A 142,635-nucleotide genomic window follows, 5' to 3' on the forward strand; every position below is an offset into this window, starting at 1 on the left:
ACATTGGAACTGCTTCATCCTTGTTTGATTCAAACTTTTCTCCACCTAGATTTAGACATTTACTCATTTATTTTAAATACTGTAAGAGTGAAATGTAAATAAAGAAGCATCTGATAAAAAGGTTCAGTCAACCTCCAACACTTAGTTTAGATGTATGACCACTTCCTGTCCACAGTCTGAGGTTGAAATCATGTTTCAGTCTTCAGTTTGTCTGTTTGTTGTTTTTAGGGTTTCATGTTGGAGGAAACTCGAGACAGCGACTACAGAAGTCCTTCTCTTTGGACGAAACTAAAACAAAGATGGCGTCCTGCATCATTAAGAGTGTTCTGTCAAAGAAGATGCAGGTGGAACAGAACAACTCTAAAACCTCCTCTCTGCAGAGGAAACCTGCAATGTTACCTGGCCTCCCCCAGCCTGCAGACCAGCAGAGAGTGAGGGCGGGAGCAGGAGGTAAGACAGGTGGAGGTGTGTTTAAAGCTCCAGTTCATGCGGTGAGAGACATGAGGAGTTTAGTTAAAAACACCTACAGCCTCTCGTTCTCCACAGCTCCAACAACAACATGGGAGAACAACAACAAGCCAACAAGCTTCAAGGTGACTGGTCAGGAGGACAGCCCCCCCCCCACCTACCAGCAGGCTGTGGGAGTCAAAGGTCACAATGAAACAAAAAGAAGTTGTCAGGCTTCAGTTTACAATAGCTCCTCCGGGGGACACGTCACCAAGGGCGCTGCGTCTCACAGCCGATCACAAGACAGGAAAGAGAGCAGCAGATTCAGTTGTCCAATCACACAGCAGAGACGAGGCAGCGAACCAATAATAAGCAAAAGTAAGGTAGATGACGTCACCTGGCCTGTTGTTTTGTTAGACCCGCCCACCAACTCACGTGTTAGCAGTGACCTGTCAGGGGTCAGTCAATCAGAGAGAGCCAGAGGTGTGAGTCACCAGTCTGGGACCTCCCTCCCCCTGTCTGTGTTCATCCAACCTCCCCCTCCCCCTCCCCCTCCTCTCCCGTCCACCTCCAGACAGCCCCAGGGGACCCAGCCTCTGCTCTCTGCCCAGGAACACAGCTCTATTCTGGGTGTGTCCTCTCAGTTTGTCCCAAGTTCCTCCCAGCAGATCCTCCACTCTTGTTTCTACACCCCCACTGCCCTGCCCGCCTATCCCCCCACTTTACACCCTCACCTGGGGAAGATCAGCTACATGCACACCCCCCTGAGTTACATTCAGACCCAGCTGCAGCCCCCCCCACCTGCTCCCACCCTCCACCTGCTGAGGAGGTCTGAGGACAACCAGAGCGGGTCAACTGGAAACACCTCCAAACAGCCAAACCGCTTCATCAAGAACTGCCCGCCTCACCAGACCAGGACTGCAGGAGACCAGGAGAGTGACGGCAACACAGTGATACCTGCAACACAGGAGCAACATGAGCACCAGAAACTTGAGCAGCAGAAGTTTCTGTGTAGCATTCAGGGGTTACCTGCACAGGTGGGTAGTGACTTCCTCGTTGATGTCACAGGTTCTACTGCAGCACCTGGGGCCCTCCTCAGTGGCCCCGCCCCCTGTCATGTGATATTAGACCCTAAAAGTGGGCAGTGCTTCTATGTGGACATGCCGCCACAGGCTCAGAGCAAGATGCTGCTGGATCCAGAAACCGGTCAGTACATCCAGGTGTTCCTACCAGCAGCCAGCTCGTCCCCCAACACCGGCATGTTCCCAGTTCGCTGTGCAAACCCCGCCCACATTGTGATACACCCCCCCCCCGTCCTGTCATTGATGCGGTTCCAGCCGACGGGTGCTGTGTCCTCCCTGTACACCCCCCCCTGCCCTCCCTTCACCCTGCACACACAATCGGTTAACTTCACACATACAGCACCATGATGACATCACAGTCTGTATGATGACACGTATGATGACATGACATCTTTGTCTCGAACATTTTGAATTCAGCAAATAAGCAGTCTGAGTGGAGCCGGAGTAAACTAACTAACCTGAAACATCCCCTTCTTTAATCTTTAATATCTTCTTATTGTAACTTATATTGTGAAAGTCTCTCCTCGGTCTGACAGTAGAAGACCCTCAGTGATCATTGTAGGACTCTTATTGTGTGTATATGTAGATGCAGGTTTTCAGTGTTACCAGCATCTAGTGGATGTTAGAGGAACTACAGCTCTGACTGTCGCTGTTTGGACGCATCATCAAAACATAATACATTTAATAAAATATAGAATAAAATAAACATAGGGGAAAGGGGGGCAGGCACAAATAAGTGTATATATATATCTATATATACTTTATATATAGATATATATATTCCTCTTTGCATGCCATCAGGAAAAAATATATTTTTAGTTACATAAATCAATCTATTAAATAGGCAAGTTCCTGTGCTTTCAATAATAATGATTGTAAAATAAGTCCCGATTTATCTTATACTGGCCCTTCATGCAGCCCCTCAGTTCACCATCTGTCTGAAACAAACTGTTTGAGATCCTGTGTCTTTAAAGCCCCAAAGGCAAACTGTAAACCTAACGTTACTAAAGAACGTTGACATAAACATAAACATCTCGTCTGTGCCTGGAGAGCAGAGATACCATATAAGGATATCCGTGCCTAACTGACATCAGATAGACCCGGCGTTGAAAAACTGAAACGGAGCATTCAGAGCAGTCTGAAGCCTGAGCTTTTGGCTCACAGGGATTTTATACATACAGTATATATATATGACAGAAAATAAGGAAAAGCATAATAGGTCCTCTTTAAAATCATATTGAGTTTCCTTGACACATATGATACATGATGAATACATGTTGTTGTGTTGGTACATCACACATTTTCTGTTTATTCTTATGGTCTTTAGTTCTGCTCATATGTAACACACGTTTTGTTATTTATGAGTGGGGTCTGGTTCAATAGCATGTTATATTTGATGATAAATTCAATAGTGTCAAAAGTCTGTGGACAGGGAACTAGATCCAAAATAGACCCAGCTATTGTTACCTGAACCTCCACTCAGTGTGAGGAGGTGATGTTAGGTAAACATGGAGCTCATCAGGACTGAAATACTGAATCAGATAAAATGCTAACACAGCAGCTAACGTAGTGGCTAAAATGTAGCTAACTTAACAGCTAACTGAGTCAGCTTGTTGTCACTGTGTGTTTATTGGTTATTGATTTGATATTGATGTATTTATTATCCCACCTTTCACTATTTTTTACACCGTTTTTTACAGAAGTTGCTGCTTTGCACTGTTTTCTGAATTTGTCAACCTGAAAGCATGAAGCACATGAAGAGCATGAAGAGTCACACTGACTTTATTTGTTTTGTTCTATCTCTGACACACTTGTTCAGGAGCACTATGGCAGCATTGTTTAAGAACAGAATATAATCACATAAAATTATAATAATATAAATAATATAATATAAAAACATTAAATGATGACAGTTTTTCAAAATGAAAAATTCATTTTTAAAGTTTAAACTTTAGGAACAAATAACACAAATAGACATTGTAATAAAAATGAATATTGATTTTGATACATTTATGATGGTCATTATTAAATTATGACATAAAAAGTAACATTTACTGTTTATTTTGTGTGCCACTGGGTTCTGTACTGGAAATCAGTTTCTTTTCCGATGACTTCAGTGTTTTTAATATTGAAAAGATTCATCTCAAGCTTGTTTTAAGCTTCATTCAAATAATCACACCTATTTTAATGTAAAACACCTTGACTTCACTTCACTAACAGAATGACATACAAATGCATAATTAGTATTATTATTGTTGTTGTTTTTCTTTTATTTAGCTTGTCTATATAACTAAAGGTTTTTAGCCTCACTTTTTGTGAAGAGTTTAAAACAACGAACAGAATTTTCTTTAAACACGTAACATTACATTAAAAATGTGCTGCTGTCATTCATGTTAATAAAAGTTTGTTTGACACTTTTTGCACAATGTTTTGACACAGTCTCATGTAATAACATAAATACTTTACTATACTGTATTTTTTAATGTTATAAATAAAAACAATGAAAAGTAAGAACTTGTTTTTCAGTTTCTTGAACAGTTTCCTGAGGTCATTAAATCATTGCAGCAATCAGTCTTGTTTATGGTGTAAATGTTTTTAGCTTTCCATGGTTCACAGAGGCTGCAGAGTTTATTGTCCTGAGAGTACAAATAATAAAAACATTAAAACAATAACAATAAACAACAAAACAGCAGTACATCCCTCCTCTGTGAAGATTATAATCAAAGATACTCCATAACAGAAGATGATCCATTACAAGCTGCATCTCCCCCAACTTAATTTGCCGCTTTTTATATCAAATATAAAATATAAATTAAAATATTCTTTGTTTCCCCCACCAAAAACGTTAAATAATAACGATAATAGTGTTATTAAGCAAAGAAACACACGTTTCATTTCAGTTTTAACTTGTAATTCACAGACAGTTCAGCACCAGCAGCCAGAAGTGATATCTGTGTTGCCATATCTCACAAGAGTGTGTTGCTGAAACAGAGACAGATCTCGAACATCTCGAGTTCATTTTAGTGTCCGAATGTTAAGAAGATATGCGGCATGTGAAAAACGGGTCCAATATCTACTTCGGTGACAACGGGACGAAAGAATCAGTCATAATCTGTGTTCACGTTCACTTTTCCCGTTGGAGTGAATAGAATCAGGACCTGCCGCTAGTCTCTGTTAAAATATTTTTCATTAGAGGTCATCTATGGACCACTTTTCTGTTAGTAAATATTATGATTTGTTTTTTGTGGGCGGAGCTTAGGTGGAGGCAGAATAATTCCCTGAACACGTTAGCTAATGCTAACTAGCAAGTTTTGTTGGCTTGTTTTTTAACAATGGCTGAAGAAAATACGAGTTTCTCTGAATATGTACGGTCACTTACTCGGTTAAAGTTAACATGAACCAACGGGGCCAGATTGGCCAACCCGTACACACTCACTCAGTGGATGGACGATCTGAGAGGATTACCTCCGGTGGAATGGCCAGACATTTAGCATGTATAGTAAAACGGGCTGGTAAAAACATAAAGTATAATAAAAGTAAAAGTACAGTAAAAAACTGAGGGCGTATAAATCTTGATATGCCTATAAAACTATGTCCTAAATGGTCATGTGGGCCTACAAGACTTGAAATGCAATGATTTAACAGATGAATTTTGTCTCTGGCCACACAACTAGCTAACAAAGTTAGCTAATGTGCTAAAAGAGTTAGCGTAATGAGAGAAATCACTATTCATTCATCTATTCATCAAGCTGTGACATCATGCCGAGATGCAGTTCTGATTGGCTTGTTAAAGAGAGCATGTGAATCAGAGTGGTAGAGATTTGAAAACATTTCATTGTTACAGTCAGTCACTGAATTCACCCATGATTGATCCAGAAATGACGAGAACTGATTTAAGATTTGTTTCAGGGTTCTCAGCAGTTTAATCTTTAGCTTCCATTTGCTGGTTCACTTCTACACTGCCATCATAGAGTCCATCCTCACTTCCTCCATCACTGTCTGGTACGCTGCTGCCTCCACCAAGGACAGACGCAGACTGCAGCGTATCATCCGCTCTGCAGAGAGGGTGATCGGCTGCAACCTCCCATCTCTTCAGGACCTGTACTCCTCCAGGACCCTGAGGAGAGCAGGGAAGATCGCTGCCAACCCCTCCCACCCTGGACACTATATGTTTGACCCCCTCCCCTCTGGCAGGAGGCTGCGGTCCATCAGGACCAAAACCTCCCGCCACAAAAACAGTTTCTTCCCCTCTGCAGTCAACCTGACGAACATGGCCAAAGACTTGCACTGACCCCCCCCCCCCCCCCCAACACAAACACAAGTTATACGTTATATTAACCGCCCCTGTCCCCCCTGCATTACATTCACGCACCCACACCCTACTGTACACTTTATTTGGTCACTGCACTGTTTGTTATTTATCTTATCTTATTTTTTTACCTGTATATTTTTACATGTTTGTTGTCAGCACCATCAGACCATGGCAAATTCCTTGTAATGTATGTATTCTGATTTCTGATTTCTTTCTGTTATGTGACAGAATTTTAAGTTCTGTGATTGGATGTTTGTTAGTGAAATGCACTTTCGGAGTCGAAGTTAACTTCTACTTCAGAGTTTTTATATCCACAGGCTTCTTGTAGCTTTGACTTTTGATGAAGGAGGCAGATGTTTTCTAACAGATGTTAGTCTGATGATGTCATTAACAGTCAAAGAAACATGAATGAGACCTGAAATATCTCTACACACTTCACGATCATCATCCTCACTGGCACATTAATAAAGTCTCTGACTCTCAATTAAACTTGTCTGATTGTAATTAAAGTATGAACGATGTGAAGTGAATGCAGCATCAGCTGAGAAATAAATCACCTGAAAAATGACTGTGGATTTCATTTATTACATGTCTGAGAGTAAAAAAGTCACATCACAGATTTGAACATTGACTGATGACATCACAGTCACACCTTGGTACTCGGCAGGTTGATGTCAGAAGCTTCCTCCTCTCCTCCTCTTCCTACCCCCTCCTCCTCCTCGAGCGGCGATGGATCGTCAGATGCCCGGAAACCTGTGAAGGTGGGGCTGATGGGAAACCTTCTGAGCCAGCGAGTCTGCCTGACCACACCCATCCCCAAAGGAAGATCATAGGAGGAAGAGGAGGAGGAGGAAGACCTCCACTCGACTAAACCTCGCTCCTGTCTGGACCCTGAAGTCACACAAAGACGAAAATATCCTGTAAACACAAACACACTAAACCGTCCGACAATATATTTTTATACTATATAAAAGACAGGATGTGATGTTATCTGTGCTCCAGAGTGCCTGAGCTTCAGCTCCATGTTCAGCTCCCCTACAGCGCAAACAGAGTGCAACACTAGCTAACAGTAGCTTAGAAATGGAGTCTGCTAACGTCAACAAACGACCGGCACCCACCAAAACAGTCCAAGACAAAGTCCATGTAGCTTGCTGATGCAGACAAATAGCTAGCTAGCTAATGTAGCAATATACTGTCTTGAGTGGCTAATTCATCTAAACTCCTGGGGCTAATCTGGCTGGTAAATTGGCTAGCTTGCCATTTGCAAATTACTTTAGCAACTTTAGCAACCAATGCTAGATCGTGCAGCCTAGCTACGTTACAGCTAGCTGGCTAACCTTAGCTTGCTTGCTCGCTAACGTTTCGTTATGAGTGGATAACTGTTATCCTTCTCCTGACCTACAAAGCTCTTACTGGTCAGGCACCGTCATATCTTAAAGAGCTCATAGTACCCTATTACCCCACTAGAGCACTGCGCTCCCAGAATGCAGGGATGCTTGTGGTTCCTAGAGTCTCCAAAAGCAGAACAGGAGCCAGAGCCTTCAGCTATCAAGCTCCTCTCCTGTGGAATCGGCTCCCAGTTTGGGTCTGGGAGGCAGACACACTCTCTACTTTTAAGAGTAGGCTTAAAACTTTGCTTTTTGATAACGCTTATAGTTAGGGCTGGCTCAGGCCAGCCCTTAGTTATGCTGCTATGGACCTAGACTGCTGGGGGACTTCCCATGATGCACTGAGCTTTCCTCCTCTCCCTCTCCATCTTTACACATTCATGTCCCTCCAATGCATGTTACTAACTTTATATCTTCGCGGAGTTTCTTTGTGCTTTGTCGTCTCACAGGTTCCTGTGGATCGTGGTCCTGGTACACCTGGCTGCTGCTGCCATGGGCCTGCCTGACTCTCATCACTACAGTTATTATTATTAGTCAGAGTTCTGTTACTATTAAAGCTGTTATTGCTATTATTAATCATATTTCAGTTATTATTACAGCTGTAACTACTATTATCAGTCATATTACCATTATTATTATAATTATAGCTGCTATGGCTACGGCTGCCATACATCTCTGTCTGTTCTTCCTCTTAAAGGAAGTTCGTCCTCTCCTCTGGCTCCATAGTGTTTCTCATGGTGGGACCTGTGGGTCTCTGTAATAACATTATAAAGAGTCGGTCTAGACCTGCTCTATTTGTAAAGTGTCATGAGATGACTTTTGTTGTGATTTGGTGCTATATAAATACAATTGAATTGAATTTGGTTACTTTACCAAATTACTTCATTAGCTAACGTGATCCATGATACTAACTGATGTATTATGACAAACGGTTGATTTTAGCCAACAATAAATGTCGGGGGAACATATTTTCGAAACCTCAACCTTGGACCCTTAAGTGTACCGCACGTTCGTGCACGTGCATGTGCACATACATGCACACGCTCATATACATACTGTATATAAGCGTGTTTTTATCAGAATGGGGCAATTATTTCAGTGCTTAGCACACCTACCCAGCGTACCTTTGAACACCATGAATGTAGCATTTTTGTTGCCAGGTACTTCACGAAGGAAGGAGTAAGCGTCCTGACAGTTTGTCAGCCTAGCAACAGCCTTGACAACGACACATCAATTGATTGACACACATACAGACAAATCAGTGCTGAATTCAGATACATGGTGCATTGTTTGTGTTTTTATATTAGGTTGGATTTTATTATCAGGTGATAACGAGTGAGATGAACGTCTATGAAAGCAATGAAAACAAGTATAATATTGTAATTATTATTTGCTATTTGCTAGTGAATGTCTCGCTGGGACATTTTAGTGTTTTACAGATATCGGTTTGGACTTAGGACACCCAGCTTAAACACTGTTTAACTGCTGTTCACTGGTGTCATCAATAACAAACTCCATATAGAATCTTTAATGTTCTTTATGTCTGAATGAAGCTGTGAGGAACTTTCATAAAAATAGAAAGAAATGTGACAGATCTAAGCCTAACCCATATGAGATATTGATCCGATTGATTAGGTATATTGTCTATAAATCTGTGTTTAACTGTAAATGTATTAGAATGTTATGAAGAAGCTTAATATTAATATCTAGACCTGCTCTATATGAAAGGTACCTTGAGAGGTACAGAGAGGAAACACGTACACAAATAATACAACACATTCACACAGAAGCACACACAGTGTTTATGTATGTTTCTCTTCATCACTATGAGACATATTCATCTCACTCAACACTGTCGCCCACGGCAACAGCTGTTTGTGTGAGTGTGTGTGTGTGTGTGTGTGTGTGTGTGTGTGTGTGTGTGTGTGTTACCTGGTATCGTGTTGTCGAGACAAAAAGCCAGAAAACCTCCAACAAACATCTCAGTGGACAGAAGAACTGTCAGGATCTGATCCAGTTCTGCAAGACCTGAAAACACACATCTGATCTGTAGGATCTATATCTAACAGCTGATCCACATCTAACACCTGTTTAACAAAGTCTACAGGACTCAATATTTACAGAGGTCTTCTACACTGGGTTACTGTTACACCTAAGATGGAACAAAGCTCCACCTGCGTTCTTTTTAAACCAGCCAGTCATAACACACAGTCAGTCCTGGCTGCCAAATATCAGAATCAGTCATCTAGTCATATCTCAGCTCACTGATATTTGGAAAACAGTTGATAAATACTCAGTTTATCAGAAAAATCTGTAGGATTAAAACTTTATTTAGTGTTGGCGATGTCAGAGATCAGCTGAGAGAAACATTTCCGTTTGTACATGATTACGATTACGATGTGTTGGTAATGTGCATAGACTGTATATAAAGATGGACGACATGACAGCTCCCCAAAAGTTAAGCCAAAACATCTTGACCTCCTGGTGGCTGGCTGCAGTACAAATGGTCGTGTCCACTGCAGTACCAATGGTTGTATTCGGGAGAGTCTGGCTTCATTTCTGTACAGTGAGGGGAAGTGGAGATGTGTCGTGCATCTTTATATACAGTCTATGGTGGAGATGCGTCGTCCATCTTTATATACAGTCTACGGTGACATGTCTCTGACAGTAGCAGCCGTTTCATCAACAGTATGGTCATGTGCTGCAGTAAGGAGCCCTTTATAAGCTTAGTGATGATCAAAATACATAATGTGGATAGTGAATTAAACATAAAGCAGATTATAGTTAGTTGGAAGCAGCTGTAGTCTGACTCACAGTAAAGCAGAGGGTGTCCTTTTCTATACATGAACTGAGACACTGATCATTGAAATTAATATTAACAATAAACCTTAACATTGCAAAGTTAAGAGAGGCAAGTTATCGGGCTTTCTCTCCAGTGCCGCCTGTGTCCACTGTGTTAAACAGAATTCTCCTTGATGTTGTAGTATCTTGTATTTAACTGACTCTGATCAGTCAGACTCTCAGTCAACACTCACCTGTGTTGATGGAGTTGGGGTGTGTGTCCAGGTATGTCGGCAGAGTCAGACCAAAGAACATTGAGAACCCAAGAACAAAAAGATTCCTGGATGAGTTCAAATCCACAAGTTGCAGGTTAGACAGACCAACAGCTGTGATCATACCTGAGTAACATCAACACATCTGGATTATTATTACATCACTTTTATTTACTTGTACTTTTTACTTTTTCTTACTGTATTAACACATATTACCTGTGACTGTGACTCACCAAACAATGTGCAGAACATTCCTCCAAGGATCGGATCTGGCAGCGAGGCGAACAAAGCCGTGAACTTCCCAACTGAGCCCAACAGGAACATAATGCCTGCTCCGTACTGCACCACCCGCCTGCTGCCCACCTGCACACAGGGTCAACGATTCAAACACCCATCCCATGAATTGAATGCAGAGAACACACTAATTCTGCAGACCTCAGGAATGCAGGTGTGAGTCCAGTTCCAGGTCACATGACTTGTAGTCTGGCTCACCGGATGTAGGCTGTTGGGATAAGTCTGCCATTGGCCAACTATTTCAGTTGGCATTCCCTCCCTTCCTCTATCTGCGCGTTACCGTTTTTCCAAGGGCACCGTTGCTGCATCATTTTTTCCCCTATCCCAGAATGATAATGGGTTGAGCAAGACCTTTCTCCGAAGTGTAGAGATTTGGCTATGCGAGATTACATGACTTGTGACTCATGTTTGTATATTTAAGTTACATTAGATTCATGTGGCAGATGCAAAAACGAAAAGAGTATTCCTCCCAAATAAACAGCTAAAAGTGCATTAGAGCAAATGTGCGAGTACATTTTAAAAAAGAACTACAATGGAAGTGCTAGTGTTGGGTGTTGAAGTGCAGTCTGAAAAGGTGGATTTCAGGCTGCAGTGGAAGAAGTAAAGTGACTACTGCCCTGACTTTCAGTGTGGAGTTGGGTTTGACTTGGAGGCAAGAAGTAGCAGTTCCGTTCACTGCCCTGTAGGCCAGCACCAACAGAGACCCAAGGTCAGTGTTCTAGCAGAGATCTAACAACTAGTTTCAAAGATCTGAGAACTAGTTGCAGAGGTCTGCGGACTAGTTGTGGAGGCCTGCAGACTGACTGCAGAGGTGGAGGGACTAGTTGTATAGGCCCGAGGACTAGTTGCAGAGGTCTGGGAATCCTAATCCTTCATGATCAGGAACATCAGAAAATAACCAGCCAATCTGTAATCAATGACCTCTCCTCCAGAACCAGCACGTTTCTACCTAACAAACAAACCCTGTCACAGGTGGGAGTTGCCTCAGTTACCTTGGTGATGCCAAGAACGCCTATATTTGGACTGGAGGATGTCGAGCCGTTTCCTGTCCCTATAAGGCCAGCAATGATGCAGCAGACGCCCTCAGTGAAGATTCCCCTGAAACAAACAAACAAAAAAAACAAAAAGCATTAAACTCCTGTGGGGGCAGAGTCTACCAGATAGGATAACATTACTTTCTGTTTACAACTCACCTGTTGATGGCATGGATTGGAGGAGGCGTGGCTCCAGACAGACGAGCACAGGCGTAATAATCACCAATTGACTCCACAATGCCGGCCATTGTGGCACTCAGCATCCCCAGCACCCCAGAAACCGTTACCACCGGCAACCCCCACTGGCCTATCAGAGACCAAGGGAGCAGAGGCAGGAAGTCAGTTTTACTAAAGACACTCTGGCTGATGTACGTGATATAAACCAGATGTTCTGACTGACTGATTTCAGTGACCGTGTGAAGCCTGCAATTGGATGATTTCAAGTGTCTTACAAGGGTAGGATACTCTGAACCAGGGTGATGAAGTCATGATGTCACCACGGGCGTCGGTCCGGGCCCTGTGTCCATAGCAATCGGGGTCGCTCGGCAACAAGTTGGTCAGAGTGAGAATGTAGCAAACAAGCCAAACCAACATGATGGCGAGGATGATCTGAGAGAGACGTCAGAAGAAAGATGTTAGAAACTGAAAATTACAAATTTTTGTTTCAGAAAATTAAAGTGTCAGAACTGGGGGACTGATACTTCAACTGACATCATCATCAAGCTCCTCTCCTGTTGAATCGGCTCCCAGTTTGGGTCCAGGAGGCAGACACACTCTACTTTTAAGAGTAGGCTTAAAACTTTTTGATAACACTTATAGTCATGCTGCTATAGACGTGGACTGCTGGGGGACTTCCCATGATGCACTGAGCTCCTCTCTCTTCCTCTTCATCTTTACACATTCATGTCCCACCAATGCCTGTTACTAACTTTATATCTTCCCTGGAGTGGGAGTTCTTTGTGCTTTCTCGTCTCGCAGGTTCCTGTGGATTGTGGTCCTGGTACACCTGGCTGCTGCTGCCATGGCTCTGCTTGAATTTCATTGCTACAATTATTATTATGAGCCATATGTCTTTTATTGTTAAAGTTGTTGTCACTAATATTAGTCACATTCTGTTATTATTATAGTTGTTATTGTTATTATTGTTGTTACTGTGTCTCTGTCTGTATCTGTCTCTGTCTCTCTTTCTCTGTCTCTCTCTGTCTCTCTCATTCCACCCGGTAAAGGCAGATGACCGCCCACCCAGCGTCCATTATTGTTCGAGGTTTCTGCCTGTTAAAGGAAGTTTTTCGTTGCCACTGTTGCCAAGTGCTTGCTCGTGGTAGGAACTGTTGGGTCTCTGTAATAATATTATAAAGAGTCAGTCTAGACCTGCTCTATTTGTAAAGTGTCATGAGATGACTTTTGTTGTGATTTGGCGCTATATAAATAAAATTGAATTGAATTATCACCTGACATCATCATCTGACACTTCAACTGATATCATCACCTGACGGTTCATCAATAGCAAGATGATTGTGGACTTCTGCAGGACAAAGCCTCCTCTGACCCCTGTATCACCCTATACTACATGACTTACATAACTCACGTAACTTATGTTAAGTCACATACGTAACTTTATGTAAATTAAAACTTAAAATAAGTCGACGTCGACTTTTGGTTTCGGTATGTGTACCCCAGTCTCCTGGGTGAAAGTCCAGTGTTTTGAAGATGTCGAGGAGATTCACTCCTTGGAGTGCATCTGAGCAACAGACAAGTGTGGGCTAGGAACACATACGTCGGCTCTACTTCCTGTGGAGGCTCGGAGGCTTCAACATCTGTAACAAGATGCTTCAGAAGTTCTACCAGTCTACGGTGGCCAGCACAATTCTTTATGCTGCTGTGTGCAGAGAGACGCTTACAAGCTCAACAAGCTAGTTGGGAAGGCTGGCTTAGTAATTGGAGGAGGAGTTGAGCTGGACTCTCTGCGGTGACGGAGAACAGGATGCTGTCCAAGTTGGTTAGCATACTGAACAATGTCTCCCACCCCCTCTGTGACATGCTGGTTGAAAAGAGAAGAGTCTTCAGCCAAAGACTGGCCATCAAACTTTTTAACTGATCCCCGCTGTATTGCAGTATGGACATCAGTGGACTGGGAGGCTGCTGAGCAGGGCTTAATTTGTTCCAGATCCTGCCAGAAAAGTATCTGGGAACTCCTAACATCATCACCTGACACTTCAACTGACATCATCACCTAACACTTCAACTGGTTTGGTTTTTGTTTGTGTACTTGTGTATTTTTAATTTACAGGAAACATTTTGAAGATCTGGACTCTGGTGGAGGTCAGTCCTTTCTTCCTGCTGTAAACAGGAAGAGGAAGTGACGTCCCTCTCAGGTACTGAGCAAACAGCACAATGAGAAAAATACACCTGTGGAGATACAGAGAGAGAGAAAGAGCCATCTGTTTATCTGTCAAACAAGCTCCATGTATATTCAGTTTGTTAGAGCAGAAAAGAGAGAGACAGTTAAAAAGATCTACCGGTAGACAGAAGGACAGGTGAACAGACAGGTGGACAGACAGAAGAACACACAGACAGGTGGACAGACAGATTGGTGTCTCACAGTGCTGACAGGCCCCAGTGAGACCCGGCCCTGTCTCCAGCTGTGGTGAACACAGACAAGCCAATCAGTGAGACAGTTGGAGTGATGGTGAGCGGGCCAATGTACTCCAGCAGCAAACCTGGCAACCCACACAGACCAATCACAAGCTCCACAACACTGGACACAATGATGGCCCCCTGGATCTGAAACACACAAACAAATACTTTTTATTTATTTTTTTTATTATTTGTTCACACCAATAATCAAAATGGCTGATAACAGCTGGGCACTTTCCAGTTTAAATGAAATAATACAAATAACAATAACAAATAATAAAAATCCATCCATCCATTCTGCAGCACATCCAGGTCCTCCAGGAGTATCTAAAGTTTCCTGGTCAGATTGGATATATAATCCCTCCAGTGTCTTCTGGGTGTGCCCCAGGGTCTAATCCCAGCTCCCTGAAAACCTCCACAGGGAGGCATCCAGGCATCCACTGTCCTTCTCCATGACCTCAATGAACTCCTCCCACACCCAAGTTTTTGTTTCCCTGACCACAGACACTGAAGTCCTTCTGGCTTCCTGATACCTGTCTGCTGCTTCAGGTGTCACCTGGACCAATCAAACCCACTCTACAAATAACAATCATGTACCTCTCGGATGCGTGGCTGCCAGATGTGTGAGGTGTTGAGTGGAAGACTCCAGTTCCCATAAATCTCCTCTGCAGAGAAATGAAACAACAGATAACATAATTATTGTTATTAATGTTGTTGTTTAATTACAGAATGAAAATGATCTGATAGATGACAGACAGACAAAGCGTCTCACCCTCACTGGGACACCTCCAGCGGTCCAGACTGAGGATGGCTTGTGCAGGAATCAGGAAAGCAAATGCACTGGCCTGAAACAGAGGAAGTCTACACATACACAAACACACACACAAGTCAGTCTCACCTGACTCCCAAAGTATCACCAGACTCCCACTGTTTCACCTGACTGCCAGTCTCACCTGCCTCTCTCACTATCACCTGACTCCCACAGTCTCACTGGACTCCCTCTGTTTCACCTGAGACCCACAGACTCACCTGACTCCAACAGTCTCACCTGACTCCCACTGTGGTCTGGATCAGAGTTGTGAGTCCAACGGTAGTGAAAATGGTTCCAATCAGCTGACTTATGGTGTTCTGGTCTCGACCAACACACATGGCCTCGGCCAGAAGAAACGGCACCGCTACAGTACCACTGAAACATGTCAGGTAATGCTGAGGACAGATAAGAACAGGTGACAGGTGACATTGGCTTCTCCTTAATTGTCTACCAAACCTGCAGATGCTGAGTCACTATTCACACCTGAACTGAGACAACACTGTTCAAATTACATCCCAGTTTAATCCATCATTTATCATCACTGTTCATATCCAGTGTCCAACCAGGACAAAACATTTAACCTATCATATCCTAAACCTTTGGTAAATCTAAAGAAAATCAGCCCAGTCTAAACCTTATCAGACCAGTCTAAACCTTATCAGACCAGTCTAAATCCAGTATAAACTCAGACTAATCCCAGTCTAAACCGAATCAGACAAATCTAATGCCAGTTTTAACCCTGTAATCCCAGTCTATACCCAGTAATCCCTTTTTCAACCCAGTCTAAACCTAGTCTAATCCCAGTCATTCCAGTTTAAAACTAGTCTCAACACAGTCTAACCCAAATCAGACCAGTCCAAACCCAGTAATCTCAGTCTAAATCAGAATCAGAATCAGAAATACTTTATTGATCCCTGGGGGGAATTTACACAGTTACATGTGCTCCCATTCAAGACTAGAAAAGTAGCATAAATAAATTGACTCAGACCAGTGTAAACCCAGTCTAATCCCTGTCTAAACTGAATCAGACCAGTGTAAACCCAGTTTTACCTGTAGTCCCAGTAGAACACACAGGTACCAGGGTGGGACGTCTTCAATGGTGTAAATCATGTCTGACCCTGGCCCCTGCGCTCCTATTGGCTTGTTACTCTTTCCATCTTCTACCACTGGCAGGTTAACCCTGTCTGCCTTGTGGCTCCGCCCCTCTGCCAGGTAATCATGATTCTGATTGGACAGACAGACACACCTGTTAATTCAGGTAACTTTAGCACTTTTCAAAAACAAGCTACAAAGACATAAAACCAAGAAATACCAGATAAAAGTGGAGTGAAACAATGAAATTAAATAAAAAATAACAGTAACAAATTAGGTCAAAACATAATTCCACTAAAATACAAAATAATAGATAGATAGATAGATCAAGGCCTGTCCACCAGACACTCGCTGGCGAGTTTCCCTCCCAGGTCTAGCAGGATTTCCCAGTTTCCTTCCTCCGGGCGAGGTGCTGCAGACCCTATTTTGCAAATTTATTAAGGGTCTGTGAATCACTCTTAATCCCAATTTGCCTTGGGAGGCTCTAGCAGGAGGTATTGCCCCTGACAACACAGCTCCCAAGATTACAGGGACGCACAAATCCCTCCACCACGTCAAGGTAGTGATTCTCAGCAATTAAACTAGCATTGCTAATTGACAACAAATCAACACCCCTCCAGCTCAACCATACTGGGCACCTTTCCTCTGGAACCCCTTTTTCATAAGACAATGGCACATTCCTGTATGGTTTTGGCAGTTCAGGGTCTAAACAGAGGACCGCAAGTACAGCAGAGCTGAAACAGGTGACAAATTGGTCTTGCTAATACATACAAAATAAATAGAAATGTTTAATACAAATACTAGTGCCTGTGTTTTATTTCAATTCAATTCATCTCATGACACTTTACAAATCGAGCAGGTCCAGACCGACTCTTTATAATGTTATTACAGAGACCAACAGTTCCCACTATGTAAAGCACTATGGAGACAGTGGCAAGGAAAAACTTCCTTTAAGAGGCAGAAACCTCGAGCAGAACCAGACTCTAGGTGGGCAAGAGAGAGAGACAAAGACAGAGAGAGAGAGAGAGAGAGAGAGACAGAGAGAGAGACGTAGAGACACAAACAGACAGAATAACAGACAGACAGACAGGCAGAGATGTATGGCAGCACCAGCAGTAGCCATAGCAGCTATAATTATAATAACAATGGAAATATGACTGATAGTAGTAGTTACAGCTGTAATAATGACTGAGATATGATTAATAACAGCAACAACTTTAATAGTAACATAACTATGACTAAAAATAATAACTGTAGTGATCAGAGTCAAGCGGGCCCACGGCAGCAGCAGCCAGGTATACCAGGACCACGAGCCACAGGAACCTGCGAGAGCACAAATTTACATACATTCTGTATGCTTTGTTACAATATGACACAATAGAAAAAAATATACATTTTTTGCTGACATTAGCATACAAGTGTAATGATGACCATGTGAAATCACACTATGCTAACACTACAATGCAGACACCTCCAAGCCGGCTTGATTTAATTAATAATGGAAATGGCTATGCAGCGTGTGTGCATGCGAGTGTGGGCAGAGGCATCTTACTTAATAGGGCACAGGCTAACCCTGTGACAGGTACCAATGATATTCTGGTTGGTTTTAATCACCTGCTGCAGAGCCCTCCTGTCCTTGGCCGTTCACCACCCATGCCAGTTTGTAATGTTTCCAGTCAGGATGCTTTCTATTGATCCGCTCTAAAAGTTAAAAAGACCTTGGCACAGGAATTTTGCCCTCTTAAGTTTCCTTAAGAAGTACAATCATTTCTGAGCTTTCTTAACCAGCGTGGAGATGTGAGATGACCATGACTCTGTGATTCCCAGGAACCTGAACTGTTCATCTGGTCCACCTCAGCTCCACTGATGTAGAGAGGAGTGTGTGTTCCTTGCTCCTTGGTTTTGCTGATGTTGAGCAGTAGGTTATTCTTTGTGCATCGCTCTGCAAGATTGTTGATTCCCTTCTGATATGAAGTCTCATTGTTGTGTATAATCGGCCCAATGATGATGATGGTGTCATCTGCAAACTTCACAACAGAGTTCTCTCCATGACGGGAGTTGCAGTTGTGGGTGTACAGCATGAACAGGAGGGGGCAGAGCAAACAGCCCGGGAGAGGGTCCAGTGTTCAGCCCTAGAGTGGAGGAGGTGTGACCGCCAATCCAGACTGTCTTGCTTATTGTATTCTTTTGTTTATATTTAAAGCACCAGGAGCTGGGACGCTTTATCCTGATTCCCATATTCATTTGAATGAAGTTTGGCTTACTGTTGAAAATACAAGAAAAACCTCAATACACAACACTTGAAACACATATGTAATAACTTAAGATAAAATGTGCGTCAAACAGCAGAGAAGAGCTCATGTACATCAGGGGAACAACTCCAGTGGATTTGTTTCCCGAATTTCTTGCACCCTCAGCTGTTTTGTGGGACATTCTGGTCAAAGGTGCTCTCACCGAGTTTGCTTCATTCTTTCTGGTCGGTGTTTACATTCCAACGTGTAGGACGCACAGTGCGCACTCACCGACCAGATACTGGAAATGGAGCAGACCAACCCGGACTCCTTAGTTATTGTCCTTGGTGACTTTAACAAAGGTAACCTCAGTCATGAACTCCCCAAATACAAACAGTTTATTAAATGCTCCACCAGGGAGGGGAACACTCTGGATCACTGTTACACCACAGTCAGTAACGCTTTTCACGGCGTCACCCGCGCTGCACTGGGACACTCTGACCACGACATGGTCCACCTGATTCCTGCATACAGGCAGAAATTAAAACTTTCTAAGCCTGTTGTGAGAACATCAAAGCAGTGGACCAGTGAAGCTGCAGAGGACCTGAAGGCGTGTTTGGACCGCACTGACTGGGATGTTTTCAGGACTGCTACCAACAGTCTGGATGAGTATTTCTGATTCTGATTCTGATTCTGAGTACACAGAGGCTGTGACGTCATATATCAGCTTCTGTGAGGACTGCTGTGTCCCATCTCGCACCAGGGTGGGTTATAACAATGACAAACCCTGGTTCACAGCAAGACTGCGACAGTTGAGGTTGGAAAAGGAAGAGGCGTTTAAGAGTGGCAACAGAGCAGAGTTTAAGGAAGCCAAGTACAAGTTTAGCAAGGCGGTGAGGGAAGCTAAACGACTGTACTCTGAGAGACTACAAAATCAGTTCTCCTCCAATGACTCTGCTTCTGTGTGGAGGGGGCTCAGGCAGATCACCAACTACAAGACAAGAGCCCCCAACTCTGCTAACTACTGACGCCTCGCCAACAGCCTCAACAACTTCTACTGTCGCTTTGAAAGACAATGGGACAGTCCTAACACCATCCCCAACACCATCACCCACCAGCTAAAGCCCAACAGCCCCAACCCCCTCATCACACCTGGGGCTGAACTCTCACACCTCCTACCACCACAGCTGCCCCCCCTCCTCCAACATCGACACCTCTGTCTGTCCTTGAAAGAGATGTGAACAGGCTCTTCAAGAGACAAAACTCCGGAAAGCTGCTGGACCAGACTCCATCTCTCCATCCTGCCTGAAGTGCTGCGCCGATCAGCTGTCTCCGGTGTTCACAGGCATCTTCAACACCTCACTGGAGACATGCCACATGCCAGCCTGCTTCAAGGCCTCCACCATCATCCCCGTCCCCAAAAAAACAGGGCCCACAGGATTAAATGACTACAGACCCGTCGCCCTGACCTCTGTGGTCATGAAATCATTTGAACGCCTGGTTTTGTCCCACCTCAAATCCATCACTGACCCTCTGCTGGACCCCCTGCAGTTCGCAGGTCTGCCAACAGGTCCGTAGACGACGCCGTCAACTTGGCCCTACACTTCATCCTCCAGCACCTGGACTCTGCGGGATCCTACGCCAGGATCCTGTTCGTGGACTTCAGCTCTGCCTTAAACACGATTGTCCCGGCTCTTCTTCAGGACAAGCTCTCCCAGCTGAACGTGCCTGACCCCACCTGCAGGTGGATCACAGATTTCCTGTCTGACAGGAAGCAGCACGTGAAGCTGGGGAAACACGTCTCAGACTCGCGGACGATCAGCACCGGCTCCCCTCAAGGCTGCGATCTTTCTCCTCTACTCTTCTCCCTGTACACCAACAGCTGCACCTCCAGTCCTCCCACAAACAATGCTGGTTCACTTCTACACTGCCATCATAGAGTCCATCCTCACCTCCTCCATCACTGTCTGGTACGCTGCTGCCTCCACCAAGGACAGGTGCAGACTCCAACGTATCATCCACTCTGCAGAGAGAGTGATTGGCTGCAACCTCCCATCTCTTCAGGACCTGTACTCATCCAGGACCCTGAGGAGAGCAGGGAAGATCGCTGCCGACCCCTCCCACCCCGGACACTATCTGTTTGACCCCCTCCCCTCTGGCAGGAGGCTGCGGTCCATCAGGACCAAAACCTCCCGCCACAAAAACAGTTTCTTCCCCTCTGCAGTCAACCTGACGAACAGGGCCAAAGTCTTGCACTGCCCCCCCCCCCAACACAAACACAAGTTATACGTTATATTAACGTATACCGCCTCTGTCCCCCCTGCGTTACATTAACGCACACACCCCCTACTGGACACTCTATCTGGACACTTTACTTTATTTTGGTCACTGCACTGTTTGCTATTTATCTTATCTTATTATTTTACCTTTATATTTTTACATGCTTGTTGTCTGTCAGATTATATGTTATATGTTAAAAAAAAATGTAGCACCATCAGACCACGGCAAATTCCTTGTAATGTATGTTACTTGGCAATAAACAGTTTCTGATTCTGATTCTGAGCAAAAGGAGAGAAATCCTCATTTTTATCCTGATTTATTTTACTACATATCATGTTTCAGGGTTCCTGAAATACAGAAAACAAGAAACTCACTTTATAACTGAGCAGCATGTTGGACAAACCTGCTTCTAGACTGAGAAACAGTCCAGTTTCACCATGAGATGATAAAACACCTGAACCGACCTGGACACATGGACATCACAGGTGAGCGAATGAGCAAAGTACTGGGACCCTCCCTCACCCCAGAGAGACCCCTCATCCCTTCATCCACAGTGGAAACTGCACACTTATAAGTACTACTAATAATACTATGATTATAATACTGTGACTACCATCAATACTATCAGTTCATTGTGAGTTTTACTGTCTTACGTTTTCGTTTACGTTTTTCACACACACACACACACACACACACACACACACACACTCTATGAGTCATCAACATGAATCATAATCTGATGTGAGATCAGTTGAAGTGTCACAGTGACCCAAAAGAAACATCACATAACTCTGAACAACAGTGAAATACTCCTAGCTACTACTGCCATTGTTGAAATGACTACTACTAATGGTGTTGTGTAAAATACCACACACACATTAAAGCATCACTCTGCTGATTTTCCACCTCAGTGTGTGTTTCCAGGTGTTGAGGAGTACTACCGCATATGTTAAGTAGTATAAAGCCTTCAGTGTCTCAGAGGGAGCTATGTCACTTGAGTCAGTGTCGGTTGAAGACTACAAGTTTGAAACTGAAGAATCTGTCGGCGTGAAGTTAAAAAGAAGTGAGATGACCAGATTGCTGTAGCTGCTGCTCACCTCTGCTGCAGGCTACATTAGCCGCTACCAGCATAACACATTCCAATCTCAAACACAATTGTCAGGGGAGAGTTGCATTGTGGGCAATGTAGGCACCAAGTTTTGATGAAGAAGAATATGCGGAATAAAACAGACAATATCTCTGGTTCTGCTGCATCGATTTTGACCTTTTTGTTTTGTCCGTCATGAGTCTGACAGAGTAACATGACAAATCTGTGGAGGACCTTATTAAACATTCTTCATGCTGCGAAAACATTTTTAAACAAGTTGAAAAATGTGAGGATCTTTTGTCATTTAATCCCTCTGACCTGAGTCCTGTAGACTTTTAAATCCAAACCGACCTATTACTGTAAGACCACAACAACTATACACCAGCCATTCAGAATATGACTTCAAACCCACCAATCACAATATGGAATGCACATGCACACGTGCATGCACGTGAGTGATGCAATACACAGGCTGACATTATTCCACTGATCTACAGGTGGTGGTTATGCACTAAGATGTGCTGAAATGTGTCAACAAAGACAGAGAAGAAGAAGACTGTGAGCTGGTAAACATGATGGATGAAGAGTTTTGATGAGAAACACTGATTGTAAACAGAACTTTTGTTTGAAGAAGTTTTAAAGCTGCTAGTCTGTGATGATTTCTCTCCTGAACATTTGAGTCGTTCTGTAAAAACATAATAATCTATGTTTGATTAAAAACTTCATCAGTAACATTTTCCATGTGAGCAACATAAACTACAGAAATAAGACGAGACCTTTATAACAGAGATCAGATTATAATGCAGGACCAGTACTTGAACCAACTATCTCTAAAGTAGTAATTAGGCCTATATTCTAATGAACGCTGAAGCAAGCCATTCTTTCCATCTTGTAAAGCAGTGTGGCTCAATGCAACCTCCAACCAGGCTGGTGCGGGTGGGTCGAGTTCACCTGTCCTACAGTCCACCTGTTAACCCGTCTATCTGTTCACCTGTCCTACAGTCCACAGTCTTCACTCAGTGAGACGATGATTGACAGCTGACAGAAACAAATCTACTGTTTTAGAGACAATGATCAATCAATAATCAGTTTACCTTACAGTCGTCTTCCATTTCTTCTGACTTCCTGCACGAGAGAGCACCAAATACTGAAGAGAGAGAGACAGAGAGAGAGAGAGTGTTTCAGGTGAAAGTCCGCAGAGATTAAAAACAGATTATTAACCATCGCACACACACAGAAACATGTCTCATGTGACAGAAACTTCTCACCTGTCCACCTGTCCAGTGTCACTCTCACTGAGACAACACAGATCCTATACAATATACAATGGAGTGACAAACTCTCACTGGTTTTACTGGTTTAAATAATCCAGTTTTCTTCCTGAACACCAGCAGAGTCTCATCAACTAACCGATCAGCTGATATCAGATTCACTCTATGAGTCCATCCGAGTCCTACACACACACACACACACACACACACACCTGTGACAGGTGTGACTTTATGTCAGAGTTTATGTTCATGAATGTAACTGTCTGGTCGGTACTGTATGCAGTCTGATGAGGTGATGATCAATTTCAGGCGTAAATCTGATATATGGCAAAATATGTAAGATAAGATAAGATAAGATAATCCTTTATTGATCCCTCAGCGGGGAAATTTGCATTGTTCCAGCAGCTTACAGGATAGTGCAATAGAGACATAAGTAGAAAATCAAGATTTAATAAATAAAAACAATAAAGACTGTTATAAAAAAGCTACTAAAACTAAAAAACAACTAAAATTTACAAATTTACAAATTCACAGAAGAAAGAAATGAAGGTAAAGGGATTGTACTGTATTACACATAGAGGTGTGGGTATTGCACCATCGTTACATTAAGAGATATGTGGATTGTCCATGTCGGTGTGTGTGGTCTACTGGGAGCAGGTCTACTGGGAGCAGGTCTGATTGTAGAGCCTGACAGCAGCCGGGAGGAAAGACCTGCGGTGTCTCTCCTTCACACAGTGCGGGTGAAGCAGCCTGTCCCTGAAGAAGCTGCCCAGTGCTGCCAGAGTGTCCTGCATGGGGTGGGACATGTTCTCCCTCAGGGAGGGTAGCTTAGCCATCATCCGCCTTTCTCCTACCACCTCCACTGAGTCCAGGGGGCATCCCAGAACAGAGCTGGCCTTCTTAATCAGTCTGTGGTCGGTTGGTGAGGTAGTCCAGAGTCCATGCTGTGAGGTGCTGGTCCACCCCTTTGCACTCCAACTGGAGAAATCAAATAACATGATACCAATCGGACAGCAACAGTCCTTTCTCATTTACTTGTGCAGACGGTTAACGGCCAATCATAAAAGAGAGGACTGTAACCAATTACAGTGCATCCGGAAAGTATTCACGGCGCTTCACTTTTTCCATATTTTGTTATGTTACACCCTTATTCCAAAATGGATTAAATTAATTTTTTTCCTCAAAATTCTACACACAACACCCCATAATGACAATGTGAAAAAAGTTTTTTTGAAATTTTTGCAAATTTATTAAAAATAAAAAACTAAGAAATCACATGTACATAAGTATTCACAGCCTTTGCCATGAAGCTCAAAATTGAGCTCAGGTGCATCCTGTTTCCACTGATCATCCTTGAGATGTTTCTGCAGCTTAATTGGAGTCCACCTGTGGTAAATTCAGTTGATTGGACATGATTTGGAAAGGCACACACCTGTCTATATAAGGTCCCACAGTTGACAGTGCATGTCAGAGCACAAACCAAGCATGAAGTCAAAGGAATTGTCTGTAGACCTCCGAGACAGGATTGTCTCGAGGCACAAATCTGGGGAAGGTTACAGAAAAATTTCTGCTGCTTTGAAGGTCCCAATGAGCACAGTGGCCTCCATCATCCGTTAGTGGAAGAAGTTCGGAACCACCAGGACTCTTCCTAGAGCTGGCCGGCCATCTAAACTGAGTAATCGGGGGAGAAGGGCCTTAGTCAGGGAGGTGACCAAGAACCCGATGGTCACTCTGTCAGAGCTCCAGAGTTCCTCTGTGGAGAGAGGAGAACCTTCCAGAAGGACAACCATCTCTGCAGCAATCCACCAATCAGGCCTGTATGGTAGAGTGGCCAGACGGAAGCCACTCCTTAGTAAAAGGCACATAGCAGCCCGCCTGGAGTTTGCCAAAAGGCACCTGAAGGACTCTCAGACCATGAGAAACAAAATTCTCTGGTCTGATGAGACAAAGATTGAACTCTTTGGTGTGAATGCCAGGCGTCACGTTTGGAGGAAACCAGGCACCGCTCATCACCAGGCCAATACCATCCCTACAGTGAAGCATGGTGGTGGCAGCATCATGCTGTGGGGATGTTTTTCAGCGGCAGGAACTGGGAGACTAGTCAGGATAGAGGGAAAGATGAATGCAGCAAAGTACAGAGACATCCTGGATGAAAACCTGCTCCAGAGCGCTCTTGACCTCAGACTGGGGCGACGGTTTATCTTTCAGCAGGACAACGACCCTAAGCACACAGCCAAGATATCAAAGGAGTGGCTTCAGGACAACTCTGTGAATGTCCTTGAGTGGCCCAGCCAGAGCCCAGACTTGAATCCGATTGAACATCTCTGGAGAGATCTGAAAATGGCTGTGCACCGACGCTTCCCATCCAACCTGATGGAGCTTGAGAGGTGCTGCAAAGAGGAATGGGTGAAACTGCCCAAAGATAGGTGTGCCAAGCTTGTGGCATCATATTCAAAAAGACTTGAGGCTGTAATTGCTGCCAAAGGTGCATCAACAAAGTATTGAGCAAAGGCTGTGAATACTTATGTACATGTGATTTCTCAGGTTTTTTATTTTTAATAAATTTGCAAAAATCTCAAAAAAACTTTTTTCACGTCGTCATTATGGGGTGTTGTGTGTAGAATTTTGAGGAAAAAAATGAATTTAATCCATTTTGGTATAAGGCTGCAACATAACAATGTGGAAAAAGTGAAGCGCTGTGAATACTTTCCGGATGCACTGTATATTTAGGGATACGATGGTGACTGAATTCGCCCACTTGCTGCCAGAAAGAAAAAACACTCTTGAGAGAGCAGGTGACAATTTTGGGAGCAGGAGAACAATGATAGTTACGAGCAAGTGCTCAAAGCATGTTACAGTATTGATCACACGAGCAGCGATATCTGAACCTGCAGCCAGCCAACTAACAATTCATCAGGTGGATTCATATGGGTTGATGTGGGTTGATGTGGATTCATGTGGGTTGATGTGGGTTCAAGTGGGTTTGTGTGGATTCATGTGGATTCATGTGGATTCATGTGGGTTCAAGTGGGTTCGTGTGGATTCATGTGGGTTTGTGTGGATTCATGTGGGTTCGTGTGGATTCATGTGGGTTCAAGTGGGTTCGTGTGGGTTCAAGTGGGTTCGTGTGGATTCATGTGGGTTCATGTGGATTCAGGTGGGTTCATGTGGCTTCAGGTGGGTTCATGTGGGCTAAGATGTTAACAGGAAGTAGTAAAGAAGTCACGTGTGTTAACACATGCAGCCTTTTTATTGCATTTATCATCTTCAGTTTATAAACAGTAATGACAATAATAATAATAATTGTTCTGTTTGTCGTCACATATTTGCATCAGTTTCAGATCAGAGAAATATAAAACGTCTTTGACTGACAGACGGATGATTTAAACCTCAAAATAACCTTCAGTTAAATAGTTCAGACTGTTTAAACCGGTTTAAACCAGTTCAGATCAGGACTCCCATAGTCTGAACATAAAGTCCTTCCTAAGTTCTCAGTAACTACTAGCTAGTTTAAACTAGTGATTTACTAAATCAGGTTGCACCATTAAAACTTAGAAACGTTTAGCCCCTGTTTACACCTGGTATTAACATCCGTCCTGGGTAATCCAATCACAAGCGGACAGCTCTAATACCACGTGTAGATGCACCCAAGACGTATCGAGGATGCATTGAGATCCGATCGCTCAGACCACATTTGGAGGGGGTCTGGGCCACATTGAAGGACCGCCTACTCAACTGACGTCTTCTGTGTAAGCAGAAGTACATACTCGCTCACTCACATCGGAGGGAAAACAGAAAACATTTTCTCCATAAAACACGATTAAGTTTCACCAGAATCAGTGAATAAAGTTATAAAGTTGTTTTTGTACAGTAATCAGTGAGGCCCGGCCCACAGAAACACTACTGTTTTTCAACCTAATTCTTTCCTCATTAGTGGTCTGATAAACAGTAAATTCATCAAATTCAGGTTAAATACAACAACAACAACGTATTTGGTCTTTGCAAACAGCTGTCCACTTGTGATTGGATCATCCTGGACGCATATTACAGAACAGGGAACAGGGCCATAGTGTGTCTAATGTGTAAATCTGTTGCTAGGAAACATCTGTAGAGCTACCCAATCAAGTAGTAGTCAACTATGTAACCAGGAAGTCAGTAGCATCACAAGCTAGCATAACTTCCAAACGTTAGTTTTGGAGGCTAAAAGATACTGTATATCTTTAGTAAGTGTATGTGAAATTTTATTGAAAAACTTCTAAACAGGTCAGATATTAGCATGCTAACGTTAGCCTTGTCAGCTGGTTCAGTTAGCTACACAACAGCTCAGTATTTAGTAACTAATCTCTACATCAGATCTAGTTCGTGAGGTGCAACCTGTTTTAATTTAGTGATGATAAAACTCCACTTAGTGAACGTAAAAACTAGTTTGAACTTTCAAACAGCTGCTGACACAGACGGCTGTCTGCTGGTTCTCAGGTGTAGAAAAAGAAATGTAAAATCTCTGAACTTCTTTCCACTGCAGCACCTGGACTCTGCAGGACCTGGATTCTGCAGGACTTGGTCTTGCGTTTCATAAACCATCAGTTTCATATATTCATTATCTATCACATTTAATCTGAATCCAGGTCCCTGTTGGAGCTGTTGATGTTCTTTGATTGGTTGATCCTGGACCAAGATTTTAGAAACACGTCTCTAAAGTCTCTAAAATATTTTAATTATTTGCATTTTTCATATTTTATTAAGTGAATCTGACAGTATTTTCAGCAGATCTGTATTTAGTCTGGTGAAGGTGAGCTGAAAAGTTGTGTTTTAATGTTTAAAGAAATTCTTCTGAAAATCATCAGCTGCTGAAAAACTCACAAACTGAACTAAGAGAACTTCAAGGAAACTTTATATTAACTTTATAGTAACCACCACAGCAGGGGGCGGGGTCAGAACATACCTGTGCAGGTATGAACGGCAGACACATGAAGCAGAAGAACGTTTCTGTTTCTACACCTGATCAATAATACACAAACCACCTGTCAATCATACTGACTGGGGCTACGCTAACAATTACCCCCCTGATGCCAGTCATTGTGCTAAACTAAGCTAATATGTCCTGACCTATCTCTACATGGATGTCTCACTCCTGATTTCAGTTTGTTTCAAACTGCACCTGACAGGTGTGTCTACCTGTGTACCTTGTACCTGTACCTGTACCTGTGCGTTAAGGTGAAGCTGTTAAGTCTGTAAAGCTGAGCTGTGACTCTGTGATGCCTCCTGCAGCTTGACAGGTAAATGACATCACTCTGAACATTTCCATGGAGACCAGAGATCACCTACAGGTTGATATCTGTCAGCTCAAAACAAAATAAAAACAAAAACTTTAATCTGTGAGCTAATTCATCAGTGATTGATTGATTAATGATCTGATTGTTGATTGGAGGATGCAAAATTAAACATGTGATGTCATTGATCTGAACCTGGTATCCATGTAAACTGTCAGCAATCAGATCAAACTGATAAATGTTTCCTTCTCTTTATAAATATAAACTCTTCACTTAAATAATTGATTATTTATGTCCATGTGATTTATCATCAGTCGCTCTGACTCCACCCACCGCCTCACAGCCAATCACAGCGCAGGATTCTCAGCTTCAGCAGCTCTTCACAGTTGTGCTGCAGAGAGAGAGAGACAGGTGTCACTGATGATGTTATCAGAGAGAGAGAGATAGGTGTCATTGATGATGTCATCAGAAAGGAGGGAGACAGGTGTCATTGATGATGTCATCAGAGGGGGTTGCTTCCTGTTTGCTACATGTTGCATTATATTTACTGTCCACCATTTTAATTACGTTTCCCTCAAAACTACAATCTACTGTAAACTACTGAGTGTCACTGATGTCATCAGCAGGTTGGTCATATGATCAGTAGACTTTCTGTGAAAAGGATCAATAATCATCAGATCAATATGAACTCTAAACTGGTCCAAGACCAGCTCCAGTATTTATTTTATATTTATTAGAGCTGCAGAGTTTTAATGTCAGGACAGAACACGTATCTGTATTAACTCAAACTTCAGGTAATGAATGAGACTAAAACTTTTAACTATTTAAATATTGCCTGATTAATGTTCATTAATGGATGTGAAGCTGCAGTAATTATAATCCTCTAATAGTCTTTTTATTTTATTTCAGATTACTGATGTGAAACTTCAATATTTGATAAATGTATGTTACATTATATCTAACCATAAATAACATGTCAGTTAAAGCTACTGATAATGAACAGTATTTATCCAGTACCTGATTATATATTCCAGTATTTACTCAGCACCTGCTGGTATTTTCCCACTCTGGTTATCAGAGATGTTTTTAACTAAAATCAGCAACATGTGTAAATGTTAAAGGGTTAAAACTTATTCACACTTTTAACTAATCCAATTATTTAGTTTTTATTATTTGTAGATTTCAGTCTCATTAAATCCTCCAATTTGTTTCTAAAATTGTTAAAAGTCTCAATGGAGTTCTGCGCAGGGGTGATAATAAAAACAAACATTTTATTGTTGTTTTTGGAAAAAAACAGCTCTGGAGACCCGTTTACCAAACATCTGTTTGCAGGTGAGAAAATCTGACTGAGATCTGCAGCCAGCGTGCTGCTGAGCTGAGTGACTCCTACAGTAAAATCACCACAGAAGAATGAAAGTTTAAATGACGACGATTCAAAGAGAAGTTTGACAGTTTTTTAATAGATTTAAAACATCAGAAAAAAAGAACATGTACACAGGTTGACTCTCAGACGGATTCTCTTATTTTTTATTTTTGTCCGTGTGTTTCCGTTATTTTGTCCCAACAATTTTTAGTTCAGGATCTCTGATCTGCAAACAGACGGTAAAAAGAGTCAGCTGAAACTACAAACAGCAGAGAGGGAAAATCCACCTTCATCATCATCATCATCATCATCATGAGAGCAGTGGTCCTGTCTAACAGTCAGTGTGTCCTACCTGTCCTACTTGCCCTACCTGTCCGTCTGTCAGTGTTGATAAAATGAGGCTTGAGGTTCTCAAACACAGAACAAGTGGGACGTCAGCAACATTGTCTGCATAAAACATCTGAGCTTCAAATAAAAATATTTTCAAACAGAGCAGAATTTTCAAGCAATAATCGATGACACACTAATAAATTGATGATCAATAAGTTTGATTACTGATCACATAGTCTGACTGATCAAACATCAACAGCTCTGTACCAGACTGATGAACACAGAAAAGTTCCAGGAGCGTGGTCTGAAAGGAGGCAAACCGAAACCTTAAATAAATCAGGTTTTATCATCAGAGATCTGATCCTGGAATACAAAAACCTGATCCGATACAGGACGGACCTGACCAATACAGGACTACTGGGACCTGACCCCTTCGTAGACAACGGGGACCTGATCCGATCCTGGACTTCTTTTAGTTTGTATTGTTCAAATAGTAGCACTGTTGCCATGGCAACTGTACCTTGTTTCTGTTGGACTGTGGGAGATTGTTCAGTATTTGACCCAGCTGACTATGAATCATTCAGAACAAATAGACATGATCACACGATAAAACTAAAAACCTCAGACAGTCAGGACTGCTCTTACTTGGCTCTGGACTCGGTTTTGAACCCCCAGCCTCAGTTTGAACAACACTTTGTTTCACAGTTTTAATCTTTTTATCTTTATGAACGGAAACAAAGCTTCTGTGAAAAGAAAATATTTCAGTCTGTGGGTGTGCCTCAGCAGAACCTGGAGGAGCCAGGAAAACCAACACAACAGGAAATGACACGTCAGCGTGTCACAGCATTTCACTCCACCGCCACCGCTGGACCGACGAGGGACAAACATGTTGGACTGAAGTATTCAACAGCGTCGAATCAGAACTTAGACAAAGATTAAAATCTGAGATTCAGGAGCGAGAAAATATTAGAAAACAAGGTGTCAGACATTTTTATCGATCAATCATTCTAATCAATCGAAGATAAAATAATTAACTGTGTGTCCAGTATAGTTGAGCCTAGCTTAGCAACTGTTAGCTTAGCAACTGTTAGTATTTGGATCTTAATTAGTGTTTATTTTTCCATTACTAATTCTTATTTGTTGATTCATTATTAATGATGGAAATGCGTGACATCATTGTGATGTAGTTGTTTGGTCATTTCACGCAGTCTGTCACCCAATCATCAGGCTGCATTTAGTTTTCTTGTGAGAGAGACAGATCAAAAACAGAACGGTCAAATACATCCGGAGTTGTAGTCCAGAAACGCTGGATCCTACATTTCCCACAATACACCATAGTGTCTTTCAGTTGAGCGTCCATGCCTGGCAAACAGCCATGTCTTTCAAACTCCACACCTCCAGTGTGTAACGCACCTGAATGTTAGACATTTGTAGCCTGATTAGATCACTATGACATCATCAGGATCAGAAAACTGACGACGTGTAAACTGAGCGATTAACCCTTCAACAGACCGAACGAAGACTACACTGTGACGGTGAGGGGAGTGGAAACGCTGCCGCTGACTGGCACCTGTCTGAAACTGAGAACCTCTGTGAAGACAGGGGGAGGTGACCACATGTATAAGCCCTGCCCACTGATCCCCTGAACACAGGGGTAACACAGAAACTCCGCCCCCTCCTCCAAAAAGGAAGAACAGAACAGGAAACATGAGCATCGTCCGTCTGTCTGCATCAGTCTCTGACAGACAGGAATCAGTCTGACGAGGGAGAGGGACAAGCTCCTCCCACTTCCTGTTGTGAACAGGACAGAGCTGGAAGGGACATGGTATATGGGAAGGGGGCGGGGAGGGAAGGTGTTGGCAGCAGTGGCTGATGCTACGTCTCGAATTGTGTAAGCAGAGCCCGAACTTCAGGCGTCAGCTGTTTGGCAGCGCTAGCGGCCTCTGCAATAGCGCGGCGATACGGCCCCTTCCTCTTCCTGTCGAAGCGGGACTGGAAGCTTTCCAGGAAGGGCGACAGCTGGGTGAGCGGCAGAAAGGAGGTGGTGGGGGAGCCAAACCAGGAGACGCGCGCCTCCTGCCGCACCGCCAGCCCGGTGTCACCGCGCCGTGACACCGTGATGCCAAGCACGCGCGCTGGCCACCAGGGGAAGCCATAGATCTTTGCCCAGACAATGTCGCCTACGCACACCGTCCGACCGTCAGGGAGTGAACACTTAGACACCAACTTAGAGAAGACGGAGGAGGAGGACGAAGACGAGGAGGAGGAGGAGGACGTAGAAGACTTACGACGCCTCTTCAGTTCACCTCCCTCCTCCTCCTCCTCCTCCTCACCACCGGCCTGTGTCTCCTCGTCATTGGCTCTGGAGGGAGGGGTGGTGGGGGAGGAAGAGGAGGGACATCGAAGCTCTAACAGCGAGGAGGAGGGAAGGGGCGCTGGGGCAGGGGGAGAGGAAGAGGGCGGGTCTCCAGGAGGGAGGTCAAAGGTCTCTGTGGAGCTGCACTCTGAGTGGGAAGAGTCCAGGAAGGAGGAGGACGGAAGAAGGGGCTCCATTACTTGCCCATCATCTCCTCCCTCTCCCTGCTCTGCCCCCTCCTCCACAGGGGGATGTACCTCCTGCGTCCCCATGGCAACACTGGCTGCAGAGGACAGGGGGGTTGGAGGTGTGGTTGAGGGAGGGGACAGGGTGGTGCTTGGTATGGGTGTGGGGGCGGGGCTTAAAGCAGGTTTGGGAGGTGACAAGCGAGCGCTCTGTTTTGGCGGGGAGGAGGACGTGGAGGGGCAGGATGCCTGGCTGTCATCGGTACGATACCTTTGAGGTTTGAGACGCATTCTGGGTGGAAGAGGCGCTTGGGAGCTCGAGCTGACAGTGACTCCGCTGGGGTGCTGCAGGCGGCGAGTGAAGTGGACCTTCTGGTTGTGGTTCTGCAGGGCAGCTGCTCGGGTCACAGCCTTGGTACGGTGCTGGTTCTGGGTCTGGGTCTGATCCTGGTTCTGATTCTGGTTCTGGTCTTTGGGCCGGCGATGTGGCGGTGATGGCTGAGAACTCCTTGCTAGCTTCTTGAGAACCTGCCGCGCTTTGGAGCAATCAACAGCAGAACCTTTGGCCAGAACCTTCTTTGAGTTCAGCTTCAGACACATGCGGCTGGATGAGGATGCCGATGAAGATGAGGATGAAGCCACGCCCCTCAGGACACGGCGAGAGGAAGATGATGATGAAGATGACACACGTATCCCTGATGATGAGCGTCTCTCTGCGGCAGTACGTCCTCCTTTGTCATCGCTCCTCAGCCGTTTGACCTCAGAGGAGATCGGTCCCTCAGCTGGTCGCCGCCGCCGGGATGCCTCCTCACCCCTCATATCCACCGGGCCCCGCCGTGCCTCCCTGTGCCCGACTGAAGCCACCACACCTTTGCACTTGTCGCACAGCACCTGGCGGGGGCGGAGCTTGATGGCGTTCATGATGGAGGTTGGCTCCTCACAGCGGTAGCGCCGCTTTGGCCGTTTGATCTTGCGTGGTAGTGGCTGAGGTAAGGCCTGGTTGTAGGTGTCCCTGATAAACAGAGGAGGGGGGTACGGTGCCCCCTCCTGGAACAGAGGCGGCAGTTTGGAGGTCCATGGGTGAGGCGGGGAGGGGGACACAGGGCTGACAATGACCTCCTCCTGTTTGGTGGACTGGTTGTCATTGGGAACTGGCTGTGACTGCACAGACATCTGAGGTCGACTCCGGTCGTCCCGTCTGGGAAACACCGTGATGGGAATACCATACGGTCCAAACCTGAACAGACACACACACACACACACACACACACACACACACACACACACACACACACACACACAGTGTGAGAACCTTAGACTCGAACACAAGGGCTGATTTGGCATGAGAACCTGAGATCTGATCTTAAAACAAGCACTCTCGTCTGGAACTAAACGTAACACTTGAAGCAGTTCAGCATATATGATGAAGTTAATATACTTGCATGATTCTTGTAGATTTTTGGGTTGTATCCAAATGGTTGAATGCACTTATTGTAAGTTGCTTTGGACAACAATGTAATGTAATGTAAAAGTCTCGTCTGGACCTAAAATGCTTGACTTAATCTAAAACTCTTGTCTGGAATTAAATGTTCAACTGGACCCAAAACACTCGACAGGGACTAAAACTCTCGTCTGGACCTAAAACTCTTGCCTGGACCTAAAATGCCTCAGTTAGCATTTGGTGACTGGCAGTAAAAAAAACAGTGACAGAAGTGACCTCTGTGTATCAGTGTGTAATAATATACACTCTGATACACAGAGGTCAGGCCAATCAGGAACAGGCTCAGGGGCCCAAGAGCTCCAGACAGTTTTTGAAGTGACTGTTAACTTTGCTTACTGAAAAAAGTCCTGATCATGTTTTATTGCCGCTGACCCTGTAAAAAAAGTACTAGAGGGTTTCTGCCAGTGTACTGCAAGCCCGGCGGCCCATCGAGCCTAAATCAACCCCCACTGGGCTTAAGCATCAGGGATTTTTTAATATAGTGGTTGGAAAGTTCACCAGCGACATCTGTTGGTTCAAACATGAACGCACTATAATAAAACAGCAGGTCGGAGATCAGTGTTCTTTACCCTCATTGTATGTTGACGCTTCCAACTACCACAAGCTTACCTAGCAACCTTAGCTAGCTAGCCAAACAGTCAGTAACACAGATACGTCCTTTGAGACATTTAGGCATAATGTCAAGGGGGATAGGTAAAAGCCAAGACACCTCAGCAGTCTCTTTCTCATCACCATCACCTCCAGTATTTGACCGTCTCAAAAAACTGTCTAACATTCACATTCCACCGAGTTATCAACGTCAGCCCAGCCTCAGGCCGACAAAGCACAGCCGGCGAGTACCTTGTCCTTGGCAGAGCCAAGCTGGGACAAAAACAGCCGAATAGCGATAACGATAGCGTTACTTCAAGCAGAAGTAAACATAAAGACTCTAGACCTCATGAAGGAGAGGACGCAATTATAAGCTGATGGAATCCATCAAGTGCTGATTGTTCCAGAGGCCTTAAAGTGATCAGCTGGGATTTTTTTAGAGTGCAACAAAACTAGAACAAGAATTAGTTTTAATTTATCTTCTTGTTATTGACTTTTTAAAAGGTTTTTGTAGAGTGCAAAAACTTGTTGAAAACACAGAATTCAAGACTGTACATAGTCAGATTCTTTGTAAGACCCTGCTATACTTGTTGATTTTCTTGTGTGTGTTGAATAAATGACTTATTTCTAACAATACATTACTTAGTCATTTAAAATCTCCTGCACCTGGCCACCAGCCCCTGTCAAGATACTTGCCACCGGGTTTAACAACTTTTCTGGGGGACACCCTGTACAATATGTAACAATTTACATTTAATAATTGCTTTTTATTGCCAATGTGTGAGCAGTTGTAACGTAATTTAAAAAATGAGACCCAACATTGCCCGTTTGCAAATTGTCAGCTAACGTTACGAAACAACCAACGCCAGATCCATGCAGTAGAGATGTTAATAATTAACTGTTTAACCGTTAACCTACAATAAGAATTTTGACCGATTAACACTAAGTTTACAAGTTTTTGTTTTGTTAACATGTTGAGTGTTGTTGATCATTATTTAGCCTTTTACGAAGTCTGGCTACTGTTTGATAGGCTATTTATTCTAATAAAGTTATAAAATATTTGTCTCCACGGTGTCAGGGTCTTAGCGCAGGAGGATCCAATGTGTGTCAGCTGTTGTTTGTGCTGCTATTGCACAAAAATAAACCCTTTCTCATGAAAAACAAAATCATTTGCTGTAGGTGTATTGATCATTTTTTAATGGGTTACAGACATTTGTCCAGTAAATAGCACATTAACGATTAATGATCGGTTAACGAGTGTCGGTCAAGAAAAAACTCTAAATTAGTAACCTTAATTCAGACTAATGTTTTAGTCAACATTAAATTAGAAAAACTATTCACTGTCATCAGTTTGACAGAAGAAAATAGATATCGTTCATCTCAGGTTTCCTATAATATATAATGCTGCAACAATTAATCAATTGAAAGAAAATTAATCTGCAACTATTTGGTCGTTTAATAATTTATGTAATTTTTCAAGCAAAAATACCAAAATTCAGCTGGTTCCAGTCTTAAATGTGACGATTGGCGCTCATCTTTTTCAGATATGATGATAAACGAAATATTTTATGGTTTTGGAAAGTTGGTCAAATTGATTAATCAAGGAAGTTTTCGTCAGATTAATTGACAGAAAAATAAGCGTCAATTGCAGCCGTAGCATAGTGTGCAGTATTTAGTATAATATGTGTGCAGACAAGATATAATATTAATATGCAAAATACAGCAAAGTGTTTCTCTGGTAGTTAAATGTCTGACTTATCATCTTCTAATAATGGAGGAAATAATAGTGCTGAAATAATTATTTGATTAATCGTCCCACAGAAAAATAATCAGCAAGTACTTTAATACTCAATACTAATAATCATTGGAGTCAAAGTTGTGATTAGAAACTGAATATTTGGGGGGTTTGGATTGTGGGTCACACAAAAACATTTTACAGACCAAAGGATCATTAGAGAAAATAATCAGCAGATTAATTGTTGATGGAAATGATTGTTAAACTGCAAAAATCATAAAAACGTTTTAGTGTGGTCGAAACAATTCTGTGTATGAGACAGTGATAATAAACGATAACTTTAATGTTGCAACAATTATTTTCATTATTGATTTATCTGTCAATAATTTTCTCGATTGATCAATTAATCACTTAGTCTAAGCAGTGACATTTGTCCATCATGGCAACGTCTTCACACTCAAAGATATTCAGTTAAATTAAAACAGAGGAAAGCACTGAATAATCAAATTGGAAAGTCTAAGAATATTTTTAATACTTTATATTATTTTTGTTTTTAAAAATGAAATAAACAATTAAATTTCTGCCGATAGACTAATCGATTAAATTAAATTAAAACGATAATATTTCTCCGGTCAGACAATTTTAACATCTTATTTCAATACAGTTTTACCTTTTGGAAACATCCATCAGCACCCCAGAGAACACCTTCTCACCCAGCCGGAAGGATACCACCAGCGCGTCATCGATGACGTGGTCCAGGGAGACCCGAACCTCCGACCCGGGACTCAGATCCTGCACGGAGACCAGCGGTGGAGCACCGTGACCAGGTTCAGGTCCGAGCTCCGGCCGGGAGGAGTCTTCTCCGGCGGGTTTTTCCTGCTTCATGATGTCCGTCATCAGTCGCCTCTTAGGGGACCAGCAGGGCGGAGAAATGTCCCGCAGGCCGCGGCCCGGCAGTTCCTCGGTTCCGGCTGAGTTTTTACCGTACCCTGTCTCCGGGTCCAGGCTGTCCGGGACCGACAGCCTGTTCGCGGTACCGTCCAACATGGCGTCCTCACCAGGGACAGGCCTCAGCTCCGGTTGGAGCAGCGGCGTGTAGCCTCTATCTCGGCCCGCGGTTTCGGCCCGGTCCGTCGTCTCGTTGGTAGTAGGTTCCGCCGGTTCCGCCAGCGACAGCCCGGCCTCGGTGACGGGCGGGGGAGCCGGGAAAGAGTGCAGGAAGACGGCGGAGGGCTGCGGGTCCGCCAGGATGCTGCGGTACGCCGCCTGCACCGACACGTTCCCGCCGCCTTCTGGATCCCCCGGTAGTCCGGGAGAGAACCGGTCCATGCTGATCCGGTCCACCGGGAAGTCCTCTATCAGTTCATCGTTAACGGCGTTGTCAGAGATCGCTTTTCCCGCCGCGGGCTTCAGCTCCGGCCTGACATGGCGGCGCTCCTCCCCATCCCCACCATCCTCCATCCGGGGGATGACCAGCTCCACAGCCGGGCCGTACTCTCGCGGCCCATCGGTCTCCAGGGGGGCTCCTGGGGGCCCCAGACCGACCGGGCCTGGTTCTGGCAGGTCCTCGTCGTCCCTCGCCGCGATTATTGTTGTTGTCGGAACAGCCGCAGCTCCTGGCTCTGCAGCCACGGCCGCCATTTTCTTCCGCTGTACTGCTGAGCGGCGGTTCGACCCGCCCTCCCACAACACTGTCAGCTGTGCAGGCGCACTGCCATTGGCTTAAGTTCCTGTCACTCGAATAAAACGTGGCAGAGCGTCCTCTCTGATTGGATGATTTTGTCAGAGTCGGTAAGGCCGCAGCCAGGGGACGTTTATCTTTTCAGAAACAAAAACATCAGGAGCAAAAGATCAATCAAGATCTGATCAATCAATATCCGATCAATAAAACTATTTCTGATCTGGGTTCACAGCAGCTTAATTTGAATAAGATAAAACGAACAGACCTTCATCAATTATACAGAATTAATGAGTTAAACATGTGTTAAAACTCCATCCTTATGATCACAAACCAATATCTGATCAATACTCCAAAGTATGAGTAAAAACAGCTGCAGGTGTGAGGTTTAATATAAAAGATTAAATTCTAATTCTGGTGATAATCTGTATGTTTTCATGTGCAGATCCAAACAAACAATTAATTAATCTACTAAAAAATATTGTGAATCAAATACCTGATTGATAAACAATATATTGTACCTAAAGAGGCAGATCACTAAACTAATCAGATCAATACAGATCAATAAACTGTGAGCTGAAAGATCGGTAAACCTTCACAACAGAAGCATCGTCAATATCAGTTAATTATAACTATTGCATAAAAAGGGTTAGGGTTAGGGTTAAGGTTATATAATATATATAAATATAATTATGGCGGAGTGGTCATCACCCAATCAGAGAAGGGTATCAAACAGACACTGAACGACATACTGAGTTACGCAATGAGTTTCACACTGACCTACACACTGAACTACACAATGAGTTACACACTGAACTACACACTGAACTACACACTGAGTTACACACTGAACTACACAATGAGTTACACACTGAACTACACACTGAACTAAACACTGAGTTACACACTGAACTAAACACTGAACTACACACTGAGTTACACACTGAACTACACACTGAACTACACACTGAGTTACACACTGAGTTACACACTGAACTACACAATGAGTTACACACTGAACTAAACACTGAACGACACACTGAGTTACATACTGAACTACACAAGGAGTTACACACTGAACTAAACACTGAACTACACAATGAGTTACACACTGAACTAAACACTGAACTACACACTGAACTACACAATGAGTTACACACTGAACTACACAAGGAGTTACACACTGAACTACACACTGAACTACACGTTGAACTACACGCTGAACTACACACTGAACTACACACTGAGTTACACACTGAATTATACACTGAACTACACACTGAACTACAATGAGTTACACACTGAACTACACACTGAGTTACACACTGAACTACACACTGAATTACACACTGAGTTACACACTGAACTACACAATGACTTGCACACTGAACTACAAACTGAACTACACACTGACTTACACACTGAACTACACACTGACTTACACACTGAACTACACATTGAACTACACAATGAGTTACACACTGAACTACACATTGAACTACACAATGAGTTACACACTGAACTACAAACTGAACTACACACTGACTTACACACTGAACTATACACTGACTTACACACTGAACTACACACTGAGTTACACGCTGAATTACACAATGAGTTACACACTGAACTACAAACTGAACTACACACTGACTTACACACTGAACTATACACTGACTTACACACTGAACTACACACTGAGTTACACGCTGAATTACACAATGAGTTACATGCTGAACCACACACTGAGTTACACGCTGAGTTACACACTGAACTACACACTGAGTTACACACTGAACTATACACTGAACTACACACTTAGTTACACACTGAGTTACACACTGAACTACACACTGAACACATGTCTGATTTGAATACTTTTAATAGAAAAATCTGAAGTGGTTCAGTAAATATTAATATTTAATATTCCTATTATTAATACTGTAATATTTCACAGTAAAATGTTTAAAACATGTCTAAAAGCCTTGATATCAAACATTTATGTTGACATGAAATATTAATATTAATTAACATTTTGAACGTAATTTCGACTCTTTTTTCTTCATGTTTAATATTAACGAGTCACGTGTGTGTGCGTGCGTGTGTATGTGTGTGTTCAGACGTCTCGACATCTAAAACCATCATTTTATTTCACATGTTGAATAAAACAAACAGAAAACACTTCATGCTTGTGTTTGTGGTGACACCCTCTGGCTGAACCTTTGTATTACAGTTGGTGGTACAAGTAGTCTCACTGCTGCCGTTATCAATATTTTATTGCACAGATTTTACCACCATCTGTCGTTTAAACTTGCGCATGTGTACGCCTAGTGCGGTGGGTCTGCGGGGGTTCTCCAGCTCTGCAGGTCGATGAATCCGATTTGACATTTGACTCCGTCCACATTGAGCAGCTCCGGTTTTTGTTTTGGACGATCTCAGGTCAAATGGGAAAAAACGTAAACAAAAGCACACATTGAATACAAAGGAAGTTACATCTTAAAGTAATAATCTGGAAGATTTTCATTAAAATAACTTTCTGACGCGTTTCCATCACCCAGCTGTGGTTGATCCGCCAGAGAGGGTAGGCGGAGCTAACGCAATAGACTCGCTCTTCAACCAACCAAACAAAAAAAGATCGAAGACTACAGACGATGAAACTTCTAAAACAAGTGCAAATCTAGTCTCTACATTCCCATAATCATGTAGCAGGAACACACCAGTGAGATCGTGGCTTACAAAGCATTTAACCTTTAAATTACTGTCAATAAGATAATGATCAGTTTGCACTGATAAGGCCAACTGTCCTACTTCTGATCGCTGAATTACCAATTATTGTGAAACCCACATATGTCATATATCATATCCAAGTCTTTCTCTTGTCCTAGCCTTACACAGCGCTGCAACCTTGCCAAAACAGAGTAGTTAACGCTTCATTATGACCCCATTCCCCTGGGCCCACGGACACTGATTGTGTTTAACATTAACATTGGCCATGCGAGTTTACAGTTCATGCCTTTACTATTCATGCCTCACACACAATAATTCTCTGTACCTGAACTAAATCATCTAATGTGTACTCAACTACCACAGCTAACTTTAAGAAACTAAGTTGGCAAACTATAGGTAACGCCAGTAATGTTAAGTAAGCATGCAAAGCGCAGCACACTCAAATAAAGATGCTCCACTTTGTGTTTCACCTCCTGGTTGAAGCCAGGCTGCTGTCCTTCTCCTTGTTGTATGGATGCAGATGCTAGGTAGACTTCCTTTAGTCTTCTTCCAGTACTGACTGTAGGTCCGTCTGCTCATGTGCCACCACCTGCTGGTGCAGCTGGTAACTGCACCTCACATTCCCGGATTTTTTTCTACAGATCTGCTGCGGTACGAATTGGACAAAAATCCACAAACAAATGGGTGGGAAGTCACAAATGTCATGTGCCTCACAAACTGACAGGAAGCAATCCACAAATGTCTAAAACATGTTTCACATGTACAAATGGATCCGCAAATGCCTAAATATGACTTTACATGTATTTTTGTGGTGAAACTATGTACATTTGTAAAACCTGTATCATTTTTATTCGAAATGAAACTACATGTTTACAGAATAAGTTATGCGTATTTTCAAATCCCTCTGTGTTTTTGTGGATGTGACTTAACACAACACAAAAATACATGTTTGTACATAGTGAGATACTTGTGGATCATGGTACACATTTGTGGATTGTCTTCTATGGGTTACAACTATTAAAGCCAACTGACTAATGTCACACAGTTTGGAGCTCTGGGAGGTGAGTGTGGATGTATTATCGATTATGTATTACGAAAGTGAGGTCCAAAACCACATTTGCAATTACCACTTATCTCAATAGGTGCCTCCAAAGAAACGAAACGGAGCTCTTCAGTATGCAGTGGTATATTTTTACCTGACCACCAACATCCTTTTGCTAACAAAAAGGAATCGTCATCTAGATTGACAGTTATCTAATCGATTTGACCTTTGATTCTGTGTTGCTTGTGTTTGCTCACTGTGATGTATTCTGGCTCTGAATGTATAGCGTTGATGCCAATGGCCATTACCTGCCCACAGGCAAGACAGCCTTATTTATATTGAACTTTTCAAACACAGAGGCAACTCAAAGTGCTTTACATAAGCAGACGAAGAAAAGCATTAAAATGACAAAACAATAAGCAAGAAAAAACATTGAATAAAATGAAAATAAAAAATATAGTAAAGTAAAAATTAAATAAAATCTATTAACTATAAAATAACTTTACATATACATAGTTCAGCATCACACTTACTCTTGTAGTTCACTGTTTAGATCAATAATATAATCAGTTCATGAACTCATTAGTGATTTTAACCCGTTTTTAACCATACAAACATCACAGAGCCACAATAAAGAGAAGCCTTGAGATGTACTTGAGTATTTGTATTTCATGCTACTTTATACTTGTACTCCACTAGATTTCAGAAGGAAATACTGCAGTTTTTACTGTACTACATTTATCTGATAACTTTACTACTAGTTACTCTCAAATCATATACTAAATGTAATCAACTAATAAATGATGATGTAACATTATATATGAAACCCAGCGGAATTTAAAGTTGTGAAAGTTACGAGCTGCAATATTAATGATGAACACATCCATTATTATAATATATAATTTAATTTAATCTGAAATGAGCCATTCTGCGTATTGAGAGTATTTCTACATTGTATTAGCCTATTTTTACTTTTACTAAGTGAAAGAGTACTATATAGTGGAGATTGTTTGGCACCAACACACCTGGTCATGTGACTCAGGTCATGTGACTGTACCTGGTTCAGTTATGACAGACAAATGATGTCTGATGTCACATATTTATTGTTGTTATTTGGCGTCAGTTCAGTTCTTATCCTCTGAAACAAAGACAACAACAATAATCTGATATTAATCACAGTTTTATTAGTGTGTTACAGTTATTGATTATTGATTTATTTTCATGAATGACAGAAACTGTTTAAAATGTGTCTCTGCACATTATAACCCATCACATGGCTTCATTTACATCAATACATCTATGGTCAAACAAGTTTATTGATTTGAACTTAATTCAAATATATTTAAATGTTATAAATTGTGCCATTGTCAATTGTAAAACTTAAACACTGAATCATTCTTTGATTTTCATTGGTTCATTTTTTGTCATTAATGACTCCAGCCATCTGATTAGTTGAGTTTCAGTTTAGCTGTCATTGGCTCTGACTGGCATCTTCTGATTGGTCAGAGGGCATTAAGTCCGCTCCCTTCTGCTTCCTTCAGCTCTTTTAAGGCCAGGCTTTCTGTTGAGACCACGCCCCCACACTCAGACACCCCGCCTTCTTTCAAGGACACTCCCTCTTGTTGTTGGGCGGCTGGGCGTACTCCAGACCTTCACACAGGCAGTTTCAGTTATTGATATTTATTTATCTATTACGTATTGATTTAGTTGGTGATAACCAAGACCAGCAGTGTCACTAGCTATGCAGCTTGTTAGCATTAGCACCAGTAGGAATGCTAATGAATGCTGCTGATGAAGGCAACACTGCTAATGAAGCTACTGCTGCTAATAAAGCTAACACAGCTAATGAAGCTAACACATCTAATGAAACTAAAGCTGCTAATGAAGCTAACAAATCTAATGAAACTAAAGCTGCAAGTTGTTAGAGCACAATTTAGTGTGAGTCTAGCATTATTTCAGTGGGGAATGCCAATGAAGCTAATGTAGCAAATGAAGCCAGTACTGCTAATGAGGCTAAATATTAGCTGTTAGCCTACCATTTCTCTTCCACATCCTCGATGGTGTCAGGGAGTGGCATGTTCAGTGTCTCCGGCAGGAAGCAGGCAAAGCAGCCGGCCAACACCGCCGCCCCCCCATACACCACACTGGGCAGAGCAGGGAGTACCTGGGAAATGTAGTCCATCAGTACTGTTAGCATTAGCTAACATACTTGCTGTTGTCTGTACAACTACAGAGAGAATCAGCTGAGTTTGTTCAGAAAGAAAGTTAAAGAGCTGGTCATGATGTGAGACAAACAAGCAGACAGGCAGACAGACAGACAGACAGACAGGAAGGAAGACAAAGAGGCAGAGACAGACAGACATACAGACAGACAGGCAGGCAGACAGACAGACAGGCAGGAAGACAAACAGGCACAGACAGACAGACAGACAGACAGACAGGCTGAGAAACAGAGGCAGACAGACAGGCAGGCAGACAGACAGACAGGAAGACAAACAGGCAGACAGACAGACAGACAGGCTGAGAAACAGAGGCAGATAGACAGACAATAAGACAGACTAGCAGAAGAAGATGAATCACACATTAAATATGTATTAAAGGGTAGATGGGAGCTGCGGCTCTGGACTGCAGGAAATATTAAACATTTCTCTCCTCAACCTCTACGGCTGCTGCTGGACCTCAGTAGAAGATTTGACCCGACAGCAGCTCTGTATACATATCAGGGAGTATACAGTTCCCTGTGTATATCAGGATGTACTGTATATGGGGCCCTGTATATGTATCAGGGAGTATGAATGTTTTACTCACTTTTTATTTTATCTGCATCATTGCATTTAGATTGATGACATGGATTATATGAATAAAGAATATAAAAAAACAAATTACTAAATAATTAATTAACTTAATATTTTGATTTGTTAACAAGGTTTGGATTGGTGATGTCACCTCGTCCAAGATGAGGACGGCAGGGGCTGCCATGCTGCCGACTCTCGCCATGGTGGAGACGAAGCCCATTCCCGTCTGCCTGAAAATACAACACACACACATCATGTGACTGATACACTCATAGATTGATAGATTATCAGATTTAATATCATGTTGTTACTATAGAGACACTGAGTGAAGTGTTTTTCACATCATTGGTTTGAATTCTTATGTATTTCCATCTTAAAAGTAAAAAAAAAAATAGCTTGTCTTCATCCATTAAATGACGGTAAGTAATTATTACCTTATTAAATTATTTTAAAAAATATATCATGATTAATAAATTATTCTCTGGGGTCTCATTCTCAAAAGAGACCTTCAATACAGAGACAAAAACAATCACATAAATGAAAAACATCAGATGATGCCACAGGACTGAGACTTATTCGGATAATAAATTATTTCTGATGATGCTCTGCTCTCATATTAATATTCTTATTAATAGACTCCAGTACTGGGTGGGTTTACCTGGGATGGCCCTTAAGTGGTTTACCTCCTACTTGTCAAACCACAACTGTTGGTCTCTGTAATAATATTATAAGGAGATCTGCTCTATTTTTATCTAAAGGAATTTGAATAACCTGTTATATACTGCTTCTAAAAATGTATCTTTTGAAACCATTTTTATAACCTTATCTCAATTTGGCTAAATGTGTCTGCACGTCTTTTTTCTTTTTCTTTTTTCATTTTGTTCCTGTAAAGCACTTTTGATAATTGCTACAGCAATAAATGTCTTAAAATAGTGTTTCTACAAATGCTCTTAAATTTCTCCACCTGAAAATATCCCATCAGGAAAGTTTCAGGCCGAAGAGATGAATATATCAGTCTTTGTGTTGCTGGATAAAATAAGTTATTTGGTTTTAACTTCATTTATTTCAGACCCACTTTCACTGCTGCAGAAATGTTACATGATTAAAATATGTGTGATCTCTGTCACACAGAACAGCATACATTAGTAAGTTAAACTGCAGGTTTAAAATTCATCATCACACATTTGTGGTCTATTGGCTTTAATCCACAAAAGTAGACCAACATTTACTCTTAAATCCAACAGAACATGTGTGTATATGTACTATATGTCTATGTATATACACATTTATATGTATATACAGTATGTACAGTATATATGTATGTGTATATATGTACTTTCATAGAATGAAAAGCCGAACAGGCCCTTGCACCTTCCTGCTCATCGGGGGTGCTGGCGGGATGCCGATCGATGCGGCTCTGCATTTCTGTGACTGTTGGACACTGCTTGCATGAGTTAGATGTTATTTCCTGCATGGAGTGCGTGGCAGTGGACATCTGTTGATCTGATGAATTCTCGAGAAGGAATTCCTTAAAGTACAGAGCCTGTAAATGGCAAGAACTGCCCTAAAAGTGTCCAGTAAATTCAAAATGGCTGACTTGGCCGCCACGCCACAGCAACATCGTTCCACAAAAACATTTAACAATTCAAAATGGCTGACTTCCTGTTGGGTTTAGGGCATGGCTCCTTTTTTTAAGTCTCAGCATTATACACGTGCCTACCAAATTTGGTACATCTAGGTGAAACCGCAAGGGCACCTTCGTTATACAGTATATGTTCTCATATCAGATGTACATTTTCACTACAGTTTTCTGAGTTTTCGAGCACATCTCAAAAATTTGATTGAAGTGGAGGAAAAAAAAATCCGAGCAATTCACAGGACTTTCCTGCACGGGCCCTAATAAATAAGATTGTAGCACACTGTGAAGTGAAGTCTCTATTAAATAAAGTTAGTTTGCAGGATTTAAGATGATCAACAACAACAAATGTTAACTATAAACTTTTCTCTTTATATTAACAAAGAATAGACATCAGTGCTTTTGGCCTAAAATCATTTAAAGGAGAACTTTGCCGATTTTCAAACAGCTTTGTATCATTTCTTTATATCATCAGTATATGCAAATGAACAATGTTGAGCTTCCCTCCATGTTGCCTGCACCGAGCTCTCTCCACTGAGAGTTCACAGTTCAAACTAGAGATTGTACTTGTTACAGCATTGTTTGAAGCTACGGACGGTCAAAACAAAACATCTCTTCACTTATAAACTCGCTGACAGCAAAAATGGCATCCCAAAATTTGTGTGCATACGATGTTATGGACGAGGAAACACTTTACAGTGTTTTGGCTGACTCAGATATTCAGGCCGAGGCTGCCGGCGGAGACCAACCTGAGCTGTCAAGAGCAAACAGTGACTGGTGGTGCCTTCACTCAACAACAGAAACTGAATCATTCTGCAGCATTGAAGTTCATCGTGAGCAGTTTTTGTTGCAGGATGCTGTTGCCGACGACAACCCAGAGAGCCTGTGTGTGCGTTACTATGCATGAAAGTTTAACTCACTGAGAGACAGAGGTGTGATGCAGACCTTCAGCATCCCGAGATAAACTGGAAAAGACAACCAAGACCAGCAGGGCTGAGAGGCCAGATGACCACTGAGTGAGAATCTTTGTCACCCAACGTATGTTTTGGCCAACAAAGTAAAGCTATTGGGTAGCATGCTCCTCCCACAAGCTGGAGCGATATTTAGACGTATGTTGTAATATTGAGAGACATGGTGTGAACGTTGAGCCTCATTTGAAGCAAACTAAATAACAAGCGTTGGTTGAATGTAGATAACTGGAACTTTATGCTGCAGCACTAGCGTTAGATTTGTTGTTGTATGGAAGTCCGTTCTGCTACTCGCCAGGTTGTGTGTGTGTGTGTGTGTGTGTGTGTGTGTGTGTGTGTTGCTGTATGCAGGCAAGGCTCCAGGAGCAGGAGAATTCTGATTACATTTACCATCAACAGTGAGTGGACATCCACATACCACAACATGCCAAATGTTCCCTTTACCTGAAGAGTTCCAGATTTTTAGAAATTGTATGTATATGTAAATGCAGTCTCCCCTGACATATCTTGCTCGAGGGCAGAGTTCCTGTTCCTGTTGTTGGGATTGGAACTAGCACTCTTACCTGATGATGGTGGGGTAGAGCTCTCCAGTGTACAGGTAGACGGTGGTGAAGGAGGCCGAGGTGAAACCTTTACCGAGACACGCCAATGTGGTCCTGATGGTCTGCATGTCTGGGGGGGGGTTATGACGGTTGGTTTTTAGATGTTTAGGACCAGAAAAGAAAATGCTGCAGCAGGTGTTTGAAGTGGTTAACTTTGAAAGACAACAGCTCACTAAACAGTCAGCTCCTGGACTGAAACTCCAGGTGCAGTTCAGAGGTGTGAGTTCAGGCTTTCACCGGAGCTACAAATGTTAAACATGGTGAGGGTCCTTATAAGTATAGAAGTGCGAACATGTGTGTGTATTAGTATATATCATTGTGTATTAGTATGTATTATTGTGTATTAGTGTGTGTATTAGTATGTATTATTGTGTATTAGTGTGCGTTATTGTGTATTAGTGTGTATCAGACTGTGTGTGTGTTTGTTACCTGTGTGTGTATTAGTGTGTATCAGAGTGTGTGTGAGGGTTTGTTACCTGTATGTGTATTAGTGTGTATTATTGTTTATTAATGTGTATTAGTGTGTGTGTCAGTGTGTATCAGAGTGTGTGTGTGTTTGTTACCTGTGTGCGTATTAGTGTGTACCAGTGTGTATCAGAGTGGGTGAGGGTTTGTTACCTGTGTGTGTATTAGTGTGTATCAGTGTGTATCAGAGTGTATGTGAGGGTTTGTTACCTGTGTGTGTATTAGTGTGTACCAGTGTGTATCAGAGTGTGTGTGAGGGTTTGTTACCTGTGTGTGTATTAGTGTGTATCAGTGTGTATCAGAGTGGGTGAGGGTTTGTTACGTGTGTGTGTGTACTAGTGTGTATCAGTGTGTATCAGAGTGTATGTGAGGGTTTATTACCTGTGTGTGTATTAGTATGTATTATTGTTTATTAATGTGTATTAGCGTGAATCAGTGTGTATCAGAGTGTGTGTGAGGGTTTGTTACCTGTGTGTGTATTAGTGTGTATTATTGTTTATTAACGTGTATTAGTGTGTATCAGTGTGTATCAGAATGTGTGAGGGTTTGTTACCTGTGTGTGTATTAGTATGTCTTATTGTTTATTAATGTGTATTAGTGTGTATCAGTGTGTATCAGAGTGTGTGTGTGTTTGTTACCTGTGTGTGTATTAGTATGTCTTATTGTTTATTAATGTGTATTAGTGTGTATCAGTGTGTATCAGAGTGTGTGTGTGTGTTTGTTACCTGTGTGTGTATTAGTGTGTATCAGTGTGTATCAGAGTGTGTGAGGGTTTGTTACCTGTGTGTGTATTACTGTGTATTATTGTGTGTTATTGTGTATTAGTGTGTGTCAGACTGTGTGTCTGTTTGTTTCCTGTGTATAAGTGTGTATCAGAGTGTGTGTGAGTTTGTTAACTGTGTGTGTATTAGTGTGTATTATTGTTTATTAATGTGTATTAGTGTGTATCAGTGTGTATCAGAGTGTGTGTGTGTGTGTGTGTGTGTGTGTGTGTGTTTGTGTTTGTTACCTGTGTGTATCAGTGTGTATCAGAGTGTGTGAGGGTTTGTTACCTGTGTGTGTATTAGTGTGTATCAGCGTGTATCAGACTGTGTGTGTGTGTGTGTTTGTTACCAGTGTGTGTATTAGTGTGTATTATTGTTTATTAATGTGTATTAGTGTGTGTCAGTGTGTATCAGAGTGTGTGTGAGTTTGTTACCAGTGTGTGTATTAGTGTGTGTTATTGTTTATTAATGTGTATTAGTGTGTATCAGTGTGTATCAGAGTGTGTGTGAGTTTGTTACCAGTGTGTGTATTAGTGTGTATTATTGTTTATTAATGTGTATTAGTGTGTGTGTCAGTGTGCATCAGAGTGTGTGTGAGTTTGTCACCAGTGTGTGTATTAGTGTGTGTTATTGTTTATTCATGTGTATTAGTGTGTATCAGAGTGTTTGTGAGTTTACCAGTATGTGTATTAGTGTGTATTATTGTTTATTAATGTGTATTAGTGTGTGTCAGTGTGTATCAGAGTGTGTGAGGGTTTGTTACAAGTGTGTGTATTAGTGTGTGTTGTTTATTAATGTGTATTAGTGTGTATCAGTGTGTATCAGAGTGTGTGTGAGTTTGTTACCAGTGTGTGTATTAGTGTGTATTATTGTTTATTAATGTGTATTAGTGTGTGTGTGTCAGTGTGCATCAGAGTGTGTGTGAGTTTGTCACCAGTGTGTGTATTAGTGTGCGTTATTGTTTATTAATGTGTATTAGTGTGTGTGAGGGTTCGTTACCTGTGGGGACAAAGATGTTGGCGAAGATGATGATGGCCGACAGGAAGAGACAGGTCGCTTGAGAGACTCTCCTCCCCAGGTAACTGAGCATGCCCACAGCCAACAGTTTGGCAGGAAAATCAACAGCTCCAAAGATGATCTGCATCAGGTAGATACTCACCTGGAACAACCAACAGCCAATAGGAGGAAAGGACGGGTTAAAACCCCCTGCGCCTCAAGTTTCCAGCAGGTCATTGCTCACTAAGCAGCATTGTGATAGTGGGAAACATGGCATCAGAACTAAGTGAAAGTGTCAAAGTGTTATTCTGAACAAAGAGGGGCTTTCTCAGAGTCAAATCATGGCCAGACTAAAGGTTAAGAAATAGCAGCATTTTACTGTGGATGAAGAAGTCCTATTTACTGATGAATCCAAGTTAAGAAATTTCTGGCAGTAACAGAAGGGTGTATGTAAGGAGACGAGCAGGAGAGAGAATGATACCGCAGTGGATCAAACCAACAGTGAAACATGGTGGTGGGAATAGTCTGGAAAGTCTGTGGGGTTTTGCCTACTCTGGAGTTGGACCCCTGCAGTGAATCGACTACACCCTGACCAAGGAGAAGCACCACTCCATTCTTCAGAGACATGCTGTACCCTCTGGTCCCTCTGGAGAGGGATTCATACTGCAGCAGGATAAGGATCCCAAACACACCTCAAAGCTTTGCAAGAACTACTTGAAGACCAAAGACGTCCTTGGTCCTGACTGTCATGAACTTTCCTCCACAGTCACCTGACCTCAACCCCAGTGAACTATGTATGGGGGCGCTTGAAGACTCAGAAAGCCAAGCCTTCTGTGACATCACAAACTTGTGGAGTCCATACCAGCTGCATGCTGTCATTAAAGCAAAAGGGGGACATACCAAATAATAAGATTCTCTGAACTTCCTGTACACAAGATTCAACTTTTAACTCAAATTGTTAAGCTGATATTATCATTTGTCATGAAAGAAATGGTATTACATTCAAACAAATTCAAAATACAAGTATCTTGACTAGTGGTCTCAGACTTTTGGACCCCACTGTAGTTCAACAGCTGTACAGGTAAACAGGTGACTATTCTTCCAGGCTGACAGTTTCACTCCACATTACAAACACTTAAAATTCATAACCACGGTAACCTTTCCCATCTCTACCTTTGATCCCATAGGATCTGAACCTCAGCTATCAGGTGAGTGAGGTGTACATCAGGTGACTCACCCCGAACTTCTGCAGGTCCATCGCCAAACCGTAGTAGGCAAAACTGGTAGAGAACCTGCAGAAGAAGACAGACTGCTGATAGACAGGTGGAAAGGTAGACACGTGGACAGGAGGACAGCAAGACAGGTGGACAGGGGGCAGGTGGACAGGTAGACAGGGCCAAGTGGACCAGTGGACAGGGGGCAGGTGGACAGGGCCACGTGGATAGGGGGCAGGTGGACAGGTAGACATGGCCAGGTGGACAGGGGGCAGGTAGACAAGGCCACGTGGACAGGGGGCAGGTGGACAGGTAGACAGGGCCAGGTGGACAGGGGGCAGGTAGACAGGGCCACGTGGACAGGGGGCAGGTAGACAGGGCCAGGTGGACAAGGGACAGTTGGACAGAGGTGTGCCTCTGTGTTTGGATTGAACCTAATTTGTTGTCACAGAATATATTAATAAATAAATAGATACATGTGAATAAATAAAGGTGAATGAACACAGGTAAAGTAAAGGTAAAGCAGGTGTGATTTCTGACCAGACCGCGATCAGACAGATGGAGATCCGTCTCATCCCTCTGGTCCTCAGCAGGTCGTAGGCTGTGAATGACGAACGACTCGACTCAATCTCCTTATTCATGTGAGAGTGCAGAACCTGCAGGTCACATGGTACTGATCTCAGCTTCAGATTGGATATTATACATCTTTATATATGTGACCGACAGACAGGTTACCTCCAGTGTTAACTTGTCGATTATCTCTGATTTTCCATTGATTCGAGCAACTCTGTGAAGACTCTTTAATGCCTCCTCTGACCGACGGTTCAGAACCAACCAACGAGCTGACTCAGAGTACCACCTGACCAATCACAGAGCAGAAAGATCAGAACCACCTGACCATTCAGAGAGCATAAAGATTAGAATCACCTGACTAGTCAGAGAGCAGACTGAGAACCATCTGACCAATCAGTGAGCAGAAGGATTAGAGACATATATTTTGAAAGTCTACACTGACCAGCTGTAGGCAAAGAACAGGAACTGGGGGGCACAGATGACCACCTGCAGCTTCCTCCAGTCCCTCAGCCAATAGGCGAGCCCTGCCAGGATCATCTGACCAAAGGTGAAGAAGAAGGAGGTGAGTGTGCCCACTAACGTCCTCTCTTTGGTCGGGATCCACTCCACTTCTGGAGACAGGCACATAGGTCGGCAGACACGTTGATCAACCTCTGAAGGACATGTCATCACTTTGTTTCCACAGAATCAATAAATCAAGACATTAAAGACTGAACCTGCAGTTTATGACAGACAGACAGACAGACAGACAGGATGACAGACTGGTGAATAGGTAGACAGACAGACAGACAGACAGACAGGTAGCAAGGTACTCAGTGAGACTCCGTTCAGGATGACTCCGGACACCGCCATCCCGCTCAGAAACCTAAAAACGCAGTAGGCAGTGTATGAAGGCGAGAGGGCAGAGCTACAACCGAGCACACCCAGCTGCAGGTACGACCAAATAAGAACAGACCGCCTCCCAAACCTGAGAGAGAGAGGGGGACAGAGGGAAAGATTCTGGTTGGTTTGATTTTAGTGCACACCTACAACAGGCACAAACTGCAACAAACAGAGAAGATGTAACAAAAACATGGGTCACATTCATGAAAACATCACTCCATAGAGTCTGAACAGGTGAGTCTCACCTGTCTGATAGGCCGCCATAGATGATGGCTCCTGTTAAAACTCCGCCCATATAGATGGTCTGAATCATTTGTTTCAGAGGACGCAGGGAACAAACCAGCTCCCACTGAGAGAGAGACAGACCGATAGAGAGACAGTGTGATGAATGTAAGTTCAATCACTACAACCTCCTGAAGGACAACTACAACCTCCTGAAGAATCTCTACAACCTCCTGAAGGACGACTACAACCTTGTGAAGGATGACTACAACCCCCTGAAGAATCTCTACAACCTCGTGAAGGATGACTACAACCTCCTGAAGAATCTCTACAACCTCCTGAAGGATGACTACAACCTCCTGAAAGACGACTACAACCTCCTGAAGGATGACTACAACCTCCTGAAGAATGACTACAACATCCTGAAAGATGACTACAACCTCCTGAAGAATCACTACAACCTCCTGAAAGACAAATACAACCTCCTGAAGAATCTCTACAACCTCCTGAAGGAAGACTACAACATCATGAAGGACGACTACAACCTCCTGAAGAATGACTACAACCTCCTGAAGAATCACTACAACCTTCTGAAGAATCACTACAACATCCTGAAGAATCACTACAACCTTCTGAAGAACAACCTCCTGAAGGATATAGCATATACAGTAAAAACATACACTGATGTTAAATAGATGAAACCTATGTACAAATATCAATAAATAAGTTAAACTTGTGCTGTGCTGGTTTCCATATCGATTTCCTCCTTGTTTGACCTTCCACCATTTAAGATTTTTGTTGAAGTAGGGATAAAACAGTTTTTAAATCTAGTAAATTGGCGGTGGTGTCAGAGAGGAGGATGCTGTCTAAGCTGCGGGGCATCTTGGACAATGTTTCACATCCTCTCCATGACATACTGGTCGGACACAAGAGCACCTTCAGTGGGAGACTCATTCCTCCCAAATGTACAACAGAGCGCCACAGGAAATCATTCCTGCCTGTGGCCATCAAATTGTTCAACTCCTCCCTCTGAGTGTCAGACACTCAGGAAGAGACTGGAAATCTGGACCTACTTCACCTGTTCATACACTACCTCACTATTTATTCTTAAATGTTTAAGTGCAATACATATATAGTCATACACAACAGTGCAATACATACATACATATATATATATATACATATACATTGTTATTGTATATATTTTTTACTTATTTTCCACTTAAATACTGTAAATGTGTATATTTTTTATTTTCTATTTTTTATTCTTATATTTTGTACATACTTTTAGCTCTAAATTATGCTACTTTCTACTCTTGAATGGGAGCACCGGTACTGTACAATTTCCCCCCGGGGATCAATAAAGTATTTCTGATTCTGATTCTGATAAATTGACATTGTGGTTGGTTATTATTGGTATCTTGTTGGCTTGCCTTAGAACAGCCCATTCATACATAGACTGCAGAGATGGATGCTGTCTTCCACCCATTCTCTTAGTCTGCATGAATCTGACTAGTTTGGACTTCAATTGCAAAGAGAGGTTACCAAACCAAGCTGTGCTGATGTATGTAATTAGGCTCTCAAAGGCCACATGATAAAAGACTACTATAAACTTCTGGTCAACACTGTGAGTCGCCACAAGATGTATAGATTTTGAAGTCTGCTACAGAGACCATCAATGTGTCAGTGAGTTACCAATGAAAAGACTATGGTAGGGTGTACGAGGAGACCTGCGAGATAGTTTCATTGTGGATGACCACAGGCCTGTTGTCACCAACTCCTCTAGGGTCAAACACCATCTCCTCTGTCTTTTTAACATTCAAGGCCAGGTGGTTATCTTCACACAATGCTTCAAATCTTTCTAAATAATACTTGCTGTCCTTCTTAATTAAACTATTAAGAAGCAGAATTCTCTAAGTGCTTAGATATAAAATGCTCCATGGGTGTAACAGCATCATCTGTACCTGTATTACACCTGTAAGCATTCTATTTTATTTTATATTCTATTTTTAAAGGGTTGATAATTATGGATCATTACAACCTCCTCAATGACCACAAGACCCTCCCAAGGGATCATTTCAACCTCCTCAGGGACCACTACAGCCTCCTAAATGACCACTAGACCCTCCTAAATCTGATTCTGATTCTGATTCTGATAAAGGATCACTACAGCCACCTGAATGACCACTATAAGCGCCTAAAAGATCACTACAACTTGCTAAAGGATTACTAAAACCACCTAAATGACCACTAGAACCTCATACAGGATCATTACAACTTCCCAAAGGACCACTACAATCTCCTAAAGGACCACTACAACATCCTAAATGAGCACTATAACTACAACTATCACCTCATTAAGCTCATTAATATTCACTAACCTCACTGCTGATGAATATCAGTGAGCAGGTTTCTTCTCATTACCTCCGAGACGGTGGTGGCGAGGAACTCGGAGTGGTCGAACGTCCATCCATCCAAACATCCTTCCGTCTGCAGCTGGCTAACATTAGCTGAGCTGTTAGCGGCTAACAGCTGCCACTGAGGTTCGACATATCTGAATAACAACAATAACAGGTGGAATAGGACGTGATGTCAGAGGGAATGCATTCATCAATATAATGCAACGCAAAGAGGACATTTTTAAAAAGTACTTTTACCTCCTGCAGCGGTCCATTCTATTTCCTGAAGAGTCCATAGGAATGAAAGCTTTCAGCAGCTGCCTCTCATCCACCTGAAACAATCAGTCATATTCATCCAACCAACCGAACCATTCACATCCACCCATCACAGTAATGAACTGTGACAGACAGGTTACCTGGTGGTGCGACAGGTTGTATAGGCTGTAATTGGCTGGCAGGCTGCAGTGGTGGGCAGGGATTCCTGAGACAAAGTTGTTCAGCAGGTTCTGACCCGCCATCATCAAACCAGGTAAACTGATCAGAGTCACATGGAGCCACTGGTACCTGCCGAACCCACCCACCTCATCATGGCAACCGCGGGGACAGGAAACACATGTTGAATGTTAAAGCGCTTTGGATAAAAATGCTATATAAAGTAAAGTTCAGTAAACAGTGACTCACCTCCTCCAGCAGCTCAGCGAATCCCATCTCTTCAGTCTGAACCTGATTTCTTTAATTTTACGTCGTTTGATATGTTTGGTTCCAAATTTAAACAATTTTATTTTCTAAAACTGATTGTTCATGTTTTTAGCTCCTCCCCCAACGCAGGTGTTCATTTAATAATAATCACAATAACAACAGAAACAGATGTCTCGTGTTTTCAGGATTTCAGTTCCATCAAAATGAACCTGCGAACAAAACAAATGAATAAAAAGAATTAAATTAGTTTTAATATTTCTTTTTAAAATGTGGACTCAATTTGAAAACTCCAGAAATGTGTTTGAATGTTCGGCTCAAAGTTCTCCAAAACTATCCAAACCTTCTCCAAACTATTCCAAACCTCAGTCATTTCACTGCGTGTTCTGGTGTGTCAGTCCTTCATAAAACATTATCGTATATTTGTAGTACCCATTGTAACACTCCATGACACAACAGGAGTGTTCCAGCAGTGGTTTTACAGTGAACTCTAAAAAGGTGAAATATTTGTATGGAGTCTGGTGAGAGTTCTTAAAGGATTACTGTGGCTGCATCTGAATGAAAACAGAATGAAAAGAGGATTTTCTCTTGAAATCAGTGAAAACATACTTACAGTCTGCAGGCTGAGGGACGACTGGAGGGCTGGAGAGAGAGACGGGTGGAGAGACGGGTGGAGGAGTGGACAGAAGGGTGGAGAGAGAGAGAAGTGTGGAGCAGCAGAAAATAGACGACTGAACATTAAGTGACTCTAAGAAGAAAAGAAAAGTCAGCACCAACTCTTTCTTTCTCTCTCCATCTGTCTTTCTGACAGTCTCTCTCTCTTTGTCTCACTCTCTCTCCTGTCTTCTTTTTGTCTGTTTAGTGGTCGAGAGACCCTTGTAACATAACTGACCTTCTCTCTCTCTGTTTTTCTTGGCTTAACAATCATTTGTTTTTCAGTTAATGGCTGAGCTTAATCTCTCTCTCTGATGAGGAGGAGGAGGAAGAAAAGCTTCAGTCTGTTTTCAAAGGTCAATAAATCAATAAATCAATCAATATTTTGACTGACGTGAACACGTGATTCTTCCTGCTGAATTAATATGATCTTAATGTTTTTTACACAAACATCTGAGAGGTTGAAAGTAAGCAGAGCAGAAATTATTAGTCAATTAACTAATTAATTAATTGATCAACAGAAAATTAATCAGAAACAATACTCAAATAATCATTTAAGTCATTTTTCAAAGTAATACATCCAAAGATTCTCTGGTTTCAGCTTCTCAAGTGTGAATGTTAGTATAACTATGACTAATATTTTATAAGTAAGTCAAGAAATTATGATGAAAAGGTTTCACTTTGTTTGACATTTTATAGATCAAATGATTAATCACTTCATTGAGACAATAATTGGCAGATTAATCAATCAGCCTCTTTGTCAGTTTTAAATAAAGTTTAAAACTAAGTGAAATTATAATGAAAATAAAAAATCATTAAATAATTGAGATATATCAGTTTTTATATCAGCTTCAGTTAAACTAACTTCTAATCAAACTGACTGAAGATGCTGACTGTCACTCTGGACTTCCTGTCACTATTTCACAATAAAAGCCTCATAGAGTTCACTGGAAAGCAACAACAGGAAATGTTGAAATTGAACTGTTCAAAACTTTCACAAACTCTCCTAAACCTCCTCCAGACCTTTCCAGACCTCCTCCTGCAGAGGTTTGTGACTTGCTAAAAAGTCGTCCTCTCAGTTTGTTTTCGTTTCCTCGCTTCTCGCTGAGTCTCTGAAGTTTTTCTCTCCTGGAATTCATCCGACTGAGTTTCAATCAACAAACGTATCAGCAGGTTTTAAATCCAGACGACATGATGAGGACGCAGCTGAACACAGAGACATGAGTCATTACATTAAGATCTTTTATACAGTTTATGCTCATGTGTTTTATATTAGACTATATGTTTTATATAAACTAAACATACAACATAAAATAAACATTTAAACACATTAAAATTTGTTTAGACTCAGGTGTGTGTGTGTGTGTGTGTGTGTGTGTGTGTGTGTGTGTTAGCAGCAGGCCGGGTGACTCCGATCAGTGTGTCAATAGATATTTATTTACCTGCTACAGATGAAACATTCATGGACAGTGTGACCCTGCAGAGGTCAAAGGTCACTTTGTACACATGTCTCTCCTGCCACTCATTAAACCTCTTATCTCCACTCTGCAGGGGAAATCTCATATCTCCAGATTCTGTAGTTTCGATGTTTCAAGTTGAAGAATTTCATGTTTCTGTTTGAGATTAAAAAAAAAGATCGTTTTTTAACACACAAACCACCACTTCCTTTTTTGTTTGTTTTGTGTTGTTTTATGTTAGAATCAAATAAAATCAAGTCAAAGATCTACTTTGTTTGGGGGGGGGGGGGCATTTAAGCATGCCTTGTTTTGTCATTTGACTTAATGGTCAAAGAGTCAAAGAGAGGCTGGTTGGCTCGTGTTCAGAGAAAGAGAAGTGGACCCTTAAAACGTCAAATAAAACAAACATTATATTTTAATAAAGTCATGTTGTCTCTGATCACATTTTAAAATAAGAGCACACAATGTCATCTTTAATTTTCTTGGAAATCATATTCTAAGCATGTTTGTCTTGGTTGCTGAAGGTGAACTGGGACACTCTTCTAAACATGTTTACACATTTTTATTTATAATGACTGATGAAGTGTGTTCATGATGACTCAACGTGTGTGTGAGTGTGTGTGACTGCAATTCAAACATCATGCTGAGTCATGATGAACAGAGTGACAGACTTTAAATGTTGAACATTAACAAAATAAAGTTAAACTCTACAATCATTGTATGAGGCTGAGCATGGCGGACTCCAACAGACTCGACAAAGTATTTCTGATTCTAATTGTCAGCTGCTGTTAGCATGTTAGCATATTGGCACAAAGGTCCTCTACTGTGACCTGCTGTGAGCCTCTTTAACAGTCTGTAGACTAATCACTGATTGGCTGTCAGTGTGTGACATCACAGCAGGTCTCTGATTTAAACTAAAAATGAAATGTACTGTTTGTTTAATATGTTTAACTGAATTGTTTTTACCCTTTAACATTTTATTCTTATTGTTCGTTTTGCAAAAAGAAAATACTTCAAACTGCACACAAAACTCCACTGTGGTTTTTACCAAATATTATTTGCACAAAAAGTATTTAAGTCATCAGATTTAGTATTACTGTATATGGTATACAGTATACTATATATTTGTATTACTAAAGTATACTATATATTATTTTGCAGTAATACTGAAGTAGATAGAACAAACATGATTAATATCACACTGAAACACAAAAACTGACATAAAAAGACTAAAATGTAGTTTCACAAATGTTTTGTACATAAACGTTCAGTATAATTTCCCCCCGGGGATCAATAAGGTAGACGCGTCAGTTGCTCCATTTGGTCGTAGAGTCCAGAGGCCTTTTGGTCTGTGCCCGCTGATGATGCCAACAAAATGAACTAAGGTTCCAGATCAGCCCAAAAACATAGTTTAGAAAAACATTTTTTAAAAGATCTCAGGAGATGATTTTAAATCAAACATTTCAAACACAGTCAGTCTGAATTTTTTTTTATTAAAAACAGATTTACAGAGAAACCAGCTGAGAAAAATATCTAACTGTTTGGCCTTAAAGGCATTGTGGTGTGTTCATTGACAACTGTCAGGACAAAACAAGCACCAAGTTTTTAACCTCTGAGGAGAGGAGCTGATTCAGACTGAAGCATAAATATAACTAATTCAAGTAAATACATAGTGTTTATACACACACACACACACACACACACACACACACACACACACACACACACACAATGCCTTCACTGACTCAATGACTGTTGGAGCTGCTGCAGAAAACATCTGCTAAGCTACACAAATATAAAATAAAAATTTACATGAAGTGAGGTAAAAGACTAAAACTCAGACGAGTCGAGTTAAAACACAAAAAATAAATTTCAACCACAGAAACATTTTTAAGGTGTAACTGGCTCATCCAATCAGACGAGCCTGCTGCTTACGTCACGGCCTGTGATTGGTGGATGAAGTTCTACAGCGTGGTGAGAAACTCTCTGACCTGCAGGAGAAAACAGACTCCAGATCAGATAAACTCAAGAACAGAGTAGAACTCAGTAGAAAAAAAAAGTAAAGTGAAATCAAACTGAACCTTGTCGATGATGACTTCTTGTTTGATGCAATCATTCTTGAAGTCATCGTTGACGTCCAGAATGAGAACAGGAAGATCATTCAGGTACTCAAAGTCCAACCTGAACACAGACAGACAAATGTGATGTCTGTTTTCTTCACCCTGACCCTGAACACACCACGGATAAAAACCAGATTGCTTTAAATCAAAGATGTTCCTGTGCTGTGTTGTGAGCGTGCTCAGTGGTGTTGTTACCTGAGGTTCCTGTGGAAGAGCCAGGCTTCATGTTTGAAGTGAAGCTGTTCGAGATACTCCAGAGGAATCCCCTCTTCCTCCTCCCTGCCCCGGTGGAGCAAACGCTGCATACAGCACTGAAAAAAAACACTGTGAGCCTGAAGGCAGCACTAAAAAATACAGAGAAACACTGGCTGTATTCAAAACTGCCTACTACATACTACCAACAAATGCAGTATGCAGTTCATACAGCATACTGCTTTTCTTCTCAGTATGCAGTATGAAACTGTGCAGTGTGCCAGCCAGGCTCAGTAATAATCCTGCAGGTATTCTGCCCCCCCTGCCTGATGAAAGTCTGAACAAACCTTTAAATGAGGCCTTGTGGATCTGATCTGAGTGAAGATTCAGTAACTATGTTTTTTATTTGTTCAGAAACAGATTTTGATCTGCTGAGGTGAAATAAGTGAAAGTTTACGTAACGTTAATGACAAACCAAAGCCATTGCTTTGCATTGTGGGACACAGTATGCGAGGTAGACGGTCCGATGCAGATTGGAGACTTTCAGTACAACAGCCGGGTGTTTTTGACATACTGCATATGTTGCTTTCGTTTGCATACTGCATACTACATGCTACATTTTGGCCGAATCAGTACGTACTGCTGGTATAGTAGGCGGTTGGAATACAGCCAGAGTGAGCCTGAAGGCAGCGCTGAAATACACAGAGAGAAGCACGAGAACATGAAGGCAGCACTACTATTCAGTAGTAGCAGCAGTACCTGTGGCTGAGCCCTCAGGTAGATGATGGACAGGTGTACTGCAGTAGTAGTAGCAGCAGCAGTGGCAGTAGTAACAGTACTAGTAGCAGTAGTATTACCTGTGGCTGAGCTCTCAGGTAGATGATGGCGTCAAGGGCGATGTCGGGTTCAAACTGGTTCAGTAACCAGGTGTGCCAGTCCTGATAAATACTCCACTCTGTTTCTGTCAGGTTACCGCTCTCAAACAGGTTGGACGCAAACACGTACCTGTACACACAGTACACAAGGTTACTGCAGTACCCTGTCTCAGGTGTGTGTGTGTGCAGCCACATGTCTCAGGTGCAGTTACCTGTCCGAGTAGACGGAGCGCTCATAGAACTGAACGGGGTTTTCAGCCTGCTGAAGTTTGACTGATGGAGACTGAAGCTGAGAGCGAACTCTACTAAGACTCGCATAACTCTACAGACAGACAGGCAGAGAGACAGACAGGTAAATGGTTAGTTTCAGTGAAGCAGCTCCACCTGCTGCACCTAATCACCGCCTGAGTGGGCGGGGTCAGGTGTAGTTACCTGGAAGGTGTACGACCAGCGGCTCGGTTTATCGTACAACATCTGCAGCAGGTTTCCTCCACTCTTCTGAGAGGAACTCAACTCCTGCAAACACACAGGTGCGCAGGCAGGTAAACAGACAGGTATAACTGTGAGTACACATGGGATATCCCTGTAGTAACTAAGTACACATGTGACATCTCTGTAGTACTCTACGGTGTGAAAGTATAAATCGTGGTACAAAGGACATGACCTGTCATTGTACCATGTGTTGTGTTCAGGTGCTGTATGCTCACCTGGTAAATGTCGGGGCTGTCGTTCTGGACGTTGCACCATTTCCCGATGGGTTCAGGAATCACCTCCCAGTCATCCGCCGCCCCCTTAAGGAGCCGCACCAAGGTGGACTTTCCTGCAGCTGAGGGGCAGACAGGTAGATAGAGTAGACCGGTCTGGCATTTGGCTTCATATCAAACCGGTTTGAGAACATTTACACCTGCCCAACCCTATATTGTTCTTGAATAGTTTTAAGGTACTTGTACTTTACTTAAGTATTTCCATTTTATGATACTTTATACTCCACTACATTTCAGAGGGAGATATTGCACTTTTTACTGCATTACAACAATCATATAATAAAATATGTATGTGTGTAAGTACTGTTACACTTTAAACTAGTAAACAGTATATCAAGTAGTTAAACAACAACAAATACCACATTTCACCCTATACCCATATAATACGCAATAATACAACTGACAAGGTCCATTCTACTACATAACGAGTACTTTTACTTTTGATTCTTAAAGTATATTTAGCTAAGAATACTTATGTACTTTTACTTCAGTAATACTATGCAGGACTTTTTCTACATATTTTCTACAGATATTACTACAAATCTGAATACTTTATCTTCAAATGAAGAAAACACCCAGACCGGAAGTAATAGATTCACATTCATATTGGTATTTTGTGATCCGTTAATCTGATGGGTTTCGTTTGGCGCCAATCAACTCCGTGGAGACGGACCGACTTGAACTCACCGGGAGAACACAGAACAGTTCAACAGCTTTAAGATCAGAGATCAGAGATCAATAATCACCCCGCCGGTGATCAGTCCGGTTCGGTTTCAGAACTCACCGATGTTTCCTTCTATGGAGATCTTCTTCAGTCTGCAGGAGAAACTGCCGTTCAGCTGCGGACTGGCGGGAAGACGGCACGGTCTCTTCGGTGGAGTCGCCATGTTTAAAACAATCTCCTCACGATTCTTTATCCTTCCGTTTGTTTGTTTGTTTGTTTGTTTGTTTGTTTGTTTGTTTGTTCTCCGCGCAGAGGGAAACTCACTGACTGACTGACCGTGAGACGCGCGCTCCTTCTTAAATTCAATCCCGCGCGCAGATAGAATTCCGTTTCCGGGGGCGGGACTAAATGGGAGTACAGCTATGTTATTACACCACAGCAGAGAGAGGTCTCACTCTGCTCTCTTTTCTAGACATCAGATCCATTCATTTGGACGATATTACATGAAATTAGTATGTGTTGAGGAGGTTATTACATGGATATGTTTATGTTTAAAATGCATTTTTTTTGTTTTTAGAAAAAAGTTAAATATTTGGTAAACGTACCGGAAGCAGAGAGCAGGAAGACAAACACAACATCAAACGTCACAACACACCAAACTCCATTCACAAAAACACTCAGACTTTTATTTTCAGTATAGACACCTTTGTTCCATTGTTCCTGTGGGGGTCAGTAACACACCTGGAAGCATTACACTGACAAAAACTACAAGAATGTCCTCGTGAAGGAATAACAAGAGCTGCTCACAAACAGAAAGTTACTGAAGAGATCTGGTTGAAAGTGAGAAGACCGTTTGGAGTTTATCTGTAATATACAGTATATTACTGTATGTGAGGAAGGGGACCTCGGGGACACACTGGTTTGAGTTACTATGGGAGAAATTATTCCGGCCAGAGGATCGTCTCTGAGAGATAATTTTATTTCAGGGAGGTTACAACATGTGTGTGGTTCTGAAAATGAACAAAGGAAGAATAAACCCAAGTCTTCCAAATGTATAAATTTAACATAACCTACAAACACAAACTGGAAACTATACAAAGGTATGCATGTGAACAGATTCTCATCGTATTCACTCATGCACACAAATCAAGAAGGAGTTAAAGGGTAAATTGTCCCTGCTGAGCTGTCTGTCCTGAAGCGGGTGCTGGCAATGCACATTTCCGGACGTTTGTCTGGGAGCACGCAAAGGGGCTTTTGTACACTATATATCAGATGAATTAGATCAATATTGGATTATAGACATTAGATTATGTGTGTGGTGTTTGGGTCTGCAGAAATACAGTTCTTAAAAAATCAGACGTCATGGTTCAGGCTCAGGTTCTCAGTGACAGTTGATCAGTTTACAACACACACACACACGCTGTTAGCTTTGTGGAAGTAAAACTGAAGAGACCTGAGAGCGGTTTGTTCAGCAGATATTTAGATAGAAATTCAAAGATGTTTCTATGGACAGCAGCAGAAAGAATGTCACTACATGTTGTGTATGTCTATGTAAGTGACGATAAAACATGATTTAATTTGGAATTAAAAGGAGACAGATGAAAAGTGTAATTAAGTTAAAGGCAGCAGAAGATATATTTCATTATCATCATCATTTCAATTGATATAATTCATTAATTATAGAAGTCAAAGAAAAGCCTGATAAATGAGAGGCAGCAGACGATAATATCCAGATTGAGATACTAAACACAACTTTATTTAAAATACAGGAAGAAACTTTAGATTAGAGGACGGTCTAGACCCACTCCCTGAGATCATGTCTGTTATGATTTGGAGCTTTATCAATAAAACTGAAGTGAAAAGATGATTCAGACTCACAGACATTAAACTGTGATTTATGACAGCAGGTGCAAACACACCCCTCCCACACCAGTGAACATCCAGCGAATGGATATCAAGATGGTGAAATCTTACAAGTACCTGGGTGTTCACCTAAACAATAAACTGGACTGGACTGACAACACAACGGCACTGTACAAGAAGGGCCAGAGCAGACTCTACCTGCTCAGGAGACTCAGGTCTTTTGGTGTGCAGGGGGCACTCCTGAAGACCTTCTTTGACTCGGTGGTGGCATCAGCCATCTTTTATGGAGTGGTCTGCTGGAGCAGCAGAATGTCAGCTACCAACAGGAAGAAACTGGACAGACTGATTAAGAAGGGCAGCTCTGTTCTGGGACGCACCCTGGACTCAGTGGAGGTGGTGAGAGAAAGGTGGATGATGGCTAAGCTATCATCCCTGAGGGAGAACATGTCCCACCCCATGCAGGACACTCAGGCAGCACTGGGCAGCTCCTTCAGTGACAGGCTGCTTCACCCGCGCTGTGTGAAGGGTTAGGGTCCCTCCCAGCTGCTGTCAGGATCTACAATCAGACCTGCTCCCAGTAGACCTGCTCCCAGTAGACCACACACACCGACATGGACAATCCACATATCTCTGAATGTAACAATGGTGCAATACCCACACCTCAATACAGTACAATCCCTTTACCTTTATTTCTTTCTTCTGTGAATTTGTAAATTATAGTCGTTTTTTAGTTTTAGTAGCTTTTTTATAACAGTCTTTATTGTTTTTATTTATTATATCTTGATTTTCCACTTATGTCTCTATTGCACTATCCTGTTGGCTGCTGGAACAATGCAAATGTCCCCGCTGAGGGATCAATAAAGGGTTATCTTATCTCATCTTATGTATTTTATAAAGAGGAGATGATTATTATTTATTTTAGTTTCATTTCAGGATGTGAAAGTTATGTGTTCTTGATTTATCTTTTTTTTTTTTTTTTGTATTTTTATTTTTGAATACATTTAGAGTCCCGATCCATACCCCACCAGCTGGTGGCGGTAATGCACCATTTGTTTGCCAACCGCCAAACGACATCAAGAAGAAGAAGAAGAAGAAGAAGAAGAAGAAGAACGTCCTCGCGCGTGCGCAGTTTGTGAACCTGGTCGCGTTACTGAAGATGGCTGCGCCCATAGACCTGGAGCTGAAGAAGGTAACCGTGTGTGTCAGTGTGTTACCTGGCCTCACCTGGCTGGCACGTGCTTTTTGTGTTTCACGAAGAGCCGCGGCGGATACATTTACAGCTTTTAATAAACGGCTGGTTAGCAGGAGCGTTAGTAACACTGCAGCTAACACCGGAGCTAAATGTTAGCATGAGGAGCTAACACTGATCACCCACGCAGCACACACGCGCGCGGTTTAACTGTTCGTCTCTAATAATGAAAGTGTGGCTTGCGTCAGTAATATAAAAATACGATCTACAAATGTATCAGGAGATAATACCGGAGACTTCCTGTGAGATAGTACTCAGGTGTTGTATCATGTGATTGACTCACCTGGGGACGTGACCGCTCGCGGTTGTCTGTCGTCATAGTAACACAATTTCCAGAAGTTTCCAGAAGTCTGAAACTGAAACATGGAGACAGGATGCTGGTTGTCCATGAACACTGGGCCTTTCTCAACCCCCCTCCACCATCTCTACCCACTTTCACTCTGTTCTGTCGTCCACGTCGAGTGTCCGCCTCCTTAAGTGCATCCCAAACCAGCTACCGGGCAGTGGAAGTGGGTTACAAAACCCTCCAACAGCGAGGGTGCACCGATGTGTTGTTTTCGACATGGAAGACGCATACATTTAATAGTGTGACAAAAATAAATATAAACACGGAAAAATATAAATTATGTACAAATTGTGCAGATTTATGTGCAGTTAAACAGTCTTACAGCCGTAGGAATGAACGACCTGCGGTAGCGCTCCTTCTCACACCGTGGGTGTAACAGTCTGCTGCTAAAGGAGCTGCTCAGGGCCCCCATAGTCTCGTGCAGGGGGTGAGAGGTGTTGTCCATGATGGATGTCAGCTTGGCTAACATCCTCCTCTCCCCCACCTGCTCAATGGAGTCCAACGGGCAGTCCAGGACAGAGCCGGCTCGCCTAATCAGTCTATTGAGCCTCCTCCTGACCCTGTTCGTGTTCCAGAGAGCAAGTATAACAAACTCTGATACTGAACCATATTTATAAAGCGTCCGGTCTAGACCTGCTCTATATGTAAAGTGTCATGAGATAGTGTTTGTTGTGATTCATGTAAATAAAATAGAATTGAACTCTGAGTTGATACACCTGAGACAGGAAACTTCATCGCAGCTGATCAGAGTTCAGTCAGATCTGAGTGAGGCGCCTGCGTGACGAGTATAAAATGCTATCATCAATGGCGCTCCGATACTATGATTCACCATGGCAATGGGTAAATAAAGAGCAGAGCCTCTATTTGAATCAGTGGAGCTAGAAATATGACTGAATGACGCGTCTTTAACGACGCAGCAGTGAGAGGGCCTGAGTCTGAATCAGTTAACGCTGTTACAGTTTGTTCAGTGTTCCATTCATTCGTCATCTACCAGACTGTGGTCTCATTAATGGATGGTACAGTTCTGGAGTATGTATGTATGTTACATTTATTTTCGGATCGATGTATTTTGCTATATGCTCTGCTCAGGGCGACTCTTCAGGTGTTTGGAGGTTGTTCAGTATGTCTCTCCTTTTCCGTTGTGAAGGAATGATGGTTAGTTTCTTGATGGACAGGCTTTGCTTGTTTCTAACGTAATCGGTAACTGCTGCTAACTGTAGCTGCCCTTCGCTAGTTAGCTTAGTTGGCCGTGCAGCAAGCAGACTCTAACCATCTGACTCTAAGAGCCCGGGCTTGAAAACCTCCTCCTGACGGTCCAAAGCTCCTGTGATCTAGTAAATGACAACAGAACCGAAGCCTGCAAGATCATTTTAATGTTTTACAAAAGAAAAGAAATACATTTAACCATTTCGCTTACTTCTTTTTTATTCAGTGTTTAGTTTAAGTGTAAAGGTGAAAGTTGTTCAGGTGTTTTTCCATCAGAATGATACCTCCTGTCTCTTGCAGGCGTTCTCGGAGCTGCAGGTGAAGATGATCGACACGCAGCAGAAGGTGAAGTTGGCCGACCTGCAGATCGATCAGTTGACTCGGGTTCAGAAACATGCTAAGCTAACTCACGCTGAGATCACGACGCTGCCTGACAACACACGACTGTACGAGGGAGTCGGACGCATGTGAGTCTCCATGACAACCAAGATCTTTGTTCACCTGGACAGGTTACACTGACAGAAAGCGTGACATCACAGTGACATCACAAATACATGAATAGTCAGTGAATTCAACAGAAACGGGAAGTGAACTGTGAACTCTCATTTCATGTCCTGCTGTGTGTGTGTGTGTGTGTGTGTGTGTGTGTGTGTGTGTGTTCAGGTTCATTCTTCAGTCAAAGGAGGACATAAACAATCAGCTGACAGACAAACAGAAAACAGCTGACGAGAAAATTAAAGAACTCGAGGTACAAATACAATTAAATACACACTGAGACGTGTTTTACCTGCAGTGCATGTTCAGGTGTTTCTGACTTTTTGTTGTGATTTCCAGCAGAAGAAGGTGTACCTTGAACGTAGCGTGAAGGAAGCAGAAGACAACATCAGAGAGATGCTTCTGTCCAGGAGAGCTCAGTGATCAATCATCAATAACACATTAATGACCCATTAACACACTCATATTCATGTCCATAACAACTTAGTTGTTCATATTAAAATGTTGAACCTTCAGTCTGTGTGTGTGTTACTACAGTGCAAGATAACTTTAAACACATGAAGAAGAATATACACGATGTATTTTTAGACTGATTGTCACTTTTAAGATTAAATTGAGTTTGGAGTGTCAGCTGAGCATCATGGAGAAAAGGAAAGTTTAAATACTGAATGAGAATAACACTTGATGTGTCTTAAATACAGTAACAGTTGAACAGAGTTTGGTTGGAGGATTCTCAGATGAGATCTGTTCCTGATAACAGCTCTGTATTGAAAATGTTGGAAAATATAATAATTTAAATGTAAAGCTTTTTTATCGTTGTGAATCCTAACCCAAATATTAAGTGATCTTTTAAAGACAGAAGGAAACCGGCTTTTATTTGTTTTTACTTCTTTTAAACTTTGAGTTGAATAATTCATCATTAAATTTAATCAGTTAATAAGTAATAATTATTATACTTCAGAGGGAGGTGGTACAGATGACCAGCAGGTGGCAGCACAGTAACAGGTGTGTCGATAGAGTATTAAGGAGGACAACTCAATGGACTATTCTCCAGCATTTATTTGCTCCTGCAGAAGAAATTAAAACACATTAATCGCCTTCTGGTCCTTTTTCCTTCTGCACACACCAGACTTCAGTCAATAAACGGGCTGTTTCTGAACATTATTTGACTTTGTGGGTTCAATACAAATATAATACAGGAGACATTTTGTTGCTGGCAGAACTTTACTGTTATAAAATATGAAAATATAAACATTCTGCTTATTCTCAGTCTTTAGTCTTAAGATTTGGAAATTATTAACAAGTTTAACACACTTACAGTTGATTAATATCTCGAACCCGACTTAACAAAGCCAAGCTGCAACATGCTACCTGCTGCAGGTGTTGTCCAGGAGCTTCCTGCTGTGAGATTCTGAAGCATTAAAATGCTTCAGGTGGTTTTTATATTCACATGAAAAGGTTTGAAAATCACCTGGACAGGTATAAGAAAACTAAAGACAACAAATGCTCCTGTTCTTCTGTTCTTTAACTGATCTGAGAGCAGACATTTGCTTGGAGATAAGAGTTTTTTTTCTAATACTTCAGTTTAAAATCTGATCAACTTTATTGATTGACAGAAACTAAAGTTCCATCAGCTGAAGACAAGTAACCTAATAAACAGTGTGTCATTGATCAGGATGGACATAGCAACTTGAATCGTCATCATGAGTCACACCTTACAGTTTGAACAGAACTGATTCTACTAATCGATACAAATATGTATTGATCTTTATTACTTGTCACTTTATTAGAAACTGTTCCTGTAGGAGTGATGGCTGTGTTTCAGTGATCTGATTGGTCCTCTGAAGTTGACCGGCAGCATTGGTTACCATAGATACCCGAGTTAAACCTGCTGATCTAAGGTCTGCTGCCTCACAAACAACAACAACAACAACAACAACAACAACAACAACAACAACACAAACAGGAAACAAATCAATCGGCTTTTATTTTCTTCTGAACACAAGTTCATCACTGATGTCAGTGATGTCATCTGTTGTTGTTGTTTGGGTTCTGGACGAAGTTGATGGAGTAGGAGCCGGTGTCTGCATCCTGGTTCACCTGGAAGTTGCTGGTCGAAAGTCCGAAAGGTCTAAGGACCATGTTCCCCAGGTCCTTCAGTTTACCTGCAGGGGGAGGGGCAAAATACTGACAACTGCTATAAATATATCTGACCCATACTTATTGATTAGTTAATGAGCTGAAACATTAATTAATTAAGCCTTTAACAAGGGGTGTTCAGGTGCAGTACGTACTCATCATCTCCTCCTTCAACTTCTCGTTTCTCTCCTGAATCTGCTGAGGCAACCTCTGAGAGAGAGAGACAGGTTATAGTCTGACGTGTAAGTGTTGGAACTACAGTTCTCGTGATGCCTTGGGGGATGTAAACAGGAAGTATAATAGTAATAATGGGCTACAAGTTGAGTTTTTAGTCAAATTAGTGTGAACTCACCATGCAGGCTTGTCTGGCGCTGGTCTGGTTTGGGTCTCGCTCCAGAACCTTCTTGTAGTCCTCCAAAGCCTCGTCCAGCTTCTCCGTCTGCTCATAAAGCTCCGCCCTCCTCAGCAACGCCCGCACGTAGTCTGGATTCAGCTCTATTGCTACACCAACCAGACAACCAATCAATACACAGATCAATCAGTGACCCTCTGCTGTTGTACAGGTACAGAATGATCATCACTCACCTCTGGTGCAGTCTGAGATTGCCTGGTCCTTCAGATCCTGACAGAGAGAGACACACTGTTACTGTTAGCCTGGTGTTAGCTTCAGTGTTAGCATGTTGTTAGTGTTGTGTTGATAGCCTCTCTGTTAGCAAGTTCTTAGCCTCTCAGTTAGCGTGTTATTAGCATTTTGTTTGTTACCAGGTGCAGTCTTGCAGCAGCTCTGTTGGAGAACAGCACGGCTCTCTCTCTGCTGAAACAAACTGGACATAAAACCAACGCCTCCTTGTAGCTCCGCTCTGCCTCCAACCATTCTGCAGGAAGATGTGTCTATACTGGTTCATACTGGTCATACTGGTTTGTACTGGTTTATCACATACTGGGAAGATGATGTCACTCACCTCCAGCTTTAAAGTGGCTGTTCCCTTTTTCCTTCAGAGTTAAACTTTGCTGCCGTCGGCTCTGAAACAGGACAAAAGATAAACTGCAGGTTTTAATGTCTGTGACCATCTGACCTCTGATTTACAGCATCACAACTGAGACCTGAATGCCTCTTTCTACACCTAAACGTACAACTGCCTGATAGCACAACGTCATCACCAGAAACCAGTTTATAAGGACATCTTTCTGGTTTAAGAGAACGTCGCTCTGGCTTGTTCTGGTTTACAGGGACCTCGCTCTGCATTCTGTGACTCTGTGTTCTGGTTTATGAGGACGTATAGTAATCAGCTTGCCTTTCATCACTACAGATATAGGTAAACAGGTGAACTTGTTACCTCCTTCTCTGCCTCTGTCAGCTCCTTCTCCACCTCCCTCAGGTAGTCAGTGTCAAACTCGACCTCCTGGCTGTTTTCCTTCATCTCTGAATCTGAATCCTCCTGCAGCCTGTCGCTCTGCGCCCCGTCCTCCAGCCTGTCGCTCTGCGCCTCCTCCTGCAGCCTGTCGCCCTGCGCCTCCTCCTGCAGCCTGTCGCCCTGCGCCTCCTCATGCCCTCCTCCCTTACGTTCTGTGACATCTCTGTTGTCAGTCAGTCTATCAGTTTTAATGTGAAAGACCTCCGAACCTCCTTCGTCCTGTAGAGTTTCCTCTTCCTCCTCTTCCCCTCTTCGGTCTGGAGGTTCCAGAGTCTCCTGGCAGTCATAGAAGTCCTCCTCATCCTCCTTCTCCTCTCTGGGTTTTCCAGCTGCTCCTCGGCTGCTCATGCTGAAGCTCTGTGACACAAAATTAAGTTAAAGACAACACAACTCAATAATACTTAGAGCCACACAGTTCCCATTACTGGTGCTGGTACTGGGGCTGCTGGTGCTACTGGTGCTGCTACTCTTGAGTGAGTGAGTTTCTGGGTTTCCATCACGGATGTAAGACATATTATTGGCCGATAAGAAAGAACATTAAATTATTAAAAATGGGACTTCAGACACAAAAAAGAGGAAGTTGCTGTTATTTAAATGTGTCAGAAACATATTTTACGTGATTTAAATGTTCATATCTTCGGCTACTTTAAACATTTATTTTACTGATCTCATGTTCAGGTTGTGATCATCACTGTTTCTGTGTCAGGCTGCAGATCTGCAGATTTATAACTTCAGTTAGCTGAGCACTAAACATAACTGATTCATTAATGAATGAATAGATAATAAATTCACGTTCAGTCAGTTCAGCATCTGATTTAACATCAAAAAAAGACCTTTATTTCGGCAAACACATAAGGTGGTTCCTGCTGTTCTGGGGGGGGGGGGGGGGGGATTTAATGCTACATGAAAAATATTTATAACATGGGTGTTAAAATCTTTTTTTATGTTGCAGCAGAAAAGCAGTATTTTCCTCCTGATGGTCGGAAGAGTCTAATGCCTCATTCAGATGAACATCATATTTAACTCTTTGTTCAGGGCAACATTTTAAGGTTTATTAAGTAAAATGACAGGATCTGGTCTGTAACAGACATGGAGACATTCAGCAGGACAAAGAAAACAGAGAAAGACTAAACAGTCATAACTCAGTCAGACCTGAACTCACAGACATGAAACACATATTGAATGATTCAACAGTGTGACTTCCACGTCCAGAGGAGATCATCATCTCTGATGTCCATCAGAACAAACCTCAGAGAGGAAAGACGCTGCAGAACCTGCCTGAGAATCCTCCTGTTTTAAGTTTCCTTCAGTGTCTCAGTGATCAGTGATAGTTGTCTGTCCATCCATGAGGACACTGCAGAGAGACCATGTGACTAAATGTGAATGAATATAGGCTGACAGCAAGGTGTCTGTAAAGAGAACAGCAGCACCAACCTGCAGCTGACATCACAACATCACATCTGAGGAGCTGTTACAGGGTTTTCTCTCCTGATGGCATTAATTGTTGCTGTTAGCATGTTAGCATCTGTCAGATTAGAAACAACATTTTTGACTTACTCAATTTTCACACAAAAGTCAAATTTCACACTGAGCTGATAAAGGGAAAAAAAGTAAACTTTAAACAACAGGAGGAGCAGCCAGCTCACGTGACCACATACGGTCAACCACTGACCAGATCAGCCCCCTCCCCTACAGACAGTCTGAATGAGATTTAGAGGATTCTGGAAGTTCAGACCAGCATCCTGAGTCACTGAGTCAAACATCACCAGATCTTTATTCTGTATAAAATCTGAACTGACTGAATGTCACGGTGATATGACTACTTTTACTTCTACTTGAGTCGTTTCTATTATAAAATCTAAGTACTTCTACTTGTTGGGTGCAGTTTTTGGCTGTTTTACCTCCTCTGTTTCAGCTCCAGAATGTTCTGAACTGACAGCCTGATAGAGACCAGATCAGAAAAACTCAACAAACGGACAAACAGTTTGTTAAAGGAACATTTAAACCTTCTGGAACGGAGCTAAAAAACAGCTAGCTGCTGTCAGCTAGGCTGACTGACAGCTCCGGACTGTAATCATGTTGTCAACCACCTGATACGTCACAGAACAGAGTGATGTCATCAGTCTGACGCTTTACTGAAGATTAAAATGTTAAAAATATAAAAACTGCTTATTTGTTTTCGTACCTGATGACACCGCCTGCAGAGGATTCACTACTACTTCTTCTTCTTCTGCTGCTGCTGCTGCTTCTTCTTCTTCTGATTTAATAGCGGATCACAAACTGACGTGTATAGGTGCATACCGCCACCTACTGTACTGGAGTGTGTAGCATCAGGGCATCGCCTACTTCACATCAAAGAAATGACAAAACAAAACGGCTATATCTTACTGTCCTGTATCCTGTATCTTTAAGATAAATAAAGACAGCCCTGCAACATTGCCTCATTTTCTCACCCATCCCTAAAATCCCTCCCAAATTCCATCCCCATCCTAGCTCATATATCTTATCATGTAGGATGTTCCTCTCTAAATTATATTTACTACACCTCATAATAAGATGCTCAACATTTCATTACATTTCATAGAAACATTACAAACATCACAATAAACCGATATGCACTTTGCCATTAAATAGAGTTGATTTTAATCCATTATGTCCAAATGTTAGTCTTGAAAAAAACACTTCCTGTCTTCTACACTTCCCTTTGAAAACCTTCACCCTGACTGATTTCTGTATACTGCGATAGTGTCTCCCTTTGGTATCTGTGTCTCACTTCTTCTGCCACGAATCCCTCGCTGCTTTTCTTATTAATGATTTGGCCTCACCTTTTCTAAAGGGAACTTTCATTATTTTATCATCATTTAGTTTCAGAGCTTTCTTTGCAATCTCGTCTGCCTTCTCAATACCCTCCTCACCAACATGAGCAGGAACCCAACAAAACTGTACTTGAATTTCCTCTCTTTGTATTCTAAGCATTATCATATTTATTTCCATCAATAGATCATCTCTTAAGAGTTTCTTTTGAATTCAAACTATGTGGAGCTGCAGTAGAGTCAACTCTCTCAGGCCTTACCTCTTCTATCATTGTAATCCTAAAATTATAGCAGTTATTTCTGATGTAAATACAGATAATCTATCATTAATTCTTTTGCATATAACTACATCAAACTCAGGTATGTACACTCCTGTTCCAACACATCCGCTGCCTCACTAAATATTGATATATAGTTAAAATAGTTCCTCTTCACATAATCTTGGACTAAATATCCAATGCTATCTCCTCTAGATAGCGTTGGAATTCACTCTGATATCACTTCCGGGACGATGATCCGCTACGTCTTCTTATTTGTCGTCGTCTTCTTCTTCTTCTGGTAGTTTTAAATCTGTTGCGACTCTTTTCCGCCCCCTGTTGGCACAAACCTGCTCTGACGACAGTCCGTGTATGAAAACTCAACATCGACATTGATATTTATAAAATTACAATAAAATAATAAAATATATACTACAATATTATGTATACATAAAGTAACATTGTATATTTCCCCCCTTCCAATAAACTTTATTTAATTTTAGAAAGTTACAACAAAAGTTACAACAATGAAACATGAAGCCGGCGAGAGATTTAAAAAATAACTAATGTTGCCTCTTTAATTACTTACTGAATAATAATAATAATAATAACAATAAAAAAATAATAATGTGTTTACTGCAGTAATAATAGTTCACTTACTCTTACCCAACATCCACATTAATATTGATAAAAATAAAACATAAAAATATCATTGAATTGATTTTAATACATAAAGTATAAACATTTATAAATACTATTCATGATATATATAAACATAAATTATATATTATTCTACAAAACTGGATTTGGAGCTTATTTGAAATTGCTCATGTTGGTATGAGCGCTAGTGTGTGGTGCTGGTGCTGGAGTGGGTTTGGATGAGAGGCCAGATTTAAAAAATGCTGTCCCCCTGTACATAATCCCTATTGGCTGGCCTGTGTATGGGTAGTCGACTCAGCTAATGGTAATGGAGCACCACATTTGGACAAACTGTCAGTAAATATTGGATTGGCCTACCACGTGCAATAGGGGAGTGCCCTACATTTTCCACTTTTAAGACCCATCTCAAACAGTGGCTGAAGATGAACCAGGGGCCCTGGCCTAGTACCAGTGTATCCTACTAAGGAAGGCCTACAGCACATTAACATCCTCTGTCCCTATCAAATAAATAAATAAAGTGAACATGATTTCTGTCTGTGTCATGTCAGATAGATTTTCATCAGCAATCGTGGTTATTTAACAATGAAGACAACAACTGCCATGATCTCACGCTACTTCATGAGTTATTGTTTTGATTGAGAGACCCCTAGTAGCAGAAATTACATACTGTGCGTTAACTTGATGAGTACAATGTTAATATTGTATTTATAAACGATAAATTACCAAAATGAAACCCAAATAGAAATCAACTGGAAAGGTATTTCATTAAATATCCATGACTAAATGAAAAACAATGAAATGAAAAGAAACTACTGGTAATTGTTTATTGTATAGTTTATTGTTTAAGAGTTAAATCAGGACTCAACAGCAGACTGAGGAAGCTGTTAAAGTTATTAATTCATTCATTCATTTATTTATTAACAGTGAAGTTAATCTGCTTCATCAGGACTGTGTGAGTCAGATCAGATCTGATTGACAACAACCAAACAACCAACTGTCATCAGATTCAAATGGTACTAAATCCTGATTGGTGCAAAAAATTGTGTGACATCACTTTTTTTCCCAGCTGAGCCCCGCCCACTTCAAACCAGGAAGAAGAGCTCAGAGAAAAAAAACCCAAAACACATAAATCTGTGAGTTCATGTCGGATTCATCAATCGGTCAATTTGAGGGGAGAGATGATGAAGAGGAGGAGGAGGAGGAGGAGGAGGCGCGTCTGGTCTGAGCGATCCAGGACGTGAAGGCAGAAACTCTGGCGTAGACTCCAGGTCTCTGAGGACGCCCACAGCCAATCCCAAATGATGTCACACCTGTCAGGAACCAATCAGAATACATCATTCCATTAGACCTCACCTGCATCATACTGTGTCCCACTGTGTGTTCGTGTGTGTGACTCACCAATTAGAGTCCAGTGTCCATCGCCCAGACACATCAGTGGACCTCCAGAGTCGCCCTGGAAACCACATGTTCAAACTTTATTAACAAAAACATGAAACTTTATTAACTTGTGTGTTACTGCAGCTGATTGACCAATTAGCACTCAAATCAGTCATCATCAGTCATCAAATCATACCCCAAAATATTAGAAAAATATAATTTTGACATCATTTTTTGACATGTGACATTTGTGACTTTCTACGTCAGCTGTTCCTCTGACATCAGCAGGCGTTCACTATCGGGATCATCTAAAGGGCTGATCTGGATCAGAGTCTGATGGTGGGTGGACTATAGAGTCCAGGTGAGTTATTACCTTACACGAGTCGACCCCTCCCTCAGGATATCCAGCACACAGCATGCTGGAGGTGATGGTGTACTCTGGTAACTGAAGCTGACACTGTTCCTGAACCACCAGAGGAACCTCAGCCTCCTGGAGAACGTTAGGGAGAGAACCTGAGAGAGACAGACAGGTGGGGAGAGAAAGACAGGTGGGGAGAGAAAAACAGGTGGGAAGACAGGTGGGAAGAGAGAGACAGGTGGGGAGAGGAAGACAGGTGGACAGACAGGTGGAAAGAGAAACAGACAGGTGGGCCGACAGGTGGAGAGAGACAGACCCTGATTGACAAACAAACCAAACAAACAAAATGTTTTGTAGGTTTCAAAAAAGCATTCGACTAAATTTGGCATGGGGCCATGACCGAGTACTGGTGTATCCTACTAAGGGCTAAGGGAGGCCTACAGCACAGGGTCTGTCAGACATGGGCCTTGACCTAGTACTAGTGTATCCTACTAAGGGAGGCCTACAGCACAGGGTCTGTCAGACCTGGGCCTTGATCTAGTACTAGTGTATCCTACTAAGGGAGGCCAACAGCACAGGGTCTGTCAGACCACAGAAAAACTACAAATAATGCCTGCTGAGCAGAATTGGGCCAAAAAATTGAAAAAAGAGCCATCAAATTCTACAATCACTTAAAATGAGATGAACCAGCAAAAGAGTTCCCAATGTAGCCCATTATAACCACTGTGCTTCCTGTTAACATGCAGACACAAGCTCGCAGGTTCGTCTGGTTCCAGGCTAACGCAGCCAGAGTTTTGTCCAACAATGTTAATGTTTGACAGTTTTAAGGTCATTTAAAAATGATTTTCAAAAATCTTTTAAATTATTTTTTCAAGTTTCTTCAAGGCTAAGAACAACTGTACTGCCTAAACGTGCTGTATCATTTTCAGCTGACAGAGCTTTTAGGTGACTGAACTTCAACCATATCTCTATGTATTTGTTATCATACTGTAATGCTTATATAAATACTGACACAATATTCTGTTTCTCAGAGACAGGCTCCATATAGCACCCTAAATCCCACATCTGATGACAGGCCAGACAGCAACACCAGAGACTACATCAGTATTCTGACCAGCCGGAGAATGAGTATTCTTGTGGTGCCACCACCTTATAAGGCCCATACTAAGCAAAGCATATTAATTATCAATAAGCAGAAATTAGAAGGGTATTGAGGGAAATTATTTTGGTTAATGGCCCAATAGATGTAGAATATGGTCATGCAGAATAAGGCATTAATAAGTTCTTTAATGACGAATAAAGAGCCAATATGCTACTAATATGCATGCTAATAAGCAGCTAGTTCATGGTCAATATGTGTACCGTAATATAAAGTGTTACCATTAATATCATAACATAACATGACATGAAGGTTGAAATGTTAATGTGACGTGTTTGTATGTGTTGATGTTTCTCACCCTGCTCAGCGTCTCGTCCCCATCCAGCTATGAAACATCTTCTTCCTGCTGTGAAGTCCTGATCTTCATTAGGTAAACACACCGGCTGGATAAACTCTGTCAAACACAACCCTTCTGTTCATCATGACCAGGAGCTGTTTGTCAATGATTCAATTCATTTTGAAAAGTTTATTGATTGCAACAAGAAGCAAGCGCTTCAGAGGCTCATCCACCTCGATAAATAACTAGATTTTATGTGTTGTTACTGACGGGTGAAGTTGATTGGCGGCCACAGATGCATCATGGCAATGTCAGCCTGTTTAGTTTGTCTGTTGTATTGTCTATTGATGACGATGCGATCGACTCGTCGGGTCTGAACGTCCAAAGAGTTGATGTCACTTTGAGAGTGAAGACCGAAAACAGCCGACCATGACGTGAGGTGGACATTCTTCCTGTGGAACAAAAACAAAAAAAGGAACAGGACAACTTTGGATAAAGTTGTCTACATAAGATCAAACACGGTGAAAGATTTGAACTTTCACAAACTAATAAACGGATCTGATCTGTAGAGATGAAACATACAGATTTAATAAGGACATTAATCGATCTTGTGAGTGTTTTATGATGTTTCCAAGAAAGTTTGATGGTTTCTATAATGTTTTTATGGCTGCTACAATTCTTCATAGTACTCTTATTATCATTATTATTATTATTATTACTATTATTATTATCAATATTAATATCATTACCACTACCATTACCATTAGTATTACATCTCTAGGTGGAACTTGCATTGTGCTACTGGACGTTGTCTTTGCTCCTGCACTCTCTGCCAGACTGCTGGATCAGAGTTTCAGCTCTCATCTTTCTACATTGTGTATAAATCTGCCCTCATACTTAAACCAGGTTCATCAATCAGTCAAAAAGATTGCAACATTTTTTATTTTTACTCATAATTTCACTAATTTTTAAATAGTTTGAACCAACTGCTCTTTGGGGAAAGACGATTGATTAAGTTAAATGTCAGTTAAGCAGCAGCAGAAAACCTTTCTTAATTGTGCAACCTGCTTCATATTAGACATCAGATCATATTTTTTAATGCCGTTATCTTGAGATCACAAGTTAATTAATTCATGAAATGAGATAATCAACCCATTACCATGATAAAACAAAACGATTACTCATTATTGATCAACACATCAGACTGAACTTAAATCACACAGAAAAATAACACTTTCATTTAAGGAGAAGACTACGAGATAAATTAACCCGTTATCACAAGAAAATGAGCTTTGTCTTTATCTCAAGATAACAAAATAATTAACTTAACCTTAAAAAATCATTGTAAGCATGTCCGTTCTCGATTTACATACAAATCTGATGAACTGCGTTACATCTTTAGTTTTAGTAAATAGTTGGCTAAATTGAAAAATGAGCACAATTACATCTTCCCTGGGGAAAAAAAGGTGTTTTTAGAGATAAAAACAAATAAAATGATGTGTGTAAAGAAATGGATAGCCTTCTTTGAAGTCTTCTAGTTTACAGATGGAAAAAAACCTTTTATGACTCAACTGTGTAAAAAAATAGTTAAAATAAATATAAAAAATGTTCCTCTATGAAGACGTACAGCTCTGTCTTTCACTGTTTGTCATCAGGTGTCGCTGGTGTAGTTTCAGGAAGATACAGTTCTTTTTTATACATTTGTATTATCACTGATTGAGTCTCTCACCCGTAGACGCAGTGTGCAGCAGTCAGCAGCCAATCTCTGCCGATCAATGAGCCTCCACACACATGACGCCCCCTCCACTGCAGAGACACGATCCACGGCCACGCCCCCTTCACAGCGTCAACCCCACCCACCACTCTGACCACACCTGACAGGTAACACATGAACAGTCAGACTGAAAAAAGCACATCAGATCAACAAGAAGAGGTCAAACTGAAAGCAGAAATCACCCTTTTACCTTGTCCAGGTATCCTCTCTGCTGATTGGTCCGTCTCCCTTGTGTCATTCGTGACCTGTCGAAAGCCACAAGCTAAAACACACAGAAGCTCAGTGTCAGTCTCCAGATATAAATATATAGAGTACAGTTAATTCCACCTTAAACAATCTTAACATCACATGAACAAATGAACTTCTTTTAACAGTCATGTGTGCAGGTGTGTGTTGTTTTAACCATAGCACGTTCAAAAACAACCAGTGTTGACCAAAGTGCTGTACAAAATGAAGTGTACAGCACAACAATAGTGAGTAAAAGACATCAGTATGGTATGGTTAGTTTATGAGTAAATGGGCTTCACTTATATAGCGCTTTTCAACCTTCCAACATGCTGGTGTTCCTGCGCCATCATGCCGCACAAAGGTTAACAGTTGGTGAGTGCGAGTGTGTTGTTTTAATGGTTGGTGTTTATGAGTGCAGGTGTGTGTTGTTTTAACAGTTAGTGTTTGTGAGTGCAGCTGTGTGTTGTTTTAACGGTTAGTGTTTATGAGTGTACTCACGTTGGTTGTCACAGTTCAGTGAAATCACTTTCTCACTGTTGCAGGTTTCACTGTAAAAAACAGAACAACCAGTATTCAGTCTTCACAGGACGACTCTTCTGACTGATTCTAATTCTTTCGTTCTGCTTCTAGTTCTAGTTTTAAGTTTAGTTCCAGCTCTTTTTCTGGTCTTCAGTGCCTGACTCTAAGCTTGACAATGTCATTGCCGTCTGGTTATAATTCTAAAATTCTAGTTCTAGTTCTAATTCTGGTTCTTTTTGTAGTTATAGTTGTAGTTTTAGTTGTAGTTCTGGTCCTGGTTTTGGTCTTCAGTACCTGACTCTAAGCTTCAGGGTTCCATTGCTTTCTGTTTATAATTCTAGTTCTAGCTCTAGTGCTAGTTCTAGTTCCAGTAGTAGTTTGAGCTTTGGTTCTAGTTCTGGTCCTGGTTTTTCAGTGCCTGACTTTGAGATGCAGGGTTCCATTGCTGTCTGGTTATAATTCCAGTTCATGTTCTAGTTTTAGTTTTAATTCTAGTCTAGGATCTGGTCTTCAGTACCTTACACTGGTTTCCAGTGTTGCGTTGCTGGTGACTGTGATGGATATAAACGGTGAATCTTGGGCCAGAGCCGGCAGCAGTGTGGACTCCCCGGAACTGCAGAAATGCAGGAACAAAAACCAGATCTAAGTCTGGATCTGAATCTGGAACTCTGAAACTTACATTACTGTAACAACAGGTGAAGTCAGACAGGTGAGAGTTATCTGTATCCTAGGTAACAACAGGTGATGTCAGACAGGTGAGAGTTAGCTGTATCCTAGGTAACAACAAGTGAAGTTAGACAGGTGAGAGTTACCTGTATCCTAGGTAACAACAGGTGAAGTCAGACAGGTGAGTGTTACCTGTGTCCTAGATACTGACAGGTGACATCAGACAGGTGAGTGTTACCTGTATCCTAGGTACTGACAGGTGAAGTCAAACAGGTGAGTGTTACCTTTATCCTAGGTAACAACAGGTGAAGTCAGACAGGTGAGAGTTACCTGTATCCTGTGGAGTGACAGGTGACGTCAGACAGATGAGTGTTACCTGTGTCCTAGGTAACAACAGGTTAAGTCAGACAGGTGAGTGTTACCTGTATCCTAGATACTGACAGGTGACATCAGACAGGTGAGTGTTACCTGTATCCTAGGTACTGACAGGTGAAGTCAAACAGGTGAGTGTTACCTTTATCCTTGGTAACAACAGGTGAAGTCAGACAGGTGAGAGTTACCTGTATCCTGTGTACTGACAGGTGACGTCAGACAGGTGAAAATTACCTGTATCCTGTGGACTGACAGGTGACGTCAGACAGGTGAGTGTTACCTGTGTCCTAGGTAACAACAGGTTAAGTCAGAGAGGTGAGAGTTACCTGTATCCTAAGTACTGACAGGTGAAGTCAAACAGGTGACAGTTACCTGTATTCTAGGTACTGACAGGGGACATCAGATAGGTGAGAGTTACCTGTATCCTAGGTAACAACAGGTGAAGTCAGACAGGTGAGTGTTACCTGTATCCTAGATACTGACAGGTGACATCAGACAGGTGAGAGTTACCTGTATCCTAGGTACTGACAGGTGAAGTCAAACAGGTGAGTGTTACCTGTATCCTAGGTAACAACAGGTGACGTCAGACAGGTGAGTGTTACCTGTATCCTAGGTACTGACAGGTGAAGTCAAACAGGTGAGTGTTACCTGTATCCTAGGTAACAACAGGTGAAGTCAGACAGGTGAGAGTTACCTGTATCCTGTGTACTGACAGGTGAAGTCAAACAGGTGAGTGTTACCTGTATCCTAGGTAACAACAGGTGAAGTCAGACAGGTGAAAATTACCTGTATCCTGTGTACTGACAGGTGACGTCAGACAGGTGAAAATTACCTGTATCCTGTGGACTGACAGGTGACGTCAGACAGATGAGTGTTACCTGTGTCCTAGGTAACAACAGGTTAAGTCAGAGAGGTGAGAGTTACCTGTATCCTAAGTACTGACAGGTGAAGTCAAACAGGTGAGAGTTACCTGTATTCTAGGTACTGACAGGGGACATCAGATAGGTGAGAGTTACCTGTATCCTAGGTAACAACAGGTGAAGTCAGACAGGTGAGTGTTACCTGTATCCTAGATACTGACAGGTGACATCAGACAGGTGAGTGTTACCTGTATCCTAGGTACTGACAGGTGAAGTCAAACAGGTGAGTGTTACCTGTATCCTAGGTAACAACAGGTGAAGTCAGACAGGTGAGAGTTACCTGTATCCTAGGTACTGACAGGTGAAGTCAAACAGGTGAGTGTTACCTGTATCCTAGGTAACAACAGGTGACGTCAGACAGGTGAGTGTTACCTGTATCCTAGGTACTGACAGGTGAAGTCAAACAGGTGAGTGTTACCTGTATCCTAGGTAACAACAGGTGAAGTCAGACAGGTGAAAATTACCTGTATCCTGTGGACTGACAGGTGACGTCAGACAGATGAGTGTTACCTGTGTCCTAGGTAACAACAGGTGAAGTCAGAGAGGTGAGAGTTACCTGTATCCTAGGTACTGACAGGTGAAGTCAGACAGGTGAGTGTTCCAGGTGTCAGCACACACAGTGAACAGAGAGGAAACAAGTTGAAACTGGAGACGAGTGGAACCGTTCACCTGCAACATAACTGAAACACACATGCACCTATGTAAGTCAGTCAGTTTAAAGTTGTTCTGGTTTTCTGTCAGTTCCTCGTCTGACTGTTTTTTTATCTGACACCTGACTGCTTCAGGTGTGGTTGAGTTGAGACACTGAAACTACCTGGTTTGTGTGAGAGAGAACAGTTACAGCTGTAAAACCTGATGTATATTTAGATTGCTTTTCTCCCATCGACCTTCACCAAATAACTAAAAACCATTTCTTCATCTAAGCCATCAACATGTCTCTTAGACCCCATCCCAACCTGGCTGCTTAAAGAGGTTAGGTTTTAGCCAACCATAGACCTATATCTAACCCTCCCTATTTCTCTAAAATTCTTGAGAAAGCAGTTGCCAACCAGCTGTGTGATTTTCTACATGACAATAAGTTGCTTGAGGACTTTCAGTCAGGTTTCAGAGCACTGGTGGAAGTTACAAATGGCCTTCTAACTGCATCAGACAAAGGACAAAGGTCTCTGTACCTGTTTTGTTAGACCTTAGTGCTGCATTCGACACCATTGACCATCATATCCTATTACAGAGACTGGAACATTTAATTGGCATTAAAGGAACCGCACTAAGCTGATTAAAGTCGTATTTATCAGATCGATCTCAGTTTGTACATCCCCCATGTACGCCAAAGTCGTCACAGAGTTTCACAAGGTTCTGTGCTTGGACCAATTTCATTCACCTTATATATGTTTCCTTTAGGAGATATTATTAGAAAACACTCCATAAACATTCATTGCTATGCAGACGATACCCAGTTATATCTATCGGTCAAGCCAGAAGAACCTCATCAGGCAAGCATGCCTTAAAAAGACCTGGATGACCTGCAATCATCTAATGTTGAACTTGGACAGACAGAAGTTATTGTTTTTGGCCCTGAACACTTCAGAAACACAGTATCTAAGGATATTGTTACTCCAGCGCCACCGCGAGGAATCTCGGAGTTGTCTTTGATCAGGACATGTCCTTTAACTCTCACTTAAAACAAACTTCAAGGACTGCCTTCTTTCACCTCTGTAACATTAAAACATCAGGAAGATCCTGTCTCAAACAGATGCAGAAAAATTAGTCCATGCATTTGTCACGTCTAGGCTGGATTATTGCAATTCCTTATTATCAGGCTGTCCCAATAAGTCCCTGAAGACTCTCCAGCTGATCCAGAATGCTGCGGCACGTGTACTGACAGGAACCAGGAAAAGAGATCATATTTCTCCTGTATTAGCTTCTCTGCACTGGCTCCCTGTAAAATCCAGAATAGAGTTTAAAATCCTTCTCCTGACCTACAAAGCTCTTACTGGTCAGGCACCATCATATTTTAAAGAGCTCATAGTACCCTCACTAGAGCACTCTGCTCCCAGAATGCAGGTTGCTTGTGGTTCCTAGAGTCTCCAAAAGCAGAACAGGAGCCAGAGCCTTCAGCTATCAAGCTCCTCTCCTGTGGAATCAGCTCCCAGTTTGGGTTCGGGAGGCAGACACACTCTCTACTTTTAAGAGTAGGCTTAAAACTTTGCTTTCTGATCAGGCTTATAGTTAAGGGCTGGCTCAGGCCTGCCTGGACCAGCCCCTAGTTATGCTGCTATAGGCCTAGACTGCTGGGGGACTTCCCATGATGCACTGAGCTTTCCTCCTCTCCCTCTCCATCTTTACACATTCATGTCCCTCCAATGCATGTTACTAACTTTATATTTTCCCGGACTTTCTTTGTGCTTTGTCGTCTCGCAGGTTCCTGTGGATCGTGGTCCTGGTTCTGACTCTGATCACTACAGTTATTATTATTAATCGTAGTTCTGTTATTATTAAAGCTGTTATTGCTGTTATTAATCATATCTTAGTTGTTATTATTACAGCTGTAACTACTATTATCAGTCATATTTCCATTATTATTATAATTATAGCTGCTATTGTGCTGCTATCTCTGTCTTCTCTCTCTCTCTGTCTGTCTCTCTCCCTGTCTGTCTGTCTCTCTCTCTCTCTCTCTGTCTGTCTCACTCTGTCTGTCTTCTCTCTCTCTCTGTCTGTCTCTCTCCCTGTCTGTCTGTCTGTCTGTCTGTCTGTCTCTCTCTCTCTCTCTCTCTCTGTCTGTCTCTCTCCCTGTCTGTCTGTCTTTCTCTCTCTCTCTGTCTGTCTCTCTCTCTCGCCCACCTGGAGTCTGGTTCAGCTCAAGGTTTCTGCCTCTTAATGGAAGTTTTTCCTCTCTATCTCATGGTGGGAACTGTTGGGTCTCTGTAATAACATTATCAAGAGTTGGTCTGGACCTGCTGTCATGAGATGAATTTTGTCATGATTTGGCACTATGTAAATAAAATTGAATTGAATTGAATTACATCAAATGTAACAAAAATGGAACATAATGTAAAATAACATAATGTAATGTGGAAATCATTCCTGCCTGTGGCCATCAAACTGTTCAACTCCTCCCTCTGAGTGTCAGACACTCAGAAGAAACAGACTGAAACTCTGGACCTGCTTCTACACATACTACCTCATTATTATTACTTATTCTTTAAATGTCAGTGCAATACATATATACTCATATGCAATAGTGCAATACAGACATATCTATCTATCTATCTATCTATCTATCTATCTATCTATCTATCTATCTATCTATCTATCTATCTATCATGTCAGTATCATAAATGTTTATTTTCTGTAATAATCCAAAATTCAAGAAGAAGAATCTCATTGGCTGTTTGAAAGTGAAAGTAATGCTAACTTGCGATGCTAACTTCAGGGTTGACCTACATAAAGACGTCATCCCTGCAGGACTCTATTGGGGGTTCAGTCCTTTCCATGCCAGCCAATGTAAAGTGGGAAGATTTAACCAACTGCAGGAAACATAAAATGACATCAGATGAGTTCACTAGTTTCTAAACCAATGAAAACACTGAAATTAATCTCTGTGACGTCAGTATTGACATATATTGTGATCGTCAGAGAAGCTCCTGATCGACTCACCGCAGTCAGCTTCATCAGAGGCATCAAGACAGTCAACCACGCCGTCACACTGACTGTTACCATGGATGCAACTTCCAGTCTGACACTGGAACTGATCAACTTCACACGGGGCTGTTCACAAACCACATTAATAAATAATCAATAATAATACTAATAATACTGGTGTTTACTGTCTTTTCATTCATGTTTTAATACACTGCAGTCTCCAGAGCTTCAACCTTCTGACCTCTGACCCTGACCTCACCTGGTGACCCCAGGTTGACCCCAGAGGTGAATTTGGCTCTGAATCCTCGGCCGTGACCCGAGCTGTCCGTAAAGAACCAAACTACCATCTGATTGGTTGTTGAGAACAAATCGTGGGCAGGGCCATCACTGCCGGTGAGAACAGCTGGAAACAAAACAAGTTAATAGCTGAAGCAGAATAAACTGGAATAAAGTCACATACACACATATATCCTGCTGAGGACGAAGCTGAAAAGGATTCTGGGTAAAACACAGCCTCACCCAGTAAAGTGGACTTTGGACCGGCCCCGTCCCGCACCTCTACAATGTCATAGGTTGCTTCAATGTCAAAATCCAGGAAGTGGAGCTGGATGTTCCGACCCTCGCTCGTGTGGAGAATCCACAGACCTGTAGCAGCAGAGGATCATGGGTAATTACAGTAACAACACACAGGTTACAGTTGAGGTTCCAAACATCAGGTAAACATGACGGACATTTTCAGGCCAAATCAGGGAGTGGATCTTAAAGACCATGTAGTTATTTATCGAAGAAATAACACATTTGTCTATTGATAGCTAATGTTAGCTAACTTAGTTGCTTAAGTAATCTGTAACAACTGCTAACTGTAGCTGTTGTTAGCTAGTTAGCTGTGCATCTAGTGGCCCTCTTAGCTATATCTATACTCTTAGCTAGCTAAACACCAACAGTCTTTGGTGCTCCAAGCTAACTGAGCTAACAGCAGCTACAGTTAGCTAAAGTTATAAAGTTGTGTTTTTGTACAGTAATCTATCGTTTTCCAACCTACTTCTTGTCTCATTTGTGGTCTGATAAACAGGAAGTTCATCACATTCAGTCCCCATATCTCTATTTTCCAAGCTAAGTTACTGTTTCTGTCATGCAGTCGACCACAGCAGCTCAGTATGAAGCGGCGCGCTGTGCTCAGGGCTGAGAGGCGTCTCCCTGCCCCTCCTGGGCTGCAAGGAGTCGGCCAATCAGAAGAAAGTGGGCTTTTAGGGAGGCGGGCCTTGAAGGGACAGGAACTCAGACGGCCTGTGTCAGACAAAGGGTGAACTGAGGGGCTGCATGAAGGGCCACAATAAGATGAAGAAGGACTTATTAGATCTGTGGATCATGCAAAGCTGCTCTAGTGGAGTCCCAGAATAAACATATAGAGCAGGGGTATTCAACTAAAGTTCGAAGAGGTCCAATTAGAGAAAATTTCCTCAAGCAAAGGTCCGGAAAATCATAATGTCTAACTTGCGTTGTGATTTAGTGTGATATATATTGAAGTAGCCTAGTAGTTGTATCAACGTCTGCATGTAATCAACAACTGACTGTCAAATCAAATAAAGAAAGTACAATTCAAAAACATTTTGACCATATTTACTGTCACTTAACATTGAACTATACAGATATATAATACTGTAGATATGTATAATGTTCTTCTCTCATTAACTAAAAGAAGGGCTGCATTTAAAAATAAAATAGAGAAAATAAATAAAATAGCTTTTGAAAAATTGTGCATCTTAAAATAAAGTGCTTAATTTTAGAAAAACAAAATAAAGTGTAGCAGCAGCTTGAGTTTCCCTTTTTCTTTGTTAACTGTTTCACATCTTGACTTCACAGTCTCAACCAATTTCACAATAAATAATGTGTCTTCTCTCCCTGTGTTGTTCACTCGTCTTATCATCTGTCACTCGCCTCTCACCTCTCTCGTCTGTCTGTATTCAGAGTCGCAATGTTTATCGCCTGGAATGCACAGATTTGATTGGCTGAGTAGCGTCACGTGGGCTGGCGTAACTCGTATGCAATTGGTCTGTGAGTTTCTTGAGCCGCTAAACCAGTGCCGCAAAGACTAGAAAAGCTGCGCCGGTTAAAATAGAAGCGCGCCGTCAAAATTTAAAATCCCTTAATAATTTATTGATTATAGGTCTGGGTCCATATAGGACGGTGTCTGGGTCCGGACTCGGACCGCGGTCCGCCTGTTAGTGACCCATGATATAGAGCATAAGAGGTCCCCTTTAAGTAAGAAGTAAAAGTTGGAATGAGCCTGGACAGAGGTATACTCACACTTAGCCTTGTTCCCATAGGATTGTGGGTAATTTGAGGAGCTGAAGGTGGAGTTTGGCTCCCAAAGGTTAAAGGGTCCTCCACAGTCAGCTGGACCAATCAGAGCAGAGAGTTTGGAGTCAGACTGAATCCATATCACACACAGGTGTATGAACACTGACATGAACTGATGATACAGTCATAACATTTTGACTGAAAAGAAAAGAAAATCCAGGCTGTCATGTGTGTGTGATGATTAACAATAATCATTAACATTTCAGAAAGTTGCACAGTTACAGCAGATTCAATTACCAATAAACATAAATAATACAAATACATAAATCACTTTTCCTACTAAGACATACAGAAAATATACAAAATAATATAAAACAATATTCTTATAATATAATATAATGTAGACTTAGTTTTAGATTTTTATTTGCACACATATACATCATAAAACCAGATTATATAAATAATACAGAAGTCAAAACGTATTGCATATGTTCTATCACTTCCTGTGTCCACTATGTGGCACTGATTGCACTTCCCAAATTTGAAATTGATCAGATTAAATCTCTAGGAGGATTTGGGACGGAGCCTGTAAATTGTGAAAAATGCATTCACATTGCACAGTCAATTCAAAATGGCTGACTTGTTGGGATTAGGGCATGGCTCCAAGAGGCTCGGCATGATACACGTGCCTACCAAATTTGGTACATCTAGGTGAAACATACCACAAGGGCTCCTCCACTGAAATTTTATAGGGGGCGCTATCGAGCTATTTTGCCACATGCACAGGACCCTTCTGACTCGTGAGCATCATGTGTAGGAAAAAAAAGGTTAAAAAAAAGAATCCATGCAATTCCAATAGGGTCCTTGCAGGACTTTCCGTCTCTGGTCCTAAATATGTAACAATACACTAAATATTAATAATAATGTGAATATTAATAATAATAATAATAATAATAATAACAGGGGGCGTGTATAGGTTTCACCTGGTAAAGGGGGCGTGGTCGTTGGAGGCAGCACATTGGTCGGTTCAGGGGGGGCGGGGCCACACGCATCAGAGGTCAGTGTGATGTTATCCAAAGCAATGTCATTCCTCATCCCTCCTTTCTTCAGAGCTTCAAACACCACCTTTAGAGGTCAGAGGTCACACTCATCAGTTATCAGTTATTGATCAGCTGACTAATTCAACTTATTGCTGATCAGGATTAATAAACTGATCAGTCTGTGGACTACCTGTGTGATGTCACTGACCGTGGTCTCTGTCATCAGGTTGAGGGTCACTTGGCCGTAGTTCCAGTTGTCTCCATAGTTACCGTCTCGCTGGAACGCCACGGTAACGTGAGGTTCAGACTGAGATGGAGATGGTCGGAGCAGCAGGACTGTGAGACGATGGACATCTTCTCCAAACATGTGATACCTGCAGACAGTCAGATGGTTTCCTGTCTAGTTGACTTTTTGTCTTGTGTATTTGTTTACTAGTTTGTTTACTTGCAATCATTTTAAAGGTGTTTGTTTACATGTTTTTGTTTGTTTTACATGTTTACTTGTTTATCTTTTGTCATATTATCTGGTTTACTTGTTTACCTATGTATTATTCCATTGTTTAAATGTTTGTTTATTTCTTCCGTTTTCACATTTTTATTTGTTTATTTTCCAGATGTTTACATGTTTGGTTATTTTTCAGTTGTTTACATATTCATTTGTTTATTGTCGTGATGTTCACATGTTTATTTGTTTATTCTCCAGTTGTTTATGTATATTTCTGACCTGTGTGTGTGTATGTATGTAGGTATTACAGGTATGTATAAATATATGTTATTTGTTATTATTTTTATTCTTTTTTACTGCAGTGAAATGTAAAGCACATTGAGTATCTTAGTAATGAAGTGTGTTCTGTGAATAATACATGTGTATTTGTTTATTTTCCTGTTGTTTACCAGAAGCTCAGACACATGGGCTGTGTGGACGGAGTCAGAGGGAGGCTGTGGATCTTGAAGCTCTTCAGCCATTGGCCCGGACTACGAGGAGTGACAATGTAGAAACCTGACAAATTCACAAGACTAATCAATACTACTGATAGCACCACAAACAACAGCAACAACAACAACAACAATATGGAAAATAATGATAATTTTATTGCAGAATGATTTAAATCACAGTTTCCTGTTTGATCTGTTTTCTTATTCAATTCTTATTCAGTTTTCTTATCTGTTTTTCCTATTTTTATTATCCTATTTGTTTATTTCAGCTTGGTTTATGGTTGTTGTGTCTGTTGTTTGTTGCTGTTCTGACTGTATTTACTCTGTTGACATCATCATAATGTTGAACCCACCTGAGCTGTTGCCTAGTGTCTGATCGACACTCGGGCCACTCAGCAGAGGAAATGTGGAGCGGCGGGTTCGAATCCAGTCTCCATCATCGTCCTGCTCCTGCCTCCAGAGACACATGCCCTGCTCAAAGGTACACGTCAGCTTCTGCTCATCTGAACACACACACACACACGCACACACACACACAGGGTCAGTTACAGTATACAGTTGTATATTTCCTATTGACAGGTGAAGTAAAGTTACCTAGGAGGGTGGAGGTGTTGGCGGCGCTGTAGGTGGCGTTGAACCCTGACAGATTGTTGACGCCATCAGAAGTAAACTCCACAGTTGATTGGTCGGTCAGCAGCCACACGGTGCCAGGAGGGGTGGAGCCTGAGAGCTCAGCTGCAAATCATATTAAAATGTGAGTTAATGCAGCAGTCCTCTGTGTGTGTGTGTGTGTATGTGTTTACCTGTCAGGTGTTTGTCTGCTCCGACTCCTTCATAAAGTCTCAGAGTGTCGATGTTTTCTTCGGATTCAAACTGATGGAAGTTGATCCGAACAGAAAGTCCTTGATCGACCCTGAAAACAACAACTTTGTTTTACTGTTAGAAGGAAATGAATAAAACTAATTCCTGTTTCAGTTTTATTGTTGAAGTCTCCCGCCAGTGATCTGCCGAGAGCTGAACTCGTTGAGTTATTGATGGATTCAGTGTGACAGTCATATGAACCTTCTGATCAATGATCAATAATCAACTGTTCCACAGCCCTGAGTGCAGGTAATAAATGACATCATCTGTACAGCAGCGTTCAACCACAGAGATGTGTGTGTGTGTGTGTGTGTGAGCTGATGTTGTACCTGATGATCCAGCGACAGAAGCTGCTGCTGTTGTACGTCTCTGAGACGTCTGATGAACTGAACGAACCGCTCGGACCTCTCAGCACGAACTGACCGTCACATGCGGTCGCTATGGTGATGAGAGTGATGATGTCACAGGAAGTCTGATCCTTCAGTAACACCTGAACTGTCTGAAACATCTGAGATCAACCATTTATATCCTGTTCACTCCTGCTTACAGAGAAACTTAATTATTAATATCAACAACGATAAATAATGATATAATTAAAACCCGCTAATTCTCCTGACGTCTGTTAAACTGCAGCTCCTGTAAATGTTTCTCACATGAAGCCTTTAATATAAGCATCACTGACCACAGCCAGCTGCGTCTTCATCTGAGGCATCAGGACAGTCATGGACTCCATCACAGAGCTGATAGATCAGAACGCACATCGACCAATCAGCACACGGCGTCTGATGAGGAGGACACATTACTGTGGACACAAAGACAAACATGAGTTTAACATCTTTAATAAAACAGATAGAGTCATGGAAAGAAACAATGACTTTAAAGGCAAATATTAAGATCAAAGATGTGAGAAGAAAGTTACAATGAAAACAGCAACAACTAAAAGTAACATCATGAGATTGATTTTTATTATATGATTCATTCTTTTAGTTTTAGTGACTTTGTTTAAGAAAATCTACTCGTGGTGATTCTGATGTTGAAGACAAAGCTCTCTGAATGTCAGATCTTTGAGTTAACAAGAGTTTAAAGAGAATTTTCTCACCTGCTGGAGGTGTGACAACTGTCGGTGAAGCTGTTGTCTTGTCTTGTTTCTCTGCAGGAAAAGAGTCACAGTTACTTCCTGAAATGATCCTGATATTTACTTTACTTGAGTTCGAAGACCTTTTTTCTGTTTGGTCTCTAAACTCTAACTAAAGTTGTTTTAAATTTGGGGATGCTGTGATCTCACAGTGACATCACCGCGTCACCTTTGATCTGGATGCTGTTCCTGTCGATCACCAATCCTGTGGCCCCAGCCTGAAGCCCCGCCCCCAGCTGTTGCTCTGCCTCCTTCACATCAATCAACTGATCGAACCAGAGGTCAAAGGTCACCACCACACTCCCCTGACTGAGGACACACACATCAATAAACATTTAATGAATCAATCAATCAAACAATCAGTCAATCAGTATAAATCAGAGCTGCTGCCAACAGCTGTTACTGATTAGTAAATTGATTATTGATTGATAATGATGTGATTGATCATATATCTGACCTGAAGTCTAAAACCTGACAGGACTTGAAGAGATGTCTGAGCTCATTGTGACCAAACGCCTTAGATATCTGTCGACCAATCAGAGGTCAGACTGTGATCAGGTGACACCTGCAGACAGACTGTGACATCATTTAAACCTGATCGATCAAACTTATAGATCACAGTGTGTACTTTATAGTGTGTATTTATAGTGTCCATACTTAGTGTGTACTTTATAGTGTGTATTTATAGAGTCCGTACTTAGTGTGTACTTTATAGTGTGTACTTCAAAGAGTCCATACTTAGTGTGTACTTTATAGTGTCCATACTTAGTGTGTACTTTATTGTGTGTCTTTATAGAACCCATACATGGTCGGCATGGTAGTGCAGTGGTTACCACTGTCACACGGGAGGTATAGCAGGGTAGAGCCCTGCCCACATGTCGAAGAGTCCTTGGGAAATACACTGAACCCCAAGTTGTCTAAGTTACCTCGCACGGCTGCTCAGTCGCCATCGGTGTGAGAATGAGACCAAACTGTAAAGCGCGTTGGGAACCGTTGATGTTGAAAAAGTGCTATAAGGGTGATGACATTAATTTACCATTTACCATACCCAGTGTATATTTACAGTGTGTTTTTAGTGTGTCCATACTTAATGTGTACTTTATAGTGTGTACTTTATAGTATCGATACATTGTGTGTACTTTATAGTATCGATACTTTGTGTGTACTTTATTGCGTCCATACTTAGTGTGTACTTTATAGTGTCAGTACGTAGTGTATTCTTTATGGTGTGTATTTTTTAGCTCCCTTACTTGGCCAGTATGTGGTGTGTCAGTGGCATAGCAGTATTAAATTCACACAAATGTTCAACATGACAAACACACAGATACACTGATCAATACTTTGATCAATACTACAGTTACTGGAGTTTAAAGCTATCGGGTATTTTCAAAATAAAAGCCTGTGATCTCACCAGGTTTTGGATGTCAAAGGCCAGAGATTTAAAGTGCAGACTGCTGAAGTTCTTCAGCTCCTCGGAGAAAACCGCTCCCTCTATGATCACCATCCGACCAGTCAGCACTGCTGGCTCAACGGCACCTCGGCACACACACGACAAAAACATGCTAATCAATAATATCTGCTGACACCTGATCCGTTTATTAAAACCAGACTCTGTGTTTACCTTCAGGCTTCAGGCTGATCCATGAAACTATGATCAGGCCGACGCAACAGACCAGAAGAAGAGATGACACGACACTGAAGAGAAACTCTGAAGACGACAGACCGCGATTCATACTGACAGCTGCAACACATAATCAATCAATACATCAATCAATGCACCAATCAATACACCAATCGATCGCTAGATCCATATATCACTGCATCAATCAAAAACACTTTTTTCTTATTAACTGAACAGAATTACTGAATTAATCAGTTCAAATTATCATATTAAAACTTTAAACCCCAAAACTCATCATATCAAACATAATCTGCTTCATCAGAAGTTAAAGAATGAATGAATGAGTGAGTGAATGAGTGACATATCTTGTGGAAATCTTTCAAAGTTAAAGTCTTAAAAGAGGAAAATTAAATTCCTTGTTTCCATGACAGAAACACATTTTCTTTTAAACAGACTTTTACTTTGAAAGATCTCATTTTGATGTGTTTAATTGTTGAAGCTTAAAGGTAAGTGATTCCACTTCCTGTCAGCCGAGAAGACAAAGAAACAGACTCACCTAGGTGAAATGAATGTACCTGCAGCAGACTTCAGATCAGCTGTTCTGTTAGTTTTCTTCAGTTTGTTTCTCACCTGTTTAGTAAAATCTGAAGTTACACACTGACTGGTCGTCCTCTTGGACTCTGAATCTGATCTGTGATCAGCTTTTATTGAGCTGAAAATGACTAATGACTCATCAATGTGGAAGCCGATAATCACTACAGTTACTGATAATCATTAACAGTATTTCTGCTGCTGGAACGAGTCACAGGAGATAAACTATTGACTGTCTTTATATTATAAAATATACAGATATACTGAAAAAGACGTGACTATTCTTTGAAATGAAAACATCGCTCTGCGTCGTCATGTTGATATTATTAACTTGTTGATCTTTATGATGACCCAAAGAATCAGAGTCTAAAACTGAGAAATTACCTGTCAGAGGTCTTCAGCTGTCAGCTAGCAATCAAACATTAAATAAATCTAAATAATCAATAATTAAGTGGATCAAATATTACTTACCTCACCTTTTAATTGAATATTAATGATGTCAACAACAACATGAAGTACTTCTTGTTGTTGAGTTTCTTGTTTATCAGAATCTAAAGTCCAGCAGCAGTAAACCTGTCAGGTAATCTTTATCTTTAATGTGGCCCCACCCCCTCTGCACTCACCTGACAGGTGACATGTCTCCTCCTCCTCCTCCTCCTCCTCCTCATCATCAGCTAATGTTCTAATTATAAAAAAATGTAGTCCTGTGGTATTTTGTATAATGTACTGTAGTAGTTTGTACAGTGTCCTGTGGTATTTTGTATAATGTACTGTAGTAGTTTGTATAGTGTCCTGTAGTATTTTGTACAGTGTCCTGTAGTAGTTTGTATAGTGTACTGTAGTATTTTGTACGATGTCCTGTAGTAGTTTGTATAGTGTCCTCTAATATCCATCCATCCATTTTCCTTCACTTATCCGGGGCCGGGTAGCGGTGGCAGCAAGCTAAGCAAGGTAGTCCAGATGTCCCTCTCCCCAGCAAAGTTTATCAGCTCTTCCTGGGGAGGCGTTCCCAGGCCAGATGAAATATGTAGTCCCTCCAACATGTTCTGGGTCTATCCTGGGGGGTCTTCTACCAATTGGATGTGCCTGGAAAAAGGAGGGCGCCCAGGAGGCATCCTGATCAGATGCATGAACCACCTCAACTGTTAACTGAGTTAAAGCACCACAAACAGCAATCACTCTGATAAAACACTGAGTGAGTCAGAGAAAAATGAGAGACATCCGGCAGATAGAAACGAATGAAAGAGCAGGGAGAGTTAATACATTATTAGAGTAGTTATAATCAATAAGAATAAGTTCTCTTTCAAATCAAACATCGTAAGACATGAGTGTAACATTTTGTAGTAGCATGTGGAACAGTAGAGGAGGATTTCAATTCAATTCAATTCAATTTTATTTATATAGCGCCAAATCACAGCAAAAGTCATCTCATGACACTTTACAAAATAGAGCAGGTCTAGACCGACTCTTTATAATGTTATTATAGAGACCCCACAGTTCTCACCATGAGCAAGCACTTTGGCGACAGTGGCAAGGAAAAACTTCCTTTTAAGAGGCAGAAACCTCGAGCAGAACCAGACTCTAGGTGGGGGGTCATCTGCTTTGACCGGTTGGGTTTGAGAGAGAGAGGGAGAGAGAGAGACATAGAGAGGGAGGGAGAAAGAGAGAGGGGGAGAGACAGACAGACAAACAGACAGACAGACAGGCAGAGATGTATGGCAGCACTAGCAGTAGAAATAGTAGCTATAATTATAATAATACTGCAAATATGACTGATAATAGTAGTTACAGCTGTAATAGTAGCTGAGATTAATAATAGCAGTAACAGCTTCAATAGTAACAGAACTACGACTAAACATAATAACTGTAGTGATGAGATGTCAGGCAGGCCCATGGCAGCAGCACCCAGGCGTACCAGGACCACGATCCACAGCGACCTGTGAGACGACAAAGCACAAAGAAACTCCAGGAAGATATAAAGTTAGTAACATGCATTGGACTGTGATGAATGTGCAAAGATGAAGAGGGAGAGGAGGAAAGCTCAGTGCATCATGGGAAGTCCCCCAGCAGTCTAGGCCTATAGCAGCATAACTAGGGGGCTGGTCCAGGCAGGCCTGAGCCAGCCCTTAACTATAAGCGTTATCAATAAGCAAAGTTTTAAGCCTATTCTTAAAAGTAGAGAGTGTGTCTGCCTCCCGGACCCAAACTGGGAGCCGATTCCACAGGAGAGGAGCTTGATAGCTGAAGGCTCTGGCTCCTGTTCTGCTTTTGGAGACTCTAGGAACCACAAGCAACCCTGCATTCTAGGATCGCAGTGCTCTAGTGGGGTAATAGGGTTCTATGAGCTCTTTAAGATATGATGGTGCCTGACCAGTAAGAGCTTTGTAAGTCAGGAGAAGGATTTTAAACTCTATTCTAGATCTTACAGGGAGCCAGTGCAGCGAAGCTAATACAGGAGAAATATGATCTCTGTTCCTGGTTCCTGTCAGTACACGTGCCGCAGCATTCTGGATCAGCTGGAGAGTCCTCAGGGACTTACAGGATGATCCTGTACAGGAGCAGATGGTGGGGTGTGACTTAGAGGGCCTTGAGTTTCTTCAAGAGTTTATTGTTTACGGGTGATCCAAGGTACTTGAAGCTCTCCACCATTTCTACTGGCTCACTGTTGATGGAGATGTGGCAGTGGGGATGCTGGGTTTATTGCCGTTTTCAATGAGTTCCTTAGTCTTGGTGACATTCAGGAGTAGCTGATTCTGTGTGCACCACTGAGTGGAGTGGGAGATGGAGTGCTGATAAGCCATGACTGAGTTATTGTCCTTCAAAATTGCAAGTATGGCTGTGTCATCTGAATATTTAAAATACTGTGTAATCGGGGAGGGGCTGAGACAGTCATTAGTGTAGAGGGTATACAGGAAGGGGCTCAGAACACAGCCTTGGGGGGCTCCGGTGTTGGGGATGATGGTGGGTGATGTAGTGGTGCCCACTCTGACGGCTTGGAGTCTGTTGCTAAGGAAACTGTGCACCCAGCAGATGAGGGGAGGGGGAACGTGGAGATGGATGAGTTTGCTGATCATCTGGTGGCATTGGATGATGTTGAAGGCAGAGCTCAAGTCCATGAATAGAACCCTGGCATAGTGGCCAAGTCCAAGTGCTGAAGGAGGGTATGGAGGAGACATGCCACAGCATCCTCCGTCCCTGGTTTGGTTTTATATACAGGTGCAAGTCTAATTGTGGGCTGACAACAGGGAGGATGGAATTTAACACCAATTTTTCAAAGCTTTTCGCCAAGATGGAGGTGAGTGTTACCGGTCTGTAGTGGTTTGGTTCAGAGGGGCAGGGTTTCTTGGGAACTGGTATTATGGTATGGTTTTCCAGAGAACGGGTACTGATGCAATCTGGAGGGATCTATCGCAAAGGTCTTGAGCAATTGTCCTTGGATATCTTGCCAGGCTTGCACCTCACCAGCTGCTGCCAGATGTCTTCCTCTGTGAAGAGGGTAGGGTGTGTCTGCTCAGGGGTATGTAAGGTAAGGTCCTTAGCAGTCTCTCGCACTTGTTGGAGCATTTGCAGGTGGCAAAGCGGGCATAAAAAGTGTTCAGAACTCTGGAGAACAAGGCCAGGTCCGTGAGTGATGGTATGTTGGATTTATTGTTGTTCCTCACCCTCTGAAAAGCCTGTTTGATGTTCATATTGCTGAATTCTTGTTTGAGTTTGTCCTTATATCTAAGTTTGGCTTTCCTGATGTCATCTTTCAAAGAGTGGTTTTTGGCTTTGAGGGAAATCCAGTCTTTACGGTGAAAGGTCTGTTATTCCTCTTGAACAACATCCCCCCGGGGATCAATAAAGTATTTCTGATTCTGATGTCTGTGTGTTTAATGTGGGGAGCGATCCATGGTTTTGAGTTGGGATACCTCTTTAATGTTCTGACTGGGAATGGGATGGTGGTTGATAAGCAAAACTTGATGTAATCTGTGATGACGTTGACTCTGTCATTCAGATTATCGAAAAACCGTCCAGTCAGGTTCTGGTTGATGCTGTATACTGTATGTGGTTTATTGTGTTATAGTGCTTTTTGTTGCACTATGAGACTTGTATGTCAATAAACCCAATACAAATAAATGTATTTGTAAATACACAATAAACAGTGACCTGCTCCATTTATGGTTGAATGCAATACTGTTATTGTTTCTATATAAACCTCATTGTGTTAGCGACACAAGTAATTGATTATATCGACACCCTCTTAAAATAATGGCCTAAGTCATTTTTTCAGGTTTTTCAGAAAACACAAAAAACTGAACCAAATATTGAATATATGATATTTATTAATAATTTCACTCAAAAAGGTTATGACAATAGATGACTATTGACATTGTAATAACAATGTCTGTCAATTATGTAACATAAGAGGAATAAATTACTGATTTTTGAACATGCCTTTGTGACTTTAAACCTTTTTAAAAGGTTCTGATTCTGATTCTGATTTAAACCTTCAACTCTGATTACTAATATTATGTTCAAGTGAGATTTTCATTAAATAAAAATACAAAAGTAAAGAGGATCCTTTGTAATTTTTTAGTTATACACATAATTTCTAGCTTCAAATCTTTCTTAATTAGATCATGGAATGTGGAAAAAATGAGACAAAAACTGAAAGCCTACCACTTGTAACAGCCACATATTCTGGAGTCTTTCCACTCTTTGCTAAATGCTAGCTTCGTGGACTTAGCTATTTTGCTGACTAAAATGCTGACTAAAAAGACTGAATAAAAAGACTAAATAACTATGCAATATTTATAGCCTAGCCTATATTATAGTAAACCTCATCATTTACCAATAGGGGACGAGCCCTGAATCATGGAAATAACTTCAGTGGCTAGGTAGATTTTCGTTCTTCTTGAAGTAGCCGCCATCTTGAAAAGCTTGTAAAATTGCCTAAGTCACATTGTCTTTTGACTTAGGCAAAATAAAACGGCCTAAGTCACACTCTTGACATAGGCCATTATACTACAGGGGTAGACTCGCATGATCTGTTCAACTGAGGATGCAGGCAATTTTACCAGAGGTGGCCAGCATCAGGAGGAGATGATTTAGGCAAAAAAGGTGACGATATTTGTTGTAACATGATTTTTAAGGTCATTTCATTCACTGAGCCGCTCAAAGGCTACCAGCTGCTACCAGCAACTTTTAAGGTGGAATGTTTTCTTGCACAAAACAAAAACAAAATCTTCAAAAAGTGTTGGAGTTGGCTTCTATTAAATGTATATTTTTAACTACATTAATTATTTAGAAACCATTTATGGGGGGACAACTTCATGTTTTTCAGAAGTTGGAGGGGACTCGTTCGACCCCCCAGGATCAGGTTACAGATTGTTCAAAAGACAAAAACAAAGCAAAAACAAACTCTGGTTAAATTTTGCTGAATTCAAACTGAACACATGTCTGTTAATCAGACATAATAAGACAAAGCACTTTAAACCTTAGTTTAGTTAGAGTTAGTCTCTGCTGTGTCTCTCCACACTTTTAAACTGAATTTTGACTCAGGTCATTTCCTTTGTAGAATTTGTGGGGTTTAATGACATTAACAAGGGTTTATAATGCGTTACAATTACACACATATGACACGTGTTGGATTTTATAAAGCTGATTCTGTTTTGGGGCAATAAAGAGAATAAATGAAAATGAAAAATATTTCAGATATATAATATTACAAAGAATCAGAATTACATCCCTTACCTGTCAGTGAAGAAAAGGCTTTGAAACAACATTCAGACACAGTGCACGGAGAAAAGGTTTTTGTAAGAATAAATAAAATGTGAGATTTAGTATTTTAAAAAAAACACTTTATTTAACAGTCTGGTTATAGAAAAATTACATTTTGTGATTGTATTTAAAATACTTAAATCATTCACCGTCATCTCAAAATCTCTAATAAAGGCATAACAATGCAACAAAAATTTTGTGGTTTTCACCCTCGACCAAACTTAGAGTTTGGTTCGTGGCTTGTCAAAAATTATTTTCATATAATTTTGTAAGTTTTTACAAAATACACAGAACAATTTGGTTGTTGCTCTTTGTGTGTGTGTTTGTGGTTTCATGTTGTAGCAGATGTTCACTCTGAATCTTTGAATAAAAGTTTCATTTTGTACGCCTTATTACATGCAGTGGAGACAACATGAGAAATGAAACACATTTTGTTTGGACGAGACAATCAGGACAGCTGGTAGATGTTCTTCATCATTGGCTCATCCTCCTCCTCCTCATCATCATCATCATCGTAATGGCGCCCTGAGAGGATCAGAAGGTGGTGGAGTCAGATTTATACACGTAAACTGTCTTAGCAACAGCTGATGTCATCCTGGTTAAAGTACCTCTCTGGCTGCGCTCTTCTTCTTCTCCTCTCTTCAGTGCGTCTCCTTCTCTGACCTCCTCCTCTTCTTCCTCTTCTTCTCTGCACTCATCGATGTTCCTGTATGGCTGGAGAGGAGAAGAGAGAGAAGATGTGTTCAGGTACAAACTGTTTCAACTCTGTGAAGCCCGTCTGACGAAGCTCAGGGACGACAGTTCTATTTATCTTCACCTGGTCACTGTGATGTGGCGATGAGTCATTGGTGGAGGGGAGGAGCCTGCTAATGAGCTGGCCAATCATTTTAAAGGTTGGTCTGTCTGTGGGCTCCAAACTCCAGCAGAGCATCATCAGCTGATACCTGAGAGGACAGGTGTCTGTTAGATTCAAAATAACTTTATTAACATTAAAATAAATCTCCATCTGTATCCTCACATCTCTGCTGGAGCGAAGTCTGGCTGATCCATATGGCGGCCATCTTTTATCATCTTGTAGAAGTTGGTATCCACAGCAACGTTTGGGTAGGGACTCTTACCTGGACAGGTAGACACACACACTCGTCAACTACGAGTCTCAGAGAGCATAAAAGCATCCAATCAGAGAGCTTCAGACTCTGTTGCCGGGCAGATAATATCAGGGGGAAGTCAAAGGTGGCTCTTTGAGTAAATTCAGACATTTGAATCAATTTGAGTGAGATGTAACTCTGATGTCACAGTTCTGGATGAAGATATCTCCATAGCAACGGCTGCTGAGGCTCATGGGTACTGTCGTCGGCAGAGACATTCCTGCATTTCTACCTGACGACCAGGACTGAACCACCACTTAAGATTGGTACTAAGTAGGCCTAGTAGGTGGACGTGCTGACATACTGCGGTAAGCGTACTGCTTCACTTCCGGTTTCTGTGTCACTGGTAGCTCAAACAAGTTCAATTTGTTTGTTATATATTTCATTACAGTGGCTAATCACCCGCTAACCACTTAAACGTACACTAGTTCTGCTGAACACTGATAGTTCTCTCCTTCTTTTAGCGACTTTTTTCGCTAATCTCACAGTTGTTTACACACTATTCTGTCTGTTACATTAGCTTCACAGCTAGCGATGGCTTCTCTCTCTCCTCACTCTCCTGCTCTGTCCTGTCGGTGTGTCAGATGTTTAGTTATTCCTCCACCTCCTTTAGTGATAGTGGTAAACATAATAAATGTAGTTTATTTAGCGTGCTGGAGGCGAGGCTCAGCGAGTTGGAGCCGGCTGTAGTCAGCCAGTCCCCAGTAGCCGGTGCGGACAGACCCAGTGTAACTCCTGCTAGCCGTCCCCCGGCAGTTCCCGAGCAGCCGGGAAGCCAGGGAAGCTGGGTGACTGTCCGAAGCATTCATCCCACTTTGGATGGAGCGGCTCTCATATCTACAAATCTGAACCAAAACCGTGACAACCCAGAGTCCAGACCAGGAGGCAGAGTCGCAGTCCTACACGCTTCTCTGCGCTTCCATTAGAGCAGTTACCCACCCAAAACCCCATAATGACTGTGTCTGCCCCCCGACCACTTAAATTAATTCAATCAAAAATAAACAGGAGAGGACTCATTAATAAAAACTTAATAAAAATTAAGACCACCACTGCTATAGGCCAAAACAATAGGAAAATTAAGTGTGGACTGTTAAACATCAGATCTCTGTCATCTAAAGCTGTATTAGTAAACGAGCTAATATCAGATAATCATATTGATCTACTGTGTCTGACAGAAACCTGGCTGTGTCATGAAGAATATGTCAGCCTGAATGAGTCCACTCCGCCCAGTCACACTAATACTCACATCCCTCGAGGCACCGGCCAAGGAGGTGGAGTTGCAGCCATCTTTGACTCAAGCCTATTGATGGACTCTAGACCTAAACTGGATTATAACTCATTGGAAAGCCTTGTTCTGAGTCTCTCACTCCCAACCTGGAAAACACTGAAGCCAGTCTTATTCGTTATAGTCTATCGCGCTCCAGGTCCATACTCTGAATTTTTATCTGAATTCTCAGAGTTTTTATCAGGTTTAGTCCTTAAAACAGACAAAGGTGATTGTAATATTCGTGTGGACGTTGATAAGGATAGCCTTGGTACTGCGTTTCTGTCATTATTGGACTCAATCGGCTTCTGTCAGAGTGTACAGAAACCCACTCACTGTTTTAATCACACCCTCGACCTGGTTCTGACATATGGACTTGTCCTTTAAAGTAGCTGTAATTAATTTCTTAAAACGCCCACTCTTGATCCAGAGGTTTCAGCCAACCGTAGACCTATATCTAACCCTCTCTTTCTCTCTAAGATTCTTGAGAAAGCAGTCGCCAACCAGCTGGGTGATTTTCTACATGACAATAAGTTGCTTGAGGACTTTCAGTCAGGTTTCAGAGCTCATCATAGCACAGGGGCAGCACTGGTGAAAGCTACAAATGACCCTCTAATAGCATCAGACAAAGGACTTGTCTCTATACTTGTTTTGTTAGATCTTAGTGCTGCATTCGACACCATTGACCATCATATCCTACTACAGAGACTGGAACATTTAATTGGCATTAAAAGAACCGCACGAAGCTGGTTAAAGTTGTATTAATCAGATCAATCTCAGTTTGTACACGTTAACGATGAATCCTCCATCTACACCAAAGTCAGTAATGGAGTTCCACAAGGTTCTGTACTTGGACCAATACTATTCACCTTATATATGCTTCCTTTAGGAGATATTATTAGAAAACACTCCATACATTTTCATTACTATGTGGACGATACTCAGCTATATTTATCGATCAAGCCAGAAGAACCTCATCAGTTAGTTAAGCTCCAAGCATGCCTTAACTCCCACGTAAAACAAACTTGAAGGACTGCCTTCTTTCACCTCTGTAACACTGAAACATCAGGAAGATCCCGTCTCAAACAGATGCAGAAAAATTAGTCCATGCATTTGTCACGTCTAGGCTGGATTATTGCAATTCCTTATTATCAGGCTGTCCCAATAAGTCCCTGAGGACTCTCCAGCTGATCCAGAATGCTGCGGCAGGTGTACTGACAGGAACCAGGAAAAGAGATCATATTTCTCCTGTATTAGCGTCTCTGCACTGGCTCCCTGTAAAATCCAGAATAGAGTTTAAAATCCTTCTCCTGACCTACAAAGCTCTTACTGGTCAGGCTCCCAGAATGCAGGGATGCTTGTGGTTCCTAGAGTCTCCAAAAGCCGAACAGGAGCCAGAGCCTTCAGCTATCAAGCTCCTCTCCTGTGGAATCAGCTCCCAGTTTGGGTCCAGGAGGCAGACACACTCTACTTTTAAGAGTAGGCTTAAAACTTTGCTTTTTGATAAGGCTTATAGTTAGCCTGGACCAGCCCCTAGTTATGCTCCTACAGGCCTAGACTGCTGGGGGACTTCCCATGATGCACTGAGCTTTCCTCCTCTCCCTCTCCATCTTTACACATTCATGTCCCTCCAATGCATGTTACTAACTTTATATCTTCCCGGAGTTTCTTTGTGCTTTGTCGTCTCACAGGTTCCTGTGGATCGTGGTCCTGGTACGCCTGGCTGCTGCCGCCATGGGCCTGCCTGACTCTCATCACTACAGTTATTATTATTAGTCATATTTCTCTTACTATTAAAGCTGTTATTGCTACCATTAATCATATCTCAGTTATTATTACAGCTGTAACTACTATTATCATATTTCCATTGTTTTGTTGTTATAATTATAGCTGCTATGGCTACTGCTGGTGCTGCTATACATCTCTGTCTGTCTGTGTCTCTATGTTTGTGTGTGTCTCTCTCTGTCTTCTCTCTCTCTCTCTCTCTGTCTCTGTCTTCTCTCTCTCTCTGTCTCTGTCTGTCTGTCTCTCTCTGTCTGTCTGTCTTCTCTCTCTCTGTCTCTCTCTCTGTCTCTGTCTGTATCTCTGTCTGTCTGTCTCTCTGTCTCTGTCTTTGTCTCTCTCTCTCTCGCCCACCTAGAGTCTGGTTCTGCTCGAGGTTTCTGCCTCTTAAAGGAAGTTCTTCCTGTCCTCTGTCTCCATAGTGCTTCTCATAGTGGGACCTGTTGGTCTCTGTAATAATATTCTAAAGAGTCAGTCTAGACCTGCTCTGTTTGTAAAGTGTAATCAATATTGGTCAAGATCAGAGCTGCAATATGATTGGATGAGTTGATGTCCATGTCCAGTGTCGCTATGGTTACCCAGAGAGAAGATCTCCCACAGTAAGACTCCGTAGGACCAGACATCACTCTGGACAGTGTAAACACACTGAAAGATACTCTCTGGAGCCATCCACTTCACTGGGAGACGAGCCTGTCAGAATAAAACACACAGGAAGTGTCACAATAAAACACACAGGGAGCAGAAGTCAGTGTGTGATGCGTCTGTTTCACCTGATTCCATCTGTTTTTTATCTATTGCTATAGAAACTACTATCGGAGAAACAGGTAAGGGGTAACAAACATTTTTATTCAGTTTGAGAGTCTAATATATTAAGATTTATTTTCTAAACAGCTGAGTATATGTTTCTTTAGTTTAAAGAACGTTTGAACAGGTAACAGACGAGGCTAATTGTTGACTTTAAACACTGACATTCCCCTGCACGATGTAGCTGTCGTCGTTGCGGATGTCTCTGGCCAAACCGAAGTCACAGATCTTTGCAACACGATGATCAGTGAGCAGGATGTTCCTTGCTGCTACGTCTCTGTGGATACACTGACAGTCAGACAGGCGGACAGACAGAGAGAGACACATGGACAGAGAGACAAACAGACAGGTGGACAGAGAGATACTGTTAGAAAAGTTTTACTGCTGATTGCTGCTGACCAATTTCAGTTTAAAACAATTGTAGTGAGGACATTTCTGCATTTTGGCCGGTCTTCACTACTTCAAAGGACCTGGTTTTAAGGTTCAGGTTAGAATCTGGTTCAGGTTAGAATCTGGTTTAGGTTCAAGTTACGGGTTTGTCAATCGGGGTCCTCACAAGTACAGAAAGACAAACGTGTGTGTGATCTTACATTCCTGGTGGACAGGAAGTCCAGACCCTGAGCCACCTGGTGGGAAAACCTCATAAGGTCACCAACAGAAAGACTATCTGTTTGTATACCTGAAAGACACACAGACAAGAAGACAGTTGGACAGGTCTGTAATCAGACAGAAACTGCATGTGTGCTCAGGTGTATTCAGGTGTGTTCAGATGTGTTCGGGTGTATTCAGGTGTGTTCAGGTGTGCCCAGGTGTGTTCAGGTGTGTTCAGGTGTGCTCAGGTGTGTTCAGGTGTGTTCAGGTGTATTCAGGCGTGTTCAGGTGTGTTCAGATGGTTACCCAAGTGTGTTTGTCCTGGACTCAGAACTGGCTGCATCTCTTGATACTCAGAACAGCATGAGATCCCACTGTCGCTGCAACACACACACACACACACACACATTAGTGACGTCATCACAGGTGATGCTGGTGTGACGAATCATGATGGGTTCTGCCAGGCCTTTCTCCAGTGTTGACACAGCGCTAAAATAAAGTGTGCAGATGGATCTGGCTATGTGAGACTACTGTGCAGGTAACATTCTATTTATTTTCATTCCATTACCCACAGCAGAATTATAAACTACAAACTGTAAAGATTAATTAATTAATGTTTTAATTGAATGATTAATTTCAGACCTCCTGAGCCTGCTGTGCTGGGCGACCATATTCTTATAGAAGGCTTCCCCCTCAACTTCATCCATATTCAAAATGGACGCCATGAAGTCCTGAGTGTGAGCCCGCAAGAAGTTGAGTAGGTCGCCATGGCTACAGTACTCTGTGATCATCAACATGGGGCCTGGTGGGAGGGAGAGGGGTCAAAGGTCAAAGGTTAAAGAGATGATGGTTCAGTCATGTGTTCAACACGGGAAATGTGATGAAGAAAACTTGTGATGATTAGTGTATAACATACACTGTAAACAGTGAGTACGTAAGTGTATGAGTGGAAGTGGGAGGCAGCAAGAGTTTTACATTTAGTTCTAAAGTTATAAATTAAAAGAATCAAACCAACTACATGTTAGTCCGTCTCTCAGTACTGTCTGACTTCCTGTCTGTGGCTCTCAGTTCCAAGCACATTGGTTCCTTCTTAATTCTCTTCGTCCTGGGTGATCTTATACAGGTTGAAATCGTGTTAGGCCAGTAGATACTACAGATTCTGTGGAGGCAGGTGGAATGAATCAACCTTGTTTTGCGAATTTTGGATGACCCTCCAGCACTCTAAGCCATAAATCTGTATAGACTTTGCTCACGAAAAACCTCATCTTTGTCTTGAGGCTGTCGACCTTAGGCTTCCAGATGTTAACTAAAGGCACTTCTAGCTTTGTTACTCCTGGCTTTGATGTCTTCCTTGACTCCATTGTCACTGTTGATAATGCTCCCAAGATAGGTAAAGTTTTCAACATGCTCCAGTGACACTCCATTGATCATAATTGGACGTGTTGATGACCTGGGTTTAATTAATGTTTATATGGAGACCGGCCAGTTTGGCATACATGCTGAGTCTATCTGACTTTGAAGGTGGCTGTAGTTGGATGAGCGGATAGCCAGGTCGTCGAGAAGGGGGTCCACTGGATTCTCTGAGAACAACCAGATGTAGTTTGATGTAAGATCCAGTCAATGAGGGAGACAAGGAGGATTGGAGAGAGAATGCAGCTCTCCTCGGGGTCCTGGAGGAGTACAGGTCTGTGGTGAACACTATCGAATGCTTTCTTGAAGTCAACAGTTGATGCAGAGAGGTGCATTCACTCCAGGCTTTGTTCAAGGATGTTTTGTAAGGGCGAAGATTGGTTCCTACTGAAGATGTGAATCTTTAAAAACACCTCACAAATATAGTTTCATTTTTAAAAAAGCTCAGTAATTTCTGTTTGAGGAAATTACTAGTGCTAGTAATTGGGGAGTGAGTGCTAGTTGGGGACTATTTTCAGTGGCAGTTTAGCCCACATTTGTAGAAAAATAGAAGTCATATTTATGTGTTTGACATGTGTTTTATGTGTCATCACCTCCTCGAGTGCAGGCGCCCAGCAGGTTGACAATGTTGTCATGATAACCAAGATGGCCAAGGATCTTCAGCTCCGACATCAAAGCTTCACGTTCCTCCGAGTGAGCGCTCGCTGTTCATTAACATATGAAACACAAATCTGAATCATCACAACAATAATGTGTAGTACATGTGACGACAATGATTATGAAGATGAAGATTTGTGGACTGACGTTTGAGCATCTTGACGGCGACTCGGGTGACATTGTTGTCAGTTCCCAGGCCGTATGCTGTCGCCTCAACGACCTTCCCAAATGCCCCTGAACCCAAAACAGCACCTGACAGAGTGAGGGGGAGATGTGAGGTTTATGTCTTACTTTAAGTTTGAAGGAAATTAGCTGTTAGAAACAGTCTGACAGGATAATTATCAGTGACTTCATTGACTTTTATTTTGAAAAGTATGCCTTGACAGGTCAAATCTGTGGCATATGTGGCCTTATAAAATGTTTGCGTGGTTGAAAGAAAATGGTCACTGGTACATCTAATTAATTAATTATTACGGTAACAGTGTTTAATATACACTTCAGCTACTTGTTTTAAAGTGGCTGCTTTCTTTGCCTTCACATATTTTTTTAAAATTTAAAAATAAAATCTGCTGTCACTTCCTACACAGTTTGTCTGGAAATTATGTTAATACTACAGGGCTGCAACTACCGATTATTGTCAATATTAATCTGTTGATTATTTTCTCGAATAATAATTTCTATGAAATGTCATAAAATGTTCCAAGTTGACGTCAACAAATATGTTGTTTTGTCTGAACAACAAAACTCAGAGATATTCAGTTTACTGTGATATAAAACATTTGACTGATAAATTACTTAAATGACAAAGTGATTATCAAACTTTTTGACAATTCATTTTCTTGATTGAGTAATCGATTGTTCAATTGGTTCAGTATTATAATATAAAAATAATAATAATAAAAAGAACTTCTTATCTTTAAAAGCCACATGCAGCTCTAATGACCTCAGTCAAATCCTGGCTGTATCCTGAATAATGTAGTGTTATTGAACTGAACGCTGTCTCTTACCGAGGCGGAGTTTGTCTCTGGGAAATTCCCACTTGTAGTTGTACGGCAGCTGGGTGGGGTCAACAAAGATGTAGTTGTTTCCGTCAGTGCTCTCAATGATTTTCCAGCGAATCTCATATTTGGGTTTCTGAGAGAAGATGTAGAAACATGATGAAGCAGTGATGACTGAATGAATCCATGTATATAAAGATAAAGTAAAAATCTGTCAGTGTTTGAGTGAATATATTCAACATGTCACAGTGAACAAAGAGGAGTCGTTCTCACGTGTATGCAGATGATACTGTTATATATGTTTCTATTAGATCTGTTTCCTCAGTTATCACAGGACTTCAATCAATCTCCAACAGCATGATTTGAAAACTCTTTAAGAACATTAAGTATTAAGTGTTTATAAGGGACCCACAATTTGTTTTTTTAAATACAATTCAACTTAATTCAGATTAATTCCAGTTGCATCTGTAACATGTCTATCTGAGCTGTGGTGTTCAGAATTTTGTATTTTATGCAGTCCTCATGATTGTGAATGTCCTGCACAGCCTCAGCCACCAGGTCAGAATCAGAAATACTTTATTGATCCCCGGGGGGAAATTGTACAAGGTGGTGCCTTTGAGTGGGTTGAGCAAATTTTGAACTAGAAGTAGTAGAAGAAGAACAATTTTCTCAGTTGTTGATGTGTTTTACAGTTCATAGTAATAAGCTAGAAGCATTAGCAGCCGAGACGTGCTGCAGACAATAGAGCAAACATGCACTTCAGTGCAGAAATAAAGTCACTGAAACAAACTTACATTCATTTAGACTTATTAAAGACTGTTTTATGCTGCAGGTAGCTTTATGGACTGTTGTTTTCACATTTAAGTGATTGTGTAACTTCACAGGTCTTTTAAGATGGTAAGATGATATTTAATCGTGGAATAAAATTTAGAGCAAGAGGCCAATAAAATCTGACCACTGATACATTTTTAAAACAAAATATGTCAATACGTTAAATGAATGGTCCTGGACAGGTTTCTATCTTGATTTGAAAGCTTTATATTATTGTGTTATTGTTTGTATTTTGTGTGATTTTGTTTACATTTTCTTGTGTTTTGTGTATTTGCATAAATGTCTGTGGCATTGGTCCATGTTATTTACTTGTATATATTATCCGAAATGTTAAATAGTATCACCAGTAAACGTACCTTTCTCCACTTGTAAAAGACGACCAATAAGAGCAAGAGGAGGACAATGGTAGCACTCAGAGCTCCAATCAGAGGCGCCGTGAAGAACATTGGAGGTTGTCCAGCAGAACCTAAATACACCACGACACAAGACGATATGTTCAATCACATACAAGGTTTTTCTTACAACCCAATATATTTAAACTTCGACACTTACGAGGATTAAAGACTTTGCGAGATACTCCCTCGAGGTTGTAGGTGACACACTCCAAAGTGACATCATCACCAGGTGACACAGGGAGGGTCAGATGTTTCCTCACTTCCTCCTCCTCCTCCTGTGAGGTCACATCAGCAGGAGAAACCTGGTAGATCGAGACGTCTCCACAACTGCAGAGGAGATGAAGGTCACAGTGTTTGGGTTAGGGATGCTAATTTAGATTTTTTTCCTGACCAATAGCCGCCCCTCGAATGGACGAATGTCTGTGGCCCATTAACAAATGACCAATAGGCCTACAACAAAAGTTTTATTTCATAAGAAAGGGTTTATAATAAAAGCAGCACAAACAACAGAACATGAGGATTCACACGTCGTAGTCTGACACACATTTAATCCTCCAGCGCTGTATAAAACAGCCAACTTTTCCACTGGTCAAGAGGATTCAGTGAGGGAGTATTGTCTGGAACATTAGCTTGATGAGGGGGGCTGTAGTTGCAGCTGTAGCAACATCGTGGCTATTAATAATACTTTTTTAACTGTGTAACTGATAGTATTCATCAGTCAAAATTCTTACTGTCACTTAACAATTAAATGGTTAATTATTAACATCCCTAGTTTGGTGCTTTGTTTAGTCATTTGTGTTTGTCTATTTGTTTTATGTGTGTACATAACAGCAACTCAAAGAAAGTGTGTTTTGCAAGTTTGCAAGTATTTATTGTAACATGTAATCTGCTATCTTTGAATTACAAAACTGTATAAAACTGTTACATCACGAAAACACAAAAAATAAAAAAATGATCAAAACATCTGCACACTTTTATCTCTTTGAACAAAAGAGTGTTGTGTCTCGTGCTCTGCTGAAAGTCTTTGTTACTCAAAGCTTAGATAATACATTTGGTACAAAGGAAAGAAAAGTGTTCAGATGTTTTGATCTTTTAACATGAAACAATCAGATTTAATGTCCTCATCTCATCTCTGATCCATGAGATTGTACTGACCCCATGACCTTTCTTCTAGCGCCATCTTCAGGACAAACTTACATGCCCCACGGCTCTAAGACTCTAAGAACAGATAAATCACCAGGAGGTTGTTCGTAATGAACTCTGCAGCCTGTAGGGGGCGCTGGCAAAACTTATCACTATCAGTCAGGTTAGTACATACGTGTCTTGGACCCCAGGGCACATGTACCAGAGGATTGTGGGTAGTGGATATCCAGAACTGCTGCAGGTGAGAGTGTCGTTCTCCAGACTGACGATGGCACTCGGAGAACCTGAAAGACACATTTTATTTGATACATTTCTTAATCTGATAATAAATTCTCCTGACCAACATTTAAAGATTTACAGGTTGACAAAATGTATAGATTGTGTGATTATCAGAAGTTGAAAAAGGAAAGCTGAGGCACTGAGGAAGAGGAGAAAGTAAAAAAGGAGGAAGATGATAAAGAGGTCCAGGAGAAAGAGAAAGAAAAGTTTCTTACGGTAAATTCGGAGGTCAATGTTCTGCAAGCTGCTGAAGAACAAGTTAGAGGAGTGGAACGAGTATCGACCTCGATCCTCCTGACGAACCCGCCGCAGCAGCAAACTCGCCTCCGACCTGAAACATAAAAAATGCCACCTAAACCACCTTTACCATTAATTCCACCTTAACTAGTCTGGCTCACCGGATGTAGGCTTTTGGTATAAGTCTGTCACTGGCCGTCTATTTCAGTTGGAATTATCCTCCCTTTCCTTTGTCTGTGCCGCCCAAGACGACTGTGATTGTTTTAAAGAAATACAAGCAAGCCAGAGCGTTTTGTACCCCTGAACCAGAATGATGATGGGCTCAGCCAGACCTTTCCCCAGCGCTAAAACGAAGTGGGGAGGTAGATGCACCTTAACAAACCTTAAGGTGGTATTGTTGGTGTAGCAGGTCTCAGTTTGACCTGCAGTAGAATATATATGATAATTGTAGCCGGTAGGTGTTAGCTTGCTAACCTGTAACCATTAGCAGCGTAGCTTTCCTGATAAACCGTGTTGTTGTTGCAGTTGTTGATGTGCGTTGGTGTTGTCCAGCGCTGGTTCCTGATTGGAGGATACGCCTCTGTCACAAAGGTCAGCATCACATCTCGACCTTCATACACCTCCACTGTGCTGATGCTGCTAATGTTAGCACTGCTAGCCCCATTCCCATCCATTCTATTGGTGCTAACATTAGCAATTAGTTCCCCATTCACTTCCAGTGAACCGCTGCTAATATTAGCTTCTTGCTGTCCTTGCAACTCCATTGGCATGCTACTAAAGTTAGCAACCAGGTCCTCATTGACCTCTATGGTCTTGGTGTTAGCGTTGGAAGGCTGCAGGTAGATCCTCAGGTAGGGACCATCTGGTGAGGAAGAAGAGGAAGAGGAGAGATAGAAATAAATATCACTCTACATTCAGTCTGTCCATCTTGCTGAGGCTAATTTAGAAGCCATTTAGAAGTGGTGAAAGTTATTATTATCTTAAGTGACGTGATTTTGTTATTATCTTGTGTTTCCACCAAATGTTCTTACCCAGAACTCTGAGCTGTGTGGTTGCCATGGCGACTCCAGCTTCATTGACAGCAGTACAGGTGTAGGTTCCGCTGTGTGTCAGACTGACATCAGAGACCATCAGAGTGCTGTTGATGTACAGGCGGCAGTTGTTATAGCGACGGCTGACAGTGACGTTCAGTGTCTGAAACAAACCAAACAAGCAATAAATATCAGAATCAGAATCAGAATCAGAAACTGTTTATTGCCAAGTAACATACATTACAAGGAATTTGCTGTGGTCTGAAGGTGCTATTGTTTTGATAACAAATAAGTAGAATATAAAAGCTAAAATAAGAATAAGAATAAAAATAAAAATAAGACAAGATAAATAACAACATTGCAGTGACCAGAATAAAGTAAAGTGTCCAGGTAAAGTGTCCAGTAGGGGGTGGGTGCGTTAATGTAACACAGGGGGGACAGGGGTGATGTACGTTAATATAACGTATAAGTAGTGTTTGTGTTCGGGGGGGGGGTCAATGTAAGTTCGTCAGGTTGACTGCAGAGGGGAAGAAACTGTTTTTGTGGCGGGAGGTTTTGGTCCTGATGGACCGCAGCCTCCTGCCAGAGGGGAGGGGGTCGAACAGATGGTGTCCGGGGTGGGAGGGGTCGGCAGCGATCTTCCCTGCTCTCCTCAGGGTCCTGGAGGAGTACAGGTCCTGAAGAGATGGGAGGTTGCAGCCGATCACCCTCTCTGCAGAGCAGATGATACGCTGCAGTCTGCGTCTGTCCTTGGTGGAGGCAGCAGCGTACGGCAGTGTAGAAGTGAACCAGCATTGTTTGTGGCAGGTTAAACTTCCTCAGCTGCCTCAGGAAGTATATCCTCTGTTGGGCTTTCTTGATGAGGGAGCTGATGTTCAGCTCCCACCAGAGGTCCTGGCTGATGATGGAGCCCAGGAAACAGAAGGACTCCACAGTGTCCACTGGAGAGTCACACAGGGTGATGGGGGCGGGTGGGGCTGCGCTCTTCCTGAAGTCTACAGCCATCTCCACTGTCTTTGAAGCGTTAAGCTCCAGGTTGTTGTTGTTGCACCAGGTCACCAGATGGTCAATCTCCCACCTGTAGGCAGACTCATCCTCACTAGAGATGAGTCCGATGAGGGTGGTGTCGTCCGCGAACTTCAGGAGCTTGACGGACTGGTGACTGGAGGTGCAGCTGTTGGTGTACAGGGAGAAGAGGAGAGGAGAAAGAACACAGCCTTGAGGGGAGCCGGTCCGCGAGTCTGAGACGTGTTTCCCCAGCTTCACGTGCTGCTTCCTGTCAGACAGGAAATCTGTGATCCACCTGCAGGTGGGGTCAGGCACGTTCAGCTGGGAGAGCTTGTCCTGAAGAAGAGCCGGGACGATCGTGTTGAAGGCAGAGCTGAAGTCCACAAACAGGATCCTGGCATAGGATCCTGCGGAATCCAGGTGCTGGAGGATGAAGTGTAGAGCCAGGTTGATGGCGTCGTCTACAGACCTGTTGGCTCTGTAGGCGAACTGCAGGGGGTCCAGCAGAGAGTCTGTGATGGATTTGAGGTGGGACAGGGCCAGGCGTTCAAATGATTTCATGACCACAGAGGTCAGGGCGACGGGTCTGTAGTCATTTAATCCTGTGGGCCCTGGTTTTTTGGGGACGGGGATGATGGTGGAGGCCTTGAAGCAGGCTGGCACATGGCATGTCTCCAGTGAGGTGTTGAAGATGTCCGTGAACACCGGAGACAGCTGATCGGCGTAGCGCTTCAGGCAGGATGGGGAGATGGAGTCTGGTCCAGCAGCTTTTCGCGTGTTTTGTCTCTTGAAGAGTCTGTTCACATCTCTTTCAAGGACAGACAGAGGTGTCGATGCTGGAGGAGTGGGGGGCACTGTGGGGGGCAGCTTTGGTGGTAGGAGGTGTGAGAGTTCAGCCCCAGGTGTGATGAGGGGGTTGGGGCTGTTGGGCTGGAGCTGGTGGGTGATGGTGTCAGGACTGTCCCATTGTCTTTCAAAGCGACAGTAGAAGTCGTTGAGGCTGTTGGCGAGGCGTCGGTCGTTAGCAGGTTTGTAGTTGGTGATCTGCCTGAGCCCCCTCCACACAGAAGCAGAGTCGTTGGAGGAGAACTGGTCTTGTAGTCTCTCTGAGTACAGTCATTTAGCTTCCGTCACCGCCTTGCTAAACTTGTACTTGGCTTCCTTAAACTCTGCTCTGTTGCCACTCTTAAACGCCTCTTGCTATCAGACAGTTATAAACAGACAGTTTGTCAGGAGTAAAGACACACAGGTGACCTCTGACCTTTGTGTTCGGGTGTGTCCAGGCGACGGTGTAGAAATGGGAGGGGTTACTGGTCATACAGGTGACCTCAAACATCTCTCCTTCCAGGCGGACCAATACATCCTGACTGACAGACAGGGAGGGAGGAGGACGCAGCCCTGCAGGCAGACAGGTAGACAGATCAGAATCAGAATCAGAATCAGAAACTGTTTATTGCCAAGTAACATACATTACAAGGAATTTGCTGTGGTCTGAAGGTGCTATTGTTTTGATAACAAATAAGTAGAATATAAAAGCTAAAATAAGAATAAGAATAAAAATAAAAATAAGATAAGATAAATAACAACAGTGCAGATAGAGAGCTAGACAGACAGGTCATTGGTGAGAAATGGAAATAACATAACCCAAGACAAATGGACAGACAGACAGGTCTCATTGAGGGCCACCAGCAGGTCGACAGGTGAACAGACAGGTATACAGACGGACAGACAGTCAGACAGACATGAAGATAGACAGGCTTACTGGGGACCACCAGCAGGTTGACAGGTCTAGATCTGAACTGCCTTCCGTCTTTCCAGCCTGAACAAACATAGTGTCCGTTGAACGACCTCTGCACGTCTCGGATCAGGGCTCCTCTCTGGGGGTCAATGGTCACGTTCATGTCCCGGGGCAGGCCCCGTCCCCTGCCCCCGGCACTACCCTCTGTTTGGAGGGTGATGTTAGTGATGGACGGGTCAGTCAACAGACACCTGAATAGGAAATCCTGGCCCTCCTTGACATCAGGGACTCTGCGAGGTGTGACGAACACACTGGAGGGGTCAGCCGGGTCTGAGAGTGGGGCATTATGGGAAATTCAGGTCATTTTTAGTAGATGATAAATGTTACAAGCAGGTGAATCATGAACATTTAATAACTCTAATAACCTAAAGGTATTTTCCCAACATAAACAGGACCATATCACCCAAAGATGCATGTTTGTCAGATGCTCCTCTTTTGGTTGTTTGGTGGTAAATCCCAGAGTGGAATTCTGAGTTGTTGTTTTTCTGTTAAATGAAGTGAACTGAAGTGGTGACTTCATTTGGAGTTGGAATATAAACAGACATTTGGATTGTGTGGAATTGGACTAAGTTGGCTTCCACACACTGAAATATTCCACTTCAAGTCACTCATCAACACAAGGCGAGCTTCTTTATTTCTGTGTTGAAGTTTATTATTTTTGTGTGATGGTTTGTATGGTTTAATTCTGAATATTTTTTGTTAGACTCGACTGTGACTGGCACCCCAGACCACAAAATGCTTACAAACTTAAGTTGATGATGGTTTGGATCAATCCCTCTGACTTCGGCTCATTATCTTGTTCCTATAAGTTATTATGCTGCTGCCACAAATTATTACGTAAAGTACGTATGACTTCAGTCTATGCAGATTCTGCAGGTCCAGAGGGAGGTTGTTTGGATTCAGCCTTCTGACTCTTGCAGGGGGCGTGGACTCAGCTAATCTTACCTTTGACATACAGGTGAAACCAGATGTCCAGGTGTTCCAGGCTCTGGTTGGTGTACCCACAGCGGTACGTCCCAGTGTGTCTTGGGTCCGACTTCCTTATGTCCACCGGGTCCAGCAGTCTGTCCTGGTACAGCAGACGGAACGCAGTGCTGGACCAACGGATTGATCCATTACCATGACAACTGAGGTTGAAGGCGGAGCCGGCGGTCAGAACTACCTCAGTTTGGTTTGGCAGGAAGTCAGAGTTCATACGCATCGAGGGAGGACCAGGAGGATCTGAAAGAAACAAACCATAAATCAGTTCAACAACAACACTAACAATGATGTGAAGTTTTTCCTCGCCACTGTCGCCAAAGTGCTTGCTCATGGTGGGACCTGTTGGTCTCTGTAATAACATTATAAAGAGTTGGTTTAGACCTGCTGTATTAGTAAAGTGACATGAGCTGACTTTTTGTTGTGATTTGGCGCTATATAAATAAAATTGAATTGAATGATGACAACACATGACCACGCCCACATGCAATGGTCACACCCACTTGTGTTGATGGGTGTGGTTACAAACACTAGCTAGACCCCTGACCACACATAGCTTTTTAGCTTTTTTTTAGCTCCTAGTTTTATTTTTTGTGGCACGTTTCCTGTCTGGTTAAGTCCAACAGGTTGTTCACACATACGGACTCAAAGTAGCTGCTCTCTCTTCAGTATTCACGTCTTAATGAAAGTGGTGCTGGTAGTCTGGTTAAAAATCAGTTAAGGCAAGTTTTAAAAAAGGCAGTACTGAGTAACACCACAGTACTAAATACTACTACTGATACACAGTAACATCTCACTACTCAGTATACCATAATACACAGAAACACTACCACTGGATGGATGATATAACATGACTTTATTTAAAATCAGAGAAGAAAAAGCAATTCAAAATCAAAAATCACTGAAATTACACTTGAATTATGACAATTTATTGTGAAACAAATATTAATGCTGAAGTTTGATTATCAGTGTGTTTAAATCTATTGATTGAATTGTTTAATAACTGACACTGTCATTGGTTATCTGGTAAAAAGAATTTAAAATCATTGGCCAGCTCAATAAGAGCAAATCAACCTTATTGGCTGGTTTAGAAGATATTTCACTGTCAGTACAAACGGAGGATCTCATTGGCTGGGAGCAGTGATTGGCAGGGCAGCAGGAGGTCTCTTGGTGATTTCCTGCAGTTGGGTGGCGATGCGGGACGTCTGCAGCAGTAAAGCCTGATGGTTTTCAACCAGCAGACTCTGGTGACGAGCCACATTCTGCAGGTCCTGGATCTGCTGGGAACCCTGAGGACACAACGTCAGAAAACAGGTTAGTTCAGTTAAACTGGATCAGACTAGATGTCACGTCACCTGTCAATGATGAGATAATGAATATGAGATCTTGTTAGTTTTTCTGTGGAACAGTCCAGGTTGATTATTAAAAGACTTATCTTTAACTCAGACCAGATTAGACCATTGTAGTCTGGACTGGTTATGGTGTATCTGTTGTGAAAATCCAGACTGCAAGTGAGAAAGAATCTGAAATGGGACACAGCTAAAAAAATCCTACTTGATGTCTGACCAAGTAACTTAACCACCTAGGTCTAAACTAAATCTGAGATGAACTAAACGAAAACGTATCTGGGCCTTATATAAATTAAACTAAACCTCAGATAAACCAAACTAAACTAAACTAAAGCTAAATTAAACCAAACTAAACTTAAACTTAACTGTACAAACCTGAGTTCCCAGCATGCTGAGCAATTTGACCACCTTGGTCTGGCCTAAACTAAACTAAACTTAAACCAAACTAAGCTAAACTAAAAGTACACTAAACTTGCTGAATTAAACAAAACAACACTTAAACTAAACTTGAGGTTAACTAAACTAAACTAAACCTCAGATAAACTAAGCTGCACTAAATCATATCTAAACTCAAAGAGCAACTTGCAGGTTGATTTTTTTAACTATATTGATACTTAACCTTTGCTGAAAAAGACCATTTGAAAAGTTAATGTTTGAGTTTTATATGTTTTAAAGACATGTAGTGGTCGTTTTGAGCAATGCTCTTAAATACTCAATGGGTCATATTACAAAACAAAAGTCTGTCTCAGTGCAATGTGGGTAGTAGGTTGTAATTTACTGAGTCCTATTTTTCAGATGTTTTATGTTGCATTTCACTGTTTTTCATCATGGCGAATTATTGTGTTTGTGCAGCAGTCCACAGTTTTACTAACAGGAAAAGGACCAGCGCTAGCTCTTGTGCTTGGGTGTGTGTTGTTCAGGCAAAGAGACGGGACTTTAGTGCTTCATCTGTAACAAAAAACGCATTTGTGTGCAGCACTTATTATCCAGAGGATTATGTTCCCGGCAATTTGACGGAGTTCAGGATGGAAGGTTGTGTGAGACTGACAGCTGGTCTGACTCCTTCAGTTGACACATCTGCTTCATCAGGTCCACCGTCAGCAACAGCTTCTGGTTCTGCTGCCGACAGAAGTAATGGTCCGTCAGAGATTCAGCTTGACCAAAACATGGACTGTGCACCGCAAGTCTTGTTTTTTAATGTTTGCTACCTTCCAAATTAGGGTTAGGTACAGCACCGTAAAATGTAGCGTGAGATTATATCAGGCGCTGCCAGATACAACTGATACAAGCTGATACTTCAGTTTGTGAAAGTATCAATACTCCTGCCTGACAATCAATACTAGTTTTGTTATAGCCTGATATGTAACAGCAAACTTTACAATACTGTGATGTGAACAGAGCGTTAACTATCGTTAGCCAATCACTCAGCAGGACACCTGTCCAGTTCTCCATTGGTTCTCATACTACAACTCAATTTTTCTCCTGTGGCCATTATTTGTTCTAATCCTGTTCCTGGTCTCTTGGACACCTACTAGGCCCATAATTAGAAGGCTGTGGTCCATTATATGCATATGAATATACAATTCTCAATGTCTTTAGTGTCAAAACCAGCATTGGGATCCGTACGTCTTAGTGTATTTTCCTACACATTGATCCACTGGGGTCTCCAACCTGCAAGGTGCTCTTTAAACTAAGCTAGACTTAAGCTAAACTAAAGTGGATCCACCTGAGTTCCCAGCATGTCAAGCAGTTGGACCACCTGGCCTTGGCCCTTGGCGACCTCCTTCTGGACCAGGACCAGCTGTTTCAGCAGATCCAGGACCTCCTTCCTCCACGGCCCCTCCTGCTGCTGATCCAGGACCAACTCTGACAGCCTGGGGGGAGGATGGGTGTCTGCATTCGGACCAGTGAGGCGGATCTCCGTGGCAGCAAGTGGGTTGTCATGGTGATCACCTGCAGTAAAGACAACTGAAGTCAAAACTAAAGTCTTTACACAACACGAACAGTATTCACATTCCTCTGATTTTCAGAATAAAGGTCTTGTTAAATTAAAAGAGTTGAAGAGTATGTTTAGAGGTGTGTTTGCTTTGATTGACAGGTGCCTCAGCCAATAGCTACGACGGCATATTATGGCCATTGTTGGTAAAAAAGTCGGGGGAGTGGGGTAATATTCCAAGAAAAAACTCAGAGATTAAAGTCATACATTTACAAGAAAAAACTTAAATGGTTTTCTTTGTCAAAGGAACCACATTGCTTTGAAAATAGCTTCTTTTCTTTTTTTTTTACCCACAATGGCCTTGATACGCCATAAATATCAATATTTTAGGTTGACAATCAAACTGCAAGCACTTTCTGCTTCCAACTTGTATACAGAGACTCTTATTGTCTGATTCAACAAAATACACTATCACAAACACTAAATATGTCTCTCAGACTCAATATAACATCATATTTCTTCCCAACAAGCCACAGAAACAGCTAACATGAGCCATGGCGGCTACCAGCTAACATTACTACTGCAGGTGTAGGTCTACTAACAGCTACTAACTGGCTAACTAAACATGGTTGATAGGGTTGCTAAGAAAACTCAAACAGTAAACAATACAGTAAAGCATGAACATTTGTCTTAAATCAGCAAAGCTTACCTGCAACATGTACAAATGCTCTGCTTCCATCTGGTACACATAGATTCTCAGTGGCTCATTAATCCACGGCAGACTTCCTGCATCTAGTCTGCACATGTAACAACACTGACACCTGCTGGTGATTCACTGGTACTGACTAACATTGACGCTGCCTATTAATAACTCTGTCCCCTAAAATGTAACAATAGATTAAACACATGTAAACAAATAGGAAACTCCACAAACGTGCAGCCCATTCAGGAAGTTACTTGGTCCAATAAAAAAGTCTAAGTCTAATTCACACATAAGTAATAGTGTCAGTGTTCCTAAGAGTGTTAGTGTTCCTACCAGTATGCAGATTGGTTGATCAGTGCTCTGATCAATAACCAAATATAATCAAACAGATTTGTTGTGAAGCTTCATGTGACAGTTGAAGATTCACATCATCGAGTTTCACAATCAGAATGTTTCTGTTGTGAGAAAAAACAAGAAGTGAAACAAGTGTGTGTGTGTGTGTGTGTGTGTGTGTGTGTGTGTGTGTGTGTAGGGTTTTTGATGGTTTACAGGCTATTAATGGGTTAAATATGTGAAAAGACCTGTATCATGTCCATTAAAGAAGAACTCCGCACTAAGTTATTTGTTTTGCTCTGTAACATAATCTCATAGATTCTTGTTGACACGTGATGTTAATGCAGGTTTGCTTGCGTCTGTTTGGATTTAAAAGTTCAGTTCAGCTGAATTCCATGACTACATACTGATAAACAGCAGGGCTATTACTATGTACTGACACACACAGTGAAAAGCCTCTGGTAGCAGAGCTGCTAGCTTAGCTACAGCACAGATACCCACCAAGCTCCTGGTCTGAAAAGTGAAGCCAATGCTGAAGTGCCTCAAACCTGCATTCTTTCTAATGGCCAGCAGGTTTATTGATTTATTAGTGCTTGTCTGTCTGTCTGTCTGTCTGCCTGCCGGCCTGTCTTTCTGTCTGTCTGCCTGTCTGTCTGTGTCTCTACGTCTATCTCTCTCTCTGTCTCTGTCTGTCTGTCTATCTGTCTCTCCCCTTCTCTCTTTCTCCCTCCCTCTCTATGTCTCTCTCTCTCTCTCTCTCTCCAACCCAACCAGTCAAAGCAGATGATGAGGTGTAGGTAGGCGTGTATAGTGTCCTCGGGTTCTCAGATCCACAGTTCCACCCTCTCGTCCAAATTTGGTCACTTCTGGTTCCAAAAACACCAAGACGCCAAACTCGAGGCTTCAAATTAGTAGTCCACAAACCAATGGGTGACGTCACGGTGGCTACGTCCACTTCTGTTATACAGTCTGTGGTACCCGCACAGTGACTCTATCAAAGGGACATAAATGATCTTCTAGTGACGGTTGAAGCTCCAGCTGACAGCAGCAGGACTACCAGCTCTGAGCGCTGGTCTGTCAGTCTCCCTCGTCTCCCCTCACCCTCCACCTGAACATGTGATCACATGTTGCTCCTCACTCAGCACTCTAATAAAACCATGTCCACAAATAATTCATATACATGAAAATAATTCTGTTTAATTTCTGTTTATTAAACGACTAAATGATAAATATTATCTAATTATTAAAGGACTGACGTTCTCTTCGTTTCTAATAATAGATAGTATTCAATTATTAAAGGACTGACTTTCTATTAGTTTCTGATGATGAACGTGTTGGAGGGGACCTTGTCAGTCTGGAGCAAGAAGTGATGTCACAGTCCTGATCACATTCACATCTGAAGCTAATGACTCAATTATTCAATTAATCATTTGGTCAATAAAACACCAAATAAGAATGAAAAATGTGAGTCTCAGATTCAGAAAACAGGAAGTCTGAAGAACCTGACAGTTTGATTGATTAATAACTTGAATGATTATTGATTATCAGAACTGTTGTTAGTTTTCACTTTGTCGACAGTCTTTATTCAGGGACTGAAAAACATGGAGATAAAAGGTTTTTATACCATGTTTTGTTTTGGAGAAAGTCCTGCAGTTAAGAGGTTTCAGTGCCGGGGAGGTCGGTATGATGAAACCTCAGAAAGACAGGAAACACATTTTCTACCAGAGACAACACACACACACACACACACACACACACACAGGGATTGTGTGTGTGTGTGTGTGTGTGTGTGTATATGTAGGAGGGTCTCTTTTCTCCCACTTCCTTGTCTCACTTCTTCTTTGTTGACGACTCTGTGGGAGTGGTGGAGGAACATGTTTAGATCCACTCCACAACCGTCTCATAGAAGAAGAAGAAGAAGAAGAAGAAGAGGAAGAAGAGGAAGAAAATCACATGAAGCAGCAGCAATTATGGTATAATTATATTCATGTATAACTTACATTGAAATGACCACAGATAAAGTCCATGAAACAATAATGAGTCCATGAGACAACATTGAGAAGACATTGAGTCCACGAGACAACATTGAGAGGACATTGAGTCCATGAGAGGACACTGAGTCCATGAGACCACATTGAGAGGACATTGAGTCCACGAGACAACATTGAGAGGACATTGAGAGGACATTGAGAGGACATTGAGTCCATGAGACGACACTGAGAGGACACAGTCCGTGAGACGACACTGAGTCCACGAGACAACATTGAGAGAACATTGAGTCCATGAGACAACACTGAGTCCACGAGACAACATTAAGAGGACATTGAGTCCATGAGACAACACTGAGTCCATCGGACAACACTGAGTCCATTAGACGGCACTGGGTCCATGAGATGACACTGAGTCTATGAGAGGACACTGTGAGGACATTGAGTCCATGAGAGGACACTGTGAGGACACTGAGTCCATGAGACAACATTGAGAGGACACTGAGTCCACGAGACAACATTGAGAGAACATTGAGTCCACGAGACAACATTGAGAGGACATTGAGAGGACATTGAGTCCATGAGACGACACTGAGAGGACACAGTCCGTGAGATGACACTGAGTCCACGAGACAACATTGAGAGAACATTGAGTCCACGAGACAACATTGAGAGGACATTGAGAGGACATTGAGTCCATGAGACAACACTGAGAGGACACAGTCCGTGAGATGACACTGAGTCCACGAGACAACATTGAGAGAACATTGAGTCCATGAGACAACACTGAGTCCATGAGACAACATTAAGAGGACATTGAGTCCATGAGACAACACTGAGTCCATCGGACAACACTGAGTCCATTAGACGGCACTGGGTCCATGAGATGACACTGAGTCTATGAGAGGACACTGTGAGGACATTGAGTCCATGAGAGGACACTGTGAGGACACTGAGTCCATGAGACAACATTGAGAGGACATTGAGTCCATGAGACAACATTGAGAGGACATTGAGTCCATGAGACAACACTGAGTCCATGGGACAACACTGAGTCCATGAGACCACGTAGAGTCCATGAAACCACACTGAGAGGACATTGAGTCCATGAGAGGACACTGTGAGGACACTGAGTCCATGAGACAACACTGAGTCCATCGGACAACACTGAGTCCATTAGACGGCACTGGGTCCATGAGATGACACTGAGTCTATGAGAGGACACTGTGAGGACATTGAGTCCATGAGAGGACACTGTGAGGACACTGAGTCCATGAGACAACATTGAGAGGACATTGAGTCCATGAGACAACACTGAGTCCATGGGACAACACTGAGTCCATGAGACCACGCAGAGTCCATGAAACCACACTGAGAGGACATTGAGTCCATGAGAGGACACTGTGAGGACACTGAGTCCATGAGACAATACTGAGTCCATGAGACGACAATGAGACCATGAGACGACACTGTGTCCATGAGACAACATTGAGTTTATGAGACGACACTGAGTCCATGAGACGACACTGAGTCCATCGGACAACACTGAGTCCATTAGATGGCACTGAGTCCATGAGATGACACTGAGTCTATGAGAGGACACTGTGAGGACACTGAGTCCATGAGACAATACTGAGTCCATGAGACAATATTGAGTCCATGAGACAATACTGAGTCCATGAGACAATATTGAGTCCATGAGACGACACTGAGTCCATGAGACGACACTGAGTTTATGAGACGACACTGAGTCCATGAGACAACATTGAGAGGACATTGAGTCCATGAGACGACACTGAGTCCATGAGACAACACTGAGACCATGAGACGACACTGTGTCCATGAGACAACATTGAGTCCATGAGACGACACTGAGACCATGAGACGACACCGTGAGGACACGGAGAGGACACTGAGTCCATTAGACAACATTGAGAGGACATTGAGTCCATGAGACGACACTGAGTCCATGAGACAACACTGAGACCATGAGACGACACTGTGTCCATGAGACAACATTGAGTCCATGAGACGACACTGAGTCCATGAGAGGACACTGTGAGGACACGGAGAGGACACTGAGTCCATTAGACAACATTGAGAGGACATTGAGTCCATGAGACAACACTGAGTCCATTAGACGACACTGAGACCATGAGACGACACTGTGTCCATGAGACAACATTGAGAGGACATTGAGTCCATGAGACGACACTGAGTCCATGAGACAACACTGAGACCATGAGACGACACTGTGTCCATGAGACAACATTGAGTCCATGAGACGACACTGAGACCATGAGACGACACCGTGAGGACACGGAGAGGACACTGAGTCCATGAGACAACACTGAGACCATGAGACGACACTGTGTCCATGAGACAACATTGAGTCCATGAGACAACATTGAGAGGACATTGAGTTCATGAGAGGACACTAAGTCTATGAGACCACACTGAGACCATGAGACGACACTGTGTCCATGAGACAACATTGAGTCCATGAGACGGCACTGTGAGGACACTGAGTCCATGAGAAAACACTGAGTCCATGAGACAACACTGAGTCCATGAGACGACACTGAGACCATGAGACGACACCGTGAGGACACGGAGAGGACACTGAGTCCATGAGACAACACTGAGTCCATGAGACAACACTGAGTCCATGAGACGACACTGAGACCATGAGACGACACCGTGAGGACACGGAGAGGACACTGAGTCCATGAGACAACACTGAGTCCATGAGACAACACTGAGACAATGAGACAACACTGAGTCCATGAGACAACATTGAGAGGACATTGAGTTCATGAGAGGACACTAAGTCTATGAGACAACACAGAGTCCATGAGACGACACTGAGTCCATGAGACCATCTTGCCTTTGTTTGTAGGAGTTCAAGTGAACCAGAAGTCCCTGAAGAAGAGTGTCCCTGTGTGTTGTGTATTTTCACCTGCTCAGTCCTGATTACTTAATTTGATACTGATATATATTTATCTGATCATTAAGTGGGCTATTATTTCAGCGTGGCCGCTGTATGAATATTAAGTAGTAAATAGCTTTTGTGTGAAATATGTTCGAAGGTCACATATTCAGATCTCTTCACCAATAATGAAAACATCCCATAATTGTTTTATATTTCTCAGAAGCTTGTTGATGCTGTTTGATGAAGAATGATGAAGATGTTCCACAGCAGCTCGTCTGTGTTTTGGACATTCTGACCACAGAAAAATGTTTTTGGATTCATAAATATTATATTTAATAGAGAAATTGTTATCAAACAATGAACATTTAACTCAAACAGTAAATATATTCACATGCTTGTGTTACAGTCAGGTTCAAATGACCCAAATGTCACGTCTGAGTGAAGAATATTAATATTAATCTCAACTCATATTTTTTAAATATTTAAATCATATTTTAAAGACATTTGTGTCTCATCAATATTCATTTATTTTTATTAAGAGAAAAGGTAAACTTTTATTCAGAAAGTCCTGGTAATATATCTTTATAATTACTCATGACCAATAAACAGTTCAATACCATTAATAAACAGTAATTAACTGTTTAAAAGCAGTGACTGTTGACGGGGTCGTCACTGTGTGTTTAGTTAATTCCTGTTAGTTAACAGAAATTAACTTGTTTCTAAATATAATCAATATAGTTATCACTGGTTTTATAAACCATTAAACATTGTTAACTGTTTAACCATTAGCAGTTTATTAATGGTAATTCATTAACATCTGACACACAGATACAAGGTTTACCCCTGACAGCAGTAATGTTTATGCTCACAAACAGTTAATAAGATAATAAGATAAATATTTAATAACAATGAATCATCTCATTAACGGTAGTTTAAGATACAACTTTATCATTCTATTATTGTTACATGGTTTTATTTTTCATGTCTTTTGTGAATGAAGATAATTATCCCTTAATGAAGCATTAATACCCGGTTAATAAACAGTTAATAAACGGTAAATAATGTGTTAATAAAGTTTGTTTTCTGACCTTTGGCAGAGCAGCAGCAGCTGAGGGCGATCGACAGCAGCAGAGAATAAACCTTCATCTCTCTCTCTGTTGTTGTTCAGACTGTCGAAGTCAAACTGAAGGCGATGAACTTCCTCTCTGTCAACCAGTAACTACACTCCACCCTCCATCCACCGCCCTGTACCCCCCTCCATCCACCGCCCTGTGCCCCCCTCCATCCACACCACCCTGTACCCCCCTCCATCCACCACCCTGTACCCCTCCTGTCTGTGTCTTCTAAGGTTTCTATTAGAAAGTAAAGCAGGCAACTCTGATTACTTCAACATGTCACAGGTTTGAGTCTCTCTCTTCTCTTATTTCCTGTCTAATAAATTAAACTAACTGCATCACACCTGACACCTGATTATGAAGTCATCAGCATTTTCTTTAATCATTTCAAAATTTAACACATTTATTGATTTTTTGAAATCAGTGGGACTGTGAAATCCTGGTCTGGGTCAGGGTCAGGGGGGTTTGGTCATTGTTAGGTGAGATGTCTGCAGTTTGTAGTGAATCAGCTCTTTAACCAACATGACAAACATGAACTTCCAGAATCCGTTTTCTCAACACATGAAGGAACTCTTCATCCTTCAGCTCATCACAAACATCTGTAGATACAGGGTTTTCACTGGACAGGAAGTAACTAGTAACTAAAGCTGTCACATTAATGTGGTGCAGTAAAAGTAGAAAGTTACATAAAATGGAAATACCCAAGTAAAGTACAAGTACCTCGAATTTGAACTTAAATACAGTAAAAACTTTGATTTGAGCACAAACTTGATGTTTTTGAACTGTCAGAGAAAAAGAGGAAGAAGAACGTTTTGTTTTGTGACTCAGTTTCTTTCTGAGGAAACTTTTTTTTAACATTCAGCAGTTTTCTGAACTTCTCTCTCATGGAACATGACAACAGGAAGTATAAAAAACACAGGCGGGGGGCTGATGAAGGGGGGGCGGAGCCACATGACAACAGGAAGTAGAAAAAACACAGGCGGGGGGCTGATTGGGGGGGGGGGGGGGGGGGCATATGACAACTCCAAAATCTGACAGAGTCTAGTTTCAAGTTTCCATCTGAATGGAACACACTTAGAGACTCACCTGAGAGCACGTCCATCCAGCTTCACACCTGAAGGCTCAGTCGCACCTGGATCACCTGGACCACCTGAAACACCTGAAACTCCCGGATCACCTGGACCACCTGAAACATCTGGATCACCTGAAACATCTGGATCACCTGTTATTTTTGAAAGTCAGTTGAGGAATATCTTTGTTAAAATCTTTTGTTAATAAAATATTTTTGTTGACTTTGGATCTGTTTGGATTGTGTGTCATCATTTGATTTTTGTCTTTGTTTTTAATTATGATGCAGGTAACAGAGATTAGTGAGATAAATAGTAATAATACAGATATTAATGTTATTTAGCCATAAATACTTGTGTCTTTATCATGTTAATCAGTTGATAATAAATGGACATTGTTTCGAGGTCAACAGTGAAAACATGTTTTTAAATCTTAAGTATTTCTCTCTAACATCACATTTGATCAATTATTAGAGTTAAAGTTCCGAAAACAAAACATCTTTAGTTTTTATTCATTAGGAGTTTAACTCATCAGTATTGTGTGTAATAAATAATCTTAATAGTCATAAGTTACAGTTTATAAAGCCTTTAGAAAGGTGACTTATTAGAAAATAAAACTGATGAAAACCTTAAACTGATTCTCACCTGCAGTTTGATTAAAAAAAAACAACACTGGATTTTATTTTGATGTTTATTTGAAGTTTAAATTCTGACATGAATCAGAGCAGTTTGAATAAACAAAAAGAAGGTAATAATACAGATGTAATACACACATACACAGACACTTCTGAATAATACAAAGTAAATGAAGAATATGAAGCTGAATACTATAAAGTTACACATCTGATTCAGGACCTGCTGCACACTTTACTGTGAACACAACTCTGTTTCCTCTTTATGGAGTCAAACGTGATTTCAAAAATATATTTTTTAAAGACACCATTTTAAAGCACTTTTCCATTGGCAGCCTTACAGTCATTACTGGGGGTAAAACAACTTGTTTTCCTCAGCAGAACCTAGGTTATAGGTCAATTTAACCCTTCACCTGGTCTGGAAGGCAGCTGAAAGCTTCACAGGCAGCTCTCCTCCTCTTCCTCACATCTGCAGGATGAATCAGGAGGCTCCTCAGCTTCCTGTCTGTCCTCTGATGATGTCACATCCTGTGCTCCTTGTATGTCCTGAGACTGAGAGCTGCAAAGGAGAGAGACCATCGTCATCATAATATCTTTATTATTATTCACCTCCTTTAAAAGGAAAAGACCACGTTCCATTTTATTTTTTGTGACTTCATTCACTGTGAAAAGAATTCTGAAAAGAAGCATCAACCTGCAGCGGTACACTCTCTCAGCATGAAGTTCAGTCTCTTTCATGAGAAGGGCAAAGACATGAACAGTGACTCAGTGTATATGAGGTTATAAAGGTGTGAGTTGTCTGAAATTACAAATGCATTATAATATAAACTAAGTTAAATAGAAAGGTCTGTGATATTAGTAATTCAATCAATAAACTCAGTTTAATAATTACCACATTAACCTAATAAAGGCACCCTTTGGTACAGGTGAGGCAGTTACAGGTGAGGTACAATAACCCCTATTGTCAGTAAGAGTAACACAAGCACATATAAATACATGATACTTTAAACGGCCACTAGGGGGCTCTGTAAGCCTACACTGTGGCCATATTCAGCCTGTTGATGTAACTGACAGTTTTAAAAACACTTCCTGTTGTCCTGAAGATGTTAAAAAATATTCTGTCTGCTAAACGATAAAAAAGAACAACACGTAACACGTTTATCAAATTGCCACTCTGTTTATGAATCAAAACAAAGACGGGCAGGGAACAGAGTCAATAACACAAACTGATATTATTATGCTGCTCAAACACAACTTAGACACATGGACGCACAAGAAGTGACAGATCAGCAGCATGTTCCTAAACATGTAGCTGCATACTGAGCCTGCTAACACTGGGAGCTGAACAATGTAATATACCATGCAAAGAAAGGGTGCATTATGGGAAATATCGTTTTTTCAACTGTGACAGTTGACGTTGATGCCAGTGATTCAGTCCAGGAACTACAGTGAGTTTTTACTGTCTTTTAGTCAAGGCCCAGCAGGTCGGTATATATAGTCAATAAAGTTTAATTTATGGAGTTGAAAAATTCCATCAAGGGGATTTTCATACCTGACTGCGTCCAGCGCAGTGCCGCTGCTGTTTTCTATGGTGATGTCAGTGATGGGGATTACGTAAGTGCCGTTGGAGGGGCCTCCCTCCTCTGGCTCCACCTCCAACAGGTGAACGTTCACCTGAGGGGCAGGACTTCCTATAAACACAACAGAGGGTGTTGAATGTCAGATCGGGTGAGTTTAGCTTCTTTGCTCAATAAAACTATCTGTATTGTTCTTCTGTAGAAATGTTATTATATTTGTGTGTTTTTGTGAGTCTGACCATTTGTGTCTGTTTGTCTGTCAGTCTGATCTCCAGCAGCTCTGGATGGACTCAGTCTGGATCGAACAACTGCTGGATTTTCACCTTTCAGGAAGTTTTCAGTCAGCTGGAGATAACACTGCAACACAACGACCACAGTTACTGACACATTTATGAAGAGGTGAATGTGTTTGGTTCTAAAGAGAACGCAAGCAATAAAACATAAATATATATCAGACTGAAGCAGAATTAATTATCCTCCATCAGAGTCCTTAAATCAAACGGACAAACAGACATTAGTCTCATGTTCTCACTGCTGAAAATCTACTTCTGGAAGATTTGAAATGGTTGAAATACTGAAAGAAGTTCAAGTGGCAGTATCAGTGTAAGAAAAGGAAATTGACTGAAGTCAGTCTGAAAAATTATTGAAAAGGGAAAATCTGTAGTGAAGTGCCTCAGCTGGTAGACATGCACCCTGTAATGAGTCTCCAGGAGAGATTTCTCTGTATTAAATGATCACATGTAAAAACAGGTCAGGGGAAACACTTTGAACCTTTGCCTCCTTCCACAGAGACTCAAGCAGGATTAAAGATTAATTTGGTACCTTTTTGTAGTCGTCAGTCAACATGTTGCCCATGGAGACAACCAATGAGGAGAAAGAAGGTCTGGACTGAGGTTTCACCTCCCAACACTGTTTCATCAAATCATAACTGAAAACAGAACAAAAACCGTCAGAGAGGAGTCGTTCTAATGTCCTGATATCAGACATTAAAGGCTCTTCAGAGTGTGTTGTGTCTTATACTGGACGTCTCAGTGGACCTTTGGAGAGAGGGGTGTTATGGGTAAAAGGTGTAAAACATGTAAAATGTATGTAAAACGTATTTAAAACATGTGTAAAAATGTGTAAAACATGTGTAAAATGTATACACCGTATGTAAAACGTATGTCATACATGTTGGGAGGAGCGTGGTCTGGTTGACTCATTCTGTAACCTCTTTTCAGAGCAGAGTAAAACTCCTGCGTCATGGGGAGGTCGGGGTACGGGCTCCCACCTGGGACAAACCACACAAAATACTGCATTGACATGGATGTGTACTGGACAGACTGGTGTGTAGACATATACTGTTTTAGACTGGTTTACCCAGAGAGAAGATCTCCCATAGTAGGATTCCGTAGGACCAGATGTCACTCTGTGAACTGTAAATATTCTGGAAAATACTCTCTGGAGACATCCACTTCACCGGCAGGAAGCTCTGGAAAATAAAAACACAAGTTCACAGTTTCTTAGGTTTCTCTAGTGATGAAAACTGAACACACTGATGTGGTTAACTGACGTTTCCTCTGGCGATATAGTCCTGGTCCTTCATCAGATCTCTGGCCAGGCCAAAGTCACAGACCTTCACAAGCTTCCCCTCACAGACCAGGACGTTCCTTGCTGCCAGGTCTCTGTGGACACACTGTTGGACATGCAACATGACATGTGAACACGCAACAATTTCAGGAGGAGGAAAGAGGACATACAGTAGCACAATGCAAGCTCCATATAGATATGTAAAGTAATAGTAATGGTAAAGGCAGAGGCACTAACATTCATATTCGCAATAATAATAATAGCAATATAAATAACATGACTAATAATGATAATTGTAGCAGCAGGTGTCAAGCAGGAACACGGGGGCTCAGGTGTTTTCAACCTTCATGCTCACTGATGGCAGCAAGGTGCTCCTCCATCGGGAGCAGCTTAGTGTTCAGTGTCTTGCCCACAGACACTTTGAGGAGAGCCGGGTATCAAACCGCCATCCCGCTTGACCCCCCGGTGCGATAGTGCTAACCGCTGCACCACCATGCTGCCATGTGAACACACAACACTGAGGTGTATCTATAGTCATGTATCGGTGATGTATTGATGAGTGATCGTACCTTTCTGGAGGAGAGGAAGTCCATGGCCTGAGAGACCTGGAAGGAGAAGCTGAGGAGGTCATTGAAAGTGAGGAGAGGGGAGTCACTGAGGGTGAGAGACGCCTCCTGCTGGTCTGAAAGACAACAACAGGACAGTCACTGAGGCAGACAGACAGGCAGACAGACAGTTCGCAGGTACACAGGCAATTCAAATGAATATATCAAAAAGTTAAAATTATGACTTTTTATCTAAATACAACTCATCATGATTTTACTTTACTTTAAATTCTGACTTAAGACCATAAAAAGGACTAAAAGTCATGATAAGTTAAAATGTTATAACTATGAGATGCTGAGTAAATGTTGATTTTAGAGTTACCGTTACAGTTTCAAACAAAGTTTAGACTCACAAACCTTTCAAACTCAGAATAAGAAATAAGAAATTAATATTCACATTCTGATTAATAGTTGTGTTCTTGTACTGTTGTTATGTCATGATTGATGTTTATTTAATAACAAATCATAAATCTAACATTGTATGACCATAAGAAAAACTAAATCATTTATTTATCGGAACCTAATAATGAAAGAGAGTGATAATATTAACTATATTGTTATTATGACTTACTCACCTGAATTCATGTCTTGAGTGTACTGTAGGTGTAATATGTAAACATGAAAATGCACACTTAACACATCTTGTGCATGGGTCTGAAAAAATGGCTCTTTAGCGCCCCCATGGTACATTTCAGCTAGATGCACGAAATTTGGTGAACAGGTGTATCACGTTGAGACTTACAAAAAAGTCTGTTGGAGCCATGCCCTAAACCCAACAGGAAGTCGGCCATTGAATTGAATGTACGTGTTTTGGTAATTTTTGGCCATTTCCATGCTCCGGACTTTAACAAACTCCTTCTAGAGAATAGATCGGATCGACTTCAAATTTGGTCAGTGCCATCTTAAGACCTGCCCAATGAAAAGTGATTAAAAGCTTGAGTTTTCGTGCAACTATGTGGGTGTGGCGTGGCGGTAAATTTGTGTAACGCAAAAGTGCAACACCATAAATGAGGGATTTGGTATAACTCGAATGTACATTGTCCGGGCAGCCCCAAACTTGTTTGATAAGAGTCACGGCCTGAACATATCTATGTGCCAATATTGAGTAATAGTCAGAGCGCCACCTAGTGGCAATAGGAAATGACACGTTTTATACTTTGAGGTTCTCCTCCAAGCAGGTTGACCAGATCCTCCTCAAAACTGTCTCCGAAAAGCCTTAAGACCCCGATGATGCTTCAGAGCAAAGATTGTTAGTTTTCGTTGAACAATGTTCCCGTGGTGAATTTCCATGCTTCACCATTTCGATGCTTTGCCAAAACGAAGCTGTTTTTGAGGGGCTAGGGATGCAAAGTTATATGTTTTATGGGTCTTGCGCATGGGTGTGGCAAAATAGCTCGATAGCACGTGTGTCATGCCGAGACTTAAAAAAAAAAAAACTCTTGGAGCCATACTCTAAACCAGGGGTGTCAAACATATGGCCCGCGGAGGTTCTATCAGGCCCGCAGGATGAATTTGAAAGTGAAAAAATCCATAAAAGACTTGGATTTGATTTTTTAAATTAAATGCTTTTCAAGAATTATCCGCTAGGGGCGCACTGTTTTGGTCAGAGTAGAAGACACGCCGCATCACTGAGACAGACCAAACAGCAGATGGTATCAATGCGCCATCTGCTGTTTGGTACAACGTTGTTTCTACCCTGTTCTCTACCTGCCCGCTACACCCTCATTAGCCAAAATGTCATTATCAAAAAGAAGAAAAGTGGATACAGAGTGTAGAATTTTCCAAGAAAAATGGACCACGTCTTATTTATTTTAAGTCTCATTTAATCTTAAAGTGCATTACTATATTTTTCAATACCAATTGCTTGTTAAAGTTTTGTGCCTTTGTACAATCAATGGGATCAGTTGCAATGCATACATGTGAATGATAAAAGTAAATTGCACGTTTCTCTAAAGAAATCTGAGGTGTTTCATGAAATGTTTTGTAAAAGAATAGTTCATTAAATATCAAGTTTTTCCTAATGTTCTTGTACTTCTTTACACTAAAACAAAGGAAAGACATGACATTTTTGTTATTTATAGCTGAATATGCTACAATTTTAATGGTCCAGCCCACTTGACATCTTCCTAGGCCGTATGCGGCCCGCGATGTGAAATGAGTTTGACACCCCTGCTCTAAACCCAACAGGAAGTCAACCATTTTGAATTGACTGGGAAATTTGAGTGAAGATTTAACCATTTCCAGGCTCCATACTTTAACGAACTCCTCCTTTTATCCGATCAACTTCAAATTTGGTCAGTGCAATCTAAAGACCATCACGAAGAAAAGTTGCATAAAGCTTAACTGGAACCATAACTGGAACAACGCTCCCGTGGCGACGCTGTGAATTTTTATGTTTCGCCATGAATAAAGAAACTGTTGTTTCAGGAAGTTCATACTGTATATTTTACAAACGACTCCTAGACGGTTCATCAGATCCACCTCAAATTCAGTCAGCAAAGGCTTCAGACATTGATGAAACAAAATTGCTTCAAAAGCCTGTAATTTTTCATCAAGCGGTCTTGTTGATGCTTTGAATTTGCACTTGTCAGATAGAGTGGATGGTAACCCAACACCAGAGTGGGGCGTAATGGGAAACATAGAATAAGCGATCTCCGGTGTCGTGGCTGCTACCCCCCCCCCCCTGCCCCCCCAACATGCACAAGTGTGCGAGGGCCCATTCATTGCCACTTGCAACTTTAAATAAATTTCATTATTATTATTTTGAAATTAAACACCAAAATAAAGACTCATTTAAATTAATTTAGTTTTCATTATTAATGAGTTTCCACAATAATTTGACATTATTCAGTTTAAACATATCAAATATATGAATGTGTACACATGATACAGATTCAGTACTTATATACAGTGTACTACATGTATCACCTGGTGGTGTGTATGGCGTCTCGTACACCGCAGGTTCGATGTCGGCGTAGTTGAGCTCCTTCATGGCAACGTACTGAACGCTCTCCTCCTTGTTCATGTCCATGTACCCTCCATCACTGTCACTGCCAGGTGAGAGACACTCACACTCAATACATACAGAGAGAGAGAGAGACAGGTAAAGCGAGAGCATGTGTGTATGTGTGTGTTGACCTCTTGGTGTGTGCGTCACTCTGTAAGAAGGTGTGTTTGTTCCTCTGCAGGTAGTTCACCAGGTCTCCATGACGACAGAACTCAGTGATCAGATAGACAGGACCTGGACAGACAGACAATTAGTGCATAATATGTGTTAGGCTGCAGTTCTCTGTGTCGTCTCTCACTGAGCTTCACTTCAGCTTCCCTCCAATACAAAAACCATCAAGTCTGAGCTCGTGTGTGAGTCAGTTATTTAGTTATTTAGTCAGTCAGTCAGTCAGGGCTTGTGTCCACATCGTCGGTTTCTCTGGCAGAAAAACGCTGGCAGGGCGCTTCTTGTTTCTATGACAACAATAACTTAATACTAGTTAAGGGGTTTACTACACAGCTAACAACAAGATAACAACGTGTAGGCTGATACAAGCTTAACACTTACCAGCAACGTTCAGTGTCCGGCAGGTCAGCTGCTACAAATGGACTTTTCTGTCTCTGTCTCTCAGAGTCTTTCTGAAAAGTTGAGAGCTTTTCAAGTAGAAGCACTCGGAGCGGCCGCATGCTGCCATAGACGCTCTCTCCTCATTGGGAACATTTGAAAAAAGATGCTGGTGCCTATATGGGCACAAGGCCAAATTATTCTGGAACTGTTGTCCTAGCAACATGTCCCTGAAACCCAAACCAGCAGAAGTGCAGCTGATGTTTAAGAGATCAGGTTTCATTTTCATAGCAGGTTTATAAGTATCCCTGAAAAGTCTCCACCAATCACACACCAACATCCCTTGTGTCTGAACACATTAATATTAATATCTAAACTAACAGTGATGAACCATTGTGGAGCTCAATGTGGAACAAAATAACCTTAACCCATAAGAACCCATGGTGACACCAGTGTAACCACTTCAAAGGCCCCAGAATCTTCCTTATACAGCTTTGGGCTTGATCTCAACTCATTAAGTCCCTAAGCGACATATACGTAACATCCTGGTGTGGTGGTCATGTCATAGTCATGTGACTGTGACAGGTCGGGACCTTTTCAAAATGGTGGTGTGACATGTAAACACAAGTGAAGGAAGCAACTAATTTCAAAAAGTCTGTATTTTTATACTAAAGGTAAGTTAAAACCCATTTAACGATTCTAATACAGTCAACCTGTTTTGACCATATTTCTTGAACAAATTAATATAAAACAAGTAAATTTACCATAAACGCCCAATGTAACGTATATGTAACATCACAGATCTTTGACATTAAGGGGTAGTATAAAAAAAACCCATCAGAAATGTCTTCATTGTGGTCCACTTGGTCTGTGGTGTATTCCCCATAATTTTCCTTTAAGGGGAAATGGGTCTGGGTTCTTATGGGTTAAAGAGGACCTATTGTGCTTTTCCTTATTTTCTGTCATATACATAGAGTTACAATGTTGGATATTCCTATTAAACGTTACCAAAGTTGCCAAATAATGAGGAAAACGTAAGTAAAAGTAATCCCTGTGAGCTGAAAGCTGAACGCTCCCTTCACTTGTCGTGTCTTACGTCCGTGAGACGTATTACGTAATAAGCCTCAGGGATGGTCAGGGCACAGCTGTGACAGCACGCCCACGAAGAAGAAGAAGAAGAAGAAGAAGAAAGAGAAAAGAAAGTATGGCCACCAAGTAGAGGGCCGCTCACCCCCCCCCCCTCCCAGTCTGTCTGAGTTGTTGGGCTGCTCTGCTCAGGACGGCTCTTTACTGCTACTCAGGTTGTTCAGTGTCTCACAGAAAGAGCTTTTTCTGTTGAGAAGGAAAGTAGGTAGGTAGGAGGTCGTTCCTTGATGGACAGATGGCTTTACTTGTTGCTAAAGTGATCATTAACTACTGCTAACTGTAGCTGCCGTTCGTTAGTTAGCTGTGCAGCTAGCAGTCCTCTTAGCCATAGATATATATCTATATCTATGCTCTTAGTTAGCTGACTCTAACCATCTGACTCTCGGAGGCCAGGACTGAAAACCTCCTCCTCCCGGTGGTCCAAAGCTCCTGTGCTGGCGGCGTAAACACCAACACTCCCCTGGTGCTCAGAGCTAACTGAGCTAACGGCAGCTACAGTTAGCAGCAGTTAGCAGTTACTTTCTAAAGCTTTCTGTCCATAAATCACAGAGAGTTGAGGCAGAGCTGCCGGAGGACATCAGAGGGAAAACATTTTCTCCATCAAATGATGGAGTTTCACCAAAGTCAGTGAATAAAGTTGTGTGTTTTTGTACAGTAATCAGTGAGGCCCAGTCGCCAGCAGCATCTATCGTTTTTCCAACCTACTTCTTGTCTCATTTGTGGTCTGATAAACAGGAAGTTCATCACATTCAGTCCACATGTCTCTATTTTCCAAGCTGAGTTACTGTTGCTGTCCTGCAGTCGACCACAGCGGCTCAGTGTGAAGCGGTGCGCTGTGCTCAGGGTTCAGAGGCCAATCAGAAGAAAGGGGGCTTTTAGGGAGGCAGGCCTTGAAGAGACAGGAGTTCAGATGGCTTGTGTCAGACAGAGGGTGAACTGAGGGGCCGCATGAAGGGCCACAATAAGATGAAAAAGGACTCTAGTGGAGTCCCAGAATACAGATATAGAACTTGTGTTCATGAATCTGCCATCCTGTTGCATGCTGGGAGGCTTCCCAGCACACCTACCTCATGTACTCAGCCAATCATATGAAGCATGATCTTGGTTTCAACTCTCTACTAATTTTTCCATTATTTCAAAATAAGAGACCACTGTTATTCAAGATTCATCCAGGATCAACAATTTAGGATTTAGGATTAGTTTAGTTGAGGGTTAGTTTAGGATTAGTTTTAGATCAGACTAGGATTAAGTCAGGATTGTTTTAGGATACATTTAGAATTAGTTTCTCATTAGTTTAGGATTAATTCAGGATTAAAGCATACACCTCCTCTCGTGCACGCTCCCAGCAGGTTGACGACATTCAGGTGAGGACCAAGATGAACCAAAACCTTCAACTCGGACATCAGAGACTGAACTGCACCGCTGCTGGCTGAACACACACGCATACAGGGATACAAACACACAGACATACAGACACAACACACACAGAATTTCATTGTTATCGATTTCAGGCCAGAAATAATCAATATCAATAATCAATCAGACTGGTTCACTGTACGAAACATGTTCACGTCGTCCAGGACAGAAATCTTTTGACTGACTTTCAAAACATCAGAGTTTCTTTGACGAGACACAAAACTTCTCTTCAGTGTTCAACCTTCAACATGTAACAGCGAAACAGCAGAGAATAGACCTTCAACATGTTTGTAGTCTTTGTACTGACGGCTCCCATCAGGTGAGGAAGTTTAGACAGTTTCAGACAAAACAGCTGATCGTCTGTCAGTCATCAAAAACAGAAATGAAAAACTCCTTAAGAAGAAGAAAACCAAGTGTTCGTCTGAACAAACTCAGACTGTTAGACCACAAACTGTGTTCCACCTATACTTTAAATTGATGTAGTTGAGATCTCAACGTTTCCAAAGGTGGATTTTGGGGATATGGGTGTAAAAGTTTCTGACAGACAGACAGAGATGGTTTAACAAAATTAAACTTCTTAAGGGCAAATATAGCTAGATGTTATACAGTTTGTTAAAAAAAACTCTCTTTCATCTGTTCTAATTTGTTTTAATGTGGTAGACAGATAGTATGACAGACAGACAGACAGACAGACAGTCAGTTAGCCAGACAGGTACATACGTTTGACCATCTTGACGGCCACTTTAGTTGTAGAATGAGAGTGAAGCAGACCGGAGACAGTTGCCTCGACAACGCGACCAAACGCACCTGAACCCAACACCTGACCTGGAGACAGAGACAGACAGACAGGGAGGGTGAGACTGCTGCTGACAGAACATGTGTTTTTGATGTCACACTGAAAGTTTGATGCTGTTATCATCGTCACCTGACAGCACCAAACATCTCAATGCTTTAATTTTTTAGAGCAAAGTGTGGTATAACATTTGACATCATGAATCACTATGTTAGGATTAGTTCAGGATTATGTTAGGATTAAATTAGGATTAATTTGGGATTAAGTTAGAATTAAATCAATATTAGTTTTGTACTTTAGCACTACACCTTAACCTTTAACATTTTCTATTACAATGTTGTCTCTGGGAATTAACTAGTACCACGTTGTCTCAGAGTATTTCCTCGCACCATGTGTTCTCAGAGTAGTGCTACGTGTTCTCAGAGTATTACCTAGTACTACGTTGTCTCGTGGTACTTCCCAGGTGGAGTTGTAGGACAGGTGGGCGGGGTCAAGGTAGGTGTACTGCTGTCCGTCAGGACTCACTGACTCGATCACCTTCCAACGAACTTCATAACGAGGTTTCTAACAAACAAGAAGAGATGACGAAAACTCTGATCACAAAATTCTAAATGTTTAATATGATTCAGCTCTCATGATGGTAATGCCAGAATCTCATGTTGTCATGGGAACCAGGAAATACTGCTGCTTTATGTCAGAATAATGCTGAAAAATACAACCAGAACTGCAGTTGTACTACTGAACTACTACTGTACTACTAAAACTACAGATAATAATAGTAGTTCTACACTGAATACTGACTTTTCTCCAGAGGAGGATGAGGATGATGAGGAAGACGACGGCAATGACGACCAGAACCAGAACTGCTGCCAAGACTGCAACCTGAGACAGGAGAGCTGGAGACAGACAGACAGAGTTATGTAATGTAAAGAACTCAAATTAATAATGTACAACAGTATTGCAGGATTACTACGTACAGTTGGACAGTATTCGGAGGTCAGTATTACATTGTAGTACAGTAGTATTGCAGTATTAGTACGTACAGTTGGACAGTATTCGGAGGTCTCTGGCTCGTCGTCCTGCAGAGTTTTTTGCTTCACAGCGAACAGCTGACAGAGAAATGAGACTCTGCAGAGTCAACATACTGCGTACCTGCACAGGTGAGACACACACACATATACACACAAACGCAGCTGTCAATCATCTTCATATCATTGCACTATATCATATCTCCTCCCCTCTGATGACATCACTGGTTACCTGGGTGACACCTCTCTCCTCCACCTCAGTGATATTCTCCTGCAGAGTCCCGCCCTTCGAGGCTGCTGATAGGCTCTTCCAACCGCCTGTCAAATTACTGCACCTGCAGGACACAAACACGGTTACTATGGTAACATGGATACAGTTACACTGCTGTGTGTGTGTTTACCTGTGTATGTGTCCATCCACCCATTTACATCCTCTTACATCCTCACGGTGGCAGCAGGCTAAACAACCTCCAAAAGAAGGCACCCCCGAGGATCCTGATCAAATGCCTGAACCACCTCAAATGGCTCCTTTTGACACGAAGTCGCTCTACTCTGAGCTCCTGTCTGAGCTCCTTACACTCTCACCTCTACACCCTGCGGAGGAAACTCATTTCAGCTGCTTGTATTCGCGATCTCATTCTATTGGTCACTACCCAAAGCTCTTGACCGCAGATGAGGGGTGGACCATAGATCGAGTGGTAGAACGAAAGCTTTTCCTTTCAACTCAGCTCCCTCTGAATCACAACGGTCATACATACATCACCTGCATTACTGTTCACACTCCATTTTACCACTTGTGAACAAGACCCAGAGCTACTTGAACTCCGTCAGCTGGGGCAGCAACTCGTTCCCAACCCGGAGGGAGCAATCCACCACTTTCAGGCAGAGAACCATGGCCTCAGACTTGGAGGTGCTGACTTTTATCCCTACTGCTTCACACTTGGCTACTTCACCCCAGTTCGTGCTGTAGGTCACCATCTGATGAAGTCAGCAGAACCACATTATATGAAAACAGCAGAGAAGCAATTCTGAGGTTCCCAAACCGGACACTCTCCTCCCCTGGCTGCACCTTAAGAGCCCGTCCATCACTAACAATTGGTTGCAGCCTCCTTTACGCACTGGGGAATAAGCCTGAGCAGTGTGATACCTCCATAATTGGAGCACACCCTCTGGTCCCCCTTTTTAAAAATTGGAACCACCACCGTGCTCCACGCGACATTGAAGAGGCTTGTCAACCAAGGCAGCCCCACATTGTCCAGAGCCTTCAGCATCTCAGGGAGAATCTCATCCACACCTGGTGCCTTGTCTTGACTACTTCAGAAACCTCTGCCAGGGATTTGGATGAGGCTTTCCCTGAGTCTTTCAGCTCTGCCTCCTCCACAGAGGACGTGTCGGCCGGGTGCAGCAGTTCCTCCACGACAAGATCCCCAGTCAGGGTCAGCAGTTCTCCTCCCTGCTTTCCCTTCCTGAATCGTCTGACAGTTCATGGGTCTGTGCGTGTGTGTATGTGTTTACCTGTGTGAGCTGTGACAGGTATACCAGGTGACAGATGGGAGTGGAGCTCCCTCGCTGACACACAGCACCGCCTTAGTGCCGACCTCCGACAAAGACGTGATCCTGGGGGGTGCTGCACACACACACACACACACACACAGACACACATGCTGTGAGCAGCCTGTCTGTTATTCATCCTGTCTGTCTCTCTCTCTCTCTTTCTGACCTTTGACCTCCAGGTTGAAGACGACCTCCTCAACATCGTCGTCGTTGGAAACAGTCACTGTGTAACTTCCTGTCTGATCCATCTGGACTCGAACCAGCGTCAAC

General features: G+C 42.0%; 9 protein-coding genes across 13 annotated transcripts in view; 1 reads left to right on the plus strand and 8 right to left on the minus strand.

Moving 5' to 3' along the window:
* Positions 1–6,487: 6,487 nt before the first annotated feature.
* Positions 6,488–23,855, minus strand: slc23a1 (solute carrier family 23 member 1). The gene is given in 17 exon segments (XM_070917579.1): positions 6,488–6,732; positions 9,162–9,257; positions 10,265–10,408; positions 10,516–10,645; positions 11,569–11,674; positions 11,770–11,917; positions 12,063–12,219; positions 13,899–14,019; positions 14,213–14,394; positions 14,845–14,912; positions 15,020–15,108; positions 15,296–15,453; positions 16,109–16,282; positions 22,843–22,865; positions 22,868–22,920; positions 23,017–23,043; positions 23,683–23,855. Coding segments are annotated over 17 exon segments (2,094 nt in total).
* Positions 23,856–31,561: 7,706 nt separating this feature from the next.
* pwwp2a (PWWP domain containing 2A) lies at positions 31,562–37,917 on the minus strand. Its single transcript, XM_070917812.1, has 2 exons — positions 37,018–37,917; positions 31,562–33,760 (listed from the first exon to the last, which is right to left on the minus strand). The coding sequence occupies exons 1-2, from the start codon at positions 37,806–37,808 to the stop codon at positions 31,858–31,860; spliced, it is 2,694 nt and encodes an 897-aa protein (XP_070773913.1). The 5' UTR covers positions 37,809–37,917; the 3' UTR covers positions 31,562–31,857.
* A 5,379-nt stretch (positions 37,918–43,296) lies between these two features.
* oatx (organic anion transporter X) lies at positions 43,297–56,018 on the minus strand. The gene is made up of 15 exons (XM_070917547.1): positions 55,992–56,018; positions 55,727–55,891; positions 55,569–55,642; positions 55,336–55,465; positions 52,935–53,038; positions 52,620–52,774; positions 52,250–52,418; positions 51,970–52,093; positions 51,775–51,890; positions 51,258–51,312; positions 50,024–50,183; positions 47,757–47,865; positions 44,741–44,819; positions 43,831–43,958; positions 43,297–43,444 (listed from the first exon to the last, which is right to left on the minus strand). The coding sequence occupies exons 1-15, from the start codon at positions 56,016–56,018 to the stop codon at positions 43,297–43,299; spliced, it is 1,743 nt and encodes a 580-aa protein (XP_070773648.1).
* Positions 56,019–59,640: 3,622 nt separating this feature from the next.
* Positions 59,641–63,036, minus strand: LOC139295223 (deoxycytidine kinase 2-like). Of its 2 annotated transcripts, none has more exons than XM_070917365.1 (8): positions 62,853–63,036; positions 62,012–62,130; positions 61,737–61,817; positions 61,517–61,626; positions 61,287–61,434; positions 60,433–60,548; positions 60,199–60,298; positions 59,641–60,108 (listed from the first exon to the last, which is right to left on the minus strand). In XM_070917365.1, exons 1-8 carry the CDS (start codon positions 62,953–62,955, stop codon positions 60,082–60,084), a joined length of 804 nt encoding a protein of 267 aa, XP_070773466.1. In that variant the 5' UTR covers positions 62,956–63,036; the 3' UTR covers positions 59,641–60,081. The 2 variants fall into 2 exon arrangements, with proteins under 2 accessions (XP_070773466.1, XP_070773465.1); XM_070917364.1 differs by having other exon boundaries at positions 61,737–61,820.
* A 2,674-nt stretch (positions 63,037–65,710) lies between these two features.
* On the plus strand, positions 65,711–68,406 carry pfdn1 (prefoldin subunit 1). 2 transcript variants are annotated; one of them, XM_070917222.1, is made up of 4 exons: positions 65,711–65,784; positions 67,697–67,863; positions 68,060–68,144; positions 68,231–68,406. In XM_070917222.1, the coding sequence occupies exons 1-4, from the start codon at positions 65,752–65,754 to the stop codon at positions 68,312–68,314; spliced, it is 369 nt and encodes a 122-aa protein (XP_070773323.1). In that variant the 5' UTR covers positions 65,711–65,751; the 3' UTR covers positions 68,315–68,406. The 2 variants fall into 2 exon arrangements, with proteins under 2 accessions (XP_070773323.1, XP_070773324.1); XM_070917223.1 differs by having other exon boundaries at positions 68,234–68,406.
* A 1,452-nt stretch (positions 68,407–69,858) lies between these two features.
* Positions 69,859–73,705, minus strand: ttc1 (tetratricopeptide repeat domain 1). 3 transcript variants are annotated; one of them, XM_070917543.1, is made up of 8 exons: positions 73,631–73,705; positions 71,368–71,802; positions 70,993–71,053; positions 70,793–70,854; positions 70,616–70,652; positions 70,383–70,531; positions 70,186–70,240; positions 69,859–70,056 (listed from the first exon to the last, which is right to left on the minus strand). In XM_070917543.1, the coding sequence occupies exons 2-8, from the start codon at positions 71,791–71,793 to the stop codon at positions 69,920–69,922; spliced, it is 927 nt and encodes a 308-aa protein (XP_070773644.1). In that variant the 5' UTR covers positions 71,794–71,802; positions 73,631–73,705; the 3' UTR covers positions 69,859–69,919. The 3 variants fall into 3 exon arrangements, with proteins under 3 accessions (XP_070773644.1, XP_070773642.1, XP_070773643.1); XM_070917541.1 differs by having other exon boundaries at positions 70,793–70,905; XM_070917542.1 differs by lacking the exon at positions 73,631–73,705 and adding an exon at positions 72,694–72,802 and having other exon boundaries at positions 70,793–70,905.
* A 2,489-nt stretch (positions 73,706–76,194) lies between these two features.
* Positions 76,195–94,473, minus strand: tmprss15 (transmembrane serine protease 15). The gene is made up of 27 exons (XM_070917221.1): positions 94,362–94,473; positions 94,152–94,276; positions 93,198–93,265; positions 92,910–93,049; positions 92,705–92,755; positions 92,288–92,407; positions 91,935–92,043; positions 91,548–91,657; positions 91,339–91,479; positions 91,098–91,247; positions 90,703–90,808; positions 90,017–90,182; positions 89,752–89,893; positions 88,775–88,864; positions 86,987–87,112; positions 86,727–86,870; positions 86,483–86,593; positions 83,382–83,505; positions 81,385–81,480; positions 80,847–80,896; positions 80,311–80,382; positions 80,076–80,220; positions 78,617–78,798; positions 78,368–78,463; positions 76,926–77,065; positions 76,574–76,628; positions 76,195–76,485 (listed from the first exon to the last, which is right to left on the minus strand). Exons 1-27 carry the CDS (start codon positions 94,471–94,473, stop codon positions 76,337–76,339), a joined length of 3,120 nt encoding a protein of 1,039 aa, XP_070773322.1. The 3' UTR covers positions 76,195–76,336.
* Positions 94,474–100,804: 6,331 nt separating this feature from the next.
* Positions 100,805–117,292, minus strand: csf1rb (colony stimulating factor 1 receptor, b). The gene is made up of 21 exons (XM_070916835.1): positions 117,037–117,292; positions 116,056–116,361; positions 115,555–115,691; positions 113,286–113,448; positions 112,729–113,116; positions 112,233–112,348; positions 111,914–112,022; positions 110,747–110,922; positions 110,557–110,666; positions 109,379–109,505; positions 108,519–108,623; positions 108,308–108,418; positions 106,947–107,106; positions 106,611–106,684; positions 106,304–106,392; positions 105,879–106,001; positions 105,488–105,599; positions 101,734–101,833; positions 101,533–101,659; positions 101,324–101,429; positions 100,805–101,240 (listed from the first exon to the last, which is right to left on the minus strand). The coding sequence occupies exons 1-21, from the start codon at positions 117,290–117,292 to the stop codon at positions 101,164–101,166; spliced, it is 3,072 nt and encodes a 1,023-aa protein (XP_070772936.1). The 3' UTR covers positions 100,805–101,163.
* An 11,932-nt stretch (positions 117,293–129,224) lies between these two features.
* Positions 129,225–142,635, minus strand: part of LOC139294990 (platelet-derived growth factor receptor beta-like) — a 20,001-nt gene continuing 6,590 nt past the window's right edge. The window contains exons 10-27 of the mRNA XM_070917032.1: positions 142,532–142,635; positions 142,327–142,438; positions 141,044–141,146; positions 140,827–140,935; positions 140,585–140,679; positions 140,215–140,347; positions 139,711–139,815; positions 138,899–139,003; positions 136,014–136,116; positions 135,804–135,925; positions 132,840–132,952; positions 132,254–132,376; positions 132,061–132,172; positions 131,872–131,971; positions 131,524–131,629; positions 130,941–131,058; positions 130,677–130,815; positions 129,225–129,683 (exon numbers count right to left, since the gene is read on the minus strand). The exon at positions 142,532–142,635 is cut by the window's right edge and continues 12 nt beyond it. Coding sequence (XP_070773133.1) covers positions 129,563–129,683; positions 130,677–130,815; positions 130,941–131,058; positions 131,524–131,629; positions 131,872–131,971; positions 132,061–132,172; positions 132,254–132,376; positions 132,840–132,952; positions 135,804–135,925; positions 136,014–136,116; positions 138,899–139,003; positions 139,711–139,815; positions 140,215–140,347; positions 140,585–140,679; positions 140,827–140,935; positions 141,044–141,146; positions 142,327–142,438; positions 142,532–142,635 — 2,023 coding nt within the window. The 3' untranslated portion in view covers positions 129,225–129,562. The remainder of the gene's footprint in view (positions 129,684–130,676; positions 130,816–130,940; positions 131,059–131,523; positions 131,630–131,871; positions 131,972–132,060; positions 132,173–132,253; positions 132,377–132,839; positions 132,953–135,803; positions 135,926–136,013; positions 136,117–138,898; positions 139,004–139,710; positions 139,816–140,214; positions 140,348–140,584; positions 140,680–140,826; positions 140,936–141,043; positions 141,147–142,326; positions 142,439–142,531) is intronic.

The sequence above is a fragment of the Enoplosus armatus genome, chromosome 13 (genome assembly GCF_043641665.1).
Source record: "Enoplosus armatus isolate fEnoArm2 chromosome 13, fEnoArm2.hap1, whole genome shotgun sequence".
Classification (NCBI taxonomy): domain Eukaryota; kingdom Metazoa; phylum Chordata; class Actinopteri; order Centrarchiformes; family Enoplosidae; genus Enoplosus; species Enoplosus armatus.

Excerpts from the sequence above, each read along its gene's own strand:
- csf1rb (XM_070916835.1), bottom strand. The coding sequence starts at position 117,292 with ATGCGTATGAACTCTGACTTCCTGCCAAACCAAACTGAGGTAGTTCTG. Across the intron at positions 110,923-111,913 it reads TGCCCTGGGGTCCAAGACAC|TTGTGGAGACGTCTCGATCT; the intron begins GTATGTACTAAC and ends TCTCCTCTGCAG. Across the intron at positions 109,506-110,556 it reads TCTTTTACAAGTGGAGAAAG|AAACCCAAATATGAGATTCG; the intron begins GTACGTTTACTG and ends ATCTTCTCTCAG.
- pfdn1 (XM_070917222.1), top strand. The coding sequence starts at position 65,752 with ATGGCTGCGCCCATAGACCTGGAGCTGAAGAAG. Across the intron at positions 65,785-67,696 it reads TAGACCTGGAGCTGAAGAAG|GCGTTCTCGGAGCTGCAGGT; the intron begins GTAACCGTGTGT and ends TGTCTCTTGCAG. Across the intron at positions 67,864-68,059 it reads TACGAGGGAGTCGGACGCAT|GTTCATTCTTCAGTCAAAGG; the intron begins GTGAGTCTCCAT and ends GTGTGTGTTCAG.
- pwwp2a (XM_070917812.1), bottom strand. The coding sequence starts at position 37,808 with ATGGAGGATGGTGGGGATGGGGAGGAGCGCCGCCATGTCAGGCCGGAG. Across the intron at positions 33,761-37,017 it reads CTGATGGATGTTTCCAAAAG|GTTTGGACCGTATGGTATTC; the intron begins GTAAAACTGTAT and ends GTGTCTGTTCAG.
- tmprss15 (XM_070917221.1), bottom strand. The coding sequence starts at position 94,473 with ATGAATCGCGGTCTGTCGTCTTCAGAGTTTCTCTTCAGTGTCGTGTCA. Across the intron at positions 91,248-91,338 it reads CAACACCTCCACCCTCCTAG|ATGAGCAGAAGCTGACGTGT; the intron begins GTAACTTTACTT and ends GTGTGTGTTCAG. Across the intron at positions 90,809-91,097 it reads GACACTAGGCAACAGCTCAG|GTTTCTACATTGTCACTCCT; the intron begins GTGGGTTCAACA and ends TGAATTTGTCAG.
- oatx (XM_070917547.1), bottom strand. The coding sequence starts at position 56,018 with ATGGGATTCGCTGAGCTGCTGGAGGAG. Across the intron at positions 51,891-51,969 it reads TCGACAAGTTAACACTGGAG|GTTCTGCACTCTCACATGAA; the intron begins GTAACCTGTCTG and ends TGTGACCTGCAG. Across the intron at positions 50,184-51,257 it reads TGGACCTGCAGAAGTTCGGG|GTGAGTATCTACCTGATGCA; the intron begins GTGAGTCACCTG and ends TGGTTGTTCCAG.
- ttc1 (XM_070917541.1), bottom strand. The coding sequence starts at position 71,793 with ATGAGCAGCCGAGGAGCAGCTGGAAAACCCAGAGAGGAGAAGGAGGAT. Across the intron at positions 71,054-71,367 it reads TGACAGAGGCAGAGAAGGAG|AGCCGACGGCAGCAAAGTTT; the intron begins GTAACAAGTTCA and ends GTCCTGTTTCAG. Across the intron at positions 70,906-70,992 it reads CAGCCACTTTAAAGCTGGAG|AATGGTTGGAGGCAGAGCGG; the intron begins GTGAGTGACATC and ends ATCTTCCTGCAG.
- LOC139295223 (XM_070917364.1), bottom strand. The coding sequence starts at position 62,955 with ATGGCGACTCCACCGAAGAGACCGTGCCGTCTTCCCGCCAGTCCGCAG. Across the intron at positions 61,435-61,516 it reads CGCTCCGTCTACTCGGACAG|GTACGTGTTTGCGTCCAACC; the intron begins GTAACTGCACCT and ends CTGTGTGTACAG. Across the intron at positions 60,109-60,198 it reads AAGAAGTCATCATCGACAAG|GTCAGAGAGTTTCTCACCAC; the intron begins GTTCAGTTTGAT and ends TTTCTCCTGCAG.